We start from the raw sequence: 144,179 nt of genomic DNA, 5'->3' as shown, positions 1-144,179 counted from the left end.
ACCTTACCGCCAGCAACAAATCCACCCCTTCAATGTGCAAATCAGTGACAACTCCCACTGTTACAGGACAGGTGATTAAATTACATTGTAAATCAACTTTATACAATGGAACAGATAAATAGCCTCCCTCACTGCCCCGCAGTAGGACTTTCGCATTCATTGAACTACTTGGGGGAAAATTCATATCCTTTAGTTACGACCAGGTGAGAAAAAGGTCTAGGGTTCTCTTTCAGCCTTCACCTGGTCTTACTGTAACAGGGTTTAATTTTAAACACACTGTGTTTTTAGCTCCCCATTGGTGAATCCTTGTATCCTTGTTCACTGATTTCCAATTATAAGGCAAAGAAACCAGCACAAACAGGCTTTCTTAGGTTTAAAAAAGAAAAGTTGAAAGTTATTAAACTTAAACTCTAATTCGGTTAACGCCTACAGTTACATGCCACATCCCACACTAGCATGCATACACGATACACACGTGCAAATAGAGACAGAAAAGAGAAGAAAAATTAAGTGGGAAGGTTTGAGGCAATATCTGAAGAGTTGTTGTTACAGTTCATCGAGCTCACTGTAGAGTCCTTGATTGTAGACAGATCCTGCTTTTCGTTGGGGCGCAGTATTCTTCCTAAACTTGGTTCGCTGTAGGAGACTTTTCTCTCTGGGGGTTCATGTGTCTTCAGTGGATTCAGAGGCTTGCGAGAAAGAGATGGGAGCAGACAGGAGAGAGATCTTCTCAGTCCAGGAGCAAACAGCTTTCTGCCCAAACTGTTAGTACAAATTCAAAAAACTCAGGTTGCCCAGCAGTCATGTGACTAGCTTGTTTGACCATGTCCATTTGTGTATTCAGCCATCTTGGCAATCAAGCTGGAATGAGAGCTCCCCACCTTCAACGTCTGGTGATCAAAAGTCCATTGTGGGTTGAATGTCAGGGAATGGCTGCTTTGTCCTTCCAAACACTGTCTGTCAACATGCAAATGTACTTTCCAGCCACGGCTGATCTGTTCAACAAGTTCTCCCCTCACTCCAGTAACAGTTTAAAATCAATGTTCATGCCAAAATTAATGTGCCCCACCCTTGACAGGTGAGGGCCTAGCATGACACTTTGCTACCATTAATAACTGGGTTGCTCCTCTACCTCTAAGCAGAACAATCGGCTTGTCTGCCTCAGCTGACAGATATAGTGACACTTTACCCTGGGCACAAAACCTCTATAACCTTCAGGGGCCTGATTTAATTTATCAGCACACAGGGGAGAACACCTCTGCTCATTATTCAAAATCATCAAGGCCATTGTCTTGTCAGCAGTGCCTCCTATTGAGGCATCCTTTTAGGACAGGTTTTTGGTAAACCTATCACAGCTACTGGTTTGCCTTTTAACTTCCAGTATTCTGATTTTATATGCCCTCTTTCCTGACAAAAATAACAAGTTGGTCCTTTTGACTCACCCTAGTTTCCTGATTATCTTCCTTGCTACTCTGAGGATTGCCTGTATTCTCTCCTTTACCCTTTCTCTCACTAAGATGTCCTTTCATTATTAAACCTCCAGTCTTCCAACGTCTCTGAAAGTTTCTAAACTGCGGCCTGTAACTATTGCTTTTGTGGGTCAATTCGTAATCATCTGCCATTACAACGGCATCCCTTATTTTACCAACCATATGTTCTTCCCAGTGGAACAGTTTTTAAACTCTTCTATTGGGAATATTTCTCTCAGGGTCTGAAAGTCTTGCTCAATCTTCATTGACCTATACCACCGAGCAAACACCATTTCCTTCTCTCTAGCAAATTCCATATATGTCTGGCCCTGTTTATTCTTTAAATTCATGAATTTTTGTCTGTAAGCTTCTGGTACCAATTCATAGGCATCGAGAACAGCAGTCTCTACTCTGTCATAGTCCCTTGAATGTTCATCTGAAAAAGCTGAATGCACCTCCAAAGCTTTCCCTTCCAAAACACTCTGTAGGAGCATTGGCCAAGGCAATTCAGTCCGCTTCAGATTCATGGCAATTTTCACAAAAGGCACAAAGTACATTTCTACTCCCTCTTCACTAAATTCAGGTACCAAGCAGATATTCTTTGCCAAATCAAAATTACAAGGAGTCCCATCTGGGACGTCCTCAATTTTCACCCTCAATGCACGCCCACTGGCTTTGAGCTTTTCCAGTCTCACTTTGTGCTCTGATGCCAATTTTCACATTCCTTGTTCTCTTTCTTTTTCTTTCTCTTCCCTTTCTCTTTCAAATTCAAATTTTCTTATTTCAAACTGTAATTGTCTCTCCTTTTTCCTTCCTTTCTTTTTGAATTCAAGATTTCTCATTTCAAACTGTAATTCTTTTTCCCTTTCTTGTCTCTCTCTTTTCTTTTTCCTGACATTCTTTTTCTCTTTCTTTTCTTGCTCTTTCCATTTCTAATTTCATCTTCTCTTACTCTTTTTCATGTTCCCGTTGTCTTATTTATAACTGAATTCTAGCTATCTCTATCTGAGAGCTACCAAGATCACGCTTTTCTTCCTCAAGGTTAAAATGCTGAGTCAACACTTCAATAATTTCAGCTGTTTTAGCTTTTGATTTTAAACTAACCCCACTTGCTCTGCTGCAGCCTTTAACGCAACCACTGTTAACTTGTTGCATGCAATTGTGTGCAATTCCGGTCACCACACTACCAGAAGGACATGGAGGCTTTGGAGAGGGTACAGAAGAGGTTTACCAGGATGTTGCCAGGTCTGGAGGGCATTAGCTATGAGGAGAGGTTGGATAAACTCGGATTGTTTTCACTGTAACGATGGAGGTGGAGGGGCGACATGATAGAGGTTTACAAAGTTATGAGCGGCATGGACAGAGTGGATAGTCAGAAGCTTTTTCCCAGGATGGAAGAGTCAGTTACTAGGGGACATAGGTTTAAGGTGAGAGGGGCAAAGTTTAGAGGGGATGTGCGAGGCAAGTTCTTTACACAGAGGGTGGTGAGTGCCTGGAACCTGCTGCTGGGGGAGGTGGTAGAAGCAGGTACGATAGCGACATTTAAGAGGCATCTTGACAAATACATGAATAGGATGGGAATAGAGGGATACGGTCCCCGGAAGTGCAGAAGGTGTTAGTTTAGGCAGGCATCAAGATCGGCACTGGCTTGGAGGGCCGAATGGGCTTCTCCTATGCTGTACTGTTCTTTGTTCTTTGTATTAAGTCATTGAGAGCCAAATCTTTTTCCACGAAGGCTTGAGTGCTAAAAGTAGGCATGCTGATTTTTCTTTGAGTACAGCAAAAGTAATTGTGAAATCTTGTTCGTATAAATTCTAGCAAATTCTGTAAAACCCATTTTACAGCCTAATTGCAAATGATTTGGATCCCAGACGAGCCCCCAGTTTGTTACGACCTGAGTAGAGACCATTAACTTTAAAACAAGAGATATGAACTCTCCAGACCAATTAAAAAATTACATGACAAGATTTCACATTTTAAGACATTTACTATAACAGCTAAAAATCAACATTAACCAAACAGTACTTAATAGGTAGCTAATACACTAAATTATGGAGAAATGTATTTCATATTAACTTATTAAAACACTTAAAAACCCCACACCACATTTATACGTTACACAGAGATCTCAGCAAAAAATCCTTGTAGTTCAGAGTCTTAAACGCCTCCCAGTTGCAATGGGTTGGATCTTTCAGTCTATCCCAAAACTAATGTCCGCTTTGCACAAAATAAAAGCAAATTACTGCATATGCTGAAAATCTGAAATAAAAACAGAAAGTGCTGGAAATACGCAGCAGGTCTGGCAGCATCTGTGGAGAGAGAAATAGAGTTAATGTTTCAGGTCTGTGACCTTTCATCAGAACGGGGAAAGATTAGAAATGTAATAGGCTTTGAGAAAGTGGGTGCGTGCTCTACTGGTGAGTCGAACCAACCAGGAAGGACACAGCTGGTAGTACCAGAGTGGACGTGTAATGCTATTCAGCAGATTTACAGCAGAAGGCTGTGTGAGGGAACACTTTCCATTCTCTGACACGGTGAGTCTATAGCTGACTGAGTTTCTCCCTCGTATGATCATGCTGGGGCCTGTGCACGGCCTTGGCTGAGTGAAACCTTTCCTGCAGGTCAAGCAGTGGAAGGAAGGGTCTCTTTCCCCTGTGTGGATGTGCTGACAGCCAGTCAGGCTGTAGTAGCAGACAGTGGAAGTCCTTGTCACATGCCAGACTGGAAGGGTCACTTGCTGCTGTGGCTGCACCTGTGTTTCACCAGGCGAGTGAATTTTAATGTTTGTGCCTTAAAGTTGTAACCTTGACCTAGTTCCTTCATTCTGAATTCATGAATTTTTACCAGAAGGAAAAAGAAAGGTCCAAAGAAGCAGTTAACCCACTCATTAGAGTAAAAAGTCTCTGATTTTACCAGTGAGACACAGCCATAATTACAATGGCAGAACACTAGACTTTCACAAACCTTACTACGTTCTACCATATCACCACGCTCAGATGATTTGCACCTTCCTCAGCCATCCTGCAGTATCACTCTAAACTCTGGAGCTTGCCAGAGGGCAGACAGGGCCTTAGTTTAATGTTTTATCTGAAAGACAGCACAGCAGAGCACTGCACTGGAGTATCAACCTAGAATGTTATAGTCAAGACTCTGGAGTGGGACTTGAACTGACAACCTTTATGACTCAGAGGTAAGAGTGCCAATCACTGAGCCAATCAAGGCAGTGGAACAATTGGGATCTTTGCACTTTTGTTTAAAAATTTTAAAGTTTTAATATAGAAAAATATGGACCATATCTACACATGCTGAAAACTTGATTTTGAAATCAAGGGCCGGAAGGAGGCAAGAAGAAACCATTGAAACAGCCTAAAAAGACAAATAAGGAATTGGATGAGGATGATCTTGCTTTCAAACAGAAGAAGGAGGAGGAACAACTTGCACTTATATAGCGCCTTTAAAATAGGAAAATGTCTCAAGGTGCTTCATGGGAGTGTTAGACAAAACAATTGACACTGAGCCAAAGGAGGAGATATTAATATAGGTGTTAAAGTTTGGTCAAAGAGGTAGGTTTTAAGGAGCAGCTTAAAGGAGGAGACAGAGGTGGAGAGATTTAGGGAGAGAATTCCATAGCTTAGAACCTAGGTAGCTGAAGGCACAGTCAACTATGGTGGGTCAGAGGAAATGGGAGATGCACAAGAGGCCAGAATTAGAGGAAAACAGAGTTATTGCAGGTTTTGCAGAGCTGAAGGAGGTTACAGAGGTAGGGAGGGTTAAGGCCATGGAGGGATTTGAACAAGAGGATGAGCATTTCAAGATCAAAGTGTTGGTGGACTGGGAGCCAGTGGAGGTCAGGGATTACAGTGGTAATATGTAAGAAGGACTTGGCATGGCTTAAGATATGGGTACAAGAATTTGGGATGAGCTCAGGTTTATGGAGGGTGGAAGATGGGAGGGCGGTCAGGAGAGCTAATAATCAAAAGGAATTTTATTTTTAAATCCACAATTTTTTTTAATGGCTCTGTGAAGTTTTTCTCATAGCTGCTGACAGCAATGCCCAGGAGATTAATGTTTAATCTCTGTAAACTCCAGGATAATCCTGAAGGGTTAGCCACTATATTGGAACCTAGTGTACCATTATAATTGAGAGAAAAGAATTAACCTTATAATTTGACTACCTCCTATCACTATGTGTGCCAAAGTTTCCAGTTTTTTTCTGTCGTGCTCTTGTCAATCTCTGCTAAATAGCACATAGTAAAAGCAACACTTCCTTAGAAAAGTATAAGTGAATGAGCTACTCCAGAAAAGAACAATAGACTGGGGGTGGAAATACTAATCTATAATCCCTATGGACATTGGAGGGAAATATGTTTATAATTTCCTTTTCCCGTATCTGGAAATTTCACATTTACTGAAGGAGCTGATGGAAGCTGATTTCATGAATAATTTGAAAAGAGAGTTGGATCGGTACTTGAGGATGAGGAATTTACAGGGTCATGGATAAAAAGCAGGGATGTGGGACTAAGCAGGACTGCTCCTTCAAAGAGCCAACACAGGCATGATGGGCTGAATGGCCTCATTCTGTGCTGTAAGTTTCTGTGATTCGAGCAGCTTGCTTTTGACTCAACTCAGTGAGATCACTTGGCTGTTCAGTCAATTCTCAACAGAGCAGATGCTAAAATGAGGGTTGACCTGTCATGACAGGGAACATGGGCTAATATATCATAAAGTGAGAAAATGCCTGTCATTTTAATTCTCTACCTTGCTCCCACTCTGACCTTTCTGTCCTTGATCAGTGTTCTAATGAAGCTCAACGCAAGCTCAAGGAACGACAGCTCACATTTCGACAAGGCACTTCACAGCCATTTGGACTCAACACTTAGTTCAATAATTTTAGATCATAACCTCGGCCCCCGTTTTGTTTCATTTTTCCTTGCTGGTTTGTTTTTTTTTCTCTCTTGTTTCCCTCTTATTTTCTTTGCTTTGGGACTGCAGCGATTCAGGATCCTGCCATTCACATCTCCTCTAGACACATCTTTTGTTTCTTTATTTGCCCATTGGCTCTGTACCATGAATCCTTTTATCATTTAATCTCTCCTGCCTTCTACCCTATTACAGACCTTCCCTTTTGTTCTTCTTTCCACCCTCCCCCCTTCCACTTGCCCAAAACCTATTAATTTCTAACTTTTCCCAGTTCTGATATAAGATCAGCGACCTGAAACATTGGGGAAATATTATGCTCTCCCCCGTGGCATGTTTGGAGGCAGGGAGAGCATAAATCGGGTGGGTGCTGGCATGGGCACCTTCCTTTCCCACCCCGCTGCCAATTGAGGCCCTTAACTGGACAATTAATCCCTAATTACGGTCCTCGTCCCACCATAGCCACAATTACCCATGCAGAGGGCCGCCTTGTCGCTGCATGGGAAGCATGGCACAAAAAACCATGTGGGCTATGTCCATGAGCTTCTTTGTGCTATCTTAAGCAATATAATGAGGTATGTGGATTCCAGTTCCTTGATCATACAACATTCCCTTTCTTTCCAAAGATAGGTCTCGTACGCTACAAATAAAGACAAATAAAATTGAGTAATACCAAAATTAGTTACTCAGGGATAGAGATTATAAAGTTTACAAGTATAAGGACAGGGATTGTAAAATTTACAAGTCCATATATTGTTTCGGTGATTTGACAACTCTTCCAGATCTTGTTATGGTGTAATCTTCTGGGATGTAGGTTTCACCCTTGGCTGTTTTTGGCTTGCATAGATGTTGTCAATGTGTTGGTTGTTGTCCTGTTGTTCCATCACACCCTCATCATCAGAGTGTGTTCTTTCGACTCCGCTGTGCGCAATTGGCGTATTGCACATTTCTCTTAATTGGCTTTGATTCCTCCTCAACACTTCTCCACTAGATGTTGTAACCTCGTAAGGCCTAGGCTCATTGCATACTTTGGATACCTCTGCGGGTAACCATGTTCTCACTGTGGGGTGTATGACCCTGACCTTTTGTCCTCGTGTAGTTGAGGTAGTTCTGCCCCTGCGTGTCGGTCATGCACTATCTTCATTCTCCCTTATTTTATTAACAGTGTCTCCTGCATCTTGGAGAATTTGGACAGATGATGGCTTGGCAGAATCGTTCTCACCTGTCTGCCAAACATGATCTCTGCTGGTGACCGTAGGCCTGTATCCATCGGTGTAGCTCAGAGGTGTAACATGGCAACAAGAAAATCTCGTTTCATTGCCCTACACTTCAGGATAAGCGATATAACTGTACGAACCATTCGCTCGGCGTAACTGTTAGATCTAGGGTAATGTGATGAGGACGTCACATGGTTTACGCCCCATTTTGGGACACAAATCTCTGAAAGGTCTGCCCATATACTGTGGCCCATTGTCAGAAATAATTTCTTCAGGTGAATAGACTGAATATGACACTCATTGTGTCTGCAACAACCACTCTTGAAGTATCTTTTACCTGTCTGACAATTGGAAATTTGGGGAAATAATCGGTGTCTAAGATAAAGTTGTCTCCATTCACAGTAAATAGATCAGTGGTGATTTTGGACCAAGTGACTGACGGAATCTCGTGAGGGTGTAGAGGTTTTTTACATTGTTGTGGCTGGTGGCTCTGGCATGCCTCGCAGATCCTCACTAGCTTTTCGATGTCACTGTTGATCCCTGGACAATAAGCAGTGTCTCATGCCAGTCATCTCATTCGCTCAATGCCCATATGACCTTGGTGAAGTTGTGACAAGATATCCAGTCAGAGAGATTTGGGCACAATCACTTGTTTTCCCTTGAAGGTTACGCCTCTCGAGATACCGAGTTCATCGCTAGAAGACCAGAAGCATCTGAGGGATTCTGGCACCTCTTTTATTGTATCAGGCCATCCTTCTCTGATGACTCTCCACAGTGCCTTCAGTTGTGGGTCATTGGCTGTTTCTGATTGCAGTTGATTACATTTGAGCTGACCAAAATGCAATAAATTGATTTTGAGCACAACTTCCACCTTGATGTCCATGCTGTCTACATGTAGATGCAGTGGAACTTCTTCATTCTTACTCAGGATTGGCAATCTGCTCAGCATTTTGGTACCTGGTTTGTAGCAGACGTCGAAGTCGTACCCTTGTACTTGCTATGAAAGTCACTTTAGTCGAGGTGGTGCATTTGTCAGTGGTTTGTGCCAGATCATCTCCAGTGGTTTGTGGTTGGTTTCCACAGTTGCTTACCGAACAGGTAGGTGTGGAACCTTGTGATCCCAAACACCAGAGCAAGTGTTTCACACTCTATGTTTGAGCAATTGGATTGTGCTGAGGATAAACTTTTGGATCTGAATGCAATTGGTTTGCCATCCTGCAGGATGCACGCGCCAAGCCGTTTCTGTGAGGTGTCGACGTCCAGGATTGTCTTCTTCCTTGGCTTATAGCACTGCAGGGTACAGGTTTCTTCTGGCAATGCTTGTTTGAAAGACTCAAACATACGCTGATGGTCCTCCTACCATACAAATGGTACATCTTTCTTTAAGAGCTCTCTCAGTGATGATGCTTTGTCGGAAAAAATTGGAATGTATCGTGCCAAGGAGTCGAAAAATCCAAGATATCTATGCAGATCTTCTTTGTCTTGTGGAGTAGGCATGTGCCTTACATCTTCGACTTTGGGTCAGGATGGATTCCGCAACCTGAATAGATGAAGACAAAGAAGTTGATCTGACTTACATCCACCTGGCACTTCTTGCTGCTAAGAACGAGCCCTTTGTGACGAACTGCTGCCATCAGTGAATAAAGATTTCGATCATGCTCTTCTCTGGTTTTGCCCATTACTGCAATATCATCGGCAATACATATACATCCAGGCACGTTTTCTATAATTCTGTCCATCTGCTGCTGGAACTGATCTTGACTGACAGATAAGCCGAAGGGTAGTCTTTGGAAGCAATATCTTCCAAATGGTATCCTGAAGGTGGTGACTTCTTCAGATTCCTTAGCTAGGTTTATCAACCAATATCCATGTTTAGCATCCAACTTGGAGAAGAATTTGGCTCCTGTGAACTTGGGATTCAATTCCTCTAATGTCAGAATCTTGTGGGGGCATCTCTTTCGAGAGAGGTTTAGACGCCTCAGATCTAGACATATGCTGATTGCTCCATCCTTCTTTAATATGCACGTAATTGAGCGACCCAAGTCTGTGTGATGATGCATGTGACTGATGATGTCATGTGTTCCATGTCATCCAGCTCATTTTTAAGCTTTTCTTGTACGTGCATGCTGCACTTTCTGGGAGGGTCAATTGACGGAATTGCATCCTGTCTAAGGTACAGTATGGCATTGCCTTTGAAATTTCCTATGGCGTCGAACCTGTCCGGTTACATTTGCTGTAAGTCCTGGACTGACTCCATGCAGGTATCGTTGGTCTCTTCTGCTGTAATGGGTACCTTGGTGACCTCATGGATAGTCACGATGTTGAGGTCATTACACCCTGGTAGTCCTGCCACTGCTGGTCTGATCGTCTCTACCAGGTAAAATATATGTGAATTCCATGCTGACTTCCATCGCTACATTGCCTTGTTAGTGTGGCCCTGCAAGGGATGGGTGAACCATTGTATGCAGTTAACTTTGCAGTTGTCAGTTGTATCATTAATTTCCAATGACCCCCAGAGCAGATCCTTCTGGATTCAGACTGGTACGATATTTGCACTTGCTCCCATGTCAATCTTAGAGTGTGTGTTTGCCAACTTTGGGCACGTGGGCCGGAATTTTTAATTGGGTAGGAGGCCCCGCCCACCGGCTGAAAGGTTGGTGGCGAGCACGCCTCCGCCATGCCTGGAGAGCCAGACCAGGATTTTTCGCTCCTCAGGCCTTTAATTGGTCTTCGGCAGGAAATCCCACCTAATGGAGCTACCAGCCAATCAGCCTGCTGGCAGCTCTTAGCCCAGCAGCACCACTGGGAGCGGTGGCCACTGCTGGGACTACAACCAGCCATTGCAAGCAAGATGAAGCCCCGGAACTAAGGTATGTTAGGGCCTCGCCGAGGACAATCAGTTGAGCCCTGGTGACGCAAGGGGGGCGGTCGGTTAAGGGAGCAGGGGGGAGTGTTGTGCGCTGGGGGCAATTGGGGCGTCAGGGGCGGCCCTCCGTGAGGCACAGGGTACCCAATCAGGAGGGCCCCCCACCAGCCCACAAGAAGGTCGCCGGATTCCACCAGGCGGGGTTTTTGTGGCCTCGGCCACCCGCCAGCCAAGGGTAAATAACCCGCGCCAGCAGTCAGAGATGATTAATTGGCCACTTTAGGGCCTTGATTGGCTTGGGGCGGGCAGGCTGTTTCTCATCGTCGCTGCCCTGCATAACATTGCAGTGGGGGCGTGAGGGGGTCAGGAACGCCTCCCCCCCCCCCCACCCCCCCCCCACCACCACCTACACAATTTTATTCCCCTCCCACCACCACCAGCCCTCTTGTTTTGGGGGCGTAAAATTCTGGCCATAATATTAATAGCAAAAGCTTCCAATTGTCTGACTTCATCAACACAATAGGCTAAATTTTTCCAGCTCGCCGCCAATCTCAGCAAGCTTCAAAAACTGCTGGGCGCACGCACCGGAATTGCTCCGCAGACGGCGGCAGCTCATTTACATGGCCGGGTTGGACCGTGCTCCCCGATGACGTAAAGGGGGTGGGCACTCCGTCCCCGGCAGCAGCGTCTGGCGCCACCACAAAGACACCTGTGCCATTTTTAAAGGACGTCCAGCCCTTCAGTTTAATTAAAATGTTTTGTTATAGGTAAAATTAAAGGTAAAAATTTAATTAAAAAACCAATCTCCTCCCCCACCCATGACAGAACAATTTATTAATTGCCCTCGCCCCCAAAAAAACTTAACTCGTGTCCGACCTTTCCCCCTGCCCTGAACTTTATTAACTTTCACCTTCAACCCTTTCCTACCATTCCCTCCACCAATCGCAATTGTTTGCCCACCCCCCCACCCTGAAAACATACCTGCTCCCCCCTCCCAACCAGTGCTCTGCCTCAGATCTCCAAATGGAGATCCAAAGGCACAGGAGTTCCAGCAACTGGCCGGAATATCGCAGCGGGATGGCCGGCACGATGAGGGAAGTATTTATTCATTTATTTGTATATACTATCATATTTTAATTACATTACTGGCGCTGGATGGCAGGGGGCCGCCACAAAGCCTTGCCACCGCTGCTAATATGGGGTGGGGCCTTCCTGGCGTCGAGGCCTGTGGCGGACCTCTCCCAGCGGCATTTTCCAGGCCCCCTGCCACAACCCCTGACATCGGGGCGGCTGGCAAAATCCAGCCAAATGTGTCAGGTTCATATCTGGCTGAGAATCGCTCCACTCTGAGTTTTGTCTCAGGTCTATTTCGCTGTGGACTTCATGTATCGGCTTGCGTTTATGCCGGTCTCTGGCGCTCTCCTTGCAGCTTTTGCCAGGTTGCTGCACCTGCCTTCTGTTTGCTTGTGTCCTATTGTGACTTCTGGCTGCATCTTTGGAGCCAGATTTCTTGCATAGGTGGGCCCAGTGTCCTTTTGCATTGCATGTCTTGCACCCTTGCTCAGATCTTGAAATGCAGGACAACTTCGCAGTGAGTGGGACAAACCACATTTACTACACAGCTTGCTTGCTTTTTGTGAACTGGTTACCATGCTAATACTGTCAGCTGCACTAGTGCTTGCAGATGCTGTTGTCCAGCTACAATGGATTAGTATTTCTTGCCATCTTCCAGCAGTGCATCAATGCTGTGATATTTCCTTTTCCCCAAGAGGTCTTTTTGAAATGCTTCAATAGGTGTTCAGACAATCACCGGCTCCATTATTCACGCCGACAACTCAGTTTCTGAAAAATCGCATTCGTTGCTCTTACTTCGGCAGATACTGATGAATTGATCTATTGATTCCTGTGGCTGTTGCCTGTAGGATTTCCTGGCAACGATTTCTAAAATTTACTCTTACCTAAAGCTGATCTTCTAGCACTTTCCATATCTTTGCTAGATCTTTCTGGTCCTCTTCAGATAAGCCAAAGGAATTGATTCTGCTAAACCTCTCATTTCCAACTGCTATCAGTATTTTCACAGCCTGCTTCTCTGGTTCTACAACCACTTGGTCTATGAAGCATAATTGCATTCTTTGTTTTTAAAGTTTGAAATTGGATCGGATATCAATGGCCTTCCAGTTCATGCTGGGAAATTTGACATCCATCCTTCTGTTGTTCTTTTGCTTTCTGCTCTATATTTAACTTTGTTCAGCTATGTGTGTGCCTTCAGCACTGTACTTATTGTGAATTTTCTATTTGTGGCTTAAATCTTGTTCTATTAACTCTTCATTGTTCCCCCTTTAAGAAATTCTTTTTTTTCTAAGCTAGCTGTTTTGATGGAGTGTTACAAGTGCTTGACAGTGTTCTCTGTTTTTTCTCTTTCAGCACTTTGCTTGTATGTTTACACAGCTGTTCAATAGGCAGTTCAAAGGTTTCCCCTTTGCTCTTTTGATAGAGTTTATTTATCTTTTTCATGCTTGACTGGTTTAATTTTTTTTCAGCCTTGGCCGCATGAATGGAGACTCCGCTGTGTTCGGGATTTACCACGTTTTTTTCTGGACACCTCCTGTAATAGTGCTAACCTCGATTATCTTGAGAGAGGAATTGAGTTTTCCCCGTTTTTTTCTCTCTTCCACAGAACCTTTAAAAAATCAATTTTTTAGCACTTCAAAGCTTTTTTTTAAAACCAGGACTCCTCGACCTTTGGACAATGACTGATCCGATCACAGGAATTTATTTGCAGCCTGTCATTCAAAGCTCTGTCTTCACAGCCGGAGGTAAGTTTTTTTTCTTCTTTCCACTGTGTGGGCCAGTATTTCTTTCGAACTTTCTCTCTTTTAGCTGTAGGAAGGGTTGCTTTCACAGCTGTTTTACCCATGGTCTTCAAGCTTAGATCTTGTCTTTTCATCACCATTGCCACCATATCATGAGTTTCTTTGTGTTATCTTAAGCAACACAATGAGGTATGCGGATTCCAGTTCCTTGTAGATCTCTAGAGGGTTTATTAACAGTTAAACTAGTATATACAATAGAGAGCAAAGTATATACAGAACCTTTGTTTAGGGTGTTCTAATGCAGAGTGACTATGGCTTCTAGTCACCTGACTACATCCTGGTACTTAGCTCATTAGTATACTGAGTTCTTCACGGGACATCACTCTGAAAGTGATCATACAGCAGGCTGTCTCCTGGCTGTAACGTGGGGTGGGGGGAGCCCTTGTTCAAAGGCACTTTGTCCCTGACTAAACAAGGGACCCAGCATTGGCAAGGGAGGGCCCACTGAGGGCCACCCATCTGACCTTACTGTTGAACCCCCTCCCCCACCCTGCAAGACCCCTCTCACCCTGACCTACCTTGAGCCTGGTTCCAGTACCATTCCTCGGTGTCTGCTCACTGCAGCTACAGCAGCAGCCACCGCCTCCCTGGTGGTACAGCAGCTGCCAGCCTCTGATTGACCAGCAGTTCTGCAAGGCTGGGACTTCTGGCAACGGGGTCCAAAATCCTATGGAAGGCCCGCCACTGTCAAGTTAAGTGCCTGATTGGCATTAAATTCGGTGGGCCTTCTGCACAAGAGGCAACATGGGGTTCTCGGTATCGGCTTCCCTCACCATCGAGACCCCCATGCCAGCATGAAATTCCACCCATGAGCTCTGCTTCTCTCTCTCTCCACAGATGTTGCTTGACCTGCTGAGTATTTCTGCATTTTTTGTTTATATTGCTGATTTCCAGCATCTGAAATATTTTGTTTTGTATTTGGGAATATGAGCTAATTTAAATCAATTAAATTAAGTGCCGGGGATTGAAGAATAGCAATCTCATACTCTTTGAGAAGTGGGAAGCAATGAGCACCCAGGCTTTACTTGCTATTTGGTATTGTATCAATAGAGGGCACCAAAGAACCACATTTATGAAGCAGTGCAATACCATTAGTAAACTTAAAAGTGATTGTAGAAGGCAGAGTACATTACATTCAGTCTGATTCTATCTAATCAGATATACATTATGACTAAGAAGGAACCGTGACAGAAAATTTATACTATTGCCAAAATATATATTTCACTTGTCGAAATGCATTTACTCACAGATAAATAATTATCGCTTCCTTAAATTATCTCCTCTCTTTGTCTTTGGCCTCCTTATCTCGAGAGACAATGGATACGCGCATGGAGGTGGTCAGTGGTATGTGGAGCAGCGCCTGGAGTGGCTATAAAGGCCAATTCTAGAGTGACAGGCTCTTCCACAGGTGATCTGGACTTATAACCCGTAACTGCTGCCTTCCATGTCGTTTCAGTCGCTGTGAGGCAACTATGGAGTGACCTCTCCATGGCGCATGCCTGGGCAAATTTATGGAGGTTGAGAGTTGCCCAGTCGTCAAAACCCCCCTCTCGGCCTTTCTGGTGGGGTCCAAAGGAGTGCAGGGCACGACGTTTGGCACCGGTATGGCTGCAGGAACTGCCGGAAACATGCCAAAGGTGACACATGACCGCCTACGGGGTTCCGCTCCGGATTATCTGTTAGGGTTTACTCCCTTAGCCTTGGTCTCTCCCGAAATGCCCACAAGGCAGTGGGATTGTTAGGGAAATTATCTCCATACTCCCTAAATTTGGAGTTACAGATGACAGTAAAAATAAGTATGAAAGAGAATACCAGCAATAAATTTTTTATATTTTTTCTTTAGCATTTTGCAATCATAATGTGAACATGTTACACTATCTGGTGTCTGTGTGTATTTCTCATCCCTCACAGGTTCCTGTTGGATGGCTTCTAATAATTGCTTATGAGTGGTCAGTCTCAGGTTAAATAAGAAAGGTATAGAAGTGCAATACCCATAACGTGGTCCCATTGGCCACATATGTTCCACTTCTGGTTCTTGGAAATAGTGTTGAAACATTTATTTTTCTGCCTCAACTGCATCCTACTGCATCTGGATATTATTGAATCCAATATAGAGCTTGGGAATGTGAACTGCTAATTAACTTGTGATCATTGCAATCATTCCTTTCCCAGCAGGAACCTCACTGTGGACAAAATACACATAACACACAGCCAAATGCAACATCACAGAACAACTCAAACCCAGATTAAAATCTCCACGTAGGGTTCTTCTTGTAGATCCAGATGTGATTTCAAGCCAGCAATCTTGTCAATGTGTACTGTTGACAGGTGTGAACTATCCAAGGGTAACCTGAGCATTTATGACACCATTCTCCCCCCAAACTACCCGACTCTTCCAATTAGCTTTCTGCCTTCCAAATGCTCTTGGGTTAGATCAGTTTCTCTCACTTACATTTGTTCATTTAAAGAATACTCTGAAAACAACAGATTATTTAAGTGCACATAAATGCTAGTGTTTTGATGCAAATTCTGATACATCACGCAGAGAAATGCATTGAGTCATACACCAATTTTAAAAAATTGTCAATAAACAGGATCTTAGAGAAATGAAAATTGCATTTAGCTTTTTAATATGAAAATGTATTCAAATAACAAGAGCTTTGCTATTCATGAGTAAAAACCTGCCTCTGATTATATACATGCAGCATATTTTTTAAATGCAATTATCATTTCCTCATAAGACTTTTATTCTGCATTGATGATAATGACAGTATCAATGTAGTAAATGTATTTTTTTATTCATTCATGGGATGTGAGTGTCACTGGCAAGGCCAGCATTTATTGTCCATCCTGAATTGCCCTGGAGATGATGGTGGTGAGCCTGATGATGAGTTATGGCACTGTGTAAGTTAACATTCAGAAAGCTGCAAACTGTCAGTAACCATCCTGTATTTTCAATTGCAAATTCACCCTTTTGCTACACTTTAGGATAAGCAATAACAGTATCGTCAGTAAGGATGAAATCACAAATTAGTGTAGGCAAGGGAACCAGCACTACAAGCATATTACACACCCTACTCAGTACAATAAAATGGTGTTGGTTCAGGTTTATCGTTTTAACATAACAGTGATTATCCAAATCCAGCCATGTTCATTTCAATCAACACTGTGGTCACCATTTACTCTTTAAAATTGAGCTCTTAAAACAAAGGACTCTCTACAATTCTCAACTGGTTACTTGCCTTCCACTGTTTGAAGTGGGAATTCTTTGGGACTTTACTCAATTGTATTAATGAGGAATTTTCACCAGTATGACCTGGGTATCTCTTATACTGGGAATGTGTACAAGATAAGGGAGCATCTATTTGTCTCTCTTAACTGGAAACAACTATATTCGAGTGACCCAGGCTACCCTGTGGTGTGAGTCATCTGGTAAAGACAGTGGACCTATCTTAACTTGAAGTGTTTAATTTGAATTATGTGAAATATTGATTTATTAAGCACCAAATTCTCACTTTGCCTTTCGATTTACAAGTGCTTAGTTTGAATGATCGGACATTAATTTTTTTAAGTGCTTAAAATGAATGGGCCAACAGGAGTTGACCATATGCCGTAATAGCTAGGTAACTGGGAGCATCTAGTGATCTGTAAGACCCGCTTGAAGAGAACTGAGACGAGCAGCTAAGTTTCATCACTATTGCTGTCTTGTCTTACTCAACTATAAGAGGTATTAGCTTACAATGTGTTGCAGTTCTGTATTTTACATTGTAACCTGGTCCCATGAAACTACCATGCCAACAGTAGTACAGACACTGGGAAAGTTAAATCTTAGCTCCATTTGGTTGTGCATTCCTAAGTATGTAGGATCTAACCTGGCTGGATACAAAAGCAGTAAACAACAGCCTCCCAATCAATCCCAGCTAGACATAGGCAATGAGTTTTCTTGCCCAGTTGCTCAGGACACAAGCAAAGTGGGCAATGCTGTGCAAAATATCCCACTGTTGTATTACAAGTAATGCATGGAAGCAGCATATCATTGCCAAAGTCAGGAGAGGCACCGTATATATTGGAAATGAATTCTGTTCCTGTACCAGGAGTGATTACTCGTTTGGTGGGCAACTGTTGGCATTGTGGGTTGATAGAAGATAGTTTGGCTGTGTTATTCATCTTTTTGGTAACAAACTCCATATTCAGTTATGCTGTGGCATAGTCTCAAGTATTAACAATAAAATAGAAACTCTAATCCATGGTACTCTTTTTCCAATTCATTTTTTCTGAATTTTAAAGCAACTTATTTATTCAGCTCCTTCCCATCCTTTGTACACAGTTTCAGGGTTGGGGGGTTGATTACCAACTAATGCCTCGATTTATCACGTGGCTTTGGAACAAACAAAAAAGAAACCTCAGCAGCGTCTCAAGTTGACTCAATGACCTACACCTTGCTTAGAATGAAAGTTTTTGGGTCAAAAAATAACAAGATAACTTGTGAGAAAAAAAAAACTGAAATTAGAGCCCACAGCCTGCCTCCACACACTACAGAAAGCAGCACCAGGGAATTTTAGAATCGTCACAGAACTTCCCCTGAGCCGGACAATAAAACTCAGTCGCGTTTCCAACACACTGACTTCTTTTGCAGACTCGTCGCTCCCATTGTTTTCTTTCTTTCTCTCCTTCCCTGACAACTGGAGCCCAAATGGACGAGGTCATAGATATCAGAGAGGATGCAGCCCATGGGGTCGCCATCAGGCGTCAGAGAAGGAGGTTCCCCTTTGAGATTTTCAACACTTTGTTCACCGTTATCTGCTTGGCCAGTGCGGTGCTTGTGGTCTACAAGCTCTTCCAGCCCCAACCAAGAGAGGTTGGCATGGTAAGCACAGTGGCTTCTTCGCTTTATAAAACAGGGCAACCAACAGTCACCAGTCGGATATAGGGTTACTTTTCTTGTTAACTATTCTGTGTGTGTTTAAAACCGTGACTCTGCGCTCAGTATATATGTATCGTTTCTCTCTCTCTCTCTCTCCCGCAGACTTTTTAACAAAAGTAATGTCTTAAGTTGTAAGAGTTAAAGAGTGCAACGCGAAGTTTTACATATTCATTCATGCTTGCATCAGAACTTGGCAACATTGAAAGAGCATTTGAGGAATAAACTGGTGCAGTGGGTGGCTCGGTTGTGGTGCACCAAATTCAAATAAGATTGCTTTTTAAACGGAGTTACCGGGATTTGAGGGTAAATCCGTTGCTGAGCCCTTCAAAGCCGAAGTTTGGAGATAAAATACTTGGCCGTTATATTTTACTGATGGGAGGACAGGATGAAGAGGAGCGATTTGCTGGGAATGCGTTGTTTTATTGAAGTGAGGGTGTCACAGTTCTGGGTAAACTAATGCAATCATAGATAATATGTGCAGAGCCTGATCTCTTGCTCAGTGCCGGGGTGGCCAGCTCCTGCTTTGATGGACGTTGCCGTTTTAAGAGCAGCCTGGAATCTGTGTGGCGCAGGGGAGTTGGTTGTTCTTCGTTTCAGCGCGGGATGGGGGCACAGGAGGAGATTTAAAAGGGGCTTAAGTGAGGAGAGGGGAGGTCCACAATTTGTGAGACATATAGTTCTCAGCTGCGAGCATCCCATGTACAGTTCCTATGGCTTTGATCTTGCTGTGTTTTTTTTTTGGACTAAACAATCGGGCTGCTGGAGAACTTCAGATTTGAGAAGGGACCAGTTCTCAGTTTCCGGATAGTATCAAAGGGCTGACTCTCTCAGGCATATTACAACAAGACGTAGAAAGTTTACAACTGGGCAACAGTTTATTACAACTGAACCGCAATCTGGAAGCCAATTATTGAAACATTTCTCAATGTCTTGTTCTTAAAACGCACCGCAATATTTGGCTTTGTTCTGGTGTCTGCTGCACAGCTTCTGATGAAATGCGGGGTCTACATGTTGGCACTTTTAGATCTTCCGATTTCACCAAGTTGTTGTTATTCTGATGAGCTGCGGGGCTTGTGAAGTGAACACTGTGGCAATGTAGGGAAAGGACACAGCAAGCTCCCACAAATAGCAATAACATCAGTGACCAGTTCATGTATTTATGAGGAGTGATGGTTGAGGGGTGAATATTTGATTGGATCTTGGGTAAGATCTTGTTTTAAATTATTAGTGGTACCCCCTAAAGGGGACACTTGTGGGACTGATTGCGGTTTCGGTGTCACTGCTGTTTCACCGTGTTACCCTTCCTGATCCAACTAGAGCACAGTGATAACATGCTAACGGATGTTAACGGTAACCAGTGAGCCCGAACTAACAAGATGCAGCAGCTAAAGACGTGACATAATAGGGGAGGCACTTTCAGGGATGTACAGTACTTTGTAAAACATTTTAGATGTTGGGCAGTGTCATTAGCCAAATCTTCAGTGGCTATGCAAATCTTGTTTCAATCCAAAAAAGGAATCCTTAAGCAATGTCATTTTTTGACCATATTTATAGTTGAATATTTGAGTGTGAATGGTGAACTATATAAACATTAGACATCGGTTAGATCCAGGTGAGATGACATTTATGAAATGTAAGATTCTGACAATACTTAAGTCTTGGAATCACTATCCTGTTAACGCAGTTTTACCAGATATGTATAAATAAGACTGGAAACCCATCCACAATCATTCAGACAATTCAAATACTGCAAAATGTTATTTAAAATTAAAGAAATGGCCTGCATTTTACTGAGCACCTTTCATGAACTCAGGACGTCTCAAAGTGTGGGGCTAAATCCGTGGAGGGCAAGGCGTTTCAGTGTGATAAATAGTTGGTAAAGGAGTCAGCGCAGGTCAGCAAGGATTAAGATTGCGGGCGGGGCGAGATTTAAAAAGAACTTTTATTTACATAGCGGCTTTCTGGACCACAGTACATTCCAAAGCACTTTACAGGCAATGAAGTGCTTTTGAAGTGTAGTCACTGTGGTAATGTAGGGAACGCAGTAGCCAACTTGTACATAGAAAGATCCCACAGACAGCAATGAGTTAATGACCAGATAATCTGTTTTTTGTGATGTTGGTTGAGGGATAAATATTGGCCAGGACTCCGTACTGCACTGAAGCATCAGTGTACATTGTGTGCCAAGTTTCTGTAGTGGAACTTCCACCCACAACCTACTACTCAGAGGCAAGGATGCTAATTAATCACTATATACTTAGCATCCGCCTTTTTAGATTCAGTGTAGCTACGACTGCTGTCAAGAGCCTATAGTAAAGTCAAACTGGCATACAGCCAAGACTAGTTCTACAATTGTGAGTCACAGCATCATAAATGTAGGGGGCAGGCATTGTGTGAAAAGATAGCTGTCAGTTTATACTGCAGTCAAGTGCGCAGTATAATGCATGTCAGGGATTTCCAGGTTTTTGTTCAGATCCCTCCATGGCTTCACCCCGCAACCCCCCAGCACCATCTCTATATCCTCTTCTAGGCCTACAACCCACTGAGAACTCTGTGTTCCTCCACTGCTGTCCTCTTGCACATCCCTGCCTTCCTTCATGCCATTATTGGTGGCTGTGGTTTCATCAAGCTGGAATTCCCTCCCGAAAGCTCTCTACCTCCCTACTGCTTTTCTCCCTCAAGATACTCTTTAAAACCTGCCTCTTTGACTAAAATTTTGGGCACCTGTCCTAATATCTCCATGTCAATTTTTGTTTGATAACACTCCTGTGAAATGCCTTGCGATTCTTCATTATGTTAAAGGTTCAATACAAATATAAGTTGTTGTTTGATTCCAAGCCAATGCAATGCCAGCTAACCTCAGCTAGGTTCCAGGTTTGATTCCCAGCCTGTGCTGAGTTCACTGATTTTAGTTGGGACAACTGATGAATGCTAAACAAAAACAAGAAATGCTGGAAATCTGAAACGTTAACTCTGCTTCTCTTTCCACAGATGCTTCCAGACCTGCTGAGTGGTTCCAGCATTTCTTGTTTTTGTTTCAGATTTCCAGCATTTCTTGTTTTTGTTTCAGATTTCCAGCATATGCAGTATTTTGCTTTTATGATGAATGCTAAAACTGGCTTCAGCAACCAGGACTAAGAATGAAATGTGGGAGAGGGGATGTGATATAGAGAAAATTGGACAGGATTCCTGCTACTGCTCAGTATCCAGTCACCCCTTCTGTGAATTATATGTATGGTCAGGATTGGAATTGAGGTCAATGAGGAATTGCTTGCCAACTCTCACCCACTTGGGTCAGATACCAGTTTTATATATTCCTGCAAAAGTCTAACTTCATCAGAATAGAGAAGGTAGGAGTCTGGAAAATGAGGTAATCTTTTGTGCCATACAGTATGTCCTTTTATTAAATTAGTATGAAACACACATTGGTTGAAAGAAAGAACTGGCATTTATTCAGCATTTTCACATTCCAGGATGTCCCCAAGTGCTTCACAGGCAAGACTTTGAAGTGTGGTCACTGTTTGTAATGCAAGCAAATACAGCTGCAAATCTTGCAGCCAGGTTCACAAACTGCAATATGGTAATCTGTTCCAGCTGATGTTTTGTTGAGAATTAGATGTTGTCCAGAAACCTGGGACAATTCCCCAGCTCTTCTTTGAATAGCGCCTTGGAACCTTTTACATCCACCTGTTGTTTTAATGTCTTATCCGACAGACTATCTCGGACAGTGCAGCACTCCTTCAGTAATGCACTGAAGTGTCACCTTGAATTATATGTTCCAGCTTCTGGACTGGGTCTTGAATTCACGACGTTCTGACTCAAGAGGTGACAGTGCTACTACACAAAAGGTTGTCATTTGAGACATGACCGTACTCAGTTAACAGAATCTTTTTGTAGGATATCAGGATGACGAATAAATGACACCAATAATTTTGACTAATTATAAATAACACATACCAACATGCAACTGATACTAATTTGTATTAATTGTTTCCTTAGGGATCGTTCATGTTCGTTATCCATGCTAAAGTAGATGGCAGTAAGTATTCACAAATTTCCAATTTAACTTAAAACACAAATCCAGAACAAACAAATAACATTTTCAATCCAGAACAGTTATTATTTTATATAAAAAAGAGAGAATGTATAATGTCTAATATGAAATAGTTTCTCTGCTCTGAGGCATTTAATTCAGGTGTCAGTCTGGTGTGCAAGAACCAATATCATTGTAGAATTAGTTGGGTGTATTTTACACTGTGTGAAGATTAAAGAAACATTGGGCTGAATTCTGTCAACGGCGGCGGCCCCAGTGCCGAGCCGGAAAGCTGGGGCAACCCCGCCTTGACGGTTTCGGGGAGCCCTGTCCGGATTCTGTGACAACCAGGCAGCTAATGAGCTGCTCTCAGAGTTCCTATCCCTTTAAGGGACAAGATCCACCTCCAAGAGCTGTTGGCTAATCAGCGGGCTGGCAGCTCTTCAGTGTCAGCAGTGCCACCAGGAGCGGTGGCCACTGCTGGGACTGCATCTGGCCTGGAGAGCAGCATGAACGCTGTCCTCGGAAGAAGGTGAGTGGGGTTGGGGGTCGCCAGTCAGGCAGGCCCCGGCGATGAGGTGGGGGGGGAGGAGTTGATTGGTCAGGGCGGGAGGGGGTGGTTTCCATGGGCCACAGAGTATCTGATCAGGTGGGCCCCCTCCACGAGCAGGTCGCCAGGTTTTACTGGGCAGCCTCCCCACATGGCGGAGGGCCCCTTGGCGTTGGCAAAATGCCAGCAATGACAGGAAGAAGCCCTTAATTGGCCATTTTGATCCTCAATTGGCCTCTCGGTGGGACGGCCATTCTCAACCTTCCTCACCACTGATAGAATTCCACAGCGTCAGGAAGGTGATGGGCACGTCACACCACTGCCCCCCACTCCCCCCACACTACCTTCCCGCCCGATTCTCCAAGCCCCATAAAATTCCACCCATTCGTTTCAAACCTCTTCAAAATGTCCCTCAGCATTTACACTCAAAGAAAGTAAAGCTCATCGTAAGTATTCAGAATGCTTTGAGGAGAATATGAGGGTGACATTGGTCTTTGGGCCAGTAGTGCAGAACGGGAGATTGTGAATTTTTGCATCCTGCCCGATTTTCTTTACCTCGACTTAATTTGACCCGCTCAAGGCTCAGGGTGGCGCAGTGGTTAGCACCGCAGCCTCACAGCTCCAGGGACCTGGGTTCGATTCTGGGTACTGCCTGTGTGGAGTTTGCTCCGGTTTCCTCCCACAGCCAAAGACTTGCAGGTGATAGGTAAATTGGCCATTGTAAAATTGCCCCTAGTGTAGGTAGGTGGTAGGGAATATAGGATTACTGTAGGGTTAGTATAAATGGGTGGTTGTTGGTCGGCACAGACTCGGTGGGCCGAAGGGCCTGTTTCAGTGCTGTATCTCTAAATAAAAAAATAAAAATATCATTATGCTCAGCTGGGAGAGGGAATGGATCTTTGTATTCGATTTTGGAGGGCCTTCTGACTTTCTCATACTTTTTCTCCCTTCACAGTCTCGGAGGGCCAAGTTAAACTGAATTCTAAGGATAATGCCTGGGTGAAGAACAACACCATCGAGGTACCTTGTGATGGTCTGTACTTGATTTATGCGCGCTTCAGCAAGCAAAGCGTGGAAAATCCCAAAAAAATTGAGAATAAGGTGAAAATTGCGAAGATGGGAAACCATGGTGAAATGTGGCCCCTCGCAGAAGCTGAAGTGGACTCCCCCTTGTTGGTAACGTACGAGTTGCGCAGTAAAGATCGTATTCACATGAGCCTCGACCAAACTGGCCATATACATGCAAAGGACACATATCTGGGGATCACTCTGCTTCAGGTTCAGCAAGAAGTAGAAGCCTGCCAGGAGAATATACAAAGGAAGCGGTAAAGACAAAAATGGAACACTTTGTGCTCTTTAACTGCATTCTCTGGGAAATATCTTATTCTGCAAAGATTTGAATGGGCAAGATGCGGATGAAATGTACATTGCCTTCGGGAGGTTATTTTGAAATGGACAGAAAGCTGAATGTAGACCACACTGGGCAGTGTTGTAAAAGTAGGTGCAGGTGTGTGTGTGTGTGTATGGGTGGTGGGGTGGGCAGATGGGTATTGGGGAGGGAGTACTGGCTGCTGAACTGCGTTTTTGATTATTTAATGTACAATATAATAAGGCACTTAATAGGAATTAATTGGCCCCATGAATAAAGGAGCTGAATCTATATCTGTTGTGAAACAGAGTGCTAGAAATATTTAATAAATATAGATTAATACTTTTTTCAGGGGAGTTTGAGGATAGGAAACTGATGTTTCCCCTTAAAGTATGGGATCAACAGTTGGTGTGGGAGAGAAACTCAGGATGGAGCAATCGGACACGGACTCTGGATAGAGTGAGCCTGATGGGCTGAATGGCCTTTTTTTTGTTCTGGATTTTCTTGGTGTCCTGGGCAATCTTTACCCTCAGCCAACATCACTAAAAAACAGATCGTCTGGTCATTATCTCATTGCTGTGTGTGGGATCTTGCTGTTCATAAAATGCCTTCCGCGCTTCCTACATTACAGTAGTGACTACACTTCAAAAAGTACTTCATTGGCTGTAAAGAACTTTGGGATGTCCTGAGGTTGTCAAACACACTATATAAACACAAGTTCTTTCTTCCGTTCCTTCTCCAACTTACATGACAGAGTTGGGGTTTGGGAGGAGGGACGAGGAAGGGGGGGGTGCTGTGGGGAGGGACAGTGAATCCTGAGATCTTTTCTCTTCCACGTCAGAATGTAAAGTTTGTTGCGCCCAGACCAGGTCTGCCTTTTCCTAATTGTGTGGGGGGGGGGGGGGGGGGGGTGGTGGGGGGGGTAGTGAAATGTTCAATTCAGGGTAAATGTGAGTTTTTTAAAAAAAAATGTACATTTTTACTACTTGATATTGTACCATGACGTACATGATGCCAAGTATTTTGCCTCAAATGAGGGATTGGCACCATATTTAGGAAAGTGACCAAATTGGTTATGTTTGTTCTCTAACCTGGTTCATTGCACATACCTACTTCTAATACTGCACTATTGAATGTCTTGCCTAGTCTTTAAAAGTAAAACAAATGCTGTATGCCCCTTTGAAGTGACCAACATTTATTAATGAGGGAGATTGCACACAATCCTCAAAGTCATGTGTGTGTGTGTTAAGGGAGGAAAATTATAAACAAAACCAGAAAATGTATTAGGGGAAAATTATATTCCTGATGCACTGGAACTTAAATATCCAGCCTCAGATTATATTCATGAATGTCCCAGGGCTGCAACATTCAAAGGGCATAGTGGGCAAATATGCCTGGTTTGGATTATTTGACCTAAGAGTTGTATTTATTTATTGCATGTAATGGAGTTATTTAATGGGAAAAGTAATAGTGCTTTTAAACAAGAAAATGAATGTTTTGATACTGTAACTAACTTTATTTTTACATGGAACTTTATTTTGTACTGTTTCGATATGTTCACAAATAAAAAGATAAAAGACCCATATGTTCTTAAGATAGTCTCATTTGGCATATATATATATTATATATAAAAAAAACCTGGCAGATAAATTGCAAATTGTTTTAGTGTGTAAGTAATGTCTAGTGTTGTAGAAGCCAGCGTGAAGACAAGTCGTGGACTATTTTGAGGCAACAGTAACAAGGTTCAGACTGCTGCTGAAGTGGATGAACAAACAAGAGTTGACTCATGTTTTACTTAAACTGGAAACGACATCTGGAAAAGGCAACATTTTAAGTCCAACAAATCAGTAACAGTGCAATCCGCTACTGAATGGAGATTGTCAGGCATTCCCATGTGTGAAAAACCATTGCTACTTGCAGCAGTCCTTGAACAGTTTTACTGCTCTTTGACTTCCTCCTGGCTGGATTGCACAGAAATTACAGCTCAGAAACAGGCCTAAAAGCTCCTTATGTGGCTCAGTGTCAAAATTTGTTTGATGATGTTCATGTGAAGTGTCTTGAGATGGTGGACCATGTTAGAGGTGCTATATAAATGCAAGTTATGCTTGTTGTTTCATTGAATACTGAATATTTTTTGGACTGCCACCAAATTGTCTCATCAGTCAACCATAGTGCCTTGAAGTATGGAAAAAGGTGACTAATATAGAAAAACAGGTTGCAAACCAGTGATACAAAAGCAAAATACTGTGGATGCTGGAAATCTGAAATAAAAACAGAAAATGCTGGAAAGGCTCCGCAGGACTGGCAGCTTCTGTGGAGAGGGAAACAGAGAGTTAACGTTTCAGGTCTGAGTTCTGATGTCAGGTCATAGACCTGAAACATTGGGCTGCATTTTACTAGCCCTCTCAGGCCAGGTGGCAGGTGGGGAGGCCCACAAAATGGTGAGGGAAGATGGGGAATGGAGTGCCCATTGCCTTCCCGCTGCCATGGCATTTTACCAGCAATGGGGCAGGTGGAGGACAACCCGCCTGCCCAGAGGCCAATTGTGTCATTAGAGTAGTCAATTATGGGCCTCGCCGTTGCTCCTGGCATTTTACCAGCTGTGGGCGGGCCTTCTGTTGCGTGGGGAGACGGCCCCTGGTGAATGCTGGTGGGCTCCCTGCAGGCTTGGGGAGGGGGACCCCTCCAAATTGGGCAGTCTGGGGCCCATGGAGCGTCTCCACCGGTGGCAACGGCTATCTCTGCAGCAAACCCCCACCCTGCCCTCACCAACTGTCTGACTGGCCCTGGCAACGCCAGACACACTTACCGGTTCGGAGGGCGGCCTGCTCCCATGATGTCCCCTCCGATTGGCCGGCAGCTCTTGGCAGTGGGGCCCCATCCCTTAAAGGGATGGGAGCCCCGACGGCAACAAATTAGTTTCCAGACAAATAAAAAATGTGGTTGGGAGTCCCGTAAATGGCAGAGGTGAGTTTGCCCCTGGCTTTTGGGCCTGTAATTGGGGCCCCCACTGTACCAACTAAATTCTGGTCATTAACTCTGTTTCTCTCTCCACAGGTGCTGCTAGACCTCCTGAGTATTTCCAGCATTTTCTGTTTTTATTGCAAGCCAGCACATTCTGGTCCCAACTGTGGAACTTTGGGGTTTGGTTAGAGTCATAGAGTTTTAGAGCACAGAAACAGGCCCTTCGGCCCAACGCGCCTGCACTGACCATCAAGCACCCGTCCTAACTAATCCCATTTCCCTGCACTTGGCCCGTAGCCTTGTATGTTATGGCGTTTCAAGTGCTCATCTAAATATTTCTTGAATGTCGTGAGGGTTCCTGCCTCTACCACCCCCTCAGGCAGTGTGCTGCAGATTCCAACCACCCTCTGGGTGAAAAAATTCCTCCTCAACTCCTCTCTAAACCTCCTGCCCATTACCTTAAATCTATGCCCCCTAGTTATTGACCTCTCCTCTAAGGGAAAAAGTTTCTTCCTATCTATCCTATCAATGCCCCTCATAATTTTGTATGCCTCAATCAGGTCCCCCCTCAGCCTTCTCTGCTCAAAGGAAAACAACCCCAGCCTATTCAGTCTGTCTTCATAACTGAAATGCTCCAGCCTACACAACATACTAGTGAATCTCCTCTGCAACCTCTCCATTGCAATCACATCCTTCCTATAATGTGGCGACCAGAACTGTACACAGTACTCGAATTGTGGCCTAACCAGCATTTTATACAGCTCCATCATAACCTCTCTGCTCTTATATTCTATGCCTCGGCTAATAAAGGCAAGTATCCCGTATGCCTTCCTAACCACCTTATCTACCTGTGCTGCTGCCTTCAGTGATCTATGGACAAGCACACCAATGTCCCTCTGACCCCCTGTACTCCCTAGGTCCTACCATCCATTGTATATTCCATTGCCTTGTTAGTCCTCCCAAAGTGCATCACCTCACACTTCTCAGGATTAAACTCCATTTGTCACTGCTCCGCCAATCTTACTAGCCCGTCTATATCGTCCTGTAGTCTAAAGCTTTCCTCCTCAATATTTACGACACCACCAAATTTTGTGTCGTCTGCAAACTTACTGATCATACCTCCTATATTCACATCTAAATCATTAATGTACACTACAAACAGTAAAGGTCCCAGCACCGATCCCTGTGGTACACCACTGGTCACAGGCTTCCACTCGCAGAAACAACCCTCGATCATCACCCTCTGCCTCCTGCCACTAAGCCAATTTTGAATCCAATTTGTCAAATTACCCTGGATCCCATGGGCTCTTACCTTCTTAACCAATCTCCCATGCGGGACCACATCAAAAGCCTTACTGAAATCCATGTAGACTACATCAACTGCTTTACCCTCATCTACATATCTAGTCACCTCCTCGAAAAATTCAGTCAAATTTGTTAAACATGATCTCCCCCTGACAAAACCATGCTGACTATCCCTGATTAATCCCTGCCTGGGATTAATCCCTGGTTGTGTCCCTTAAATTGGTACTTGTGTGGTGATTATAGATTGTCACCACAATAGTTACCTGGACAGTAACTGTTGGTACTCCACAGCAGCACTGTGCTTGCGGGTCTGCATTTTAAACTTCTAATTTCAAGTTGTATAAATATTTTTTCTGTATTTCTTATTTACTTTTTTTTTAACCATGTACCAAACTAGTACAAGTTTCAAAATTCTGTTTTAAAGGTTTTGCAATACAATATATATCTGAGCCATTTGACAATCTCCATTCCTGCAGAGGGACTATCATTTTATTTTATGACAATAATTGTGCATTTTTGCTGACAGAATATTATCTGTTAAAGTCCTTTTTATTATTTTGACCTAAAATCATATGATTTTTGACTTCTGAAGTAAGGTTGACTGTACCTGTCTCACTATTAGATCAGACTTTCATCTTAAAAGGAGGATGAAATGTTCAATTCAGGGAAATATGGGATTGTTTTTTAAAAGTATGTTTTTACCACCTGAGATTTTCTTATGAGTTACCTGATGCCAAGTTTTATTTTTGTTATAATAATTTTAGTTTATGCTCCACATGAGCCTTCACCCATGTGCTTTACTTCATCTCACCCTGGGAATGGAATCTCTCATTTCCAAATAAACTGACTCATTCCAATACTGGACCAGATCGAGTTTGAGTTGATATCCTGAAAGCTTCCTGCTTCCAGGAACTATTAGGCACTTGTAGCCAGCAAGCTATTTATTTAATGCATCATTGATCTCATAAGAATGAGGAGTTGGATTTTGTGCCTACAGTGGGGCTCCCAGTGCCGGGCCAAAAAAGCAGGGGGAACCCACCTCGTCAGACGGAGCCACTCCCGGAGCGATTCTGCAGCGCCAGGCCAACTAACAGCCTGGCCCCATCTAAAGACAGGAATGCCAGCTCCAAGAGCTTCAGGCCAATCACAGGGCCGGCAGCTCAGCAGTATCAGTAGCAGGTACTGCAGAGGCCATGAACCCAGGCCCAGCGGTGGAGACTCAGACCTCACGTAAGTGAGGCGGGGTTGCCAAGGTCAGTCCGGAAGGCCCCGGTGAGATTGTTTGGAGGGGGGGGGGGGGACGGGGGTGGTGGGAGGAGGGAGCTGGAGATTTTCACAGTGTGGGGCCCTCCCTGGGCAATCTGTGGCCCATAGAGAAGGGCCCCCTCCACAAGTTCACGGGCAGGTCACTTTGTTTTACTGGGCAACCTCCCCCGCCGTTGGTTAACTCTGAGGGTGGCAGGAAGAGGCCCTTAGGTGGCCATTAAATAGGCTACTTTAAGGGCCTCAATTAGCCTCTAGGCGGGTTGGCCGTCACCAGCCTATCCAGCCCCTGATAAAATCGCACTGCAACGGGGAGGTGACGGGCCCTCCAACCCCCACCTCATGTCGCAATTCTCTGGGCCACCCTGCCTTCAAACCTGTCTCGAGGAACCCATATAATTCAGCCTGAGGAGTTGGAGTGGTGTAATCAGCACAAGGTGTCCAATGCTTGTCTCCATGTTAGCTGGCTATGTCCCTCCATTATTTGGAGTAAGTTTACTTTTCTCCATTTGCAGTTAGTCCAGCAGGTGGAGCACTAGCTACAGCAGGATGCATGAAAGGGAAGGGTGGAGAGGGGAACATGAGTTGGAACAACCTTGAATAGGGTAGGGTGTAGTTATAGAGCAGCCGCAACATGTTTGTTAATGGTTGTGTGTTGCCTTCAATTATTCCAGACTAGCAGCCTGAAAGAAGTTGCCTGGCAAAGCAGCTTTCAAAAGGCAGGAAATGAAATTAATTATAAAAATGAAACTGTCTGTGATTAATTTTCTTGTACAGATACAGAAGCAGAGAACACTTCCATCCTTAATTCTGATGCTCCATTGATTTTTTTTATGACCGTTATTTACTACCATTTGTAGGGTCAAATTATACTTTATTACATAATATTACAAAGAACTTACAGCACAGAAGCAGCAACAACAACTTGTATTAATAGTGCCTTTAACATAATAAAACATCCCAAGGCACTATAAAACAAAAATAACACTGAGTCACAAAAGGAGATATTAGGGCAGATGACCAAAAGCTTGGTCAAACAGGAGATTCGGCTCAACTGCTCTATGTCAGTGTTTATGCTCTACACAAGATTCCTCCTACCTTACTTCATCTCACCCGTTCAACATATCCTTCCATTCTTTTCTCCCTCATGTTCTTACCAACCTACCTTTAAATGCATCTATGCTATTGTCCCTAACTAATCCACATGGTAGCAAGTTCTACACTCTGAGCAAAGATGCTTCTCTTGAATTCTTTATTGGATTTCTTTATGTCTAGCCTATCAAACTTCTTAATTTTAAAGACCTCTATCAGGTCACCTCTTCCAGCTCTCCTTTGTAGAGAAAGGAGCCTCAGCCTGTTCAGTCTTTCCTGATACTTAGTAACCTCTTTTGAACTTGCAGCCTCTCTTGAATTTCAAACTCCAAGAAGTCATAAATGGAACTGAATTATGGGGGTGTTTTAACTTTGTGTGACTGGTGGGAAACTGATAGGGTAGGATTGGCATCCGATTTTACACCTATTTTACTTTCCATTGACTCATAGGGATTATGCCACAGGGGATCCAGTGAGACCTTTCTGAATTATCCTTTGATCTGGTATGAGATTAATATCATGTCGGCTTTGCGTAGATAGTGAAGTTCATGTGGCTGGATCTTGTTCTCCCCCAAGCGTCGGCGGTGGTGGGGGGAGGGGAGGGGTGGGAGCGGGGGTGCCTGATGATGGCTCCGGATGATGCCTGCCACGGACCTCAACACCAGGAGGGCCTGGCCTGAGCCTCCCAGTGGCGAGGCTCCATGACGGCACCACCCCCCCTCCCCCCACTACTGGGGGACGGGACCTCAATTAAAATATTCAAATCAATAAAATTAATGCATTTAAATAGACTAACCTGCAATCTTAAGGGCTCGCCATGATCTTCGGCATGGCAGCTGGCACTCCTGCGCCTTCAAATCCCCATCCAGTGAAACGCGACAGCACACTGGTAGGAAGGGGGGAGGAGGTGAGATTTTCAGTGCGGGGGGGGGCGGGGTCAAATAAACACAATGGATGTAGGGGATGGTGGGAAGGGCTGAACTTTAAACTTTGTGCAGTTTGGTGGGGTGGGTCAGATGTAAAAGGTAAGTGCTTTGGAGGGGAAGGGCAAATCGTTAATGAAATTGTTATGGGGGGAAGGGGCATTATAAATTTATTTATTTAATCTTATTATTCTTTAATAATTTAAATGTGCTGGCAGGACTGGCTGCCCTTTAAAATGGTGCCAGGGCCTGCGCTCAGGCAACTGACGCCATTGCCGGGGACGGACAGCCCGCCCCCTCCATGTGATCGGCATGGGGTGGGGTGGGCCGCCCCAGCTGTTTAAATGAGCTGCCGCGTGGGAGATTGCGGCATCTCTTTGGCGTGCAGCCTGCACGGGCTGGCCGCCATTTTTTGAACATGCCACTGAGATCGGCTGCGGGCTCTTAAAATCCAGCCCCATGGTATGAAAAATATCAGTGTGCCAAAATATAGAAACAAATGAATTTATTTCCCATAGTAATATTAGGAACAGGAGTAGGCCATTCAGCCCCTTGGGCCTGTGCCAAACAAAATAAGTGCTGTTCTGCATATCAAACACCAATGTCCCATCTAATTCCCATCCTCCTATACTTCTGTGACAGTGGTACCTTTGTTACTTGGCTTAATAGAAGATCTCTTCATTTATCAGACAATGGAAGTTGGAAAATAATCGTTACTCCATCCTCAATTTTTTATATGTGGGTATCCATCTGAAAATAATTGGCACTGACCCTGGGACCTATGTTGCCAACTCACCAGGATTGCCCTGGAGTTGCCAGAAGTTAAAGACGAACTTCCAGACGCTGCTATGAGCAACCTGGGAGAAAAACCACAGGGGTGTTAAAAATGTGTTTTTTAAAAAAACAAATCTTTGAAAACATTTTCTCATTTTGTTTTAAAATATCGACTTGAGCAGAAAAGAGCTGTTTTACTGACAATCAAGAATCATCCAATTGGGTAATAAAGTCTATACACTCTCCATTTGGCGAGGGAAGGCAGTGCTTGTTGGGCACCCTGTGATGGGAATGTGGGGGTGGGGCTGTTGGATGCAGGAGATCTTGTGATGACACCTCCAGGAATGTAACCAACCAGAGTTGGCAACCCTACTGCAACTCTCTGTTCTAACTTCAGAAAGGCAAAGGAAAATGTAAGACACGTGGCAATGTGTTTAACTAGAGTACAGGAACATTAATAATATTCTAATATGTGAGCAAATACAGAAAACGCAGGACTCTGGCACCTTCTGTAATCTCCTCAGTGCGCCCCCAAATTTTTAGCAAACCCTAATTTGAAAATCTATACTCTTTATGTGACAACGCAGTTTCAGATCCATCTGTTCAGATTACCTATTCAAGTACCCAACATATGCAGAACAGGCGCACATTCTTCCAGTTTAAAAATGAAAACTGGTCTCCTGATCCAAGACTGAATCTTGCTGGCCTCCCATATCCGAAGACAAAGACTGGACCTGCAAAAGAAAGACTAGTATTTATAATAACAATTTCATGACCTCAGAACATCATAAAGGGCTTTACAAGAAATGAGGTATTGGACGTTTGCGCAGTTAGGAACATAGGAGCAGGAGTAGGCCATTCAGCCCATCGAGCCTGCCCCGCCATTCAATATGATCATGGCTGATCATCCACTTCAATGCCTTTTCTTACACTATCCTCATATCCCCAAACATACTCAACGACTGAGCTTCCACAGCCTTCTGGGGTAGAGAATTCCAAAGATTCACAACTCTCTGAGTAAAGAAATTTCTCCTTATCTCTGTCCTAAGTGGCTTCCCCCAACCAGGGGAGTCTAGCTGTAATGTAGGGAAACACAGCAGCCAAGTTGCACACAAGTTCCTACAAACAACAATGAAATAAATGACCACATTATCTATTTCAGGTGCTGGCTGAGGGATAAATGTTGGACAAGACATAGAGCAGAATTCCCTTGCTCTTCAAGTGATGTGGCATCTTTTACATCCACCCGAGAGCGCATACAGGGCCTCAGTTTAACATCTCATCCAAAAGACAGCACCTCTGACAGTGCAGCACTTCTTCAGTACTGCACTGGAGTGTCAGCCTAGGTTATAGGCTCAAGTCTCTGGAGTGAAAATTTAACCCATGACCTTCTGACTTCAAGGTAAAAGTGCTGCCACTGAGCCACAGTTGACACAATGGTTACCTCTACCAAGTGCTGGATATCCATTTAACTGCCGATCCTGCCTGATATCCTGCTCTGACTTTGTTCAATATTGAAAGCCATGTCCACAACAGGTGTAAATAAGTCACTGGATCCCCTATGGCATGCAATTGTTTAGGTAATGGAGAAAGCGCAGGAGGAATATCTCCCTCTCTCCAACCCCTCCCCCAGCAGAACAAAATCATTACATATTTCACGATCAAAACACATCCCCTTGGTAGGAAATTTCCACATGAATATCATCAGTGCAAAGCAAAGAGGAAGATACAGTACAAGATTCTACAGTACTGAATAGAGAGGATGATCAAAAGTGAAAAGGAACACAACTTCTGAAATATACAGCAGGGCCTTTCTGTACAATCCCACCACTCATTTACAGAAAAGTGTAAATGGCCACAAATACTTTCAGGTCCCTTTAGGAAATACAGTACCAAATACAATGCCGTGAACTCCTGTCTAGTCTCAACTTTATTAACTGTACTTACTAACTGTATGGTACATGGAATAGCCTCCAGTTGTTTAAAGGTTTACAATTATTTCCAATGATTGTCAATCTTTTAGAGTTATGCATATGATGTAATCATATTCTTTTGGTTTTTACTGTGCTGGTGCAATGAGAATCCCGTGCTCAGCAGGAAAAGCAATAGTTATTTTACAAAGGCTGTGGTGTGCAGGTACGTTCTTGTTTCAATCAAGTAGTTTATTATTAAAACAAAACCCTGGCCAATGGCTTGGATTTGTTGTGAGAACCACACATTAATTGAACATAAGAAAGGAGAGCTGAGAATTGCTTCATGCAAAATGGCTATCACATTTCCCTAAATAACAATGGTCACACTTGGAAGTAATTGTATGTGAACTATTTTGGGACATTTTTGAAACACGTGATGAAGTGATATATAAATACAACTTTTTCAGTTTTTACAATTTTCAGCCAATGAAAACCCAACTTTTTGAAGTTGTCGCCACCTCCAAAATGGATGCTTGCAGCCAGGAAGAAGCAAGCAGACGATAAGCATAAAATGTAAAGTACAAAATGCCATTTCCGCCACCTGCAGCACCAAGCCACTGTTCAACACATCTTCCCCTCTCCTCCCCTTTCAGTATTCCAGAACAACTATTCCCTCTGCAACATCCTAGTTCACTCTTCAAACATCTCAACACCTGCTCCCCTTCTCACAGCAAATTCCCGTGCAAGATTAAACATTTTCCTGGTTAAGCAGCGATTTTCCCTGTTCTACTTTCAGTTTAGTATACTGTATTTATTGCTCATGATGCAGTCTCCTCGACATTACTGACAGAAAACTCAGATTGGATGATCGCTTTGCTGAACATCTCCATTCAGTCTGTAACCGTGACCCTGAGCTTCCGGTCACCTGTCATTTTAATTCTCTGTCCCATTCCCACCTCTCTGTCTTTGATCTCCTACACTGTTCCAATGAGGCTGAACGCAAGCTCAAGGAACAGAACCTCATGTTTCTACTCAGCACTTTACAACCTTCACAGCTTAACAAAGAATTTAACAACTTTAGACCATAACCATTGCACTCATTTTGTCAGACAGCAGGTGCTGGTAATGAAGGACTGGCTGTACCAGAGCCTCTGAGAGTAGAACAAAGAACAAAGAAAATTACAGCACAGGAACAGGCCCTTCGGCCCTCCAAGCCTGCGCCGATCCAGATCCTCTATCTAAACATGACCAAAAGCTTGGTCAAACAGGAGATTCGGCTCAACTGCTCTATGTCAGTGTTTATGCTCTACACAAGATTCCTCCTACCTTACTTCATCTCACCCGTTCAACATATCCTTCCATTCTTTTCTCCCTCATGTTCTTACCAACCTACCTTTAAATGCATCTATGCTATTGTCCCTAACTAATCCACATGGTAGCAAGTTCTACACTCTGAGCAAAGATGCTTCTCTTGAATTCTTTATTGGATTTCTTTATGTCTAGCCTATCAAACTTCTTAATTTTAAAGACCTCTATCAGGTCACCTCTTCCAGCTCTCCTTTGTAGAGAAAGGAGCCTCAGCCTGTTCAGTCTTTCCTGATACTTAGTAACCTCTTTTGAACTTGCAGCCTCTCTTGAATTTCAAACTCCAAGAAGTCATAAATGGAACTGAATTATGGGGGTGTTTTGACTTTGTGTGACTGGTGGGAAACTGATAGGGTAGGATTGGCATCCGATTTTACACCTATTTTACTTTCCATTGACTCATAGGGATTATGCCACAGGGGATCCAGTGAGACCTTTCTGAATTATCCTTTGATCTGGTATGAGATTAATATCATGTCGGCTTTGCGTAGATAGTGAAGTTCATGTGGCTGGATCTTGTTCTCCCCCAAGCGTCAGCGGTGGTGGGGGGAGGGGAGGGGTGGGAGCGGGGGTGCCTGACGATGGCTCCGGATGATGCCTGCCACAGACCTCAACACTAGGAGGGCCTGGCCTGAGCCTCCCAGTGGCGAGGCTCCATGACGGCACCACCCCCCCTCCCCCCACTACTGGGGGACGGGACCTCAATTAAAATATTCAAATCAATAAAATTAATGCATTTAAATAGACTAACCTGCAATCTTAAGGGCTCGCCATGATCTTCGGCATGGCAGCTGGCACTCCTGCGCCTTCAAATCCCCATCCAGTGAAACGCGACAGCACACTGGTAGGAAGGGGGGAGGAGGTGAGATTTTCAGTGCGGGGGGGGGCGGGGTCAAATAAACACAATGGATGTAGGGGATGGTGGGAAGGGCTGAACTTTAAACTTTGTGCAGTTTGGTGGGGTGGGTCAGATGTAAAAGGTAAGTGCTTTGGAGGGGAAGGGCAAATCGTTAATGAAATTGTTATGGGGGGAAGGGGCATTATAAATTTATTTATTTAATCTTATTATTCTTTAATAATTTAAATGTGCTGGCAGGACTGGCTGCCCTTTAAAATGGTGCCAGGGCCTGCGCTCAGGCAACTGACGCCATTGCCGGGGACGGACAGCCCGCCCCCTCCATGTGATCGGCATGGGGTGGGGTGGGCTGCCCCAGCTGTTTAAATGAGCTGCCGCGTGGGAGATTGCGGCATCTCTTTGGCGTGCAGCCTGCACGGGCTGGCCGCCATTTTTTGAACATGCCACTGAGATCGGCTGCGGGCTCTTAAAATCCAGCCCCATGGTATGAAAAATATCAGTGTGCCAAAATATAGAAACAAATGAATTTATTTCCCATAGTAATATTAGGAACAGGAGTAGGCCATTCAGCCCCTTGGGCCTGTGCCAAACAAAATAAGTGCTGTTCTGCATATCAAACACCAATGTCCCATCTAATTCCCATCCTCCTATACTTCTGTGACAGTGGTACCTTCGTTACTTGGCTTAATAGAAGATCTCTTCATTTATCAGACAATGGAAGTTGGAAAATAATCGTTACTCCATCCTCAATTTTTTATATGTGGGTATCCATCTGAAAATAATTGGCACTGACCCTGGGACCTATGTTGCCAACTCACCAGGATTGCCCTGGAGTTGCCAGAAGTTAAAGACGAACTTCCAGACGCTGCTATGAGCAACCTGGGAGAAAAACCACAGGGGTGTTAAAAATGTGTTTTTTAAAAAAACAAATCTTTGAAAACATTTTCTCATTTTGTTTTAAAATATCGACTTGAGCAGAAAAGAGCTGTTTTACTGACAATCAAGAATCATCCAATTGGGTAATAAAGTCTATACACTCTCCATTTGGCGAGGGAAGGCAGTGCTTGTTGGGCACCCTGTGATGGGAATGTGGGGGTGGGGCTGTTGGATGCAGGAGATCTTGTGATGACACCTCCAGGAATGTAACCAACCAGAGTTGGCAACCCTACTGCAACTCTCTGTTCTAACTTCAGAAAGGCAAAGGAAAATGTAAGACACGTGGCAATGTGTTTAACTAGAGTACAGGAACATTAATAATATTCTAATATGTGAGCAAATACAGAAAACGCAGGACTCTGGCACCTTCTGTAATCTCCTCAGTGCGCCCCCAAATTTTTAGCAAACCCTAATTTGAAAATCTATACTCTTTATGTGACAACGCAGTTTCAGATCCATCTGTTCAGATTACCTATTCAAGTACCCAACATATGCAGAACAGGCGCACATTCTTCCAGTTTAAAAATGAAAACTGGTCTCCTGATCCAAGACTGAATCTTGCTGGCCTCCCATATCCGAAGACAAAGACTGGACCTGCAAAAGAAAGACTAGTATTTATAATAACAATTTCATGACCTCAGAACATCATAAAGGGCTTTACAAGAAATGAGGTATTGGACGTTTGCGCAGTTAGGAACATAGGAGCAGGAGTAGGCCATTCAGCCCATCGAGCCTGCCCCGCCATTCAATATGATCATGGCTGATCATCCACTTCAATGCCTTTTCTTACACTATCCTCATATCCCCAAACATACTCAACGACTGAGCTTCCACAGCCTTCTGGGGTAGAGAATTCCAAAGATTCACAACTCTCTGAGTAAAGAAATTTCTCCTTATCTCTGTCCTAAGTGGCTTCCCCCAACCAGGGGAGTCTAGCTGTAATGTAGGGAAACACAGCAGCCAAGTTGCACACAAGTTCCTACAAACAACAATGAAATAAATGACCACATTATCTATTTCAGGTGCTGGCTGAGGGATAAATGTTGGACAAGACATAGAGCAGAATTCCCTTGCTCTTCAAGTGATGTGGCATCTTTTACATCCACCCGAGAGCGCATACAGGGCCTCAGTTTAACATCTCATCCAAAAGACAGCACCTCTGACAGTGCAGCACTTCTTCAGTACTGCACTGGAGTGTCAGCCTAGGTTATAGGCTCAAGTCTCTGGAGTGAAAATTTAACCCATGACCTTCTGACTTCAAGGTAAAAGTGCTGCCACTGAGCCACAGTTGACACAATGGTTACCTCTACCAAGTGCTGGATATCCATTTAACTGCCGATCCTGCCTGATATCCTGCTCTGACTTTGTTCAATATTGAAAGCCATGTCCACAACAGGTGTAAATAAGTCACTGGATCCCCTATGGCATGCAATTGTTTAGGTAATGGAGAAAGCGCAGGAGGAATATCTCCCTCTCTCCAACCCCTCCCCCAGCAGAACAAAATCATTACATATTTCACGATCAAAACACATCCCCTTGGTAGGAAATTTCCACATGAATATCATCAGTGCAAAGCAAAGAGGAAGATACAGTACAAGATTCTACAGTACTGAATAGAGAGGATGATCAAAAGTGAAAAGGAACACAACTTCTGAAATATACAGCAGGGCCTTTCTGTACAATCCCACCACTCATTTACAGAAAAGTGTAAATGGCCACAAATACTTTCAGGTCCCTTTAGGAAATACAGTACCAAATACAATGCCGTGAACTCCTGTCTAGTCTCAACTTTATTAACTGTACTTACTAACTGTATGGTACATGGAATAGCCTCCAGTTGTTTAAAGGTTTACAATTATTTCCAATGATTGTCAATCTTTTAGAGTTATGCATATGAGGTAATCATATTCTTTTGGTTTTTACTGTGCTGGTGCAATGAGAATCCCGTGCTCAGCAGGAAAAGCAATAGTTATTTTACAAAGTCTGTGGTGTGCAGGTACGTTCTTGTTTCAATCAAGTAGTTTATTATTAAAACAAAACCCTGGCCAATGGCTTGGATTTGTTGTGAGAACCACACATTAATTGAACATAAGAAAGGAGAGCTGAGAATTGCTTCATGCAAAATGGCTATCACATTTCCCTAAATAACAATGGTCACACTTGGAAGTAATTGTATGTGAACTATTTTGGGACATTTTTGAAACACGTGATGAAGTGATATATAAATACAACTTTTTCAGTTTTTACAATTTTCAGCCAATGAAAACCCAACTTTTTGAAGTTGTCGCCACCTCCAAAATGGATGCTTGCAGCCAGGAAGAAGCAAGCAGACGATAAGCATAAAATGTAAAGTACAAAATGCCATTTCCGCCACCTGCAGCACCAAGCCACTGTTCAACACATCTTCCCCTCTCCTCCCCTTTCAGTATTCCAGAACAACTATTCCCTCTGCAACATCCTAGTTCACTCTTCAAACATCTCAACACCTGCTCCCCTTCTCACAGCAAATTCCCGTGCAAGATTAAACATTTTCCTGGTTAAGCAGCGATTTTCCCTGTTCTACTTTCAGTTTAGTATACTGTATTTATTGCTCATGATGCAGTCTCCTCGACATTACTGACAGAAAACTCAGATTGGATGATCGCTTTGCTGAACATCTCCATTCAGTCTGTAACCGTGACCCTGAGCTTCCGGTCACCTGTCATTTTAATTCTCTGTCCCATTCCCACCTCTCTGTCTTTGATCTCCTACACTGTTCCAATGAGGCTGAACGCAAGCTCAAGGAACAGAACCTCATGTTTCTACTCAGCACTTTACAACCTTCACAGCTTAACAAAGAATTTAACAACTTTAGACCATAACCATTGCACTCATTTTGTCAGACAGCAGGTGCTGGTAATGAAGGACTGGCTGTACCAGAGCCTCTGAGAGTAGAACAAAGAACAAAGAAAATTACAGCACAGGAACAGGCCCTTCGGCCCTCCAAGCCTGCGCCGATCCAGATCCTCTATCTAAACATGTCGCCTATTTCCTAAGGGTCTGTATCTCTTTGCTTCCTGCCCATTCATGTATCTGTCTAGATACATCTTAAAAGACACTATCGTGCCCGCGTCTACCACCTCCGCTGGCAACGCGTTCCAGGCACCCACCACCCTCTGCGTAAAGATCTTTCCACGCATATCCCCCCTAAACTTTTCCCCTCTCACTTTGAACTCGTGACCCCTAGTAATTGAATCCCCCACTCTGGGAAAAAGCTTCTTGCTGTCCACCCTGTCTATACCTCTCATGATTTTGTACACCTCAATCAGGTCCCCCCTCAACCTCCATCTTTCTAATGAAAATAATCCTAATCTACTCAACCTCTCTTCATAGCTAGCGCCTCCATACCAGGCAACATCCTGGTGAACCTCCTCTGCACCCTCTCCAAAGCATCTACATCCTTTTGGTAATGTAGCGACCAGAACTGCACGCAGTATTCCAAATGTGGCCGAACCAAAGTCTTATACAACTGTAACATGACCTGCCAACTCTTGTACTCAATACCCCGTCCGATGAAGGAAAGCATGCCGTATGCCTTCTTGACCACTCTATTGACCTGCGTTGCCACCTTCAGGGAACAATGGACCTGAACACCCAAATCTCTCTGTACATCAATTTTCCCCAGGACTTTTCCATTTACTGTATAGTTCACTCTTGAATTGGATCTTCCAAAATGCATCACCTCGCATTTGCCCTGATTGAACTCCAGTAGAGGCAGTGTGGGCTGGTGTTTGGGTTTGGAATCCCCTATTGATATACAGCTGCTGGGGTGGTCTGCATCCTTGTGGTCTACCCATCTTTCTACCATTACACTCCCAGGCCTTGGTAACCTTTCTGTCGATGTCAGATTTCCCAGCCTTTCCTCTTCCTCCACTATTCTGCTGTAACTATTTACACCTCCTCCGGACCCATCTTTTGCTTTGTTATTGTCTCATTGCCACCCCCTTCTGTTTTACACCATCATCCCTTTCATTATTTAATCACTTCTGCTTTCCAACCTATCACAGACCTACCCTTTTGTTCTTTCCTCACCCCAACCTCCCACTCTTTTCCGTGAGTCTGTACTTGTTTAAAAGTTGATCATGTCGAGCATCATCCAGTTCAGATTAAAGGTCATGACCTCAAACACCAACTCTCCTTGTTTATCCCATAGATGCTATCTGACCCGCTGTGTGGTTCCAGCAATTTCTATTTTTACTTCATAAACTGTTAAATTTCGGTTTTAAGAGTGAGATTAGGTTCATTTAAATAGAAAAGGAATCAAGTTAAAGTTGAAAGATAAAACACTGCACAGATAGAGAATGGGGCAAATAAAAGGATACACTGAATTAAAATAGTTCAATTGTTTCATTTTTGTTTAGGATTGCATATCAAATGTTTACCCTCGCTTTAATTTGGCATTAATAAAGCTATCCTTAATATTTGAGGAGTTTTATTATTGAAATATTACTGCTTGTTTCAGTATCACGTTACATGAGTGAAATCAAACAAGATCAAAGCAAACCAGGGATTTCCCTTTATCTACCAATGATCTAAAGGTTAACAACTTACAGAACCATTCCTTAGGCTTCAGACACCTCCGGGAATACTGATTCATTGGGTTTGGACATTACTATTAACATTTCAACCAGCTCACTGCGATACTGGAAAATCCCCAAAAGTCAATTAGTACATCTGAAATGTCAGCAATAGCATTGTTATTATAATGAATAAAAAATATACCCAGTAAAAGTCTTTCAAACCTGAAATTCTGCCCAAACTAGCTGCTTCTTTAATCCTTTCCCTGTTTTCTTTTCCTTCTATATTCTGTATGTTACATCATTCCTTGTTTTACTGGTGTCTAAATATTACCTGCCTTTTTTTTCACTGTGACTAGTTTCCCTCCATAATGTGTTGAAGCCAGGTGACAAAGCCAACTTTCTTTCCCAACCAGCTGAGCAGAACATCAAACTTTGACTTGGTTGTATCAAGTCAAACTTGTAATGTGCTTCAAACAGTCAGGTTTTAGAAAGTGTTCCAAGTATGTGTGCTATCCTGCTGGCACTCAAGATTATATTTGATTTAGATCAAAGGTTTTAATTAAATTACAAGTCATATACCCTGGTGCCTATCCTGGTTCAGTATTAAGAATATATTACTTTTCTGATAAAATGTGTAAAGGTACATTACAATACTATTCAAGTGTGTGCAGGTCAATTTGGTTAAATACAGTGTATGGTACTCTTGGGTGCATCACTCCACTTATAATGCAGATTGTATCTCCATTTCCAAGGCTTTTAAACATTTTCTGATACATACAGCCCAAAGGGTTTTACATTGACTGCAGCGCCTCTATGTACTGTGGAGGAAGGACCCTAATCTGTGGCCTTTCCCCACTGAGCCTTTGCGGCGGCTGCACCAAGCTTCAGTGTGTCTCCCAGCACATAGTCCTGGACCTTGGAATGTGCCAGTCTGCAACACTGTTACAGGAGTGCTTCTACTTTTTTTGTAAAATAGGTTTTAAGAACTTACAGTTGAATTATGGACATTCATTCATCTGGAATCTTGAAGAGATGCTGAACTTTGTGTTTTTTTTAATAAAGAAGTCACCAGGAGGTTCCTGAATTTGGCTTGAAAACAAATCTTACTGGAAGGCACCTGTCTGTGGATAATCATCCAGCAGGGGTTGTTTTTGACTTGGGGAGATGTTTACAAAGAAATAACAGGTCAAGATTTATAGAAGTCAGGAGGTTTGACTTCGGGAATGTTTTAGTTTCACTTTGAATTGTGACTAAAGACAGTTGGTTTTTGCCTGCCAAAGGAGACCCAGCTCATTGCTCTCTCTTGAAAAGAAACCCTGTATATCCAGTGTTTCAGATTCTTTTTTCCTCCTGGTTGGAAGAAACTCTGCGTATTGAATGTGTGGGAACTGAAACCCTTGTTGCTGCATTTCTGCTGTAAGACCTATCTGAAGCCTCTGTAGTTGCATTACTTAGAAAACCTACCCAAACTGATCTTCAGCATCGCTTGGAAAGAACTGTTCTAGGAAGATCCCTGTGATGCATTTGGGACACCAAACCAAAACAAAGGACATCTTTCCATACCTGCCTCAGTGTTTTTTTTCTCTGTTTTCTTTGTAACAGCACGAAACAAAAATCCCTTTTATTTTTCGGTTAACTGGTGTATGTATGGGTGTGTGTGTGTGTGTGTGTATGAGGGGGGCTAAGGTTAAAAAAAAGAAACTTTAATTTCAATCTGTGTGTTTTACTTCATTATAGGTTAAGACTAGTTTTATATTAAACTGATAGTTTTGTTGCTTATTAAAGAAACCTGGTTGGTGTGTTTTATTCTGGGAATAATAATGATTGACTGTATTGGTAAGTGGGAAAATTTAAATATATGTTGCGACCTGTGAAGAAGTGGGACTAGAATAAACAGTGCACTCCTTCTGCCTTGGTCATAACAACATTTGGTCATGGATAACTCCTTGCACTGTAAGACTAGCAAGCTTTGGGCAGACCAAAGAGTGTCCTTCACGCATTGATGGCCTTCCAGAAACAGTTGATGTTTGTCTTGGTGTGCACCCCACGGAACAGTCCATAGCACGGAGTCCTGTGCTATGGAGCTGCTCGGGATGAACCTCGACAAAAGCCACTGCATCTCTTTCCAGACGTTCTTTGCAAATGCACATTCCAGAAGGTGATGGATAATGATCTCTTCCCCACTGCAGCTGCCTCGAGGGCAGCCTGTGGTGACACTAAGATGCTGGGTGTGCATAAAGGATCTGCCAAAGAGGGCACCAGCCAAGCTACGTCTTGGTGCTTGTTTGAAAGTTCTGGCAATGAGGTGTCTGCTAAATGGCTTTGACAGTCTGCTCAGGGAATCATCCAACAGGATCCACCGCATTCTTTTTCTGCAGGGCCTTGAAGACATTATGTGCAGTTTACTGCCTGCTTGACTTGTAGCCAAAGCTGTTTTTCTGAACAAACTTTTCTACGATGGGACAGGTGGTACAGTACTGTCCAAATGAATGGAGCATTCCATGGCAACGTGACTAGACTCATCCTTCACAACACCAGTAACAGATAATGACATTTGATGTTTACGTACTAAGGCTCTATAAACAGCTTGATGCAGCTGCACACAAGGGTGGCCATCAGTAGCAGAAAGCAGAGACAGAAGCTGAAGTCTTACGGTGCAGTCCAATGCAATCCAGCACAGAAGCATGGGATTGATGTCCAGATAAGTCCAGGAATTTGGAAGCCATGTTTGAGAGAAGATGCAGGGGCCGATCCAGATCTTTTGCAGAGCTCACAAACAAAAAGAAGGCACGGTCAGGGAATGGGAGTTTAAACTAGCAGGCAGATGCCAGTTCAACTAGTAGTTAACTTGTAGTTTGGGGGAAAAAAATGCACCCACTATTAGGGTCAGGGGATCAGGAGGTAGGGGGAGTAAGGATAAAAGAATGGCAGCAGATGATGACGGATAGACATGCACATGAGGAGCTCTCTAGGGAGCTAACTTAAAGCATTGAAAAAGGCAAAATGTTTCCTGCCCAATGCTGTGTATCAAAAAAGAAAGTTATATAGTATTTAAAATTCTACATTGACAGGTCCTGCTGTTCTCTGGCTTTGCGATGGGCCGAAAGCCGGGGGGCAACACAGCCTCAGGTGTCTGGGGACCCCTTGGCCAGACTGCAGGCCCAGCGTGCAGCTCATCGGGTGCTGTTGGGGCTCCTGTCCCTTTAAGGATTGAGAGCCGGCAGCTCTTCTGTCTCAGCAGCGTCACCGGGAGTGGCTGCACCAGCCCAGAGACACAGCGTGGACACTGCATTCAGAAGGTGGTGAGTGGGGTCGGGGGTCTCTGGAGCCAATCAGATTGGTCCTGGCTTCTCTCGTCATTTTATTGTTCCCCCCAACCTGCCCTGGAGAGCTTGTAAAATCTAGTGCTATATTTTAAAGGTTGATAATACATTATTGGACAGTAAAGTTCTTCCAGGGCACATGAGTGAGAGGAAGTGATTGAAAATCTGATAGGAACATATAAATAGTAAGAGAGTAGTCAAAAGAAGGGTGAGGCCGAATGGGGACCAAAAGGGAGATCTTCTTGCGAAGGCACAGTGCATGACTCAGGTGCTGAATAACTACTTTGCAATAGCCTTCTCTAAAGAAGAGGATGCTGCCAATGTAGCAGTAAAAGGGAGAGACAGTCATGAGATTGGATCGGGTAAAAACGGATAAAAGAGGAGGTACTTAGAAGCTTGGCAAACCTCAAATTAGAAAAGTCACCCAATCCAGATGGGTTGCATCCTGGGATTTGTGGGGGTTTTGGTTACACTAGGACTGATACACTCGTGTTTACAAAGTGAGCCGGACATCAGCGGTGGGGAAACTTTCAGGAGACAATAATCTAAGACTTGAAAAAATATGGACTAGTAACTGAGTTAGTATGAATTGGTGAAAGGCAAATTGTGTTTGACTAACCTGATCGAGTTCTTTGTTGAAATAATAGAGAGGGTTGATGAGGGTTGTGTGGTTGAAGTTGTGTATTTGGACTTTCAAAAGGCACTTGATGAAATTTAGCTCCGAGAAGTGTGAAGTGATGCATCTTGGTGGTAAGAATGGGGAAAGGCAATATGCACTAAATGGTACTATTTGAAAGGGGACGCAGGAACAGAGAGACCCAGAGATGTATGTATACAAACCTTTGAAGGTGGCAGGACAAGTTGAGACAGCTGTTAGAAAAGCATATGGGATCCTTGGCTTTAGTAATAGAGGCATAAAATACAAAAGGATGGAAGTTATGCTAAGCCTTTATAAAACACTGGTTAGGTCTCAGCTGGAGTATTGTGTTCAATTCTGGACATCACATTTTAGGAAGCATGCCAAGGTCTTGGAGAAGGTACAGAAGAGATTCACTAGAATGGTACCAGGGATGAGGGACTTCAGTTCATGTGGAGAGACTGGAGAAGCTGGGGTTCTTCTTCATACAGCAGAGAAGGTTAGAGCCTCGTCATTAAAAAGAGGACAACTACCCTTGGGAATCATCTATGTTGAGAGATGGCCCATGGGCTAGAATGATATAATGAGTTCTTTCATAGCCCAGGTAATTGTCCTCAATAGTCTAATACAGTGTGCTGGTACAAACAATTAATTAAGAGACGGTCACAGAAAACTCAAAACTTAGAATAGGCTGTTTTGAGTAAGGATGAGTTGGAGTTCAAACATTCTGAACCCTCCCTATCTGACAAGAGTAGGTGAAAACCATTAAAAACACAAAGAGTAGAACTTGGAATTGGAAATTCCCTTTTTACATCAGTGTGTGGGATTGAACTCCCGATGTTCTGATGAAAGGTCATCGACTTGAAACATTAACTCTGTTTCTCTCTCCACAGATGCTGCCAGACCTGCTGAGTATTTCCAGCACTTTCCATCATTTAGTGATAATTTAGTTATAATTTAGTCATGCAATTACACATATTTTGTGCTTGCAATCTAAATAAACAATGATGTCAGATATTAACCGAGACCGTGGGCTGAATTTTCGAGCCCCCCTAAGGACGGGATGGTGACCTGACCATTATGAAGCCGGCCGGCATGCCAGTTACCCGACCCCGTTCCCAGCGCATCCATGTTAAGGCTAGGTCAAGGAGGCCAACTGGAACTTTCCAGTCAACCTCCAGTTTCTCCACACAACCTGTGAAGACAAGAAGACTGCAGGGAAGACAGTTACAATGTAGACTAAGATATTGTGATTCAGTAGGCTGTTCAAAGTGGGGGAGGGGGGGCAGTAGGGGAGGAGAAGGGCAGAAGGGAAATGTGGTAGTGATAGGAAATTCTATAATCGGGGGATAGATGGCATCCTTTGCAGCCACGAATGAGAGTCCTGAAGGATGTGTTGCTAACTTGGTGCCAGGGTAGGGGATATCTCAAGGCCCTTGATTTATACTACACAAAAATATTCATGTAACCGATGGACAGCTAGTGTAATTTTGTGCGCTACCTATGATTTTGCCATAGTTTCATACAAATTCAGCTCATAACTGAGGGCAGAGACCATCTGTAAAAGTTTAATCAAAAACCACAGTGTCTGGAATGAGTGCAGATTGTAACATAGCAGCAACATATTCACAGTCCCTCAAAAGGTGATATTATGCATTATCAAATGAACAAGGCTTTGATGAAATGTTATTATAGAAATTATATTTCATCAGAAAGTGGGTGGGGGAAACATTTAATCTCAATGTTGGCTCATGACAAAAGGTACTGAAATAAGCTTAATTTTTACGGGTGAATTCTGATCATGATTGCAAAGTTATTTGCATGAAATATGACCTTTAAAACCACAGGCAAATAAAGCATTTATATTCAGTGTATTAGTTATACCTAAGTAGAGATCAGATAAAAATGGAATCATTCTGAAAAAGTAGTGTACTTTAAAGTATACATATGTATTTAAACCTAATAGGTTTGGCATTCAGGTGTTAAAGCAATCATGACTAATGTGGAAATGGTGTTAATTCTAAGGCACGAAAGTTGATTTCTCAGTAACCATTTTACATTTATAGTCAGATAAAAGGGATTTTTGGTTAGTGTTGCACTGGAGATCTAACTATGGAGACTCCTTTCTCAGTTCAACAAATAACTATGAAGAATACAAATAGCTATGTATAATGTATAAAGAGGTTGCTTTATGTCAGTCTGAATGATAACTTGATTCACTTTTATTTGAGAATACATCCAATTTAAGGGCGGCACAGTGGTGCAGTGGTTAGCACTGCAGCCTCACAGCTCCAGGGACCCGGGTTCAATTCCGGGTACTGCCTGTGTGGAGTTTGCAAGTTCTCCCTGTGTCTGCGTGGGTTTTCTCCGGGTGCTCCGGTTTCCTCCCACATGGCAAAGACTTGCAGGTTGGTAGGTAAATTGGCCATTATAAATTGTCACTAGTATAGGTAGGTGGTAGGGAAATATAGGGACAGGTGGGGATGTTTGGTAGGAATATGGGATTAGTGTAGGATTAGTATAAATGGGTGGTTGATGTTCGGTACAGACTCGGTGGGCTGAAGGGCCTGTTTCAGTGCTGTATCTCTAATCTAATCTAATTTGGATAATGAAGTCTCAGGCAAATTCCAAATCAAAGGATTACCAATTTAGTACTTGTTTTCTGAAAGTATTTTGTGTTAGTGATGTAATAAGGATTATAAATCCTAGTTTTTGAACATCCTTTACACATGTTTGAAGAGTGGGGGCAGATGGGGGAAACTTCTTATGAATCAGTCTGGACCGTTTCAGTGCAGTTTTAGACTAGAAGAGGGAGGGAGATTTGTGTGCTTGAAGTGTGAGATGGGGACTGAATTTATTTTATGGAAATACCATTTTCTCTTTTTTCTGATAGTTTAAGTATTTCAAATTCTAAGGGCCACTAATGGACTCTCAGTTCCTGTTGAAACCGAGGCAGTTTGTCCAAGATGTTTCCCATGGGCAGTCACTAGCCTGTCAAAGCTTGTGTTATGACCAGGTGAGAAAGGTGTCTAGGGGTCCCTCTCAGCCTTCACCTGGTCTTATCGTAACAGGGTTTAATTTTAAACACACCGTGTTTTGAGCTCCTCCTTGATGAATTCTTGTTCATTCTTTCCAATTATAAGACAAAGAAATGAGCACAAACAGGCTTTCTTGGGTTTAGAGGGTGAAATTTATTAAAACTTAAACTCTAATTCGGTTGACAGCTATGGATACACAATGTACCCATGCTAGCATGCATATGCGATATACACACACGCAAATAGAGACAGAAAAGAGCAGAAGAAAAAATAAAGTGGAAAGGTTTGAGGCAATATCTGAAGAGTTTGCTATGGTTCTTCGAGCTCACTGTAGAGTCCTTTTGTAGGTTGATCTAGCTTTTTGCTGGGGCCCAAAGTTCTTCTTAAACCTTGTTCACTGTAAGAGACTTTTTTCTTTTGGGGTTCATGTGTCTTCAGTGGGTTTCAGTTTCATGAGAAAGAGATGGGAGCAGACAGGAGGAGAGGAGGTCTTTTCACTCCAGGAGCACAGAGCTTTCTGCCAGTTCAAAGACTGTCTCGACAACTTAAAACTCCCCGAGTTGGCCAGCAGGGTAGTCACTGGTATAACCACTTCTGGCTTTATGTATTGGGTGAGTCAGGGAATGGTCCTTTGTTTACAAACACTGTCTGTTACTATGCAAAAATGTCTTTCCAGCCAGGGGCCTGCAACCCCTTGTAATAGGCCTTCTCTTCTTCCCAGCAACAATTTGAAATTTAATGTGCATGTGGTGAAATTAATGTGCCTCATTCTTGGCAGGTGGGGGCCTGCATGACACTTGTTAAAGTATTTAAGTGTTTAAAAGTACTTAAATGTATATAACTGGGTCAAAATCCTGGAACCCCCTTCCTAACAGCACTGTGGGTGTACCTACATCCTAAGGACTGCAGCAGTTCAAGGGGGCAGCTCACCATCACCACCTCCTCAAGGGCAATTAGGGATGGGCAATAAATGCTGGCCTAGCCAGCGATGCCCACATCCCACAGAAGAATATTAAAAATAATTTTAAATGTTTATAAAAGTGTTTAAAAGTATTTCAAATGATTAGAAAACATTCACCTGCCTTTCAGCTGAAGACTGACCTTAATGGGCATGTCTTTGGCTTATGAGGTTACCAAGGGGTGTGTGGCTTCAGCCAAAATGCACCTTGCTGCAAGGTCTTGCTGCTCCTCTCATTGGCAGGCTATGCTGCAGCCAATGAACTAGTTAAGTTCACATACCTCAGCGCGGTCAGTGGCAAATGCTGCCGTTTTACTGCTGTCTGAAAAATCTGGGTCCTTATAAATTACTGACAAATTTGTAGAGAATCTTTTTAAATAGACTCTGCAGACCGTTTGCTGCAGTACACTATTTAAATACTCTGTGCACTGTTTAAATAGACTCGGTGTATTCTTTAAATCAGGTTGTCCATCTTTTCATTGGGGGGGGGGCAGCCACATTACAATTTTTGTCTTACATGGGGGGGGGGGGCCGGTGAGACAATTTTGGGAAGATAAAGGCATTAAAATTTTATCTTACTATTAATCAATACGACAAATGTGCATTCTTGTGAAGAAGCTTTAAATGAGAAGATTAATTTATTGACTTACTTTCTCATTGCTATGTTGGACTTTGATTTAGTGAGATACCTGGCAATTCTTTGCTTGTACAAGTAGTCAATGTTTGCCCTTGTTGTAGTGATGTGGAGTATTCCAGATAGATGCCCATCTGTCAGGAGTGATCTTCATCACTCTCTCTCCCTGTCTCTGTCTCTCCCCTCTTTGTACCCCCCTCTCTGTGTTCCCCCCTCTGTGTCATCCTTGCTCTGTGTTCCCCCCTCTATCTCTTTGTCTGCCCTCTTTCTCTCTGTCTCCCGCTCTCTCTCTCTCTGTCTTCCCACCTCTCTCCCCTCTCTCTCTCTCCCTCCCTCCCCCCCCCCCCCCCCCCACTGTCTCTGTGTCCCTTTCTCTCTGTCTGCCTTCTTCCTCTCTCTGCCTCCCCTCTTTCTGCCTGCCCCTCTCTCTCTCTCTCTCTGACAGTTGCAGAGAGTGGGAGTGCTCAGCAGAGCAGCTTTGTGGTTTGTCAGTTTAAAAAAAAATCTCAAGTCAGTTTCACAGCTAACAGTTGCTGGGAGCGGGAACAAGAGTTACCAAACATCGGAGAGATTTGGGTTTTCCAGTGGGTTCTGACTTTTTTTCAAAAGCCTGCCAGAAAACCCCAACTCTGTCAGAAGTTGGGAAACCACTGTTCCCGCACCCAGCACCTGTCAGCTGTAAAGCTGACTTGCGATTTTTTTTAAAATCTGGAAGAAGTAGTTAATCGGAAATTTCTCATCTCTGAAATTATCAGTCACGGACCTCTGGCGCAGATGAGGAATGGCCGGGTACAGTTCATATCCACAGGCCGGATAGAAACCTTTGGTGGACTGGATCCTGGCCCACAGACCCTGTGTTGGACAACCCTGACTTAAATAGACTTGGTGCACTGTTCAAATAGACTTTGTAGACTGTTTAAATAGACTCTATACACAGTTTACATAGACTTGGTGCACTGTTTAAATCGACTCTGGCGACTGCATGGTGTCCGACTTAAATAGACTCTGTAGACTGTTTGCTGTAGTGTACTGTTTAAATAGACTTTGTGCACTGTTTAAGTAGACTCTGTAGACGGTTTGCTGTAGTGCGCCATTTAAATAGACTCTGTAGACTGCTGTAGTGCTCCGTTTAAATAGACTCTGCATACTGTTTCCTGTAATGTCCTGTTGAAATAGATTCTGTAGAGTGCTGCAGTGCAGCATTGAAACACACCTTTGCTGCAAAATATGTTGACCTGAATTTTCGCGATGGAGATGGGAAACAGAAGCTGGGCTTGTTTTTGAGTCAGAAACCTGTCTCTGGTCAGAAACTTATCAAAGATAAAATTTGCACAGGGGTGAGCCCTTAATTGATATGGATACAGGTTTCCTGTCCAATTAGAGCCAGTGGCGGTGGGAATGGAGGCAGGTCAGATGAAGTGTGGGACTCATTTAGACACCCCATGGCAGCCATTGCTGTGGTTGCTGGTTGTTTTGAGGGAGAGACCTGCTGATTGTGCCAAGCCTTCCATAGCACCAGAGGGAAGCAAGATGTTACAGGAGAGCTGCAGGCCTGGTACCCGAGGCAGGGCAACCCCTCACTTTATTGATGCCGATCTGGATCTAATTCTGGAAGCCATTATTGTGAGTTTGGAGGTCCGCTTCTCAGAAGGTGGCAGGAGGAGGCCACCTCGTCGTAATGCAGGGGCACCTCTCTGTTCAGTGTCAACTCCCTCCACCTCCAAATCCTCCTCCTCTCTCCACTCCTGCTCCTACTCCTCTTCTGATGAGCTGAGCTGTTTCCTTCCAGGACATCTCCGTCCTCAAGGTCCACACCTCTCTGGAGGGCCGTATTATGGAGAGTGCAGCAGGTCACCACAATGACACAGACTCTTGAAAGAGGGTATTGGAGAGCACCGCCCACCCAGTCCAGGCACCAAACCGCACCTTTAGAAGCCTGATGGCCTGCTCAATGGTTATCCTACTGAGCAGGTGTCATTGCTGGTATCGCCTCTGTGCCTCCGTCCGGGCTCCCACGAGGAGTCAGTAGCCATCTCTTCAAGGGATATTCCTTGTCCCCCAGGATCCATCCACACACTTTGCGGGTTGGAACTAAGATCTGAGGCAGCCAGGACTGTCAGAGGATGAAGGAGTCATGGCAGCTGCCAGGAAAATGAGCGCCCACATGGAAGAAGCTCTTGTTGTGGTCACAGACCAGCTGGACATTGAGGAAGTGGAAGCACTTCCTGTTGATGCATCTCACTGGTCTGTCACTGGATGCCTTCATGTCCAATTGGGTGCAACTGATGATGCCCTACACCTAGGGGAATTCAGCGATGGAGGTGAAACCCATTGCCCTCTGTTCCTGCGAGGTTGTGTCGGTTTTCAAATGAATATGTTGCCCAGCTCTGGCAAAGAGGGCATCAATGCCCAGCAAGATGCAGACATTTTTCAGGTGTTGCTAAGATCTGCAGCTAATCCTTGGAAGCAACCAGAAGTGAAGAAGTTCAAGGCCATGGTGACTTTGACGGCCTTGGCTGGGCAGGGTGAGCAGTGCTGTGAGATGTGACGTCTTTGGTGATGTGCGCACAGATATCTGGGACTGTCTGCGTGGAGAGCCACAGTTTACTGCGGCACTAGTTCTGGGTCCTCTCCAGGTAGCTCCGACTACAGTGCAGATCCTGTGTTGAGGGTTTGGCCTCCATTGCCTTCCTGCCCCTCTTTCCTGTGCCCTCTTAATGTGCAGTGTTCTGCCCTTCCTGTGGAGGGTGTTGCCCTGTTTCCAGCTGGAGCCTTCCTTCTGGGCAGGTGGCTGCCTAATTGTTCTTGGCAGTCTTGACCCTTGCTCTTGTGCTCCTGTGATGCCAGGGGGATGCTGACCCTGTTCAAAGCCTGGCCTCGGTATGGCCACTGGCCCTGATACCTGTGCAGCACCAAGGGCACCCCCTTACCAAGTGCCCCTTCCCCTTTGCCCTCCCTCTTATGGGGCCAGGGTGATGCCCTAGAGTAGCCATGACTATCTCCCCACGCTACTCGCCTCCCTTCAGCTGGTCTGTCTCTGAAGGTGCGGGTAGCCCCTGCGCCCCTTTAAAAATTTAAATTGCAAACCTTGACAAGTTCTTAATGAGCTTTTAAATGGTTTTTATTAGCCTCAGTTGGGAGGAGAGCAGGATTCCTATCCCACCCTTCCCCCGCCCTGGTGATTACTACCTGTGCCAGGAACAGTGTCTTGGAATTGACACATTACCTGGTGCCGATATTTTTGGGGCCCTACCCCAACTCCATTCCTGCATTTGGAGGACACCCCGAAAATTCAATCCATTGTTTCTGAGAGTCCTGCCCTAAGTTCCACCCCTCCCTGCCTCCAACTTAGTGGCTGACCTAGTGTAATTCATTGGCTGAAACAGTGGTGTCAATAGACACTCTGAAGAAAAGCAGGTGCAGAGTACCTAGAGCTTCCTTCCTCCATAATCTTAAGGCCAACCAAAACTCTGGTGCCCTATTTTCAGACCAAGTTCCATTCATCCATCACCCCTCTGCTCGCTGACCTACATTGACTCTGGTTAAGCAACGCCTCAATTTTAAAATTCTCATCCTTGTTTTCAAATCTCTTCATGGCTTCACCCCTCCCCATGTCTGTAATCTCCTCCAGCCCTACCATCCTCCGAGATGTCTGTACTTATTTAATTCTGGCCTCTTGGGCCCCTGACATTGGTGGAGTCTTATTGGTGACTGTGCCTTTAGCTGTCAAGGCTCTAAGCTCTGGAATTCCCTCCCTAAACCTCTCACTTTCTCTAGCTCAATTTTTTTCTTTTAAGATGCTCCTTAAAACCTATTTCTTTGACCTAGCTTTTGGTCATCTGCCCTAATATTGCCTTATATGGCGTGGTGTCAAATTTTGCTTGGTAACACTGCTGTGAAGCACCTTGGGACATTTCATTATGCTATATAATGTCACAAAAACGTGCTTTATGTCAAATGATTTCTAAGTCACCAGCTGGAAACCCAAATGAAATTTTAAAAAACAGAGACTAAAGGCAACTTGAGCTTGCAGCTAAAGACGGCGAGCCCAATTTACTTCACTGTACCTTCCACATTCCCATCCATGCAGGAGACACCATGTGGGGCTCCTGGCGCCAGGCCGAAAAGTCGGGGCAAACCCCACCTCTGCATTTTTTCTGACCTCCAGAGCGATCCTTTAAAGACTTTATTGGGACGGGGATCCCGCCCCAAGAGCTATTGGCCAATCACAGGCCGGCAGCTCAGCAGTATTGTAGCGTCACCGGGAGCGGTGGCCACTGCTGGTAGTGCAGAGGCCTCAGACCCAGGCTCAGCACTGAAACCCCGGAGAAGAAGTAGGTGAGATAGGGTCACTGGGGCCAGTCTGGAAGGTCCCAGCGAGGGGAGGTAGGGGGTGGGCGTTTGGTCGAGAGGGAGGGGGGTCCCGGGGGATAAAGTTGTTCCCAGTGGGTGTATAATTTGCCCAAGAAGGAGGGACCCACCCCCCAAGCGCGCAGGGAGGGTGCCTCGTTTCCCAAAGTGTCCTCCCCGCGCAATGAAGGTCCCCCTCCCCCGCCGCTGGTAAAATCCCAGCGGCGGTGGGAAGAGGCCCTTATTTGGCCTCTGGGCGGGAAGGTCATCGTCGATCTATCCCGCCCCCAGAAGGATTGGAACTGGTAATCCCGGCATCAGGTTCTGTGGCCGGTGACTCTGTGCCGATTCTCCGGTCCCACCCACCACGAAACCCGCCATCGGAATGAGAACAAAATCCGGCTCACAATATCGGCAAAGTCCCATCAAAGACAATGACCTGGGAAGTATGAGTGAACCACATATCCTGTCCCCATTAGCAAGGCACCAAAGCAATCACCTGAGGTATTCAACCGGTAGAGATGAACGATTAAACCTAATCGCGTGAACAACGGAACCCTAGCTGAGAGGGGATTCCCAGACATGAACTCATAAAACTGTAACGGTAATGGCTTAAATCCAATCACTTGAATAATGTGACCCTTGTGGGAGAAGGATTCCCAGACATGAACTGATTAAGTTACAAGGGGGCATACACTAGTAACAACCATGTTTGAATCGCTGGATGATGGTCATGTGACAGGCCCACCCTTCAGGTGTTTAAGCTTCTGCTTTCTCTGCAGTAAGTGAACAGGCAACCGAGACACTGACTAGGGTAGACCCAAGTGTGGTCTCTCCTTCCTCCCTCTCTCCCCAACCCACCTTGTAAGCTTCGAACCCTGTTTGCTGACCGTGGACCACCCAGGGACGCCCCTGCTGCAGACAGAGACTCCTTGAAGGAAATCACCCCGGCACTACTCTCTCTAGAAGAACAACCGAATTAGGTGTCTACATCTTTAAATCAGAAATATTGGGCCCACTGAGGGAAAGTCGTAAGACCAACAAGTTCAGCCTAATGCTAACTGAGTCACCAACCTCCACAGACTGTATACACCTTTTATTTCTCTGGACTGTAATTTGACCAATCTATCCCACCACCCCCACTCTGCAATCTATTTGTCCGCATGTGTGAAGTTCATATGTGAGAAAGCCGGAGTGTAGTTTATTATTTTACTTAGATTGGTTTAAGTATAATAAAGCTAACCTTTTTCTTTGTTAAACTCAAGAAAACCTGTCCAATTGGTTATTTTATGATCTCTGCGCATAAACAGTTAAACATTCACTGAATTGGCAAGTAGATCCTTTTTAAAAAAAAGAAATAAACCCGTTGTGGTCAAACAAGGAGAGGGAAAAGACAGTTGTCCTTTGACCCTCCTCTTCTGATCATAACAATAAATATCAGTTGTTGTTATTGATGTTGAAAACAGAGTTAATCCTAAGAATGATGGGTAATTCAAGATATTTCTCCGCAGGGTACTAAAATATCTTTCACAGTTACGACCTGATTTGGAATTGAGGTACACAAATCACCTACATTAAAGGCACTATATAAATGCAAGTTGTTGTTTTTTTGCTAGCCTTAAGTAGTAGTGTCTGGCATACATCTAGAATATATTTTACTTTGTCCTTCCTACATTACAACAGTGTGTACACTCCATAAGTATTTAGTTGGCTACAAAGCACTTTGGAACAGCATAAATTCACTATAGAAATGAAAGTCCTTTTTGTTATCATTTTTACCAGAAAAAGTGAAAGGAGTTTTCAGACATAGACCTGGGGCAGGGTTGGGGGGTGGGGGGGTGGATGCTGAATTGGATAGCCCCAGAACATGTGCGCGGGACTGCAATATATCTAATATACTCTATAATGGCAGAGAGCAGAGACCAAGATTTTATAATGCTGCACTGGAGGCCTTGGTGCAGGAGGTAGAGAGGAGTAGAAATGTCATTTAACTACAGGGGGCCAGCAGCCCTCCAGGCAAACTCTCAGAAGGCAATGGGACCAGCTAATCATTGTGGTCAATGCCAGGAGCCTACCCCCAAGGACCTGGATGCAGTGCCACAAAAAGTTCAATGACGTTACACAAGTGGTCAAGGTCAGTGATTGCATTTTCAAATATCTTACCGACTGCACCACTGGCCTCAAACACTCCCCAATTCACCACACCACCATTATTTAATTACTGACAATTTCTCAATCATGACTCATAGGGTGGCACAGTGGCGCAGTGGTTAGCACCGCAGACTCACAGCTCCAGCGACCCTGGTTCAATTCTGGGTACTGCCTGTGTGGAGTTTGCAAGTTCTCCCTGTGTCTGCGTGGGTTTCCTCCGGGTGCTCCGGTTTCCTCCCACAGCCAAAAGACTTGCAGGTTGATAGGTGAATTGGCCACTATAAATTGCCACTAGTATAGGTAGGTGGTAGGGGAATATAGGGACAGGTGAGGATGTGGTAGGAACATGGGATTAGTGTAGGATTAGTATAAATGGGTGGTTAATGGTCGGCACAGACTCGGTGGGCCGAAGGGCCTGTTTCAGTGCTGTATCTCTAAATCTAAAATCTAACATTATATGCTTCAGCTCACCCTCACACACTTAGCACTGCTACAAGCCTCACACCCACATCTCACAGCTTGCACATGCTACCAGCTAGTCAACCATGATAGCCACATCACCCACATTACACCACACTCACTGAACCATTTTCCTCTCTCTTGCAGAACAAGTTGCTGCATAACTGGAGGAAGCAGCACCTAACTGGTTGTGGACAGGTACGGCTGTTGTCCCAACTCCAATGGAGGAGACGGGGGTCCCCATCATTGGAGCAGCCATGACTGAGGCCAGCAGTGGTGCTGAAATAATCAATGATGACTATATGCTCATACCTAATTCTCCTTCTCACATCCCACTTCTCCCTCATCCCAAAATCTCTTCTAATCTACAAGCTGCAGATAATGTAAGCGTGCACTTCTTGCTATCCCACCCCAGCTCCCCTCACAACAACCTTACCCTTGTACCTTTCTCGTTTCAGATACCCAAGACCTTCAACCTGACCAGGCATGGTGGAGCAGCAAGAACTGGAAGAAAAAGAAGTGATGATGAAGAAACACTGTCACTCACTCTCAGCTACCAGCTTACATACTGGGAATGGATTTGTTCTTGTGGCGGGGGTCCCACCTACGGGGCCTAAAGCGGGGGTGGGAAGGGGATGTGTGCCTGCTTCAGCAGTCTGCAGGACCCAGGGCCACATCTGATCAGTGGCAGCCATGCACTGTCCCTATTCACCCAGAGGGTTGTTAATCTATGGAATTCCTTGCCCAGTGAAGTAGTTGACGCTTCTTCAGTAAACGTTTTTAAAGCTAAGGTAGATATCTTTTTGAACAATAAAGGAATTAAGGGATACGGTGAGAGCGCGGGTAAGTGGATCTGAGTCCACGAAAAGATCAGCCATGATCTTATTGAATGGCGGAGCAGGCTCGAGGGGCCGGACGGCCTACTCCTGCTCCTAGTTCTTATGATCTTATGATGGTTGCCTGCCGCCAGAAGCTTCCAGCCAGAGGGTTGGCAGCTCAGCAGTGCCACTAGGAGCAGTGGCTACAGCTGGAACTGCACCTGGAAGAAGAGGATGCCTTCAATGGATGGCACCCTCACAATCAGATAAGTGGTGTCTGGCAGCACCAGGGCCAGTCAGGCAGGCCCTGGCGAGGGGTGAGGTGGTGTTGATGAGGGCAGGCAGTGCCATTGTTGTGAGGGTGGCCACTGCCACCAGGGGCGTTCTCCGTGGGTCAGAGTGCCCGAATGGAAGACCACCAGGGCTTGCTTGGCAGTTTCCCTACATGGTAGAGGGCCCTCTTCCCCACCACTAGTAAAATATCAGGGTCGACGTGAAGAAGCCCTTAATTGGCCTCTGGGTAGGAGGGTCATCTATCACCTAACCCCGCCACTGGCAAGATGGCAGGAAGATGACATGCACTCCACCCCCGGCCTTCCCTTGCCATTTTACAGACACCCTGCCTCCCAGCCGGTCGTCAGAGGACTAGTAAAAATCAGCCCCTGGCACTGCACGTACTTTAGGGGTAGCTTAGAGGCGCAATCTGCACATGGTAAGACACAGGGCACAAGTGGCTTGCAGCCAGGGGAGGGGGTAGGGTAGTGCAGGCGCCAGCTCCTTGGAGGGTGAGGTTGCACACGAGTTCTACTGCAGAGGAGTCAGACGAATACTTCCATAGGGCAGGCTACAGAAGAACGCTACTGGTTGTACACAATGAAATGGCTGGTGTATTGGCAGGCCTACCAGAAAGGCTGCGTGCAATGTCAAGGAGCACAGAGGAGTGCAGCACCAACCTTGCACAGGGTTTTGTGTAGAGCTTGGAGCCTACACTTTTCAGCATGGAAGTGGTGGCCAACTCCATGACAGCACTCGCGGAACCAGGATGCAGTGTCTGATGGCTGACGTGTATACTTAGGAACATAGGAAATAGGAGCAGGAGTAGGCCATTCGGCCCGTTGATGATGCTCCGTCATTCAAACATGGCTGATCATCTACCTCTATGCCATTTTTCCCCACTATCCCCATATCCTTTGATTTCTTCGTATCCAGAAATCTATTGATTTCGATGCTCAATGATTGAGCTTCCACAGCCCCCTGGGGTAGAGAATTCCACAGATTCACCACCCTCTGAGTAAAGAAATTCCTCCTCATCTCAGTCCTAAATGGCCTGCCCCTTATTCTGAGACTGTACCCTCTGGATCTAGAGTCACCAGCCAGAGGAAACATCCTTCATGCATCCACCCTGTCACGCCCTGTAAGAATTTTGTAAGTTTCAATACAATCACCTCTCATTCTTCGAAACTCTAGAGAATACAGGCCCAGTTTCCATAATCTCTCCTCATAAGACAATTCCGCCATCCCAGGGATTAGTCTGGTGAACCTCTGTTGCACTCTCTCTAAGGCAAGTATATCTTTCCTTCAATAAGGTGACAAAAAATGTACACAATACTCCAGTTGCGGTCTCACCAAGGCTTTATACAACTGCAGAAAGACGTCTTTACTCCCCTACTCAAATCCCCTTACAATGAAGGCCAACATACCAATTTGCCTTTTTAATTACTTGCTGCACCTGCATACTGGTTTTTAGTGACTCATGAAAAAGGACACCCAAGACCCTTTGGATATCAACACTTCCCAACCTCTCACTATTTAAGAAATACACTGTCTTTCTGGTTTTTTTTCTACCAACTGGATCACTTCACACTTATTCACATTATATTCCATCTGCCATGTTCTTGCCCATTCACTTAGCCTGTCCACATCCTCTTGAAGCCTCCTTGCATCCTCCTCACAACTTACATTCCCACCTAGTTTTGTGTCATCAGAAAATTTAGAAATATTACATTTGATCCCCACATCCAAATCATTTATATAGATTGTGAACAGCTGTGGCCCAGGCACTGAGCCTTGCAGTACCCCAATAGAAACAGCCTGCCATCCTGAGAATGACCATTTTCCTACAGGTTGCAATTCCAGGGGCAGGCTCCTCATTCTACTATATGCTAGTTCCTCATTGGATGGCAAAACTGTGCAGGATATGGCAGTCAGTGAGAACCTTGGAGACTTCAGCATGACTGTAGAGCACCACTGTGCTTGTGCATACCTGCAGCACAACACTGTATTTATTTCCATGATTCCAGAACATTCCAAAGTGCTTTACAACTAATTAAAGACTTAGGGCTGATTTTACAGGCCTCCTGACGTCGGGGATCGTGGCGGGGGTGCCCAGAAAATGGCTCTGGGAGAGTTCCGCCACGGTCTTCACGCTGGGAAGGCCCGGCCCCATGTTACCGCCGACAGCAAGGCCTCACGGCAGACCCCCCTGCCGCTCGGCGACAGGAGCAGAATTTAAATACGTTGAGCAATGCAAGTTTTCGAAGTAATAACTTACCTGTTCCCACTGGCCGTCCTGCTCCAATACTGTTGTCGGTGGCTGGCACTACCGCGTCTTTGGATCTTGGGAGATCCGATGCTAGACACTGGTGGGGGATGGGGAGAAGGTAAGTATTTGAGTGCCGAAGTGGTGGGGAGCTGGGTCAAACTGATATGACTGGTGTAGGGCATGGTAGGAAGGGTTAAAGATGAAAGTTTGTGAACTTTGGGGGGGGGGGGGGGGGGGGTAAGGTCAGGTACACAAGGTAAGTATTTTAGGAGGATTTAAAATGCATATAAACTTTATATATTTAAAAGAAATGGAAGGGCTGGAAGCCCTTTAAAAACGGTGTCAGCATCTGCGTAGTGGCGCCGGGCACAGACTGCTGGTCCCCTTCAAGTCATCGTTGGGGGGGGGCATATTAATGAGCCACTGCGCTTTATATCTCAACAGCTGTGGAGTAGAGCCCACGCGTACGGGCCGCCATTTTATATGATTACGGCAGCATCATAAAATTCAGCCTTTATTTTTGAAGTTTGGTCACTATTATAATGTAGAAAACATGGAAGCCAATTTGTCCATAAGGTCCCACAAAAAGCAAAGTGATAATGACCAGATAATCTTTTTTTTGATGTTGATTGAGGAATAAATATTGGCAAGGACATCAGGAAGAATTCCCCTGCTCACCTTCAAAATAACGCCATGGGATTTTTTTTTAATGTTCACCTGAGAGGCCAGATGGGGCCTTGGATTTTTGAGTGAGCATCTATTGAGTGGTATCTCTTCTTGCTTATGAATTAGTGTTGAGGTGTGGTGCCTTGATGGCTCTGTGAATTTCATCAATAATGCTCTGGATTCTTAGCAAGTCAGTCAGCCAGGAGAAGTTCCGTGTTCTCACCAGTTAATGTCTCCTTTCCCTGGGGGAAGGGAGAAAACAGATATTCTGCTGGCAAATATGATGTCAGAAACATGTTTTATACAAGTATGAACTGCCAACTGGCTTTTCTGGGAGATATATTTTGCAGTGCCTGAAAGCATTTTGTTCCATAGTTTATCGCCACTGTGACCTTCACAACTATAGAAAACAAACATCTTTTTTAATTCTATTACGGGATGTGGGCATCATTAGCCAGGCCAGCAATTATTGCCCCTCCCTAATTGCCCTCGAGAGGGTGGTGGTGCCTTATGGAATCGCTGCAGTCCATGTGGGGTAGGTACACCCACAGTGCTGTTAGGAAGGGTGTTCCAAGATTTTGACCCAGTGACAGTGAAGGAACAGCGATATAGTTCCAAGTCAGGATGGTGCGTGGCTTGGAGGGGAACTTGCAGGTGGTGGTGTTCCCATGCATCTGCTGCCCTTGTCCTTCTAGGTGGTAGAGGTCACGGGTTTGTATTACATTAAACATGCCATATAAATGCAAGTTGCTGTATTCATAAATAATTTGAGAGTATGGTTCTCTACAACTAGGTGTCAGATAGATGGAAAAACTCAGCAGGTCAGGCAACATCTGTGGAGAGAGAAACAATTAACGTTTCAGGTCAGAACTATCGTCAGAACTGGAAAACATTACAGATGTAACAGGTTTTAAGTGACTATAGAGGCAGGGAAAGCGGGGAGGGGAGGAAAGAAAAAAAGGAAGGTCTGTAATAGGGTGGAAGGCAAGAGAGATTAAATGACAAAAAGCAGAATTGTTACCAACAACTGCTGTCCAAAAAAATGGAAGCAGAAGCTATGATCTAAAATTGTTGAACTCAATGTTGAGTCCGGAAGACTGTAAAATGACTAATCAAAAGATGAAGTGCTATTCCTCCAGCTTAAGTTGAGCTTCACTCGAACATTGTAGTAGGCTGAGGACAAAGAAGTCAGATTGGGAATGCAGCAGAAAATTATGACAGGCAACAGGAAGCTCAGGGTCTTACTTGCAGACTGAACAGAGGTGTTCCGCAAAGAGATCACCCAGTCTGTGTTTGGTCTCCCCAATATAGAGAAGAATGCATCCTGGGCAGTGAACAGGTATTATAGTTGAAAGAAGTACAAGTAAATCACTGTTTCACCTGGAAGGAGAGTTTAGGGCCTTGGATGTGAGAAGGCAGGGGGTAAAAGGACAGGTGTTGCATCTCTTATGCTTGCACTAGAGCTGCTATGGGAAGGGGACAGGGTGTTGGGGTGATTCAGGAGTGGACCAGGGTGTAATGGACGGAACGGTCCTTTTGGAATGTTGAAAGGGGAGGGGATGGGAAGATACGTTTAGTGGTGGCATTGTGTGCTGGAGGCAGCAGAAATGGCAGAGGATAATCCATTGTATGTGTAGGGTGGAGGGTGAGGACAAGGAGAACCCTATCATGGTTCTGGAAGGGAGAGGAAAGAGTGAGAGAAGTGCAGGAAATGACATGGACACAGTCAAGAGCCCTGCAAACAATGGTGGGGGCAATCCTTGGTTGAGGAAAAAGCAAGATATCAGAAACAACAGTGTAGCAAGTGGCATTGTCAGAACACGTGACAGAGATGGAGGATCTGGGAGAATGGATTAGAATCTTTACAGGAAATGGGGTGTAATCAAGGTAGCTGTAGGGGTTATTGTGCTTATAATGGATATTAGTTGTCAGACTATTCCTAGAAATGAAGATAGAGAAGTCGAGGTAGAGTCGGAATTAAATCGTGTGAAGGCAAGGGAGTCATGGAAATTTGAAGCAAAATTTATGACATTTTCCATTTGGGAGTGAGAGCAGGAAATGGCAGCAGTGTATCCAAAAAAACGTGAGGAAGGGAACTTGAGTAGGACTGCAATATAGAATGTTCCACATATCTCACAAAAAGGCAGGCATAGCTAGTACCCATGTGTTCCCATAGCAAGATCTTTTACTTGGAAGAAGTGAGAGGAGTCAAAGGAGAAGTTTTTCAATGTGAGAACTGGTTCGGACAGGTTTAGGATGGTGGATAGGGGCAGATTGGGATTCCATTCAAGATACACTGGAAAAAGAGGTGAGGGAAAGGCTGCATAGAACTAGCATAAACAACATACCACATATTCCACAAAAAGGCAGGCCTGCCCAGGACCCATACAGCATCCCACAGTGACACCTTCTCTGTAACATTTTCAAGTTCCGTTGATAAGATCAGCAACCTGAAATGTTAACTCTGTTCCCTTATGCACAGATATTGCCAGACCTGCTGAGAATTTCCAGCATTTCCTGTTTATTGTTCAGATTTCCAGCATCCACATTATTTTGCCTATATCAATAGATGCATCTGATGCATTTCTATGGTTCATTCTTGTTGCACTTTGCATAATTCAGCATTATATATGTAACTGTAGATACTATTGTTAAACAGAAATTGGTACAATCCTTTCTGGCCAGTCCTCAACACACACATTTATAATTCACTAAAACCATTTCCATTGATGCTAATGTTGGAAACTGAACCCATGTACAATGTAAGTAATTGCTTAGGTACTGTTTTGAAATCATAGAAGTTGTAGCACAGAAGGAGACTCTTCAGCCCATCATGTGAGTACTAGCTCTTCAACTGGAGCTGGGTGTTCTAATCCCATTTCCCTTCCCTTTCCTGGACTCCTTTTGTGTAATTTTTCAAATACATATCCCTTTCCCTTGCAGCCTGGAGGAGAATCTCCAGGGAGGCATCACTAAACCATGGGGCCACCCGGTCTCTTGTCTTGAACATGGTCCCACTTGTCTCCACTCAGTCTGGTTGGTCCGCAGTCCTGGTGCAGGGGCACAGGGAGGTGCAGGAATCGCAGCAGTGGTAGTGGAGGGTCCAACAGCAGCAGTGGTGGAAAGTCCAGCAGCAGCAGTGGTAGTGGAGGGTCCAACAGCAGCAGTGGTGGAGGGTCCAGCAGCAGCAGTGGTGGAGGGTCCAGCAGCAGCAGTGGTAGTGGAGGGTCCAGCAGCAGCAGTGGTGGATGGTCCAGCAGCAGCAGTGGTAGTGGAAAGTCCAGCAGCAGCAGTGGTAGTGGAGGGTCCAGCAGCAGCAGTGGTGGAAGGTCCAGCAGCAGCAGTGGTAGTGGAGGGTCCAGCAGCAGCAGTGGTAGTGGAGGGTCCAACAGCAGCAGTGGTGGAAGGTCCAGCAGCAGCAGTGGTAGTGGAGGGTCTAGCGGCAGTGATGGAAGGTCCAGCAGTGGTGGAAGGTCCAGCAGCAGCAGTGGTAGTGGAGGGTCTAGCAGCAGTGGTGGTGGAAGGTCCAGCAGCAGCAGTGGTAGTGGAGAGTCCGAGTAAAAGCAGGAGTAGAGGGGGTCCAGCAGCAGCAGTAATAGGGTGGGGGTGCATGTCTAATCTCTTAGATGGATCCCGTGGCAGCACTTTGAAGAGGAGCAGGGGAGTGCTCCTGGGTGTCCCGGCCAATATTTATCCCTCAACCAACATCACTAAAACCTGTTCCAAAGAAGGGTCACTGACCTGAAACGTTAACTCTGCTTCTCGTTCCACAGATGCTGCCAGACCTGCTGAGTATCTCCAGCATTTATTGTTTTTATATCACTAAAAGCAGATTATCTGGTCATGATCACAATGTCAATTGTGGGATCTTGTTGTATACAAATTGGCTGCCACATTTCCCACATAACAACTATGACTATTTTTCTAAAAAATATACTTTGTTGGCTGCAAAGTGCTCTGAGACATCCTGAAGTGGTATATAAGTGTAAGTGCTTATTTCTTTTGTACATCCTTTTGTGATAATGCTAACAGTGGGCTGGATCTTGTTCTCCCCCGGGTGTCGGGTTCCTTGGCGAGGGTGGGGGTGGTGGTGGTTGTGGGGTGGTGCGGCCTGAAGATGGCTCCAGATGAGGCCCGCCACAGACCTCGACCCCGTGAGGACCTGGCCTAATCCTCCCGGTGGCGGGAAGGCTCTGTGGTGGCCCTCCACCACGGGGCGATGGGACTATAATTAAAATATTCAAATCAATAAAATTACCTGTAATCTTGAGGACCTGCCGCGATCTTTGGCGCGGCAGCCGGCATTCCCGTGGCTTCAAATCCTCGTCCGGGGAAAGGCGGCGCCACACTGGTGGGGAGGGGGGAAGGAGGTAAGATTTTCAGTGCAGGGGTGGGAGGGGGAACAGGGTCAAATAAACGTAATGGGTGTAGGGGATGGTGGGAAGGGTTGAACTCTAAACTTTGTGCAGTTTGGGGGTAAAGGTCAGAGTAAAGGTCAGATGTTAAAGGTAAATCTTTTGGGGGGAGAAGGGAAAATAGTTAATGTAATTGTTATGGGGGGTGTAGGAAAGGGGCGTTAAAAACTTAAATTATTTAATTTTGGGGTGAGGAATCTGTCTTTAAAAATTTAAGTGAGCCGGCAGGGCTAGCTGCCTTTAAAAAATGGCGCCAGGGCCAGTGCCTGCACACAGACAGCTGATACCATTGCCGGGGGCAGACAGCCCGCCCCCTCCACGAGATTGGGAGGGTGGGGGTCGGGCCACGCTGGCTATTTAAATGAGTCCCCGCGCTTAAGATTGCGGTGGCTCTTTGGCATGCAGCCCGCACAGGCAGGCTGCCATTTTTTGAGCTCGCCCCCGAGATTGGCTGTGGGCTCTTAAAATCCAGCCCAGTGAATCAGGGGTCATGTTTGGCTATGGTGTCGGTGCAATCTGATGTTAAAAAGATTGGAAAAGAAGCATGTCAGAGGTCAGCTCATGCATGCATTTTTTTGTTCTTGGAAAATGTATTTTTGAAGGTTGATATTAACTCTTCACTTCCCTCACATATCAATAAATAATTTAGCGTGCGATCTACCCCCATTATGTGTGAAGTGGTATGACAGTTGTTATTAAACAGTGTAAATCCTGAGTTACCAAGGGCACCAACACAGTAGATCGCAAAATAAAAGTAAAAAATACTGCAGATACCGGAAATCTGAAATAAGAACAAAGTGTTGGAAATACACAGCAGTTCTGGAAGTGGTTAGCAAATGCTGCTACCTCGAGTCCACGGTGACAGACTATCTCTCCCTTGATGCAGAGCTCGGTACACACATAGGGAAAGCAGCTACCACCTTTGGCCGACTTGTGAAATGCACATGGGATAACACCAAGCTGACCCTTAGGACCAAGTTGATGGTTTATAAGGCCTGTGTTCTCAGCATCTTGCTGTACGGCTGTGAAACATGGGTGACTTACAGCTACCAGGAAAAGAAGCTCAATAATTTCCATCTTTACTGTCTGCAGCGCATTATGGGTATATCCTGGCAGGACAAAAATCACAAACGTGGCATTCCTCTCAAAAGGCAGAGCTCCCAAGTGTGTTGGCACTAATCAAACAGAGGTGGCTTCAGTGGATTGAACACCTCATCAGGATGGAAGATGGTCACACACCCATGGACCTTCTACATGGTGAGGTACCCAGGGCCAGACAACCAGTGGAGCGCCCAAAGCTCTGCTTCAAGGATGCTTGCACGCGTGACATAAAGGCCCTAAATATCGATTACCGCACTTGAGAGTGACTAGCTGGTGAAAGAGGGAAATGGAGACACATCCTGTGGACTGGTGTGCACTACCATGGTGACCAGTTGCTACGGCAGCTTGGCAACAGGCGCCAAAATCAAAAACAACAACTCACAGCATCACTTGGCAGCCTTACATGCAACACTTGTGGCAGAACCTGCCTCTCAAGGATTGGCCTTCACAGCCATCAGCAATGGTGCACCACAAGAAGACACTACACTTATTGGATTGTTTGCTGCATGTCCATCATCTTTTGTAGATGGAAGGATGCAAACCACCACACAGCATGCGTAGAGAGAGAAACAGAGTTAATATTTCAGGTCTGTGACCTTTCAACTGAACTCTCAGATACTTCTTTATACCTCCCCTGGACCATGACCCCAACACTGAACATCAAGCCACTGTCTCCAGGACGGTCACTGACCTCATCACCTCTGGAGATCTTCCCTCTGCAGCTTCCAACCTCATAGTCCCGGAACCCTGGACAACCCGCTTCTACCTCCTTCCCAAAATCCACAAACAGGACTGTCCTGGTAGGCCCATCATTTCAGCCTGTTCCTTCCCCACTGAACTTTTTCTTATTTCTTCCTATCTTGACTCTATTTTTTCTCTCCTTGTCCAGTCACTTCCTATCTACATCCGTGACTCTTCTGACATCCTACGTCATTTCAACAATTTCCAGTTTCCTGGCCCCAAATACCTTATCTTCATTATGGAGGCCCAATCTCTCTACACCTCCGTCCCCCACCAGGACAGTCTGAGGGCTCTCCGTTCTTCCTTGAACAGAGGCCCAACTAGTCCCCATCCACCACTACCCTCCTCCGCCTGGCTGAACTTATTCTCACATTGAACAACCTCTCCTTCAACTCCACTCACTTTCTCCAAATTAAAGGTTTTGCTATGGATATTTGCATGGGTCCTAGTTATGCCCAACTTTTTGTGGGATATGTTGAACATTCCTTATTCCAGTTCTACTCAGGGCCCCTCCCCGAACTCTTTTCCGGTACATTAATGACTGTATCGGTGCCATTTCCTGCTCTTGACCCGAACTGGAAAACTTCATCAACTTCGCTTCCAATTTCCACCCTTGTCTCACCTTTACATGGTCCATCACTTCTCTTCCCTTCCTTGACTTCTCTGTCTCCATCTCCGGGGATGGGCGGTCTACCAATATTCATTATAAGCCCACTGACTACCACAGCTACCTCGACTGCACTTCCTCACACCTTACCTCCTGTAAGGACTCTATTCCATTCTCCCAGTTTTGCTGTCTCCGACACATCTGTTCTGATGTTGCAACCTTCCACAACAGTGCTTCTGATCTGTCTTCCTTTTTCCTCAACCAAGGATTTCCCCCATTGTGGTTGACAAGGTCCTCGACCATGTGCAACCCGTTTCCTGCACTTCTGCCCTCACCCCATCCCCTCCCTCCCAGAACTGCGACAGCTATGGTAAGTCAGTATGGAAACGCAAACGTTCTACCTAGTAAACACAAGTGGACCAGCAGTGACAGAACTATCAGTGTGGAAGGGCCTCGATATCATAACCATCCACTAGAGCATTGCCAAGAGGAAATCTCCAAGGACCGTAACTCGTTTGCAGACTCTGACCAGCAGCACACAGTGCAGTCTGAAAACCCAGCAACAGCACAACTATACCGCACCTTCACTACTGCTCTCTAGAGAACCGCCAGCACCACAACGAGCCAAAACGGACAGGTATCTCCCTGAGACCAAGTACTCTTCCTCCAACAAGTCCTCGACCTTGAGCCCCAGGCCTTCAGACACAGAGGATGAGGAAAGGCAAAGGACACACAATGTCCTGATGAGGCAGAGGAAGAATGAGTTGAAGCATTGTCTGTTGGATCTTCAAGATGAGGTGCCGGAACTTTCCAAGAATGACAAGGCCTCAAAGGTGTTCCTCTTGAGAAAAGCAACAGAGTATATTAGCAGGCTGAAGGCAGAGAAACAGAAACTGAATGCAGAGAGGGAGAAACTTCAGAAAAAACAAACAGATGAGACACTAAATCCCTGAACAAGAGTTATCTAACCACCGAGATGATATATCCATACCTCCATACTTGCAAAGTTCATAATCTTAGTATGCTTATGAGCTAAGTACCAGGATGTGGTTATGTGACAATGTGCCGGGCTCACTCTGCAACTATAACACCAAGAGGCAGCTTCTGTAAATAGTTAGCTCTGTACTTCGTATAATAGTTAGCGGTTAATAAACCTGTATGAGATCTTTAATCAACTGAGCTCCACACAGCTCATTTACGTTGCATCAGACAACATAAAATGCTTCTCATTGCAGCATCTGTTCGGATGATGCAACCTTTCACAACAGCGCTTCTGATGTGTCTTCCTTTTTCCTCAACCGAGGATTCCTCCCCACTGTGGTTGACAGGGCCCTCAACCGTGTTCAATCCATTTCCTGCACTTCTGCCTTCACCCCTTCCCCTCTCTCCCAGAACCGCGACAGGGTTCCCCTTGTCCTCACCAGCCTCCACATTCACAGTGTCATCCTCAACCATTTCCACCAGGGTGATGCCAGCACCAAACACATCTTCCTCTCCCTCCCCTGTCAACATTCCTAAGGGACCATTCCCTCCCCCTTCCCATGCAATCGCAATACCTGCCCTTTTACCTCCTCTCTCCTCACCATCCAAGGCCCCAAAAACTCCTTCCAGGTGAAACAGTGATTTACTTGTACTTCTTTCAATTTAGTAGACCGTATTTGCTGCTTAGATGCGGTCGCCTCGACACTGGGGAGACCAAACTCAGATTGGGTGACCGCTTTGCAGATCACCTCTGCTCAGTCCGCAAGCCTGATCCCGAGTTTCCGGTTGCTTGCCATTTTAATTCACCACACTGCTCTCATGCCCAGATTTCTGTCCTCAGCCTGCTGCAATATTCTAGTGAATTTCAACACAAGCTCAAGGAACAGCACCTCAGCTTCCGATTAGGCACTCTACAGCCTTCTGGACTCAATATTGAGTTCAACAACTTCAGAGCATGACTGCCATTTTGATTGTTTTTCTTTATCATGTGCCAGTCTTAAACTTATTTTTCATATTTTTACTTTTGGGCAGAGCTGTTCAATATTCTGCCATTAACACTCTCTCTGGACAAATGGTCTTTTGCCAAGGCTATTAATACTCCCTTTGCCTTTTGTTCCACGACACCTCTGTCATTTAATGTCTACCGCCCTCCGCCCTATCACAGACCTTCCCTTTTGTTCTTCTTCACCCCCCCTTTCATTTGTGCAAAGCCTATTACATTTCTAATGTTAACTCTGTTTTTCTTTCTCCAAAAGATGCTGCCAGACCTGCTGTACATTTCCAGCACTTTGTTTTTATTAACACAGCAGATCCATTTGTTTTAAATTATAAGGTAAACATTTGGCTTCAGCTTGCTATGTCACATTCCATCTCCTTTCTCCACCTTGGTTTCCCACCTCCTCTTTCTGGTCTGGTACCTTTAAATTTACCTAACTGCACCCAGCCGCCCCGCCCCTAATCCAAGCCAATCTAACTCATCCTACTCTCTTTTTTAAATAAAAAGCAATACTATCCCTTTACGTGGTTCTTTCTGCCCCGTCTTATCACCTATGTCACTGTTGGGAGTAGCTTCCAGAAAACTGGCCCTTTCTTGGCGAAAAATAAAAATAGTTGTGAACATTGTGAAGATTCAAAGTGTCCAAAATAGTCATTGAAGTGTTAGCAAACGCCTCAAAACCGCAAGTCCTGCTCTAAGATTGATAATCCTGCAACAGAATCATTCGGCGTCACAAGAGCTAAAATAGTCGTGAAGCCTATTTAAACATCACCTTAAAACTGCAGCTCTCCCAAGGAGCATGTCTATGTGTAAAAGTGTCTGGGACTTTTGGTAGAGTTCCATGCTAATCCTGACAAATCCATCTGAAATATCCAACGACACCAGCGACCACAAAGGCCAAAGAAAGCAGTGCCTCTTTGACCTCAGTGTATAACTTACTGATTACCCAGTCAATACAATCCCATGACCATTGACTCCAAATATATAGCACGTTGTGTGTGGATTTTAAAAGGAACAAGGCATGATAAATCTCTAAAGCCCAACAGAAAAGTTTGAAAATACTTTTTAGATATCTCTGTCTTCTGACTAAAACTAAAAAATAAATTGATGAAAAAGATTACTGATTGTTTTCAGAACTAGAATTTTTTTTATTCATTCATGAGATCCCCAATTGCCCTTGAGAAGGTAGTGGTGAACCACCTTCCTGAATGGTGTAAGTACTTCCACCACAGTGCTGTGAGGAAGGGAATTCCAGGATTTTGACCCAGCAACAAAGGAACAGCGATATAGTTCCAAGGCATGGTGGTGTGTGACTTAGAGGGGAACTTGCAGGTTTGGTAGATTCTGGAAAGGTTCCATCAGACTAGAAAGTAGCAAATATAATTCCTCTATTCAAGAAGAGGTAACTATAGGCCAGTTAGCCTGACGAATGTCATGGGTAAGGTGTTAGAATTGATTAAGGAGGCTATAGCTGGGCACTTAGAAAAACTCACGGTAATCAGGAATAGTCAGCATGAATTTGTGAAAGGGAAATCATGTTTAACCAAGTTAACCAGAAGTCAGTGGCAAACCCGCTTCCGCCTAGCCCGGGGATCCGACCCACATTTTACAGCTCCCCGGGCTTTAATTGTCCTGAGGCAGGACTTCCACCCGCTTGAGAGAGGAGGCCAGCAGCTCTTTGTTCCAGCAGCCCCACCAGAAGCGGTGGCCACTGCTGGGACTGCAGCCCAGCCGACTGAGGAGGATGCCATCAAGCCGGGACTGAAGGTATGTTGGGGTTGCCTCGTCGGGGGTGGGGGAAATCGGTTGTGCCGCTGAGGTAAGGGTTTGGGATGGGGGCAGCATCTTGGGTCCCGGGGGTGGGTTGGGAGGTGGGAGTGGCCCTCAATCGGGCACCCTGTGCCCAACTGCCATGGCACCCCCCCCCCCCCCCCCACCCCACTCCTCCCGCGGACAGGCCGGAAGCAATTGCTGGGCAGCCTTTCACCTCCCCAGCATGCCTGCTTGCTGTTAAGTGTCTACTTAAGGGCCTTGATTGGGTGGGCCGTTTCCCCCCCACCCGACCGCCGTAAAGTTGGCTGGAGGCGGGAGCAGGGCAGGAAGGCCTCCTGGAGCCTCCCGCTCAATTTTACCCTGCCCCCACACCACCATCCAACCCGCTGGGGCGGCGTAACATTCAGCCCCCAGTTATACTCAGGACACCATACGAAGCATAAAAATCAGAGTAAATCCAACTTCTTTATCTGAATTGTAGACCCATATAACAAGGAAGCTGGCACATTGACACAGATCTTTAGGATCTGAACTCAGTGCCAATAGAAATGTGACTAAAGAGATTAGCCAGATGCCAAGCTCTGGTTTGAAAAGCCTGAAAATTGTAGGAGGATGTCAAGATTTTGGGGACATTCAGGAATTTAGTAGTTTTAAGGTCCAAGGAAAGAGCGAGTCACAGTATGTTATATATTAGGAGGAACTAGTAAACCAAGATGGCCAGATTACATGTTTCATGATGTAATCACACACTAGGCATGCTAATAACTACTTCTCCCTTTTAATAAACTATTTACAGGAACACTAACTATACAATTTCAAAAACAAATCTGAGAATATGCACACTTGGCAAAATAACAACTAACTTTTTCTTTAAACGATATCTATAAATCAAGTCTAAACAACTAGTTTACAAAGTCTTCCTGATCTTTTCACAGGTTTCGGTGTAGAGCCAGGTTTTGGACTGTCTGATTTCTGACAGTGGGCAGAAGCCGTACTAGTCACTTGCGTAGGAAGAAATTCATGAGCATTCCTTGATGCCATCTCCATGGTAGAATCAATCTTACAGGCTAGCTCAAACGCAAGATTTTGTGCGTTTAATAACTTTGACTGGATTCTTTCATCCACCAATCCACACACGAATTTGTCGCATCATGCACGGTCTAAGAATGTACCAAAGTTGAAATGTAATGATAAATTCTTGAGTGTCACAATGTACTTGCCAACTGTTTCACTACTTCTCTCGTTCCAAATTTGTAGCTTTCTGCTATCTCTAGTGGTTTAGGATTAGAACGTTTCGCCAACTTGGTGATAATTATTTTGAACAAAGTGATTCATGACAACGCTTGCCAGCGCTGCCGTCATCAGGCTGCGCCGCGGTGCGCACATGCGCAGACGGTCTCCTGCTTACTGCACATGCGCTGCGGTCCGGCTTGCCAGGACCAGTTTGCGCATGTGCAGATGACGTCATCGCGTAACGTCGTCTTCCTTGGGCAACGCGCCAGGTTGGCCTCTGCGCATGCACTTCATGCAATCTTCCGATATTCACGCATGCGTCAAAGCTTCGGCGCGAGTTTTTGAAAGTGGAAGGAGGCGAGGTTTCGTCGGGCATTTTCTCCCATTTTATCTCAATTATTTAGTCGTTTTGGAGATTTGCTTCATTTTTATTAGACAGAGGAGATTGTTCCAAGGTAAGTTGCTCTGCCGTTGTAAGTTGCTCTGAAAACATTTCCATTGTCTGGGGCACCGCATGTGCTCCAGTCCCTGTTGTAAGTTGCTGTGTGCAGGCGGTACATGTGCTGCAGTCCAGCCAACAACCTTCCATTTAAACGGTCACTTCTGCAGAGTGGAACGGCATCATTCATGAGGAAACTGGACTGGCTGCGGCGACAGATTCTCCGCTGGCAGCAAGGACTGGCTGATGAGATGGAGCCAATTAATTTGCCCAACAATTGCCCGGAAGCACCTTCGGATGGAGGTGGCCACGCGCTGGACATCAGTCACGTGCCACAATCCCTGGATCCTGAGCGTCTCACCTCCTGGCCTAATGATCTGATGGACCATACATACGCCTGCCTGTTCAAAGCTCCACTTCCCCCACCTGCGGTACCCTCTCCTTGCTGCTCAGTTACACAGTCACCTGTTCCTGCACCCATCCAAGCAGTGCACATGGACTCACAGCCACCTGTTCCGGCACCAATCAGAGCAGTGCACATGGACACATAGTTACCTGTTCCTACACCCATCAGAGCAGTGCACATGGACTCACAGCCACCTGTTCCTGCACCCATCAGAGCAGTGCACATGGACACACAGTTACCTGTTCCTACACCCATCCGAGCAGTGCACATGGACTCACAGCCACCTGTTCCGGCACCAATCAGAGCAGTGCACATGGACACATAGTTACCTGTTCCTACACCCATCAGAGCAGTGCACATGGACTCACAGCCACCTGTTCCTGCACCCATCAGAGCAGTGCACATGGACACACAGTTACCTGTTCCTACACCCATCAGAGCAGTGCACATGGACTCACAGCCACCTGTTCCTACACCCATCAGAGCAGTGCACATGGACTCACAGCCACCTGTTCCTACACCCATCAGAGCAGTGCACATGGACACACAGTTACCTGTTCCTGCACCCATCAGAGCAGTGCACATGGACACACAGTTACCTGTTCCTACACCCATCAGAGCAGTGCACATGGACACACAGTTACCTGTTCCTGCACCCATCAGAGCAGTGCACATGGACACACAGTTACCTGTTCCTGCACCCATCAGAGCAGTGCACATGGACACACAGTTACCTGTTCCTACACCCATCAGAGCAGTGCACATGGACACACAGTTACCTGTTCCTACACCCATCAGAGCAGTGCACATGGACACACAGTTACCTGTTCCTACACCCATCAGCGCAGTGCACATGGACTCACAGCCACCTGTTCCCGCACCCATTCGAACAGTGCACGTGGACTCACAGCCACCTGTTCCCGCACCCATCAGAGCAGTGCACATGGACTCACAGCCACCTGTTCCCGCACCCATTCGAACAGTGCACATGGACACACAGTTACCTGTTCCTACACCCATCAGCGCAGTGCACATGGACTCACAGCCACCTGTTCCCGCACCCATTCGAACAGTGCACGTGGACTCACAGCCACCTGTTCCCGCACCCATCAGCGCAGTGCACATGGACTCACAGCCACCTGTTCCCGCACCCATTCGAACAGTGCACGTGGACTCACAGCCACCTGTTCCCGCACCCATCAGAGCAGTGCACATGGACTCACAGCCACCTGTTCCCGCACCCATTCGAACAGTGCACATGGACACACAGTTACCTGTTCCTACACCCATCAGAGCAGTGCACATGGACACACAGTTACCTGTTCCTACACCCATCAGAGCAGTGCACATGGACTCACAGCCACCTGTTCCTGCACCCATCAGAGCAGTGCACATGGACACACAGTTACCTGTTCCTACACCCATCAGTGCAGTGCACATGGACTCACAGCCACCTGTTCCCGCACCCATTCGAACAGTGCACGTGGACACACAGCCACCTGTTCCCGCACCCATCAGAGCAGTGCACATGGACTCACAGCCACCTGTTCCCGCACCCATTCGAACAGTGCACATGGACTCACAGCCACCTGTTCCTACACCCATCAGAGCAGTGCACATGGACTCACAGCCACCTGTTCCTACACCCATCAGAGCAGTGCACATGGACACACAGTTACCTGTTCCTGCACCCATCAGAGCAGTGCACATGGACACACAGTTACCTGTTCCTACACCCATCAGAGCAGTGCACATGGACACACAGTTACCTGTTCCTGCACCCATCAGAGCAGTGCACATGGACACACAGTTACCTGTTCCTGCACCCATCAGAGCAGTGCACATGGAGACACAGCCACCTGTTCCCGCACCCATTCGAACAGTGCACGTGGACACACAGCCACCTGTTCCCGCACCCATTCGAACAGTGCACATGGACTCACAGCCACCTGTTCCCGCACCCATCAGAGCAGTGCACATGGACTCACAGCCACCTGTTCCTACACCCATCAGAGCAGTGCACATGGACACACAGTTACCTGTTCCTACACCCATCAGAGCAGTGCACATGGACACACAGTTACCTGTTCCTGCACCCATCAGAGCAGTGCACATGGACACACAGTTACCTGTTCCTGCACCCATCAGAGCAGTGCACATGGACACACAGTTACCTGTTCCTACACCCATCAGAGCAGTGCACATGGACACACAGTTACCTGTTCCTACACCCATCAGAGCAGTGCACATGGACTCACAGCCACCTGTTCCTGCACCCATCAGAGCAGTGCACATGGACACACAGTTACCTGTTCCTACACCCATCAGCGCAGTGCACATGGACTCACAGCCACCTGTTCCCGCACCCATTCGAACAGTGCACGTGGACACACAGCCACCTGTTCCCGCACCCATCAGAGCAGTGCACATGGACTCACAGCCACCTGTTCCCGCACCCATTCGAACAGTGCACGTGGACACACAGCCACCTGTTCCTGCACCCATCTGAGCAGTGCACGTGGACACACAGTTACCTGTTTCCCCATCCGCCTTTGAAACAACCATGCAGAGCCTTGTGAGACTCCGCAATTGCCAGCTGCTGCCTGTCAAGCAGAGAGGGCGTCCAAAGGGGTCAAGCACTTGGGGAACATTCAGCAAGAAGAGACTGAGCACTAAAAGAAACAAGCATGCCGTGTCCAGTGGTTGCAGAAATGTGAATGCTCTTGCTGCGTACACAACTGGTGAGGTGGGAGTGCAGCCACACCATTCTCCATCCTCAGTGTTGCTTTAAGGCAAAGGTAGGTAAGAGTGAAAGAAATGGAAGGTGATGCTGATAGTAGTAGGCAGGATTAATTGGGAATGGATGGGAAGACGCACGAGTAACATAACCACTAGCAGGGAACAGCTGGGCTAAATGGCCTGCTTTATGTTCATAGTCCAAAAGAAATGTGCTTCTTTTTCCAGCACCCTCACATCATTCATGTTTTCCCTGAGAGCAGCATTGAACCATCACGAGATAGGGGCAGTAACATCATCCTGACTCCTACAGCTGAGGTGGGTACTAAGTGATTCATTGGCGGTGTTATCAGTACATGCCTTTACCGCAGAACACAAAGCATGCTCAACAGTAATTTCATTGGAGGGAGGGAAGCTCTGACACTGATGTTCTTTCCTTATTTCCTTTCATGTAAAACGTGCCCTTGAGAAAACAACCCTTGAGACTTAAGGACGGCATTCCAGCAAAGGAGGCAGTGCAGGAGATGATGCAAGGATGTGATGATTCCTGCATCTGAGGTGGGTAATAAGTGCTTCATTGGCGACGTTATCAATTGGTGCCTTCACTGCAGAACTTAAAAAGGTGTGCACAACAGTAATTTCAGTGGATGGAGGGAGGCAAGCTATGACTCTGATTTGCTTTATTTCTTTTCATGTAAAACATGCCGTCGAGAAAACAATCCTTGAGACTAAAGGTCAGCATTCAAGCAACGAAGGCAACTGGATCATGCTGCGGAGCTCATCACGATGTGGAAAGGAACATTGCATTGATTTGGGAGTGCACATTGGGATGCGTTTGGGGAACATTCAACAAGAATAGACTGAGCTCAGACTCTTGTGACTTTTCCTTCTTCACATGGACAATACAGTAGTGGAATAGAGAGCCAAGCGTTCATTCACCACAAGGCTCTCCAGGAACAATCTCTTTAGCTGTGCATAGCAGAGACTCGGCCTGTCTGTCTAACGGGAATGCTGGACACAACACTCATGTATCCATGCACAGCAGTTCCTCGAATGCTTAATGAACTTAATAAAACTTCTCAATAATTAAACCCAGAATTGTTGAGGTTTTGTTTTGCATGCTATTTCCCCGACTTTGCAACTGCACTTCAGATATTCAACTGTGGTGGAGGGGTGGAGGTAGGGGGGTAAAGGAGGGGTGGGTGAAGAGGGGGATGGAGGGGTGGGTGAAGAGGGGGAGGGAGGGGTGGGTGAAGAGAGGGAGGTGAAGATGGAGAGGGGGGAGGGGTGGAGAGAGGGAGCATGCAAAATGCAGGGACCAGACAGTTGCAATGCCTGAAGTACTGTGGAGAAGTAGGGGAGAAAGCAACTGGATTGGGCATCCGCAGCTGGAGGGAACGGCTGAATGAAGAGGGCCGGAAGCGAGAGGCCGTAGAGAGCCGCGGGGAGCGAGCGTGCAAAGACCTTGGTGTCGCCGGGTCCAGGGACTGGCCGGTAAGTCTTTTGCTGTTGTGTTTATGGTGCATGCACAGAAAAAGGCACTCCTCTTCCGCTCCGCTGCTCCCCCCCGCCACTACCCCCCCACCCCCGCCCTCCCCCCCACTCTCTCCCCTCCCCCCACCTCTCCCCCACCCTCCTCCTTCTCCCCTTCCTCCCCTCTCCCCCACCCCCCTCCTTCTCCCCTTCCTCCCTCTCCCTCCCCTCCTCCCTCTCCCCCTCCTCCCTCCACCCTCTCTCCCCCCCCTCCTCCCCCAGTTCTCCCCCCCCTTCCCCCAGCTCACCCCCCCTTCCCCCAGCTCTCCCCCTCCCTCTTTTCGAACCCCTCCCTCTTTCCCCCCCTCCTTCTTTACCCCCCCCCTCCCTCTTTCCCCCGCCACCACTGCCGTCACCGTCACCGCTGCTCTCCCCGCGCTGGTCTCCCCGCCCCCCGCGCTGCTCTCCCCGGCCCGCTCCACTCTCTCACTCCGGCCATTGTATGCTGCCACGTGTTTGTTAGGTTTCCTCTGTGTGATTCTTTGAGCAGCACTATCTTTAGTCCTGGCAGCTGCTACAGTCGCAAGCTGTGACGTTTTAGTGGCTCATGCTGTATTTGTGCATGTGCCAAAACAGCGCCACCTACCGATCGCGTTGTCAACAAATGCGGTCTATTTTGAATGGCACATCTTTTGTCTTGTTGGGAGCAAGAAGGTTTGTGAGCTTGCCATACACTTCCAGGCCAATCTCTGTTAGCAAAATTGCTTTCCTGCACTCAAAAATTGCCTTATTCTGAGTCTGGGCCTCTTCACTTTCACCTTCAAATTCTAATATATTATTAGCTCTGAAAAACACGCCCATTCTTTCAATGTATGAAGTGAATGGTTCTCGAGCTCTAACATACGTTCCTAGCCTTCTGATGTATCCTGTGGGCGCGACCAGTTTGTCCCGTTTTCAAATGTAATAGTGACTTTTGCACTTTAATCCCATTTTGCCATCAAAATCTGTTATATATAGGGAGGAACTAGTAAAGCAAGACAGACACCAAAATGGCCAGATCAACTGTATAATGAGCTCATCATGCAGTGGGCATGCTCATAATATAGGAATACATTACACAGTAAAAACTCTAATCAGTCTCGACTTCAACACTTTGATAGTGTAAGGAGGAGGGAGAACTTATAGGATGGTCTACTTGAAGCTTAGCGGGAATAGGAGAGAAAGGTTTAATGGAGCACTGACTATGATAGTACCAGAATTATAAAGTACAAGAGGGGTTATGACCAAAATGGAGGTTAGAAGTTAGAGAAAGGGATTGCTTATTAGACAACAGAAATTTTCTTATAGCCGATCCAGGATCATGAAAGAAGTGTTAGAAGAACCTCCTTAGGTATGGTAACAATATTTTAATCTTGCTTATGGAATAAGGGACCACATGTCAGTCGTGGCTCTCACCTCTGAGTCAGAAGTTTGTGGGTTCAAATTCTTCTCCAGAGACTTTAGCACATGACCTTGAGTTGACACTTTAGTGCAGGATTGAGGGAGTGTGCACTGTTGGAGGTGCTGTCTTTCGGATGAGACATTAAACCAAGGCCCCATCTGCTCTCTCAAGTGGATGTAAAAGATCCCACGGCATTAATCAAAGAAGAGCAGGGGAATTCTCTCAGTGTCGTGGCCAATATTTATCCTGCATTCAACGCCTAAAACAGATTATTTGGTCATTTATTTCATTGCTGTTGGCAGAAGCTTGCTGGCAGTAAATCGGTTGCTGCGCTGCTTACATTTTCACAGCGACTACCCTTCAAAAGCTTCATTGCTTGTAACATATTGTGGGACATTTGAGGTCATGAAAGGCAGTATATCATCTCTTTCTTTCAAAAATGTTCAAATGGGACAGTGCAAGTCTTACCTGCCCCGAACCAAATGTTATTTGTTACCTAATACAAGAGTGAAATATTTAATCTCCTGAGTTCGAAAAGCTTAAGAGTTGAATAGGGTACTTACAATTAATGTTATACATGTAACAAACAGGTCGTGTAACACAGTAAAATTAGAGGTACATTGTCTGGGACCCGAGCATATAATCTAGTGCAGCACCCTGTAAGATTATTAGGTTACTAAAAGCTACAAACCAGAGTACTAATTGTTAAAATCTAGCTCTTATAAACTAACAATTGACTTATTATGATAAACTAACATTTAGCTTTATTAGAACCCTTCTTTGTAGTGTAGTAAAGTGGGAAAACTTAGGAAATAGGGCTCAGTATAGACAAGATGTCATGGTACAGGGATTCTGGGAGATTGTCAACTTTTGAAATGCTTACTTGCAGTAAAAAGGTGAGACCTTGAGAGCAGACAGTGAAAAACAGCTTCTGTGTAGATTTGTCTCGTAGTGAGATCAGGAACCTCAAAATGTAAAAGCATTGAGATAATGTAGTCAACACAAAGGCGTCTTACGTAAATCTGAAAGGTTAGCAACCATCACAAATGATCCTTGGTTGGTTAAGAAAGATATCCTTTAATACAAGACTAATCACTGATTGGGAGAAGGAAGCATTAAGTGAAAAGCAGTTGGATAAAAAAAGTCTTGTCTTTGACACTGTATGGCAGAGAATTTTCAAACAAGAGACAAGAGAGAGAGATTTGAAGACCAAAAGCTGCAAGAGAAAGAGCTGTGCACTCTGCCGTCCAGTCTCTAATTGGGTAATATTAGTGTTAGCCTGTTAATGACTACCTGACTTTGTGACTATGTTTTATTTATTTTATTTAGAGATACAGCACTGAAACAGGCCCTTCGGCCCACCGAGTCTGTGCCGACCATCAACCACCCATTTATACTAATCCTACACTAATCCCATATTCCTACCATATCCCCACCTGTCCCTATATTTCCCTACCACCTACCTATACTAGTGACAATTTATAATGGCCAATTTACCTCCCAACCTGCAAGTCTTTGGCTTGTGGGAGGAAACCAGAGCACCCGGCGAAAACCCATGCAGACACAGGGAGAAATTGCAAACTCCGCACAGGCAGTACCCAGAATTGAACACGGGTCGCTGGAGCTGTGAGGCTGCAGTGCTAACCACTGCACGTGGCTAACACGTGGCTGCAGGGATGGTGTAGGAGGGAGGGTTTTGGTTTCCTGGATAATTGGGGCTCTTTCTGGGGTAGGTGGGACCTCTACAAACAGGATGGTCTGCACCTGAACCAGAGGGGTACCAATATCCTGGGGGGGAGATTTGTTAGTGCTCTTCGGGGGGGTTTAAACTAAATCAGCAGGGGAATGGGAACCTAAATTGCAGTGCCAGTGTACAGGCTGTTGAGAGTAGTGAGGTAGGGGATAAGGTTACAGGGACGCAAGAGGGCACTGGCAAGCAAGAACTTGGTTTAAAGTGTGTCTACTTCAACGCCAGGAGCATCCGGAATAAGGTGGGTGAGCTTGCAGCATGGGTTGGTACCTGGGATCCTGATGTTGTGGCCATTTCGGAGACATGGGTAGAGCAGGGGCAGGAATGGATGTTGCAGGTTCCGGGATTTAGATGTTTCAGAAAGAACAGAGAAGAGGGTAAAAGAGGGGGGGGGTGTGGCATTGTTAATCAAGGAAAGTATTACAGCGGCAGAAAGGACGTTTGAGGACTCGTCTACTGAGGTAGTATGGGCCGAGGTTAGAAACAGGAGAGGAGAGGTCACCCTGTTGGGAGTTTTCTATAGACCTCCGAATAGTTCCAGAGATGTAGAGGAAAGGATAGCGAAGATGATTCTCGACAGGAGCGAGAGTAACAGGGTAGTGGTTATGGGGGACTTTAACTTTCCAAATATTGACTGGAAATACTATAGTTCGAGTACTTTAGATGGGTCTGTTTTTGTCCAGTGTGTGCAAGAGGGTTTTCTGACACAGTATGTGGACAGGCCAACCAGGGGCGATGCCACATTGGATTTGGTACTGGGTAATGAACCCGGCCAGGTGTTCGATTTAGATGTAGGTGAGCACTTTGGCGATAGTGATCACAATTCGGTTAGGTTTACCTTAGCGATGGGCAGGGACAGGTATATACCGCAGGGCAAGAATTATAGCTGGGGGAAAGGAAATTATGACGCGATTAGGCAAGATTTAGGATGTGTAGGATGGGGAAGGAAACTGCAGGGGATGGGCACAAACGAAATGTGGAGCTTATTCAAGGAGCAGCTAATGCGTGTCCTTGATAAGTATGTACCTGTCAGGCAGGGAGGAAGTTGTCGAGCGAGGGAGCCGTGGTTTACTCAAGAAGTTGAAGCGCTTGTCAAGAGGAAGAGGGCGGCTTATGTTAGGATGAGACGTGAAGGCTCAGTTAGGGCGCTTGAGAGTTACAAGCTAGCCAGGAAGGATCTAAAGGGAGGGCTAAGAAGAGCAAGGAGAGGACACGAGAAGTCATTAGCGGATAGGATCAAAGAAAACCCTAAGGCTTTCTATAGGTATATCAGGAATAAACGAATGATAAGAGTTAGAACAGGGCCAATCAAGGATAGTAGTGGGAAGTTGTGTGCGGAATCAGAGGAGATAGGGGAAGCGTTAAATGAATATTTTTCGTCAGTATTTACAGTAGAGAAAGAAAATGTTGCCGAGGAGATTACTGAGATACAGCCTACTAGGCTAGATGGGATTGAGATTCACAAGGAGGAGGTGTTAGCAATTTTGGAAAGAGTGAAAATAGATAAGTCCCCTGGGCCAGATGGGATTTATCCTAGGATTCTCTGGGAAGCCAGGGTGGAGATTGCAGAGCCGTTGTTGTTGATCTTTAAGTCGTCATTGTCGACAGGAGTAGTGCCGGAGGACTGGAGGATAGCAAATGTTGTCCCCTTGTTCAAGAAGGGGAGTAGAGACAGCCCTGGTAATTATAGACCTGTGAGCCTTACTTCGGTTGTGGGTAAAATGTTGGAAAAGGTTATAAGAGACAGGATTTATAATCATCTTGAAAAGAATAAGTTCATTTGCGATAGTCAGCACGGTTTTGTGAAAGGTAGGTCGTGCCTCACAAACCTTATTGAGTTTTTCGAGAAGGTGACCAAACAGGTGGATGAGGGTAAAGCCGTGGATGTGGTGTATATGGATTTCAGTAAGGCGTTTGATAAGGTTCCCCACGGTAGGCTATTGCAGAAAATACGGAAGTATGGGGTTGAAGGTGATTTAGAGCTTTGGATCAGAAATTGGCTAGCTGAAAGAAGACAGAGGGTGGTGGTTGATGGCAAATGTTCATCCTGGAGTTTAGTTACTAGTGGTGTACCGCAAGGTTCTGTTTTGGGGCCACTGCTGTTTGTCATTTTTATAAACGACCTGGATGAGGGTGTAGAAGGGTGGGTTAGTAAATTTGCGGATGACACGAAGGTCGGTGGAGTTGTGGATAGTGTCGAAGGGTGTTGTAGGGTACAGAGGGACATAGATAGGCTGCAGAGCTGGGCTGAGAGATGGCAAATGGAGTTTAATGCGGAGAAGTGTGAGGTGATTCACTTTGGAAGGAGTAACAGCAATGCAGAGTACTGGGCTAATGGGAAGATTCTTGGTAGTGTAGATGAGCAGAGAGATCTTGGTATCCAGGTACATAAATCCCTGAAAGTTGCTACCCAGGTTAATAGGGCTGTTAAGAAGGCATATGGTGTGTTAGCCTTTATTAGTAGGGGGATCGAGTTTCAGAGCCACGGGGTCATGATGCAGCTGTACAAAACTCTGGTGAGGCCGCACCTGGAGTATTGCGTGCAGTTCTGGTCACCGCATTATAGGAAGGATGTCGAAGCTTTGGAAAGGGTGCAGAGGAGATTTACTAGGATGTTGCCTGGTATGGAAGGAAGGTCTTACGAGGAAAGGCTGAGGGACTTGGGGTTGTTTTCGTTAGAGAGAAGGAGGAGGAGAGGTGACTTAATAGAGACATACAAGATAATCAGAGGGTTAGATAGGGTGGATAGTGAGAGTCTTTTTCCTCGGATGAGGATGGCAAACACGAGGGGACATAGCTTTAAGTTGAGGGGTGAAAGATATAGGACAGATGTCAGAGGTAGTTTCTTTACGCAGAGAGTAGTAGGGGCGTGGAACGCCCTGCCTGCAACAGTAGTAGACTCGCCAACTTTAAGGGCATTTAAGTGGTCATTGGATAGACATATGGATGTAAATGGAATAGTGTAGGTCAGATGATCGGCGCAACATCGAGGGCCGAAGGGCCTGTACTGCGCTGTAATATTCTAATTCTAATTCTAAAATTCTAAAACTTCAGAATCTTGTCTTTACCTTCATCTCAATAAAGTCTATTCACAACAAGCTTTGTGCTGTGAAGTCTGTTCCCACCTTAGAAGGGGTATAATCCACCCCTATCTTAGCAAATCTTACATTCTGGTGACCTAGATGGGACTTAGAAACATAGGAAAATAGGAACAGGAGTAGGCCATTCAGCCCATCGAGCCTGTCCTGCCATTCAATATGATCATGGCTGATCATCCACCTCAATGCCTTTTTCCCACATTATCCCCATACCCCCTTATGTCATTTGTATTTAGAAATATGTCAATCTCTGCTTTAAATATACTCAATGACTGAGCTTCCACAGCCCTCTGGGATAGCGAATTCCAAAGATACACAACCCTCTGAGGACTTGGCACATTGTGCACACTTTTTGGGAGAAAGGAAGGATCTTGAGTTTGTGAGAGCGGCCAACAAGTGCCTTGGGAAGGAAGACCCTTTTAGGGAGTGTGGAGACCTTAGCAGACCCACCAGAGATCAAAGGCACTTATGTGGGAATATATAAAGAAAATAAATAAACTCATGTTATCTAAAGATGTTAAACGGGTCTTCGAGCAGAAATACAAGGAAGTTATGGTGTTCATTCAGGATAAGATAGGCCAGAAGAAGTTAAAGATCAAGAAGGTAAAAAATCTTCTGGCTTACAGCACTCAGTGGATCCAAGAGACTGCTATTCAGAAAGATAAAGAGGTTGAGCGACTGAACCCGTGGGTTCGAGATTTGGAGTTGTGCCACAAGCATACAACTGCTCTCTTACAACGGCAACATGCCTCAAACCTGAAACCTGCGCAGCCATGGTTGACTCAGGAAAATAAAAGTTAGTTGAAAAAATAGGAGGAGGAGAAAAAGTGTTTAAAAATAAAGATTTGGAACTGCAGGAAAGACTGGGGAGACAACGGGCAATTGTGCCTGCAGTAACCATGGGAGGCACTGTCCTGGCATCCTACAAGGACGATGGTAGCACCATAGATTGGGGACAGCTGGACTGGGATAGTGAGAGGAATCAGACTGAGGAAAGAGGGACAAATTAAACAAGATGCTTTTAGAGAAATGTAAAGTGAGTAAAAGCAAGCTACTGCGTCTTTTGTTCAAATGTATGAATGTTGGAAACTTCCAAAAATGAATGTTCTTATCTGTGGAGCTTGTGTTCTGTCGAGCTAATGGTCACTAACCCTTTGTAGTCTGGCTTTCATGTAGAAAGCATTAATCTGTTAGTTGTGCTATTACTTCTATATTTCTGGTCATGTTTTGGTTGTGAACTAGTTGAAGCTGAGTGTTCCTTAGGCTTGGGACAGGGAATTTAACACAGATATTTGGATCTTTGAATTCATAACCCATTACAGGAATCAATATTTCTAAGTTGTTTGGAATTAAGAAAGTGTGAATGTGATTGTTGAGTGCGTTCACTTCAAGATTGTCCACCCAGAAATGGAATATAAAAATTGAACTATATTTTAAATTAAAGATGCTGGTGTAGTGTTTTATTTTTATTTTAAATGTTGGTTTTGCAACTGTGAAAAGGCAATGCACAATTTTGTAAGATATAAGCTTTTGCCTTAAAGGTTTGAAGATGCCTGGCAGAAATCCAATTTCAAGTTTTAGAACACTTTGCTTTAATTGCACCAAAGTTTAAAATCTGCTGTTGCTTTTTTGCAGTTTAAATTAAAGACATGTCTTACTGACTTTTTAAGTAGCAAACGTCAGGAATTGGAGAATGGTTTAAGGGAAGGAAAGGATAAATAAAGGAGATATGGAAAGATTCTGTCTGTTTCAAGTTTGCTTAAGAGGCTGGCGTTAAGTCTTTTGTTGTAAAAACATTAAATAACTTTTTCCTTAGTTTTGGTTTTATTACAGTCATTTGAAAAGGTGCCTGAAAAAAGAACAGGAAAAATTACGTAATTTACTGTTTTTTTTTAAAAAAGCACGTGCTGTTCTGTTCCGTGTGCAGCTAATAAGTCGGAATTAAGTTTAAATTATTAAGGTTAACTGATTTGTTCAGTTGGGGAAACTGGAATTTCATTATTGGCCACAATTAACTTCCAAGTAATCATGCCAAGTTTTGAGGGACTCTTTTCCAGATATAAGACTCGCTCATATAACACTGGCAGTTTTGAATTTTAAATGTTTCTTGTTGTGAATTGGAATTTGGAATCATCCTGGTTGTATCAAAAATGCTTGGGTTACAAACCTCTTACAAAAGATGTTAAAAGTTTGGAAACAATTGGAGTTTAACCTAAAATGCTGTCTCCCGTGATGAAGATGATTTCCTTTGAAGTTGATAATGTTACTAATGATTTTTGTTGTTTTCAAACCCTAAGGATACCCACAAGAATTGGAAAAAACTGTTTAAAGTGGAGTTTAGTTCTTTTTTGATCGGGATTTCTTCTTAAAAAAAGTTACATAAAGTGCCGCATCTGAGAATGTTTTGGCCTGCCCCCTTGAGATCCAGCAGTTTGAAGAATTTAAGAACTTATCTGCAGACATCAAATATCAGAGCACAGTCATAATATGAACTCAAAAACTTTTGTTATTTGTTATCTTCTGAGACAAAGTGCTTGAGAAGAAGAGATAGTTGCCAGCACTTCTGTCTTTAATGTAAAACACCATGCAATACCATCAAGCCTGGGCATAAGAAATTGGAATCGATAAACAAAATTAAATTGATGAGTGGTTATTTCTGGCACTCAAAGGGGAATTTATTAATTTAAGGGGTCAATCAAATTTTTAGAAAACTACGAACAGTCTAGGTGGTTTCTATGAATATAGAGAAATAAGGTTCTTTTGGGGAAAGATAAAGGGAACATTAACAAAAACTGTCACTCCAGCAACACTGTTATTTGAATTTGGAATAATTTGAGATGTTGAAAATCGAGAGTAATTTGGCAAGTTAATTTTAAGAAATTAAAATATCACCTAAGATAGAGAACAAACAAACACAATATGGTAATGCTTGGAATCAAATGGGAATGTTGGATTTTTTAAAAAATGAAATAGAATTACAATTAATGGGAATTGGTAATTAGATCTGGCTGATGCAAGAGTTAATAAAGGAATTTTGGGAACAAACAATGATGAAATTAGAATTCAAACCATTAAATAAATATAGTGTAGAATTTCCAAGAAGTCCAGAACTTGTGAGTGAAAGGCAGGAAAGTGTAGATAAGACTGATAATTTGATAGTTTTCTTTTGGAGATATTTGTATCTTTGCCTATGAGTTTTAAAAAAAAAACAGAGCTACACCTGATAGTCTGGCCACTACCCGAGACATCAGGACCATGCGGGAGGGATAAGCAAAGGTCTCAGACAAACGCCACCTCCCACATTTTGATCTTTTGAGAAGATCACCTGAGAGTCGAGAATGTGTGGCATGATATTGGGATACCGGTGTAAGTGTGCAGATGTGATTTGTTACATGTAAAGCAACTAACATACAAAATTCATGGTGAAATGCACTGAAGAATGAGTCTCAGATATGTTCACCTACTTGACAAACAGCATGGCATGAAATAGTTAATGTGGCCAGTAGAGTGAGACAACATTTTAAATTATCAAGACATTGACACATACTCAAGAGAGAAAAACACTTTATAATAATCAGGATAAATTAGACACATTGGTAATGATCAGAGGGAGTAAAATTAAAAGTTCAGAGAGACAGTTGAACGGCTAGCAAAATAATACTGAGCAAAAACTATCCACAAGATGGATACAGGTAAAGAGAGAGCTGGAGAATCTTTTAAGTCCGTTCTTGATGGAAGGATTGAGACATTGTAATGAATGTAATATGACCTTTTTGTGTCCAGTGTGATTGGGCCATCGTGTGCTCAATGTATGGGAGTTACATGTTAGATCAGATAGTGACTGGACTTGAGGATATTGGGAACAACCACATCCCCTCTTTTGTAAATGATAGCATGCTTAATGGATGGCTGGCAGACCACAATTATGCTTCAGGGCCAGACAGCACAGGTTGTCATACTTTGTTAAAGAACACAGGGATTATAGGAATGAAACCATAGTTCCAGTGGTAATATGGTTATCCTGCCTACGAGTAGAAGATGACTGGGAGGTTTTTAATGTAGAGTCAATTGGGACTATGAACCAAGATATCCATACCTCATATGCATCCCATCCACCCTTTTTAATCAAAAGGAATCCAACATGGAGCAGTCCAAATATCGAGTGTTGTTCAGAGAGGGGAGGGGCATATACATGCTGGCATCTGGAATCTGGGGAAACCTGCATGTGGGTTTACTTTGGACCAAGAGTCACCAACGTGTGGCATAAGCATCCACAGGTAGGGTAGGAATAGCGCTAAGTATGCTTACCTTCGGATGGGCACGCAGTGTGTTAGAACTAATGCTCAGACAATGATCCATGGAAGGACAGAATGTCCCATTTTAGAGTCCACCTTTTGTTTTAAACTCACCCAGACAACTATTATAGGCAGCCATGTCCTGTTTCCTGTAGCCACCCACAATGTCACCGAGCTAAGAGTTAATTTCTCCGTTCAGGCAGAAGCCCTTGGAGCTGTCACGAATTTGGGCACCTCATACCTCCATTGTCCCTTAGCCTACGGTCCATAACAGAAAGGACCACCACCTCACAGAAACACTTAGTAAAAATGATGCCGAACAATGACCGTAGAATGCATGAAATACAACGGCTGGGCAGCCACCAGTGGTGGGAGACTGTATATAATGTAGGCCAACACCCATGGCTTTGAACTCTGTCTATGTTTATGATACTAACCCAGGCCATAGTATTAGTAGGACTCTTCATGCTTTGCTATTTGCTATTTGTGGGATAAGTGTATAACAAAACACGCAGCTTAGAGCTCGCGGCCTTTCTTGAAAATAGTGAAATAATTAATGAAGGGTCACTGAGAATATCTCCCACTCAACCAGGGGAAATTGTATGATTATTAAGTTACTAAAAGCTATTAACCAGAGTACTAATTGTTAAAATCTAGCTCTTATAAACTAACAATTGACTTATTATGATAAACTAACATTTAGCTTTATTAGAACCCTTCTTTGTAGTATAGTAAAGTGGGAAAACTTAGGAAATAGGGCTCAGTATAGACAAGATGTCATGGTACAGGGATTCTGGGAGATTATGGCAAATTTTAAAATGCTTAGTTGCAGTAAAAAGTTGAGACCTTGAGAGCAGACAGTGAAAAACAGTTTCTGTGTAGATTTGTCTCATAGTGAGAAAGGCATCCTCAAAATGTAAAAGCATTGAGATAATGTAGTCAACACAAAGGGGTGGGTATGTCTTATGCAAATCTGAAAGGTTAGCAACCATCACAAAATGATCCTTGGTTGATTAAGAAAGGCATCCTTTAATACAAGACTAATCACTGATTAGGAGAGGGGAGGGTTAAGTGAAAAGCTGCCAGGGTAAAAGAAGTCTTGTCTTTGACATTGTACAGCAGAGAATTTTCGAACAAGAAGAGACAAGAGAGAGAGATGTGAAGACCAAAAGCTGCAAGAGAAAAAGAGTCATGCGCTCTGTCGTCCAGTCTCTTATACGGGTAATATCTGTGCTAGACTGTTAATCACTGTCTGAGTTTGTGATTACAGTTTATCTGAAAACTTAAACTTGTCTTTACCTTTATCTCAATAAAGTCGATTCACAACAAGCTTTGTGCTGCCAAGTCTATTCCCACCTTAGAAGGGGGGATATAAACCACCCCCATATTATCAAATCCTACAATTCCAGTTCAGATCCGAGGGAGTGCTGCACTGTTGGAGGTACCAGCCTTTGGATGAAATGGTGGCTCAAACTGAACGCGCAAATCAAACGGCATTGTGTGAAGGAAAAGAAATTAGCCCCAAAATTCCTGTGACAGCCCCATGGGGGTGGGTCTTGGTTGGGACAGGACTTCTACCCTCCCCAACCCTGTCCCAAATCTTGGGGTCTGGAGGGTGAGCTGGCTGTTGATGCTCCTGGTATACTTACTTCCAAGCAGTTTCAATGAAAGGAGGAAACTATGACTGATGAGCTGTAGAGGGAGCATCCAACATTATGGTTGGTCATGCATTCACAGAACTTAGTGGTGCCATAGATGTGCTGCTCTAGTATTCTTTTGGCAGACGAGCCACTGCCTGCACTAACTGTTAGCCAGTGAGATTTGTTCACTTCTGTTTGCAGATGTGGCTACGAGCGGGGAGGACTGCGAGCACCTTTAGCTCAGCCTGTACCTGGGACCCCTTCTTTGATCATCCTCCTCTTCCTTCAGATGCAACAAAGAGGGAGATTCCCTTCAGTGGGGGGAATTGGTTCTGGGGGCAAAACTAAAACTATTTAAGCACAAAGATTCATGACAACCTAATTACTAGCAGGAAAAAAATGAAAAGTGGCCAAGAAATGGGAGAAATACACTTTCCTTGAAATGAACTTCCATTTACTCACATCTACCAAATAACCCTCAGCATCCAGGTCATAGGGGTAGGATTAAGAATGATGTCCTGTAGGGCAGAGTATCAGGAAATGCCATACATGATGTCCTCATTCCAATTTAATTTTTATTAAATTGAAGTGCTTGCCTGTTTTTCAGTGGATTTCCTGCCTATGGAAAATGTATACGATACACAAATGTGCAGACATCTGACATAACAGATCTCCATCCATTTTCTGTCTGATTTACACCTCTAAATAGGATGGAACCTAATCAGAAAACCTTGGTTGTTGTCTCTAGAAGCTGCCTACTTACATCCGACACAGGGCTGCCACCGAACTGCTCTATTCTTTATTGAGGAAGTGTTGCACTGTCAGAAGTGCTGTCTTTTGGATGAAACATTAAACCAAAGCCCCGTATATAAAAAAGATCCCATGGCACTATTCAAAGAAGAGCAAGCAATTCTACCTGGTCTGGCCAACATTTATCCCTCAACCAACATCACCCAAAAAAACAGATTATCTAGTTATTAAAATATTGTAGGAGATTCCTGTGCACTAATTGTTAGCTGCATTTCCTAGAGAACAACATTGACCACACTTCAAAAGTACTTAATTGGCTGCAAAGTGCTTTTAGGATGTCCTGAGGTTCGTGAAAGTTTCTATATAAATACAAGTTGCTGAGGGCAGGGTCCTAGGCCCAATCATTTTCAGCTGCTTTATCGATGACCTTCTCTCCATCATATGGTTTGAAGTGGACACATTCACTGATGACTGCACAGTGTAAATTCCATTCCATTCCTCAGATAATGAAGCAGTCCTTGTCTGCATGCAGCATGAACTGGACAACGTTCAGGCTTAGGTTGATAACTGGTAAGTAATATTTGCGTCACACAATCATAGATTTGTAGAATAATAGAAATTTATGCCAATGACCATTTCCAAACAAAGGAGAGTCTAACCATCTCCCCTTGACATTCAATGGCATTACCATCATCGAATTCCCCCAACATCAACATCCTGGGGTTACCATTGACCAGAAACTTAACTGGACCAGCTATAATAAATACTGTGGCTACAAGAGCAGGTCAGAGGCTGGGAATTCTGCAGCGAGTCACACACCTCCTGATTCCCTAAAGACTGTTCACCATCTACAAGGCACAAGTCAGGAATGTAATGGAATAATCTCCACTTGCCTGGATGGGTGCAGCTCCAACAACAAACAATAAGCTCAACACTATCCAGAACAAAGTAGCCTGCTTATTTGTACCCCTTCCACCACATTCAACATTCACTTCCTCCACTACTGGCACACTGTGGACTGAATTTAGTCGAGCTGGCAGGGCTCCCGATGACGGGCCAAAAAGGCGAGGGGAACCCTGCCTCGATCCTTCGCAGCCCCCTGCGTGATTCAACGGCACTCAGGCAATTAACTGCCTGGTGCCGTGGTCCCCCTCCCTTTATGGACAGGGACCCCACCTCCCAGCATTGCTGGCAAATCAGAGGGCTAATAATTGGCCACTTAAGGGCTTCATTTGGCTTCTGGGTGGGAAGGCCATCTTCAGCCTTTCCTGCCTCTGACTTAATCACAGGGTGACAGGAAGGCAATGGGCATTCCGTCCCCCTGCCTTCCACCGCTATTTTATGGGCCTCCCATCCCCCAACCCGTCTCCCGGAGGCCCATAAAATTCTGCCCCTGCCTGCAATGTGTACTATCTACAAGATGCACTGCAGCAACTTCCCAAGCCTTCTTCAACTGCACTTCCCAAATCCGTGACCTTGATCACCTAAGGGCAAAGGCAGCAGACCCATGGGAACACCACCACCTCCAAGTTCCCTCCATGTCTCACACCATCCTGACTTGGAAATATATCACCGTTACATCAATGTCACTTGGTCAAAATTCAAGGACTGGGAAAATATAAACACTGTATTAAATTTATAGCTTAACTAGTTATGAATGTAACTACAGATAATCATTGAATAAAGACTTTAACTAATTAAATAAATAACCATATTGATGAGGTGTTCATACAAACTCAGTTGGGGTCAGAGCTACATAGCACTGGCAAACACAATCTCAGGGGTTATATGGGGATTATCCACAGATTTATATGGTCCTAACCTTGGATGTTGTGTGAATTTGTAAGTACATAACATTTCTTGTACTTATACAAAAGTAAATTACTGCAGATGTTGGAAATCTGAAACAATAAACAGAAAATGCTGCAAATATTCAGCAGGACAGGCAACATCGGTGGAGAATGAGAGGGAGAGAGAAACAGAATTGCCGACTGGAATTTTACATTGTGCGGGAGGCTCCTCCCACCAGCCAAAATGTCGGGGACGAGCCCGCCTCCACTGGGCCTGGGAGCCACGCTGTAATTTCACGGGGCCCAGCTTTTATGCAGCCCAGGCCCTTAATTGGCCTCGGGCAGGACTTCCACACTTCTGAGGAAAGACGTCCTGCCTCCAAGAGCTGCCAGCAATCAGCAGGCCAGCAGCTCTCTGTTCCAGCAGCTCCACAGCGAGTGCTGGCCACTGCTGGGACTGCAGCCAGGGAGTGGAGCAAGAGGGATGACAGCCCCCGAGAACAGGTAAATTTGTGGGGCCTCGCCGGGGACAATCGGCCGTGCCCTAGCGAGGCAAAGGGCGAGGGGGTGGTTGGTTGAGAGGCAGGGGGGGGAAATGTATTTCAGTGGGGGCAGTTGGGCTGTGAGGGGTCCCTCCATGGGGCACAGGGTGCAAATCAGGAGGACCCCCCACCCCCAGGGCCGCAAAGAGGTTGCCAGGTTTTACTGGGCAGCCTCCTGGAGGGCCTGAGCTGCCCACCTGCCACTGGTGGTGTCGGGAGGAGGCCCTTAAGTGGCAGCTAATTGACCACTTAAGGGTTTGAATTGGCCTGGGGCAGGAGGGCCGTTTCTCACTGCCACGTCCACTCGTACAATTGCAGCAGGGGTGGGAAGGTGATGGGAATGGCACCACCCCCCCCCCCCACTCCCCCCCTCCACACCCCACACAAATTCAGTTTTATGAGCCCCCGACCTCCAGCCTGCTCCTGATGGGAGTGGGGGGGGGGGGCCATAAAATTCCAGCCGTTTTAGGTCAATGACGTCTTATCAGAACTAGAAGAAGTTAAAGATTTAACAGTTTTTAAGCATGTTCAGAGCCAGGAAAAGGGTGGGCGGGGAGGGTGAAAGAACAAAAGGGAAAGATCTGTGATAGAATGGATGGCAGAAGTGATCAAATGGCAAAAGTAACATAATGGCAAAAATGGTGCAAGCCATGAGGAGTGACAATGGGACAAGTAAAGAAACAAACAAAAGGGTCCAGAGGTGGTGTAAATGGTATATAGCAGAGGAAGAGGGAAGCATGGAAAAGGTGGCAAAGGGGAGAAGGCTCCTCTGGCCTGGAAATATGGCAATGAAAGGTGGGTCGGCTCCAGGGATGTGGACCACCCTTCTAGCCATGCACCGATAGGAGATCCCCATCCCAAGGACCTCCTCCACTCTATGCAGCCATCATCCATTACCTGCACCTACTGTCTGAGAAAATGGGAACAGCGGGTAAGATCTAAAAATAGTAAACTCATTGTTGAGGCTGGCAGGTTGTAAAGAGCCTAATAGAAAGATGAAGTGCTATTATTTTAGTTTGCAGTGAGCTTCATTGAAACAGTCTAGGAAGACGAGGACAGAGAGGTCAGAATGGAGTGGAGAATGAAAGTGGGGAATTCTGGCTAAAGGTGAGTTGGCATGTAATATAGAGCCCTCTGCTCTATAATACTGTTGTTGATGTGTCATGTTGCGAAATGTATGCAACATCCTTTTCACTCACCTAATGGGGTAAGGTAGCCGTAAAGGCGGGGCTAAAGCGTGGCGAGTCGAAGAGACTTAGCAGTTGGCAGGAAAAAAGACAGAAGTGCAAGGAGAGAGCCAACTGTGTAACAGCCCCGACAACCAATTTTATCTGCAGCGCCTGTGGAAGAGTCTGTCACTCTAGAATGGCCTTTATAGCCACTCCTGGCACTGCTCCACAAACCACTGACCACCTCTAGGTGCTTACCCATTGTCTCTCGAGAGAAGGAGGCCAAAGAAGAAGAAACTCCAGTCTGACTTCCCTTCATGTAACAGATGAAACAGACAAAACCAAAGGGGCAAAAAAATCCAATGACAAGAAGAAACTATTTATATTAGGCAAAGATCCTTGATCAGGCGGTGCAACAGATGCTGGTAAAATACATGTGCCACAATGATTCTCTTCATGCTGCCCAGTCAAAGACTGGATAAAACTCAGGCCTGATCAGCACCCCATCCACCAGCTTAAACACTCACTCCCTGCACCACCAGCACACAGTGGCTACAGTGTGAACCATCAGCAAGATTCCTGCAGCAACTCCCCTCAAAGGCCGACCAGCCACCGGGGAATTTTCCAAAGTGTGACCATCTCCCATAATGCTTGACTGATGAATAAGGAGCACTCTCACCTTCTGAAGCTCAATCTTTCACAGGGCTCTGAGACTTTGTCCAGCTCCTTGCCTCCCGCCCTTCTCACCGTGCGTTGCTTAATTTCAGACACACCTCCCTCTCCCACCTGCTTGATCTTGCTGCTGCTCCATTCACAGATTCCATCTCTCTCGTACTCACTACTCCTCCACTCACAGATTCCATCTCTCTCATACTCACTACTCCTCCATTCACAAATTCCATCTCTCTCACACTCACTACTCCTCCACTCACAGATTCCATCTCTCTCGTACTCACTACTCCTCCACTCTCAGATTCCATCTCTCTCACACTCACTACTCCTCCACTCTCAGATTCCATCTCTCTCACACTCACTACTCCTCCACTCACAGATTCCATCTCTCTAGCACTCACTACTCCTCCACTCACAGATTCCATCTCTCTCGCACTCACTACTCCTCCACTCACAGATTCCATCTCTCTCGCACTCACTGCTCCTCCACTCACAGATTCCATCTCTCTCGCACTCACTACTCCTCCACTCACAGATTCCATCTCTCTCGCACTCACTACTCCTCCACTCACAGATTCCATCTCTCTCGCACTCACTACTCCTCCACTCACAGATTCCATCTCTCTCGCACTCACTGCTCCTCCACTCACAGATTCCATCTCTCTCGCACTCACTACTCCTCCACTCACAGATTCCATCTCTCTCACACTCACTACTCCTCCACTCACAGATTCCATCTCTCTCACACTCACTACTCCTCCACTCACTGATTCCATCTCTCTCACACTCACTACTCCTCCACTCACAGATTCCATCTCTCTCGTACTCACTACTCCTCCACTCACAGATTCCATCTCTCTCGCACTCACTACTCCTCCACTCACAGATTCCATCTCTCTCGCACTCTACTCCTCCACTCACAGATTCCATCTCTCTCACACTCACTACTCCTCCACTCACAGATTCCATCTCTCTCACACTCACTACTCCTCCACTCACTGATTCCATCTCTCTCACACTCACTACTCCTCCACTCACAGATTCCATCTCTCTCACACTCACTACTCCTCCACTCACAGATTCCATCTCTCTCGCACTCACTACTCCTCCACTCACAGATTCCATCTCTCTCGCACTCACTACTCCTCCACTCACAGATTCCATCTCTCTCACACTCACTACTCCTCCACTCACAGATTCCATCTCTCTCGCACTCACTACTCCTCCACTCACAGATTCCATCTCTCTCGCACTCACTACTCCTCCACTCACAGATTCCATCTCTCTCGCACTCACTACTCCTCCACTCACAGATTCCATCTCTCTCGCATTCACTACTCCTCCACTCACAGATTCCATCTCTCTCGCACTCACTACTCCTCCACTCACTGATTCCATCTCTCTCACACTCACTACTCCTCCACTCACAGATTCCATCTCTCTCACACTCACTACTCCTCCACTCACAGATTCCATCTCTCTCGCATTCACTACTCCTCCACTCACAGATTCCATCTCTCTCGCACTCACTACTCCTCCACTCACAGATTCCATCTCTCTCGCACTCACTGCTCCTCCACTCACAGATTCCATCTCTCTCGCACTCACTACTCCTCCACTCACAGATTCCATCTCTCTCGTACTCACTACTGCTCCAATCACACTTTCCATCTCTCTCGCACTCACTACTCCTGCACTCACAGATTCCATCTCTCTCGTACTCACTACTGCTCCAATCACAGATTCCATCTCTCTCGCACTCACTGCTCCTCCACTCACAGATTCCATCTCTCTCGCACTCACTACTCCTCCACTCACAGATTCCATCTCTCTCGCACTCACTACTCCTCCACTCACAGATTCCATCTCTCTCGCACTCACTACTCCTCCACTCACAGATTCCATCTCTCTCGCACTCACTGCTCCTCCACTCACAGATTCCATCTCTCTCGCACTCACTACTCCTCCACTCACAGATTCCATCTCTCTCACACTCACTACTCCTCCACTCACAGATTCCATCTCTCTCGCACTCACTACTCCTCCACTCACAGATTCCATCTCTCTCGTACTCACTACTCCTCCACTCACTGATTCCATCTCTCTCGTACTCACTACTGCTCCAATCACAGATTCCATCTCTCTCGTACTCACTACTGCTCCAATCACAGATTCCATCTCTCTCGCACTCACTACTCCTCCACTCACAGATTCCATCTCTCTCGCACTCACTGCTCCTCCACTCACAGATTCCATCTCTCTCGCACTCACTACTCCTCCACTCACAGACTCCATCTCTCTCGCACTCACTACTCCTCCACTCACAGATTCCATCTCTCTCGCACTCACTACTCCTCCACTCACAGATTCCATCTCTCTCGCACTCACTGCTGCTCCAATCACAGATTCCATCTCTCTCGCACTCACTACTCCTCCACTCACAGATTCCATCTCTCTCGCACTCACTACTCCTCCACTCACAGATTCCATCTCTCTCGCACTCACTGCTCCTCCGCTCACAGATTCCATCTCTCTCGCACTCACTACTCCTCCACTCACAGATTCCATCTCTCTCGCACTCACTACTCCTCCACTCACAGATTCCATCTCTCTCGCACTCACTACTCCTCCACTCACAGATTCCATCTCTCTCGTACTCACTACTGCTCCAATCACAGATTCCATCTCTCTCGCACTCACTACTCCTCCACTCACAGATTCCATCTCTCTCGCACTCACTACTCCTCCACTCACAGATTCCATCTCTCTCGTACTCACTACTGCTCCAATCACAGATTCCATCTCTCTCGTACTCACTACTGCTCCAATCACAGATTCCATCTCTCTCGCACTCACTACTCCTCCACTCACAGATTCCATCTCTCTCGCACTCATTACTCCTCCACTCACAGATTCCATCTCTCTCGCACTCACTACTCCTCCACTCACAGATTCCATCTCTCTCGCACTCACTACTCCTCCACTCACAGATTCCATCTCTCTCGCACTCACTACTCCTCCACTCACAGATTCCATCTCTCTCGCACTCACTGCTCCTCCACTCACAGATTCCATCTCTCTCACACTCACTACTCCTCCACTCACAGATTCCATCTCTCTCGCATTCACTACTCCTCCACTCACAGATTCCATCTCTCTCGCACTCACTACTCCTCCACTCACAGATTCCATCTCTCTCGCACTCACTGCTCCTCCACTCACAGATTCCATCTCTCTCACACTCACTACTCCTCCACTCACAGATTCCATCTCTCTCACACTCACTACTCCTCCACTCACAGATTCCATCTCTCTCACACTCACTACTCCTCCACTCACTGATTCCATCTCTCTCACACTCACTACTCCTCCACTCACAGATTCCATCTCTCTCACACTCACTACTCCTCCACTCACAGATTCCATCTCTCTCGCATTCACTACTCCTCCACTCACAGATTCCATCTCTCTCGCACTCACTACTCCTCCACTCACAGATTCCATCTCTCTCGCACTCACTGCTCCTCCACTCACAGATTCCATCTCTCTCGCACTCACTACTCCTCCACTCACAGATTCCATCTCTCTCGTACTCACTACTGCTCCAATCACAGATTCCATCTCTCTCGCACTCACTACTCCTGCACTCACAGATTCCATCTCTCTCGTACTCACTACTGCTCCAATCACAGATTCCATCTCTCTCGCACTCACTGCTCCTCCACTCACAGATTCCATCTCTCTCGCACTCACTACTCCTCCACTCACAGATTCCATCTCTCTCGCACTCACTACTCCTCCACTCACAGATTCCATCTCTCTCGCACTCACTACTCCTCCACTCACAGATTCCATCTCTCTCGCACTCACTGCTCCTCCACTCACAGATTCCATCTCTCTCGCACTCACTACTCCTCCACTCACAGATTCCATCTCTCTCACACTCACTACTCCTCCACTCACAGATTCCATCTCTCTCGCACTCACTACTCCTCCACTCACAGATTCCATCTCTCTCGTACTCACTACTCCTCCACTCACTGATTCCATCTCTCTCGTACTCACTACTCCTCCACTCACAGATTCCATCTCTCTCGCACTCACTACTCCTCCACTCACAGACTCCATCTCTCTCGCACTCACTACTCCTCCACTCACAGATTCCATCTCTCTCGCACTCACTACTCCTCCACTCACAGATTCCATCTCTCTCGCACTCACTGCTGCTCCAATCACAGATTCCATCTCTCTCGCACTCACTACTCCTCCACTCACAGATTCCATCTCTCTCGCACTCACTACTCCTCCACTCACAGATTCCATCTCTCTCGCATTCACTACTCCTCCACTCACAGATTCCATCTCTCTCGCACTCACTACTCCTCCACTCACAGATTCCATCTCTCTCGCACTCACTACTCCTCCACTCACAGATTCCATCTCTCTCGCATTCACTACTCCTCCACTCACAGATTCCATCTCTCTCGCACTCACTACTCCTCCACTCACAGATTCCATCTCTCTCGCACTCACTGCTCCTCCGCTCACAGATTCCATCTCTCTCGCACTCACTACTCCTCCACTCACAGATTCCATCTCTCTCGCACTCACTACTCCTCCACTCACAGATTCCATCTCTCTCGCACTCACTACTCCTCCACTCACAGATTCCATCTCTCTCGTACTCACTACTGCTCCAATCACAGATTCCATCTCTCTCGCACTCACTACTCCTCCACTCACAGATTCCATCTCTCTCGCACTCACTACTCCTCCACTCACAGATTCCATCTCTCTCGTACTCACTACTGCTCCAATCACAGATTCCATCTCTCTCGCACTCACTACTCCTCCACTCACAGATTCCATCTCTCTCACACTCACTACTCCTCCACTCACAGATTCCATCTCTCTCGCACTCATTACTCCTCCACTCACAGATTCCATCTCTCTCACACTCACTACTCCTCCACTCACAGATTCCATCTCTCTCGCACTCACTACTCCTCCACTCACAGATTCCATCTCTCTCGCACTCACTACTCCTCCATTCACAGATTCCATCTCTCTCGCACTCACTACTCCTCCACTCACAGATTCCATCTCTCTCGCACTCACTACTCCTCCACTCACAGATTCCATCTCTCTCGCACTCACTACTCCTCCATTCATCGATTCCATCTCTCTCGCACTCACTACTCCTCCACTCACAGATTCCATCTCTCTCGCACTCACTACTCCTCCACTCACAGATTCCATCTCTCTCGCACTCACTACTCCTCCACTCACAGATTCCATCTCTCTCGCACTCACTACTCCTCCACTCACAGATTCCATCTCTCTCGCACTCACTACTCCTCCATTCACAGATTCCATCTCTCTCGCGCTCACTGCTCCTCCACTCACAGATTCCATCTCTCTCGCACTCACTGCTGCTCCAATCACAGATTCCCTCTCTCCCATACTCACTGCTCCTCCAATCACAGACTTCTCTTTCCCATGCTTGCCGATCAACCAACCACAGCTACACTTTTTCCTGCGCTCTCCAGCTGCTCGTGCTTTTGCCATTGAAGTTTGATGCACAGTTCCACAACCCTGTATGAGCTTATGGTTGTCAGGGGTCTGTTTATTTCAATATCTGATACATTCCAGAATGCTGCGAGCCGTGCACTTGTGCACTTGAGAAAGAACACTGGATTCGAGGGCAAGTGGCAAGTTGGATCCAAAATTGGCACAGTAGCAGGAAGCAGACAGTAATGGTCAATGGGTGCTTTTTGTGACTGGAAGGCTGTTTCGAGTGGGGTTCTGCAGGGCTTAGTACTGGGTCCCTTGCTTTTTGTGGTATATATATATCAATAATTTAGACTTAAATGTAGGGGCCCAATGAGAAGTTTGCAGACGATACAAAATTGGCTGTATGGTTGATAGTGAAGAAGAAAGCTGTAGACTGCAGGAAGAGACCAATGGACTAGTCTGTAACACATTTAACCATTACTTGGATTTGGAGTAGAATAAATGACAACACTGACAAAAGATATAGTATTACGAGATTCTTGAACTAACTTTATTGAACTGCACTACAAACCCACAAGGGTAAGAAAAGCACACTGATAGCCGATGAACAGGTGAATATCACTGCACAAAACCTATCAATGATACAGACTGATCTCTCACCCAGTCCATGTCCTTACTTTATTACTACTCCACAAAACTGACCTCATTGTCCAGCTCATGTCCTTACTGTAAATCAACCACAGAAAACTGCTGTCACTCTCCCACATAACTCTGTATTTACTAATTAAACCACAGCTAGAGCACAGCATACAGTTCTGGTCACTGAATTACAGGAAGGATGTGATCACACTCGAGAGGATACATAGAAGGTTTATGAGGATATTGCCTGGAATTAAGAACTTTGGCTGTGAGGAAAGATTGCATAGGCTGGAGTTGTTTTCTTTCAAACAGGCTGAGGGGAGATTTAATTGAGTTGTATAAAGTTATGAGTTGCCTAGATAGAGTGCATAGGAAGGATCTATTTCTCTTAGCAGAGAAATAACCAGGGGAACACAAATTTTAAGTAATTGGCAGAAGTATTAGAGGGGAGTTGAGGAGAATTGTTTTCCCCCAGAGGGTGTTGGGGATCTGGAACTCACTGCCTAATAGGGTGGTAGAGACAGGAAACCCTCATCAATTTTAGAAAATACTTGGATATGAACTTCAAGTGCTGTAACTGGCAAGGCTGTGCCACAAGAGCTGGAAAGTCGGATTCCGGTTGGATAACTCTTTTCCAGCCAGCACAGACATCATGAGCTGAAAATTCTCCTTTCTTTGGCATAACTTTTCTATGTTTCTTTTTGAAATTGATAGACATGAAAAGGTATTAGATGTGTCTCTCTTTGTACCCTGGGACAAATACTATTTATTCTGATGGATTTATTGGTTTCAATCCCTTTTAACCTGTCTAAGATTTCCATCTTATTTATATCAAAGTCATTGATGCTAGATGAAGCAATCACTCAGAATAGCAGTGAAACTGTCCATCGCATAGAATCTTTGGCCTCAATGTTAACCCCCCGTCACCACCACACCCCGACCACCCCGCCCCACACCCCCGCCATGAGCAATGAGGGGCAGGAGAGTTCAGGGTGCATTAAAAAGCTTTGAAGGGTAATTGCATCCCCAACCCGGGGTCATGTCAGTGTCCTGTCTTGGAATTCAGGAAGACAAAAGGGATTACAACGGTTAGAGATCATGTGAAACCCCTCTTTGATTCCCCGACATGCTGGTGGGAAGCGACCAAGGTAAACAACAAGAGGTTCGTAATTCTCAAACGTGTTCAGAAGGTGTGAGAGATATAGAGGGGATGGTTCGAACTCCAGAAAAGCATTCAGAATCTGCTCCTGCTGCTGCCAATGGGACTCAATGTCAGGGAGGATCTCCAAGAGATGAAGAGCCATCAGGCCTCACTTTAGAAAGCAGGGAGGGATCAGTGGGATAAGGCAAAGGTAGTCATTTCTTTATGTCTTTCTATGTTCTTTATGTATTTACTTTTCTCAAGAAGGCTGCTGGGCAATCAGCATCCTAGGGAACTCCTCACATGCATGTTTATCCTTGGCCCTTTCTCCCGCATCTCCTCTCTTCCACTGTTTAAGTTTCCCTGACCCTAACTGTTGGTGCATTTTAGCTCAAACTTCAAGTTAACTACCAAATTAAATGGCCTTGGTCTGCTAGTTTAAACCCCCATCCCATGACCATGTCTGCTATTTGTGAGCTCTGGAAAAGACCTGGTATAGATATGTTTCTGAATCACCTTCTTTCAAACACGGCTTGCAAATTCCTTCTTTTTATTCATTTGTGGGATGTGGGGGTCGCTGGCTAGACCAGCATTTATTGCCCATCCCAAATTTCCCTTGAACTGAGTGGCTTGCTGGGCCATTTCAGAGGGTATTTAAAGAGTCAACCACATTGCTGTGGGTTTGGAGTCACATGTAGGCCAGACCAGGTAAGGACTGCAGATTTCCTTCCCTAAAGGGTGTTAGTGAACCAGATGGGTTTTTACGACTATCGACAATGTTTTCATGGCCATCATCAGACTTGCTTTTAATTCCACATTTATTAATTGAATTCAAATTTCAACATCTGCCATTGTGGGATATGAACCCATGTCCCCAGAGCATTTGCCTGGGCTCTGGATTGTCAGTCCAATGACAATGTCCTGTGACTACTTCTGGACATATCGGGACATCAAGACCATGCTTTTGCACTGGACTGCATTGGACTACACAGTAAGACTCAGCTTCTGTCTCTGACTGTCTCTGTTGCTATATTTTAAAGTAACTTTGATCAGTTTATAGCCCTTCCCCCACTGCTGCTGTGATTAAGGGACTTCAGTCCTCTGCTGAGCCTGTAACTGGCCACTGGTCATACTGCCTTTCAGCCTCAGTTACAGTCTGTTCCAGGCCAGAAACTTACTCTCCTGAGCCGAAGTACAAACTTCAGCTGCTTCTGGATTTTATGGTCACCTCCAACTTTGCCATCATCTTTCTGTCCCACGACCGATTCGGACACCTCCTGGATCTTCATTCCAGGGAAATACTTCCTTCTGTGTGTCCTCCAATACACTACCCTTCCAGTAGCTTCTGGACTTCATTCACCTGCTACACCTGTCTTTGAACTTGGGCAACAGTTTGTTGATGCTCCATGCTGACTTCACCCTACCTACATCATTGCTATCCCACCATGGGACCTCTGACTTTAACTCTAGACTCCCTCCTATTAACTCCTATCGATTCCCCATTTACTATCAGGTTTTCATGCAGCCTCACAGTTGCGACATAACCAGTTCTATGTAACTAGAGTTTTCCCTTTGTCTCACTGCGTGTGCATTTTGGCTGCCACTCTGGACCAGAGCCCACGACTTCTATTTCCATGTTTTTCTCCCTTTATTCTCTTCTTTTCTCTTTAACCCTCCTAGACTCCTCTCCCCTACCATCATACCTCCTTTTACTTCTCCCTGCTCAGGTACTCTGCTCTCCCAAATCCCTGCCCCAACCCTTCAGTACTCCTCAACCTTCCTGCTATCTTGCTGATGTCCCAGGCTTGACTCCCTCTTAGCTAATCCGTCAGCTTCCCTCTGTGCCTTTCTCGGCATCCTCTTAAAGGGCCCAGTGAGGCACTCAATGCTGCCTCATTACAGGCAACAACCCCAATAGCCCCATCCTACTCTCTCACTGACCTTCCCACCCAGAGCACCGGCAGGGGCTAATCTTGCCAATCCCCTTCCCATCCAACTCACCCCTCCCACAGCTGTCCCTGTGGACTCTGTCACTGGATAAACTCTCACTGTTCCTCTCCACAACTCCCTCTAGAATGTTTATTCACTTGTGAACAAGGCCTTTGCCATCCATCAACTTATTGGATGATTGCATTGACATCATGGCCTTCACAGAAACCTAGCTGAGAGGTGATGACACCATCCCCCGAAGGGATGCCTCCCGTCTGGCTATACCTTCCACCACTTGCCCCACCAAGACCGTCAGGGTGTTGATGTGACTTTTATCACCAAATCGCACCTTGGCCTGACCGCCTACTCCTCTGGCACTGTCTCCTCCTTCAAGCATCTCACCTTGTTCCGCCTCCTCACCTCTCTTTCAAAATCATCATTCTCTACTGCCCTCTCAAGTACAATAAAAATTTTCTCACCAAGATATCTTCCCTGCTTTCCTCCCTCAGCCTCTGCACTGAGGACTTCTCATCCTTGGTGATTTCAATCTCCATCTCAACTCATCATGTTCTCTCTCCACTGAGTTCACTGTCCTTTCATCATCCTTTAATCTCTCCCTCTATCTAAAAATACCCCAACCAAATTTTCCACTTCAAAGCAAGAGCAACAAACAGCACCAATGCAGTCATCAATGTACTGGATAAAGGAGATAAGGGAGCAGGCTCAAGTAGGACTGGAACAAGTAATATTCCACATATCCCCCAAAAAGACAGACATAGCAACACCATGGCCAGAATTTCACGAGGCGGCGGCTGAAAAGCCGGGGGCGAGTCTGCCTACGCCAGTCCGGTAGCCATGACTGCATTTTGTATGGCTCAGGCAATTAACAGCATGGCCTGCCTCCAACCAAGAGCTGCCAGTCAGTCGGAAGGCCAGCAGCTCTTTAGTCCTGGCAACACCACTGGGACCGGTGGCCACTGCTGGGACTGCAGCAGGCCCCAGATCCAGCCAGCGATGGAGCCGGAGAAATAGATGAGTGGGACCAGGGCTCACTTGGCCCAATCAGCCAGGCCCTGGCAAGGGAGGGGGTGGTGGCAATCAAGAGGGTTGGGGGGTGTTCCAGCAGGGGAAGCCGTGCTGCTGGGGGAGTCCTGCATGGGGCATAGGGTGCCTGATCAGTAGGCACACCCATCCCCCTCCCCCCCTAACAAGCCTGCAAGGAAGTTGCCAGATTTAACTGGGCCACCTCCCCAGATGGCAAAGTGCCCATGCACTGCTGGTAAAATGCCAGTGGCAGCGGGAACAATTGGCTTAAGGGTGGGCAGGTCACCTGCCACCTCTCCTACTGCTGGAAACGGGTTGCAATGGGCATGGCACCCCCCGCCATCCCAACCAATTTTACACCCCACACCACACCAAGGCTGATTAATAATTCCATAAGGAAAGAAATCGAGTTCCAGGCTTCAATATTTGTTAGTTCTGCAGTTTTGGTCATCAGAGAGTGAACTCTGTGCTAAAAGCAAAATACTGCAGATGCTGGAAATCTGAAATAAAAACAAGAAATGCTGGAAATACTCAGCAGGTCTGGCAGCATCTGGGGCGAGTTAACGTTTCAGGTCAGTGACCCTTCATCAGAACAGACAAATGTTAGAAATGTAAAAGATTTTAAACAAGTAGGGGGTGGGGCAAGAGATAACAAAAGAGAAGGTATTGATCAGACAAAGTCACAGAGAATAACTGACCAGAAAGTCATGGAACAAAGGCAAACAGTAAGTTAATGGTGTGCTGAAAGACAAAGCGTTAGTACAGAGAGGGAGTGAATAGACTGTAAAGCACAAAGCACTCCAAGCACAGCATTGAAAAAAATTTTTAAAAACAGAAACAGTTGGTAGGCACAATAGAAACAAACTAAACACACTAAAAACCTAAAATAAAATAACCAAATAAAAAAGAAAAAATAACTAAAAAGGGAGGGGCCTGTCATGCTCTGAAATTATTGAATTCAATGTTCAGTCTGGCAGGCTGTAGTCTGCCTAATCAGTAAATGAGATGCTGTTCCTCGAGCTTGCCTTGATGTTCACTGGAACACTGCAGCAATCCCAGGACAGAGATGTGAGCATGAGAGCAGGGAAGGGGTGTTGAAAGGCCAGCAACCGGAAGCTCGTAGTCATGCTTACGGACTGAGCAGAGGTGTCCCGCAAAGCAGTCACCCAATCCGCGTTTGGTCTCCCCAGTGTAGAGGAGACCACATTGTGAGCAGCGAATACAGTATACTACATTGAAAGAAGTACAAATAAATCGCTGCTTCACCTGAAAGGAGTGTTTGGGGCCTTGGATAGTGAGGAGAGAGGAGGTAAGTGGGCAGGTATTACACCTCCTGTGATTGCAGGGGAAGGGAACGAGGTGGTGGGGGTAATGGAGGAGTGGACGAGGGTGTCGCAGAGGGAGCGATCCCTTCAGAATGCTGACAGGGAAAGATGCGTTTGGTAGTGGCATCACGCTGGATGTGGCGGAATTGGCAGAGGATGGTCCTTTGGATCTGGAGCCTGTTGGGATGGAAAGTGAGGACAAGAGGAACCCTGTCGCGGTTCTGGGAGGGAGGAGAAGGGATGAGGGTAGAGGTGTGGGATATGGGCTGGACATGGTTGAGGGCCCTGTCAACCACAGTGAGGGGGGAATCCTCGGTTGAGGAAAAAAGACATATCAGAAGCACTGTCGTTGAAGGGTGCATCATCAGAGCAGATGCATCGGAGACGGAGAATCTGGAAGAATGGAATGGAGTCCTTACAGGAGGCAGGGTGTGAAGAAGTGTCATCGAGGTAGCTGTGCGAGTCGGTGGGCTTATAATGAATATTAGTAGACAGCCTATCCCCAGAGATGGAGACAGAGAAGTCGAGGCAGGGAAGGGAAGTGTCGGAGATGGACCAGGTGAAGGGGAGAGAAGGATGGAAATTAGAAGTAAATTTGATAAAGTTTTCTAGTTCCGGGCGGGAGCAGGAAATGGCACCGATACAGTCATCAATGTACCAGAAAAAGAGTTGGGAGAGGGGGCCTGAGTAGAACTGGAACAAGAAATGTTCGACATATCCCACAAAAAGACAGGCATAACTAGGACCCATACGGGTACCCATAGCAACACCTTTTACTTGAAGGAAGTGAGTGGAGTTGAAGGAGAAGTTGTTCAATGTGAGAACAAGTTCAGCCAGGTGGAGGAGGGTGGTGGTGGATGGGGGACTGGTTGGGCCTCTGTTCAAGGAAGAAGCGGAGAGCCCTTAAACTGTCCTGGTGGAGGATGGAGGTGTAGAGAGATTGGACACCCACAGTGAAGAGGAGGCAATTACGGCCAGGAAACTGGAAATTGTCAAAATGACGTAGGGCGTCAGAAGAGTCACGGGATGTAGGTGAGAAGAGACTGGACCAGGGGAGAAAAGATAAAGTCAAGATAGGAAGAAATAAGTTCAGTGGGGCAGGAGCAGGCTAAAACAATGTTTCTGCTGGGACAGTTTCTGGATTTTGGAAAGGAGGTAGAAGTGGGGTTATGGGACTATGAGGTTGGAAGCTGTAGAGGGAAGATCTTCAGAGGAGATGAGATCAGTGACAGTTCTGTGGACAGTAGCTTGATGTTCGGTGGTGGGGTCATGGTCCAGGGGGAAGTAGGAAGAGGTTTCTGAGAGTTGGCGCAGAGCCTCTGCAAGGTAGAGGTAGTGAACTCCGTGCATTGGCTCCCTAGATCGACAATACTAAAACTGTCTCCCTTATCCAGTCAGCTCATTTGTAAACTCAGATTTTCATGGATCCCTGATTCGATTGTTCTGATTCAGTTGTAAATTTTACAATATAAATACAGGAAGCCAAGATATAAATGTCACTCTCCCATCACGAGAACTGCAAAAGCACCAAATATAAAAGCACATTTAGTTGTAAATGGAGACCTGATGACATCATCAAGACTCAGGTCTCTGGTGCTTTTGGGTCTCCAGACAATGCGTCACTGAATTTGTTTGTTGCTGGAATGTATATATTGGGCTTAGCTTGCTGTCTGACACACTACTAAATGAGATTATTCCAGAATTTAAATCCATAAGCACTCCCACTTTAGGAATAGGTACATATGAATTAGGAGCAGGAGTAGGCTACTCAGCCCCTTGAGCCTGCTCCGCCAGTCAACAAGTTCATGGTTGTTCTGATTATAACCTCAACTCTACATTCCTGCCTAACCCCGATAACCTTTACCCCCTTGGTTATCAATAATCTATCTACCTCTACCTTAAAAATATTCAAAGCTCTACTTCCAACACCTTATGAGGAAGAGTGTTCCAAAGACTCACGACCCTCTGAGAGAAATAATTTCTCCACATCTCGGTCTTAAATTGGCAAGCCCTTCTTTTTAAACAGTGATCTCTAGTTCTAGATTCTTCCACAAGAGGAAACATTCCTTCCACATCCACCCTGTCAAGATCCCTGAGAATCATATGTTTCAATCAAGTCGCCTCTTACTCTTGTAAACTCCAGTGGATACAAGCCTAGCCTGTCCAACCTTTCCTCATAAGACAACCCACCCATTCCAAGTAATAGTCTAGCAAACCTTCTCTTAACTGCTTCCAATGCATTTACATCCTTCCTTAAATAAGGAAACCAGTACTGTACACAGTACTCCAGATGTAGTCTCACCAATGCCCTGTATAGTTGAAACATAACCTCCCTACTTTTGTATCCAATTCCCCTCGCAATAAACGATAACAATCTATTAGCTTTCCTAATTACGTGCTGTACCTGCATACTAACCTTTAGCGATTCATGCACTAGGATACCCAGATCTCGCCACATCTCAGAGCTCTGCATCTCTCGCCATTTAGATAATATGCTTCTTTTTTATTCTTCCTGCCAAAATGGACAATTTCACATTTTCCCACATTATACTCTTGGCCAGATCTTTACCCACTCACTTAACCTGTCTATATCCCTTTGTAGCCTCCTTATGTGCCCTTCACAACTTACTTTCCTACATATCTTTGTGTCATCAGCAAACTTAGCAAGCACACCTTTGGTCCCTTCATCCAAGTTATTTATATAAATTGTAAAAAGTTGAGGCCCGAGCACTGATCCCTGTGGCACACCACTTGTTACACCTTGCCAACTAGAAAATGGCCCATTTATGCCTACACTGTTAGCTAGCCAATCTTCTATCCATGCCAATTTGTTACCCCCTACACCATGAGCTTTTATTTTCCACTATAAACTTTCATGTGGCACCTTATCAAATGCCTTCTGGAAATCTAAGAACAGTACACCCACTGATTCCCCATTATCCACTGCACATGTTACTTCTTCAAAAGAACTCCAATAAATTGGTTAAACATGATTTCCCTTTCACAAAATCATGTTGACTCTGCATGATTACCTTGAATTTTTCTAAGTTCCCTTTTATAACGTCTTTAGTAATAGCTTTTAACATTTTCCCTATGACAGATGTTAAGCCTGTAGTTTCCTGCTTTCTGTCTCCCTCCCTTTTTCAAAAAAGAAGTTACTTTCGCTATTTTCCAATCTAATAGAGCCTTCCCAGAATCTAGGGAATTTTGAAAAATTAAAACCAAAGCATCAACTATCTCACTAGCCACTTCTTTTAAAACCCTAGGATGAAGCCCATCAGGAATACAACATACGAATTAGGAGCAGGAGTAGGCCAGGAGTAGAGAATATTCGAACAGTTAGATCGGCCATATTACCACTGTGCTAGGCTAAACCTGAACATGACCCTGATAAGTAACCCCACAAATTATTGTTACTCTCTGAGCACACTCATGACTTACTCTTCTCTCCAAATAGTCAACTCTTTTTTCTGACCCTTTTGCTTTATGCTGCCATAACAGACCCAAACACCTATTTGCCATGAGCTCCTGTGATTTGCACCTCCCAATAAGAGCAACCACTGTTGATTCCCTCTGAGCAGAGCACCTGCCCCCAGCAGTCACATCTCTTTCAATTGGCAGGATAGCTTTAAACTGTTTGCTGAATTTTCAATTTAAAGTGGTGCATCCAGAGGTTAAGTAAATATTCTCTAAGAAGACTCCTACCAAAAGTAATTTACATTTGTGCGAGTAGAAAACTTGTTCTGAGGCAATTACGAGACTTGACAACCCTCTCTCGATTGCAACAGTGGCTTAATGTTACTGACAAATCACATCTCCCGCGATAATATCTGACTTCTACAGGTTCACACAAACCGATCACACTGACTGAAATTCTCGCAACTTTTTTCTCTTAAAATAAGAACAGTAAATGCTGAAATCTCAAGCAGACCTGCAGTATTGCTCTTTTCTTCCTCATAACAATTTTAGTTCTTGCTGTGAGCTTTTAGCTACTTTCTCTTCTCCCCAACCCGTTTGTTACGTATCAAATGTCCTTAACAGGGTCTTTTGTATTTTTAAAGACACCTCTTTCACAGCCCATCAGGACATGTTAACCTGCCCAACCCCTACTGCATTAATCCTTTGAACATTGCTCGGATAAGGTTATCAACCTCACAAAGTCTGACAGTTTCTAGATATATTTCTTTGTTTAATCTACCAGAGTTTTTATTGGCTGTCCTCCCACCTTCCTGGAGCTATCAATCTTACCTGCCATCACTATTCTCAAAAATTACTTTTTCAAGTTTGAGAGTCCATGCAAGTTTCTTTCACTGTATTAAACAACCTACCCAGTGGGTCTGTGTAACATTAAACAATTCACACTATAAGTCCACCTCACTATTTAGGCAAGCCACCCACGAGTCTGTGCTGCCACATTAAACAAAAAGCCACTAAACAACTAAGTTCATCTGTGAACCCACCACCATATTAACCCTGCACTATTACTCAGGTCTCTTATGGCATCAAACATGTAATCCAAACTTGTCTCATTATCAACCTACACACATAGAGACATATTCCTTGTGTAACACAGCACACCGAATATATGACTGAAGTGACAGTAACATCTCTTGATAAAAGCATTGTGATTTCTCAAGAAAAATGCAGTGAGTGGAAGATAGTTACATGACACACATTGATTATTTCTCCAGCAATTGTGTGTGTCAGCTGTGGCTCAGTTAGTGGCACTCTTGCTTCTGAGTCAGAAGGCTGTGGATTCAATTCCAGAGACTTGAGCATAAAGATCAAGGCTGACTACACTGTCAGAGGAATCATCTTCCAGACAAAATGTTAAAGTGAGGCCTTGTCTGCTGGCTCAGGTGGATATAAAAGATCCTGTAACACCATTTTGAAGAAGAGCAGGGGAATTATTCCTGATGTCCTGACCAATATTTATCCCTCAATCAACATTACAAACACAAATTATCTGGTCATTACCACATTGCTGTTTGTAGGAGCTTGCTGTGTGAAAATTGGCTGCCGCATTTCCTACATTACAATTGACTGTAAAGTGCTTTAGGATATCCTGTGGTTGTGAAAGGTGCGACATAAATGCGGGTCTTTTAAAATGCAGTGTGGACGATAGTTATATACAAATCATGTGTGTAAAATCAAGGCCAGTGCTTTACAGCAGTACAGTCTCCAGACGTCTTTGACAGGGGGTGATATATTGTTATAAAACCATGTTTCATCAACAATGATTTTATTTATTAAGTGGGTTGAAACCACAGGATAAGATTTTAAAAAGACGGTATTTTTAAGTGGCGTAAACATCAGTTTGTTAAATGACTGAACATTTACATGACTTCAACTTGCAAATTACAAAGCTTCCAGAAAGGAGCCGAGCTGTCTGGAAGTGAGTCACCAGAACAATTAGACGAGTGTGAATAGCCTGAAGTACTCACAGACATTCAGACATAATCTGGTTATTCAGGTGGGTGCTGTGGTAATATTTGGTAACTGGCTAGACTGGGAATAGAGATTATGTGGTATCAAATCTACCCTTTGTGTTAGAAAGAGACTGCTTCTCCAGACTGAATAAGGCCTGCTACCCGACCTGAACGACATGTGTCGGGTTCGGGTCGGGTTGGTTTACACTTCTGGGTCCGGCATTCAGGCTCGGGTCGGATCGGGCTGGATTGGACACGCTCTATCACCACCTCGGGTAAGTGACTCTAATGTTAAATTTACTTTTTGGACTTTAAAGGTGGTTTTGTTACAGTTATTTTAAGCTTGTGCAGGTAAGGAACAAAGTGAAAAACGGAAGGTAAGTTAACTGATGGTCGGGTCGGGCACGGAAATAAAAGGACTCTGGCCGGGTTGGGCTCGAATGGGGTTCTGTCGGGCTCAGGTAGGTTCTCATTTGCAGACCCAAGCAGGCCTTTAAATAAGAATCCACCAGACCAGGAGGGGATAACAGCAAGAAGAGAACTGATGATCTCTCTCTCTCTCCTGCAGCTCTGCAAGCATGTACCCTGCCTGTATCTGACCAACCAAACACTGCAGGCAGCACCTTCAATATAAACCAAACAGCTGCTGACTTCAGAGGAAAATACAGAGATCATCCATCAAGACTGTAAATCATCTCTGCGCAGAATCCAGGAAAAGTCACTGAACATAGCCTGAAACCATCCAACGCATCAACCTCTAGGATATGTAAATGATTGACTCTCTTTTGGACACTCAAACACCTATCTCCCCTTCTTGTAACCTACTTCTACGTGTGTGTGAATCTCTTGGGTGCATGTGTGAGTGTGAGTTGGAGCATTTTTTATTATTTTTATTTATCCAGTATTAAGAACAATAAACCTTTTAAACCTTAGGAGAAAACTTATCTGTGTGTGGCTTTTACAGTCACAGCACTTAAATAGTTAGGCAGTCACTAAATTGGCCAACAAATTCTTTTAAAGACGCCTGCTGCAGTCAACCGCAAGACAGAAAGAGAGAAGAGTCATTCTACCACTTTTCACCTGGCAGTAACAATATATACAGCTGCTTTGTTTTTCCTGCACAAAGGGTTTCAGGTATTGCGCCATCAGGCAGTGTAACACAATATAATTCTGCCCTGACTTGATACTAGTATATCAGCTGGAGTGCAATGAACAGCAGACACTAATTACTGCAACAAGCATCTTTTGTTTACATTATCAGATTACCCAGTTGACCTTTTCAGCATTATTTTAACTCTACCTACTCACTATCTTAGAATGTTTAATTGGCATAAAAATCAGATTTTATTTAAATGTCTTCAGTGGTTACATATTTGAATGCAATAGGTCATGAAGGGGGCGGAAAACATAGTTTACTAACAGTCCATAGAACACAGGTTCAAATCCCATCTTGGCAGTTCCAGAAGTTTGGGTCTTCTTCATACAACTGCTAGGCCACTTCAGAGGGCAGATAAATCCATATTGGTGTGGGACTGGGTCGAGGGTTAGAGCGGCAGGTGTCCTTCCCTGAAGGACTTTGGTGAACTAGTTTATTTTTGGCAAAAATCTGACACGTTGGTCAATTTTCTTAAACAAAGTGATTCCTGACAACGCAGCTGGCCACTGACGTCATCAGGCTGCACCAAAATGCGCACATGCGCAGACATGCTCCTGCTCTCTGCACGTGCGCTGCATTCCGACTTGCCAGGACTGGTTAGCGTATGCACCAATGACATCATCTCGTGACATGTGCATCTTCGGGCAACGCGCCTGGTCAGCCTCTGTGCATGCGCTTTACGTGCACAGCAATGCAACGCTAACGTATTCACCCATGCGCCAAGCTCTGCTCCCCCCTCACTGCTCTCTCCGGCCGCTCTGCTCCCCCCTCACTGCTCTCTCCTGCCGCTCTGCTGCCCCCTCACTGCCCTCTCCTGCCGCTCTGCTCCCCCCTCACTGCTCTCTCCGGCCGCTCTGCTCCCCCCTCACTGCTCTCTCCGGCCACTCCCTCCGGTCGCTCTGCTCCCCTCTCACTGCTCTCTCCGGCCGCTCTGCTCCCCCCTCACTGCTCTCTCCTGCCGCTCTGCTCCCCCCTCACTGCTCTCTCCTGCCGCTCTGCTGCCCCCTCACTGCTCTCTCCTGCCGCTCTGCTGCCCCCTCACTGCTCTCTCCAGCCGCTCTGCTGCCCCCTCACTGCTCTCTCCTGCCGCTCTGCTCCCCCCTCACTGCTCTCTCCAGCCGCTCTGCTCCTCCCTCACCACTGCTCTCACCCCCACTGCTCTGCTCTCCCCCACGCCCCCCTCACTGCTCTCTCCAGCCACTCCGCCCCCCCCGTCCTCGGCCCACTCCGCTCCCCGCCCCACCCCACTTGACCGGCCCGCTCCGCTCCCCCATCCCCGGCCCGCTCGCTCACTTTCCCCCTCCCGCCATTGTGTGCTGCCTTGTGTTTAGATCAGGTTGCCTTTGTGTGATTATTTGAGCAGCGCCATCTTTAGTCCTGGCAGCTGCCTGAAGTCGCAGACTATGACGTTTTAGTGGCGCATGCTGCATTTGCGCATGTGCCACTGCAGCGCCACGTAGCGGTAGCATTGTCAACAAATGCAGCCTATCTTAAAAGCAGCTTTTTATTTCCACTTTTTTTTTTATATAAACAGAATTCAAATTCTCAGATTACCCTAGTGGGAATTGAACTCTCACTTTCTAGGTGATTGGTCCAGAGTTCTGGATTGTTAATCCGGTAAGATAACCACTGCACTACCATACCCCACTTAAGAGGCGTGTGTATTGCACTCTCCCAACCAAACCATGGACACCATACAGAATCATAGAATCTTACAGCACAGGAGGCCATTCAGCCCATCACGCGTGTGCAGGCTTTTTGAAAGAGCTGTTCAATTTAGTCCTACACCTCAGCTTTTTCTACGTAACGCAGTAACTTAGTCCTCTTTGTTCAATTGCCTTTTAAATGTTCCTATGGAATCTGATTCCACCACCCTATCAGGTAGTTTGTTCTGGATCTCAACAACTCTGTGTCAAGAAATTTCTCCTCACTTTCTCTGCCAATTATTTTACATTTATGAACTCTAGTTACTGACCTGCTTGACAGAAAAACTGCTTCTCCCTACTTGCTCTATCAAAGCCCCTTATAATTTTGAATTAGATCTTCCATTAACCTTCTCTTTTCCAAGGAAAACAATCCCAGTTTCTTCAATAATAAATATTAAATATTCTAACACCCGATGTGATTTCCACAATTTCCGGTTTCCTGACCCTAACCTCTTCACTAAGGACGTCCAATCCCTCGATAACTCCATCCCCCACCAGGACAGTCTGAGGGCTCTCCACTTCCTTCTTGAACAGAGGCCCAACCACTCTCCATCCACCACCACCCTCCTCCACCTGGCTGAACCTGTTGTCACATTGAACAACTTCTCTTTCAACTCCACTCGCTTCCTCCTAATTAATTGCGTTGCTATGAGTACCCAGACAGGTCCTAGTTATGCTTGTCTTTTTGTGGGATATGCTGAACATTCCTTGTTCCAGTACTACTCAGGCACGCTCCCCCAACTCTTTTTTGGTACATTGTTGACTGTATCGGTGCCATCTCCTGTCCTTGCCCCGAACTGCAAAACTTCAGCATTCCGAAGGGACTGCGACACCCTGCTCCACTCCTCCATCAACCCCCAATGCCTTGTCCCCTTCACAAGGCAACTTCCTTTGCAATTGCAGGAGGTGTAACGCTTGCCCTTTTAGCTCCCCTCTCCTCGCCATCCAAGGCCCCAAATGCTCCTTCCTGGTGATTTACTTGTACATCCTTCAATTTAGTATACTGTATATGCTGCTCACAATGTGGTTACCTCTATACTGGGGAGACCAAATGGTGATTGGGTGACCGCTTTGCGGAACACCTCCACTCAGTCCGAAAACATGACCTCGAGCTTCCAGTTGCTTGCCATTTTAATTCACCATCGTGTTCTCACACACACATTTCTGTCTTTCGCCTGCTGCAGTGTTCCAAGGAAGCTCAACGTAAGCTCGAGGGCACCTCATCTTCCGATTAGGCACGCATCAGTCTTCTGGACGCAGTGAGTTCAACACTTTCAGGCCATGACTGCCATTTTTTTATTTTTTTAAATTTAGTTTTATTTTATTTTTTAACCATGCGCCTGTCTTAAACTTGTTTTTCATGTTTTTGCTTTCGGACAGAACTGTTGATTATTCTACCATTAACACTCTCCCTGGACTCGTGTTTTGTCTTTTACAATTATTAGTACTCCCTTTGCCTTTTGCTCTGTGACATCTTTGTCATTTAATCTCTACTGCGCTATCCCATACCGTCCCCTTTGTTCATCTTACCCCTCCCCCCTTTCACTTGCTCAACGACTGTTCCATTTCTAACTTTTGCCAGTTCTGATGAAAGGTCACAGATCTGAAACGTTAACTCCGTTTCTCTCTCCACAGATGCTGCCAGACCCGCTGAGTATTTCCAGCACTATCTGTTTTTATCCCAGCTTCTTCAATCTCTCCACATAACTGAAGACACTCATTCCAAGTGTCATCCTGATAAAGCTTCTCTGTACATTCTCCAGGACCTTGACATTTTCCTAAAGTGTAGTGCCTCGAATTGTACACAAAACTCTAGCTGAGGCCTAACCAGAGATTCAAAAAAGTTTAGTATGACCACATTGCTTTTGTATTCAGTGCATCCATTCACAAAGCCAAATATCCCATATGATTTCTTAATTACCTTATTAACTTACCCTGCCACCTTCAAAGATTTGTGAATATGTACCACAGGGTCCCTCTACTCTTGTATGCACCCCTGCTACCACTACTCAAATCGTAGCATTAAGATTATAGAAAAACAAAATACTGCAGATGCTGGAAATCTGAAATAAAAACAGAAAATGCTGGGAATACTCAATAGGTCAGGTAGAATCTGCCGACAGAGAAACAGAATGAATAGGCTGAATTTTACAGCCAACTCCAGGTACTGCTGTCAGGACTGGAGGTTGGAGCTGCTGTTACTGGTGCGGCCGCAGGCGATTTTCCAGTGCCCAGCTGATTAAGAGATGTACGCGTGGGGACCGAGCACTAAGAGAATGGAGGGTGGGCAGAGAGGCGGCATGAGGTCATGCCATGACAGTTGCTGGCACCATATTTATAAGGCTGCCAGCACTCAGTAACATTGGGACTGCCAGGACATCTGCAGAAGGAAAGGAAATAGGCAGAGATAATGGTGGAAAGAAGAGCCCAAGGGGCCCCACGGTTCAGTGATGCCTTCCTGCAGGGTATCCACCAGGGTGCAAGGGCAAGGCAGCAGGTCCTCTTCCCCAGGGTCAGTTGGAGAAGCCGATCCCACTGACCAAGCAAGCCTGGACAGAGAGAAGAGGCCAGCAGCTGTGAGGTCACTCTAGAACCTAGCTCCAGTGCCACAAGCGCGTCAATGATCTTATTCGTTCTGCCAGGGTGAGTACACCATATCGCTTTTCTGTTCGCGACGACGTGAGGGGGTGAGTTTGGTGCAGGGGGAGTGACCACCCAGATGGTGGCAATGGAGTCAGACAGCAGTATATCCTGTCAGAGGAATGGCTGCATCTCGGTGAGAGGCTCCTGTCTGTGATTGCTGACTCCAGCAAGGTCCCTCGAGAGTGGCCGCACGCAGGAGGCATTCATGTGCTCCCATCATGGACAGCTGGGCTGCCACCAGCATAACAGTGTGTTTGTCTTCGTGGGGTAACTGACGGTGTTAATCTTTGTGCTTGCAGGAGAAGACAGCCCATAATGTTAAGGAACAAGTCAAGCCTAATGAAGGGGATCCATACTAGACCATGCCAAACCCCATGGAGGAGGAGGCGTTGGAACTGGCAGGGCAGCACAGGGGCCACTCCATCCCAGATGGCAAGACAGGAGTGCAGAAACAAGAGAGTGAGTGGCCGAGTGCAGTGGCATAAGGGAGCCTCTGGAGCACACAAGGCATAGTGCTCATGTATCCAATACTAGAGACACAGAGCTCCACACTAGCAGTAGCTGGAAGTATGTAATGGGAAGAGCATAACCCTTTAATCTGTCCTCTCTCTCAGGCAGGTCAGGCAAAAGTGTAGAGGACTGTAGTCACCGGGGGACAGCCGTCCACCTCTAAGGAGAAGGAGGGATCCCCAGAGGGTGCACCTCATTCCCCCGCACCCTCCACCAGCGCAGATACTTTCACGTCGCTGGGTGTCTGTTCGTGCGTGGATTCAGGGTCAGAGCCTGGTGGGCACAGCACAGACACACCCAAGCAGCTGATGGAGGCTGTGACAGCTGAGGCTACTGACACTCAGACGTCTGTGGGAGGCCAGGGCCATGCTGAGCCCTCGGCTGATGACCTGTCTCTGGAGTCGGCAGCAAATGCTGGTGCTGCAGCGTGAGGTAAGGGAACATCTGGCAGAGCTTCCCGAGTTTACCGCACCCTGGTATGGACAGTGGAGGAGTTCATCCAGACCTTCAGTGCTGCCACGTCTCTGACCAGCGTGGCTTGGCTTCCTCCATGGAGAGCTTGGTGACCCTCATGGAGAACCAGATCCAGTAGACCACACGGTGAATACTGAAGATGTGCACAGACCAACATGCCATCGCCTCGTACATGTTCTCTATGCAGCGATGGCTGGGCAAGAGGGGGTGAGCCGCCTGGAGTCTCCACCAGGTCCTCATACATCTCAGGTCAGCAGAGAGAAACAAGTGTGCCTTGCAAGGGAGGAGGAATGGCTGATTGCTGCATCGGTGGGCTCCTCTCAGGTGTTCCTGGGGTGGACAGTGGCTCCTTAGTCCCTCTGTGAATGACACCAATGCTTCAAGAAGCCACAATGGCAGAAGAGGTCTCTGTACCTTTGCAGGAGCCTCTTCAGCATGCCGGGGCCCTCCAGGCCTCAGGCAACCAGAGGACGACCGCCAAGATCATCCCAAGCCAGAGGGCAGCAAGGTCAGCAGCCTGTCTCCAACTCAGCTGCAAGCACAGGGGGAACATCACGTGGGAGTACATGTAAGAGATTTAAGAAGAGTACCTAGTTGCATTTGGGGTTCACAGGTGAGGAGAACATCAAACTGTGAAGCCTCACATTTCTTGTGCCATCTAATAAATGTTCAACGTGTTAGCGCGACAGCTCCTTCCATGTTTTGCAAGCCTCTGAATTTTCTAATATACCCTGGCTCCCTGAAGGGGTTGGATGCAAGGAACCATGCCACATGTGGTTGACGCTTCTCCCTCGCCACAGTGCAATGTGCAACTGGGCTCAGGGTGATGGAATGCTAAATGAAGGAGGCAGCAGCAGGGCTGCAGAAAGGTGAGACTTTATTGGTATGGATCCAACAGGTAATAAAGGTTCATGTGAGGGGTCTGTGTATTGGCACTTCCTGAGTGTCCCTTGCACCTATCTAATTGTACCTTGCCAGTGATCCCAGGGGTCTTTCATCTTGCATTGCCTTGTCAGCAGTCTCTTCCACATCCTTATCATCAGAGGAGGCATCGTGATCCACAACTCCCCCCTCTGCAGCACCAGGCTGTGTAGAGCACAGTAGACTGTCATGATATGCAATATCCTTGCTGGAGGATACTGAAGGGCTCCACTGAATCGATCAAGGCACCTGAATTGCACCTTCAAGAGACCAATGGTCTGCTCGATGGTCACTCAGGTTGCCCGTGGCAGGTGTTGTATCTCTTCTCTGGATCCGTGCATGGTTTCCTCACAGGCTTTAGTAACCATGCCTTCAGTCCTTCTCTCCTAGCATCCATACCTGAAGGTGCACTGTAGGGGGCCAGAAAAGCAGTAGTACCTGGGACTGCTGAAGTATGTATGCATTGTGGCTGCTTCCAGGGAACTGTGCACATACCTGAAGGATCCGTCTGCAGTGATCGCAAACCAGTTGGATATAGATGGAATGGAAGCCCTTTCTGTTGATGAAGCCCATTGGCTGGTCTGTTGGAGCCTTAATGGTCACATAGTGTAGTTGATCACACCCTGCACCTGGGGGAAACTAGCAATGGCTCTCTCAGCTTGACTGTCTGGATCGGTGTGGAAATGCACATATTCACTGGCCCTCTTGAACAGGGCTTTGGTCACCACCGTGATGCATCTAAGAGCCACAAACTAGGAGATCCCACTCGTATCTCCAGTGGATTCCTGGAAAGATCCGGAGGTGTAGTAGTTCAGCGTCACAGTGACCTTTAGCACCAATGGCATTAGGTGGCCACCACGGCCCATGGCACACAGCTCATCCTGCATCATGGCACAGTGATCAGTGACAGCCTCCCTGGAGAGGCGCAGTCTTTGGTGACACTGCCGCTCGGACATTTGAAGGTAGCTGAGCCTCTGATGGTATACCTTCTCTGGTGGGTACTCTCTTCTATGTACAAGATGCTGCCCCTCTGTGCCCTTCTCCTGTGTCCCCATCTCCAAGGCAGGTCTTCCTGTTGGTCCTGAGATTACTGCTCTCCCGCTGCCTGTGGCTGCATCTCCCTCCCTCTCTCCTCCTCCTCCCTGGAGGCGTCAAAATCTGAGTGAATGAGGCCCATGGCAGGTGGCCTCTCTCAGTGTCCAGGGTCTCTTATCCAACCGCAACCTCTGTTTATAGAGCACATGCCAGTGCCCAGATGGCACTCTGGTGGCACGCTCCCGCAGTGTTGGCCCCTTTCTCCCACTCCTGTCTGTGATTGCCAATGACTGTGCTGCTGCACCCTCCCTGGTACGCCACACTGGCTCTCAGGATGGCTGCCAGATGAAGCCAGCACTGAGCTCCCACTTGCTTGCTGCCTCCTTATAGCGGGTGAGATTCTGAAGCCCCACAGTTCCTGTGCACATATTGGAAAATCCAAAAACCGCGTAAAATTGCTCTCAATTGGCCTAATTACCCTCCCACCGCGTTCAGGTGCAACGTCCTCCTGTCAATGTCAGGCACATTCAGAATATCCGATTGGGACGTGAAGACATCGGGCTTCCTTCCGGATAGCTACTGTCCCGATATTCTGCCCGCTCCCACCTTCGAACCAATCCCCAAAGGTCAACAGAAAATTCAGCCCGATGTTACAGGTCGGTGACCTATATTCACACCCGTAAAATGTTTGCGATGTAACAGGTTTGAAGCAAGTACAGAGGCAGGGAAAGTGGGGGAAGAAAGAACAAAGGGACTGTGGTAGGTTGAAAGGCATGAGAGATTAAATTACAAAAGGGATGATGATGCAAAGCTAAAGGTAATGGGACAAGTAACGAAACAAAAGATGAGGTGCAAATAGAAAATAGCAAAATTATCACAAACAGCTGTTGTCTGAAAAAATGAAGGGAAGAGGTTATGATCTGAAATTGTTGAACTCAATGTTGAATCTAGAAGGCTGTAAAGTGCTGAATTGAAAGATGATCTGCTGTTCCTTGAGCTTACACTGAGCTTCATTGGAACAGTACAGGAGGCTGAAGTCAAAGACATCACAGTGGGAGTGGGGTGGAGATTTAAAATGACAGACGACCGGAAGTGTTCCGCAAAGCAGTCACCCAATCTGCGTTTGGTCTCCCCTATGTAGAGAGGACCACATCGTGAGCAGCGAATCCAGTATACTAAATTGAACCAAGTACAAGTAAATTGCTGCTTCACCTGTATCCACTAGAAACCCTCTAACTCCTTTTGCTACCCTGACTACAACATCTGCACACCTCACTTCTTCTAAAGACTCATTTTCATTTCCAGTTTTTTCCCCATCTGTTCTTATGATGTCACCTTCCATACCAGTTCTTCTGATAAGTCTTCCTTTTTCCTCAGCCAAGGATTCCCCTCTACTGTGGTTGACAGGGCCCTCAACCATGTCCATCCCTTTTCTTGCTCTCATTCCTTCCACTCCCTCCCAGAGCGATGATTCGGTTCCCCTTCTCCTTACCTTCCACCCTACCAGCCCCCACATTCAATGGATCATCGTCTGCCATTTTCACCACATCCAGGGTAATGCCACCACCAAAGACATCTTCCCCTCCCCTCCCTTTCAGCATTCCAAAGAAATGTTCCTTCTGTCACCCCGGTCCAATTCTTAGTCACCTCCAACAGGCTCTCCTTTCCCTCTGCACCTTTCCACGCAAGCGCAGGAGATGCAACACCTGCCCTTTTATCCTCACCTCACTCCCACCACCATCCAGGGCCTTCAACACTCCTTCCAGGCGAAACAGTGAATTACTTGTACTTCTTTCAATTTAGTATACTATATTCGCTGCTCATGATGCGGTCTTCCTCTACACTGGGGAGACCAAATACAGAAATGGTGATTGCTTTGCAGAATGCCTTCGTTCAGTTCACTAGCATGACCCCAAGCTTCTGGTCACCTGTCATTTTAATTCTTTACTCCACTCAGAAATCTTTGTCTCTCGGCCTCCTACACTATTTCAATTATGCTCAATGGAAGCTTGAGGAACAGCACCTCATATTTCTATTAGCTACTTTACAGCCTTTCAGACTCAACATTGAGTTCAACAATTTCAGATCATAACCCGTGTCCCCATTTTTTCGGACAGCAGCCTTTGCTAATGATTCTGCTTTGCCCATATACACCTCCCCTAGTCCCACCTGTTGTTTCTGTCCGATTACCATCTCAAAAACAACAAGTAACACCTTTAATGTAATGAAACGCCCCAAAGTGCTTCACAGAAGCATTATAAGACAAAGTATGACACCGAGCCACATAAAGAGATATTAGGTCAAATGACTAAAAGCTTGGTCAAAGAGGTAGGTTTTAAAAAGTGTCTTAAAGGAGGAAAGCGAGGTAGGGAGGTGGAGAGGTTTAAGGAGGGAATTCAGATCTTAGAGTCCAAGCAGCTGAAGCCAAGGCTGCCAATGGTAGAGCAATTAAAATTGAGGATGCTGATGAGGCCAGAATTAAAGGAGCACAGATATCTCGGAGGTTTGTGGGGCTGGAGGAGATTACAGAGAAAGGAAGGGGTAAGGCCATAGACAGATTTGAAAACAAGGATGAGATTTTTAAAACTGAGGCATTGTTTAACTGGGAGCCAGCGTAGGTCAATGAGCACAGGGGTGCTGGATGAAAGACATTTGGCCTGGGTTAGGACACAGACAGCAGAGATTTGGAACACCTCAAGTTTATGGAGGGTAGAATGTGGGAGGCTGACCAGGAGTGCATTGAAATAGTCAAGTCTGGAGGTAACAAAGGCATGGATGAGGGTTCCAGCAGCAAAACAGCTAAGGAAGGGGCAGAGTTGGGTGCTGTTATGGAGGTGGAAATAGGTGTTCTTAGTGATGGCGCTTCAACAACACTCAAGAAGCTCAACACCATCCAGGACAAAGCAGCTTGATATACACTCCATTCACAAACATTCACTCCCTCCACCACCGACACACACACAGTGGCAGCAGTGTGTACCATCTACAAGATGCACTGCAGCAACTCACCAAGGCTCCTTAGACAGCACCTTCCAAACCCACGACTTCTACCACCTAGAAGGTCAAGGGCAGCAGACGCATGGGAACACCACCAACAGAAAGTTCCTCTCCAAGCCACACACCATCCTGTCTTGGAAATATATTGCCCTTCCCTCACTGTCGCTGGGTCAAAATCCTGGAACTCCCTTCCCAACAGCACTGTGGGTGTACCCACATCACATGGACTGCAGCGGTTCAAGAAGGCAGTTCACCACCACCTTCTCAAGAGCAATTAGGACAGGCAACAAATGTTGGCCTTGCTCGCAACACCCACATCCCATGAACAAATAAAAAAAAAGTTATTTCAGGATCATCCTGGAATGCAAAAGGAACCCCCAGCTTATTTTCTTTACTGTAAGCAGTCTTCTTAAACCCCTCTCCTCTGTCACCTCCAACCTTACCTCCAACGACAAGCATGAGGAGCTCATGGATTTCTCGGTCACCAAGATGGAGGCCATCTGTTCAGCCACCTCTGTCACTTCCCTCCCTTCTCCTAGCCCACTGGGCCAAACTTCCTCTAAGGCTGCCCCTACCCTAGCACTGAGCTTGTTTCCTTCCCTAGTTTTTCTCCCATCTCCCCTCATGCCCTCTCCAAGCTCATCTTGCCCATAACACTCACCTCCTGCCCTCTCGAACCTATTACCTCTAAATTACTGACCACTCAACTTCCTTTCCTGGCTCCCATGTTAGCTGATATTGTTAACTGCTCTCTCTCCGTAGGTGATTTGCTGTCATCACCCATCTCCTCAAAAAACCAACCCTTGACTCCACTGTCCTTGCAAATTATCTCCCCATCTCCAACTTCCCTTTCCTCACCAAAGCCCTTGAATATGTTGTCGCTTCCCAAATCCGTGCCCATCTTTCCCAGAACTCCATGTTTGGATCCCTCCAGTCAGGTTTCCACCCCTGCTATAGTACCAAAACAGCTCTTATCAAAGTCACAAATGACATCCTATGCGATTGTGACAAAGGCAAACTATCCCTTCTTCCCCTTCTTGTCACGTCTACAGCCTTAGACATAGTTGATAACATCACCCCCTTGCTGGATTCTATGTTGCCCTGCCAGCAGCAGCCGTAAAAGATGGCAACCCACACACGTGGGTTTCACTCTGTGGAGCCACCGCAATCTTATATGTGGCAGCTCATTAACATAGCCAAGGTGGACCGCCCCATCGATGATGTGGAGGGGACGGGCGAGCCGTCCCTGGTAATGGTGTCCGGCGCCATTTTTAAAGGCCCTAAAATGACAGTTTGGAATATTAAAGACACATTGCATTTAATAGTATAACAAACCATTACATAAATCTTTCCATCCCATTTCCCAACCCCCCCCCACATTAGCTTTGCATTCAATTCCTTGCCCACTCACCCCCCCAAAATACTTAGCTTGACTGCATGACCTTTCCCCCCCCAAAGTTCATAAACTCTAAACCTTAACCCCTTCCCACCATCCCTCCAACCAATCCAAAGGGTTTGACCCCCACTCCCGCACTGAGAAAATGACCTCCTCCCCACTTTCTACAGGTGTCAGTGCTGGCCGCCAGGATGACGATCGTAGCGGCACATCAGGAGATGACAGGATCTTCATTAATGCAGGTAAGTTAATTTATTTAGATATTTAAATTGAGGTCCCATTGCCGAGCGGCGAGGGGGCCGCCACGAGACCACGCCGCCACCGTCAACATCAGGCTGGGCCCTGCCAGTGTCAAGGTCCATGGCAGGCCTCATCCAGGGCAATCGTCATGCTCCCCACCACACCCGCCCCCCCCCCCCCGCCACATATCCCAATGTTGAGACCCCTATAAAATTCAGCCCATTGTATCAGTTTCCACATGTATACTGATGTCAGCCAAGTCCACCTCACCATGACCTCTCTCAAGTCCTCCACTGTCTCTAAATTGTTAGATTGCTTATCTGACATTCAGTACTGGATGAGCAGAAATTTCCTCCAGTTAAATATTGGGAAGACTGAAACGATCGTCTTCGGGCCGCACCACAAACTCTGCTCTCTCACCATCCACTCTATCCGTACCCCTGGCAACTATCTGAGGCTGAACCAAACCGCTTGCAAACTCGGTGTCATATTTGACCCCAGGATGAGCTTTCCAACACATTTTTAAAAATTCGTTCATGGGATGTGAGCGTTGCTGAACCAGGCAAGTTCAAATTATAGTAGTCAGTAATTAGGAGCAAAATTGTGGGCTAAAAAACTGCACGTTCAAACAGGAATGCCATTTAGCATCCATTTTCACCCTTCCAGCAAAATAACCATCCCATACCTCCTTCACCCCTTTCCCCTCTCCCAAACCTGCCCTCACCTGATGCCACTTTGGATAGTTTTACATTCTGTCCTGCCCTTGGTAAGTTAGCCAACTGGGCTACTTGAAAATAAAAATGCCAGCCGGTGCTGTGTGGGCCTTCACCTGAGTGTAAATTTAACATGGATTGTTGGATTTAACATGGTTATAAAGAATCTTGTTGCCTGGTGTAACAGTGCCTAAACTATAACCCAGAAATTACAAACGACTCCTTTCTCATTTGGCTTACGCCAGGCTCTGAAACAAATTCGAAACCAGAACACAGATAAAGCCAGACTCGAAACAGCCTCCTCCACCGTTATTCTGATTGTGTTCAAAGAACAAGTTTAGTCAATGTAAATAAAAGTAATATTACAAGAAGTGAGTTATCAGCAAAAAAAAAATTAACCTGATTTCCGCCGAAGTTCCTCTTGCTCGGTGTAACTTTCCAAGGCAAGAATCGAAACGATAATCGGGTCGAAACTGCCATTTCAATAATTGTGTACCGAAATTCAGAAGCAGAAATCAGGAAGTTAACCAGCCCGAAGTTTCACTTTCAGCTACTTCATGCATCTGCAGGGAAACCAATACCCTCGCCAGGCTCTCCAGTTTTATTGTGGGTATTCCACGATGGCAGCAGATTTATTTACTGTGTGCAGTAAAATAATTCTCGGCTGTTTAGCTGCTGCTTTCGTTCACCAGCTTGGACTGGTGTTGGCGTTACCCTGTGTGAAACGAGTCCACGCTTTTTTTTATGTCGCACGCAGACAAGTTTGTTCCTGGGTGAGGGAAAAAAAAAATCCAGTTCAACTGTAATCCCCACTCGTCAGCAGAAATCTCTGGCCCGGTGGAGCAGTTTGAGTATCGTCTGAGAATGCTTTAAACAGCACCATTAGGCAGAAAAGATTCTGAACTGTCAGATTTCGATTCATGTGGAGGAGTCCTGTTATTAAACAGACCATGCAGAGTAAATTCGACTGCTTTAAGAGAAGCGGTTTAGGATGAGCATTAACTAAAGCCATGTCAGTAAATAACCACTCGCTCAAGGGGTTGACAACAACATTTATATGGCATCTTTAACCTAGTAAAACATCCCAAGGTGCTTCATACCAGTGTTATCAAACAAAATATGACACCGAGCCACGTAAGTTGCTATTTGGGCAGATGACCAAAAGCTTGGTCAAAGAGGTCAGCTTTCTGGAGCATTTTAAAAGAGGATAGAGAGGTTGAAAGACAGAGAGGTTTAATAGGGGAATTCCAGAGCTTTGGGACTTTGCAGGTAAAAGCACAGCCACCGATGGTGGAACGTTTAAAATCAGGGATGTGCTCGAGGCTAGAATTGAAGGAGCGCAGATAACTCAGAGGGTTTTTAGGCCTGGAGGAGATTATGGAGACATGTGGGGGTGAGGCCATGGATTTGCAAACAAGGATGAGAATTTTAAAATTGAGGCATTGTTTAACTGGGAGTCAATGTAGGTCAGTGAGCACAGGGGTGATAGCAGAACATGATTTCGTACAAATTAGGAGATAGGCAGCAGACTTTTGGATGACCTCAAGTTTACAAGTTTCAAAGCGCCAAAAATGAGAAGCCAACCAGGGGTGCATTGGAACAGTCAAGCCTAGAGATAACAAAGTAGCAGATGAGCTGAAGCAGTCTCATTCCAGCCATGTCGGGTAGCTATTGGAAAAGCAAATAGGGTTCTAGCTAGGGTAAAGTACAAAAACTAAGAGTACTGTATTTAGTTAAATATCATGCACCTGCATTTGGAATCATGTCTGGAGTTAGACCTCCATATTTGGGGCTGGGTATTGAGGCTTTAGAGAAGGTGCAGAGGAGGGGAAACCACGATATGTAAACTGACTCCTGCAAGTGCTTGGATCTGAAAAGTGTAAGTACACGAGCTGGGGTTTTAAATCTGAACTGCAGAACACTGAAAATCTTCTTTCCTTTCATGGCCAGTCTTATAATGTCTGGAGGGCCTGAAAATTGCTGGGCTTGGAAAAGAGAATGCAAGCCCAGGTAGAGAGAGAAGAAAGGATACAGAGAGATGTGCAAGCGGCAAGAGAGGCTAATAATGATGGGGAATAGCAGAGAGAAAGAGAGAAACACTGACACACAAACCAGGACAAAGACCAGGTGGGCACAGGCTCAAATGGCTGAGTGGCAGTTTTAGGACTAGACCTGTCCTAATGTTTGCTTCTTTGGTTGTGTCAATCTTTGCCTGATTATGCTCTTGGCAATCACTTTTTGATGTTTTTCTATGGTAAGGACGCTATATAAATGCGAGGTATTATCGTTGTAATGTCAGGAAGTGGTTCTCCACCCAGTGATGGAATGGACTTCCAGACAGGGGTAGTAGTGGAGGCAAAAGGCTTGGAATCATTTAAGATATTGGATCCTGTGCTGATTTGCTGAGCAGTGGGAAAGGTAGAGGAGAAGACAGAACTGTAAGGTATACTGGATAAATGAGCTCAAATGGGCTGGAGGTTCTTGCTCATCAGTATTTAGCTTGTAATTTTGTGTGAACTGGTTTGGATAAGACTATGTCAATCACCTTTCCAAGGTTAGAATAAACCCGAGAGAGATTTTATCTGCGTTTGCTACGCACGTTTTAAAAGCACTTTAATTATGGGGCTAGGTCGGAGAGCTAGGAGTTTACATTTTGAAGAAATGTAGTCTTAGGAGGATATAAATGAAGTTTTAAAAAGGTTATAACGCCATCAATTAAATAAGGTATTCAAAACAGATAGTAACAGTAGAAAATAGAGTACAGACCTATAGAACATGTGGGCAAAGATTTGGGTTAGATGCCAAGAAGTATTTAATCTGCTTCTGGAAAATGTCACCCCATGGGTGTGTGCTCATGAGTTAGCTAACTCTGCCAAGTTTAATTATAGCTGATTTCATTGAACTAGGATGTTTACTTTGAGGAGTTAAAGAGAAGTTTTTCTTAACATTGGCTAAAATGTTTGGCCCTTTTCCCAGAAAGTTTTATTTACTGGCAATTGGAGAAGGCAGTACATGAGATTACACTTTTTAGTGTGTACCATGAATATTAATGGAGTACACAACAACAGCAACAGCTTGCATTTATATAGTGCCTTTAATGTAGTAGAATTATAGAATTATAAAATGGTTACAGCACAGAAGGAGGCCATTCAGCCCATTGAATCCATGCCAGCTCTCTGCAAGAGCTGATCCAGCTAGGCCCAGTCCCTGCCTTTTCCCTTTAGTTCTGCAAATTTTCTCCTTTTAGTACTTACCTAATTCCATTTTGAAAGTCAGGGTTGAATTTGCCTCTGCCATGTTGTCAGGCCGTGCATTCCACATCCTAACCACTCGCTGCGTAAAAATTATTTTCCTCATGCCACCTTTGATTCTTTTGCCAATCACCTTAAATCTGTATCCTCTGGTTCTAAACCCTTCTGCCAATGGGAACAGTCTTTTTTCTATCTACTCTGTTCAGACCTCTCGTGATTTTGAACACTTCTATCAAATCTCCTCTCAGCCTCCTCTTCTCAAAGGAGAATAACCCCAGCTTCTCCAATCTATCCACGAAACTGAAATCCCTCATCCCTGGAACCATTCTTGTAAATATTTTCTGCACACACTCTAATGCCTTCACATCCTTCCTAAAGTGCGGTGCCCAGAATTGGACACAATACTCTAGTTGAGGCTGAACCAATGTCTTATAAAGGTTCATCATAACTTCCTTTCTTTTGTACTCTATGCCTCTATTTATAAAGCCAGCATCCCATATGCCTTTTTAACCACTTTCTCAACCTGCCCTGCCACCTTCAAAGATTTGTGCACATATACCCCATGTCTCTCTGTTCCTGCAACCTTCTTTAGAATTGTATCCTTTATTTTATAATGCCGCTCCTCATTCTTCCTACCAAAATGTATCACTTCACACTTCTCTGCATTAAATTTCATCTGCCGCGTGGTTGCCCATTTCATTAGCCTGTCTATGTCCACATGAAGTCTATCACTATCCTCCTCACTGGTCATTACACTTACAGGTTGTGTATCATCTGCAAATTTTGAGATTGTGACCAGTACACCCATGTCTAGGTCATTAGATGTTGAACAGTCGAATACACAAATTATATATCAGAAATAGAGAGTAGCCAAGGGGCTAATATGAGTGAGGAACTTAAGGTTATTAACACCAGCAGAGAAAATGTATTGGAGCAACTTAAGGGACTAAAAGCTAACAAATCCCCAGGACCTGATGGCCTTTATATGTCTACTTCTGTTCCTATTTCTTATCTTGTTATTAATATATATCAGGAAAAGCAGCGGTCCTAGTACCAACCCTGTATCCCAAGGTGCTTCACAGGAGGGATAGCGAACAAAACTTGGCACCAAGCCATATAGTGAAATATTAGGAATGTGACCAAAAGCTTGTCAAATAATCACATTTTAAGGTGTGTCTTAAAGGAGCAGAGTGAGGGGAACGAGTAAATGTAGTATACTTGGATTTCCAAAAGGCATTTGATAAGGTGCCACATAAAAGGTTAAATTGCAAGATAAGGGCTCATGGAGTTGGTGGTGATATATTAGCATGGATAGAGGATTGGTTAACGGACAGGAAGCAAAGAGTAGGGGTAAATGGGCATTTTTAAGTTGGCAGGTTGTAACTAGTGGCATGCTGCAAGGATCGATGCTGGGGTCTCAGCTATTATAATCCATATCAATGACTTAGATGTCGATACTGAAGGTACTGTATCTACATTTGCTGACAGTACAAAGCTGGGTTGGAATAGTGTCATAGAGAGATAAAGCACTGAAACAGGCCCTTCAGCCCACCGAGTCTGTGCTTATCATTAACCATCCATTTATACTAATCCTATATTCCCTACCACATCCCCACAATTCTCCTACCACCTACCTACACTAGGGGCAATTTACAATCGCCAATCTACCTATCAACCTGCAAGCTGTTGGCTATGGGAGGAAACCGGAGCACCCACCAGAAACCCACACGGTCACAGGGAGAACTTGCAAACTCCACACAGGCAGTACCTAGAACTGAACCCAGGTCGCTGGAGCTGTGAGGCTGTGGTGCTAACCACTGTGCCACCCATCTATGTAAGCTGTGAGGAGGACACAAAGAGGCTGCAAAGAGATCTAGACAGGTTGAGTGGGCAACAGGTTGGCAGATTGCATATAATGTGGGGAGGTATGAGGTTTTTCACCTTGGTAGTATGAATAGAAAAGCAAAATATGTTTTAAAATGGTATGTTTGTTTTTTACTGAATTATTCTGGCAATGCAGCCTAATTTTCAAAATCCTTTGATTGTAATGTTCAGATCATTACTGTCATGCAGACCCCCACCTGCCAAGAATGAGGCACATTTATTTTGACACATGGACATTAAACTTCAAATTGTTGCTGGGAAGAAGAGAAGGCCTGTTACAAGGAATTGCCAGGCCCCTGGCCAGAAAGACATTTTTGCATATTGGCACATGGTGTTGGAACAAAGGAGCTATCCCCTGCTCCCATACAATACACAGAACAGACACGGTCAAACCAGTCAGTCATGTGACCACCCTGCTGGCCAACTTAGGGAGTTTTAAATTGTCGACACAGTGTTTGAACTGGCTCCTGAACTGAAAAGAGCCTCTCCTGTTTGCTCCCATCTCTTTTTCATGGAACTCCAAGACCCATTGAAGACACATGAACCCCAAGAGAGAAATGTCTCCTACAGTGGACAAGGTTTAAGAAGAATACTGGGCGCCAATGAAAAGCAAGACCATACTTTCAATCAAGGACTCTACAGCGAGCTCAAAGCACAGTAACAAAAAGCCCTCCTCAGAGATTGCCTCAAACTTGTCACTTTATTTTTTCTTCTGCTCTTTTCTGTCCCTATCTGCATGTGTGTATCACGTATGCATGTTAGCATGGGCGCATCGTGTATCCGTAGGCGTTAACCTACGTAGAACTTTCAATAAAATTTCACCTTTCTTCTTTAAACCTAAGAAAGCCTGTTTGCGCTGGTTTCTTTACCTTATAATTGGAAATTGGTAAACAATGATTCACCAAGGGGCAGCTAAAAACAGTGTGTTTAAAAAGTATAACCCTGTTACAGAAAAATCAGGTGAAGGCTGAAAGGGACCCCAGACATCTTTCTCACCTGGTCATAACAATTACCAAATGAATGAATAAATGGAGTCCTTAATGCCATGTCCAGTTTTGCTCCCCTGACATGATGTGTGATGTGCAAACAGAAGTTTAAGGTAGGAATTCCAGAGCTTAGAGCCTAAATTGGTGCAGTTGCCAATGTTGGAGCAAAGGAAATCGGGGATTTTTTTTCATTTGTTCCTGGGATGTGGGTGTCACTGGCAAGGCCAGCATTTATTGCCGATCCCTAATTGCCCTTGATAAGGTGGTGGTGAGCTGCCTTCTTGAACCGCTGCAGTCCATGTGGAGTAGGTACACCTACAGTGTTGTTAGGAAGGGAGTTCCAGGATTTTGACCCAGCGACATTGAAAGAACGGGAATATAGTTCCTAGGCAGGATGGTGTGTGGCTTGGAGGGAAATGTACAGGTGGTGGTGTTCCCACTCATCTGCTGCCCTTGTTCCTTCGATGTGGTAGAGGTCGCGGGTTTGGAAGGTGCTGTATAAGAAGCCTTGCTGCAGTGCATCTTGTAGATGGTACACACTGTTGCAACTGTGCATCGGTGGTGGAGGGAGTGAATGTGGATGGGCTGCCAATCAAGTGGGCTGCTTTGTCCTGGATGGTGTCGAGCTTCTTGAGTGTTGTTGGAACTGCATCCATCCAGGCAAGTGGAGAGTATTTCATCACACTCCTGACTTGTGCCTTTGTAGATAGTGAACAGTCTTTGGGGAGTCAGGAGGTGAGTTACGCACTGCAGGATTCCTAGCCTCTGACCTGCTCTTGTAGCCATGGTTTTTATACGGCTACCCCAGTTCAGTTTTTGGTCAATGGTAAGCCCTAGGATGTTGATGGTGGGGGATTCAGCGATGGTAATGCCATTGAATGTCATGGGGAGATGGTTAGATTCTTTCTTGTTGGAGATGGTCATTGCCTGGCACTTGTGTGGCACAAATGTTACTTTGGACAAGAGGTCAGAACTGGAGGAATGCAGAGTTGTTGGAGGATTGTAGGGCTAGAGGACCTATGAAGCTAGGGAGGGGACAGGCCATGGAGGGATGGAAGAACTTATCTTAGTCCTGCTCTTTGTGTGTTGCATGCACTGTAATTGTACGTGAAAGGCTGCAACACACAAAAATCAATGCTTTTAATGAGATAAGATTGTTAGTTTTTGGTGTGGAGATGCATTGTCTAAATAAACCTGTAAATCCAATAGTTGTAGCATCCCAATCTATCCATCATCCCTGCTTCCTCACATTCCTTTTGGCCATTTCAGGTAAATTTCAGTAAGTTTGAAGACTGGCTGCTCAAAGTCATGAATAGATAGACCATAGCAAGAAATAAAATTACACTTATTCAGACTGAAACAGAGAATTTTACTGCACAGGAGACCATTCTGCCCATCACACCTACATTTGCCCTCTAAAAGAGCTATAATTTTAGAACCATTCCCAGACCCTTTTCTTTTGCTTTTTATTTTTCAAATATTTAACAACTTTATAAAACCATTCTGGTTACTGCTGCATTGCTGTTTCAGGTAGGGCTTTGAATGTGTACCCTCCGTGAACAGTTCTGGTTTACTGTAAGCAGTTCTGGTCTCTATGTTGTAAAAAAGAACAATGAGGCACTGGAGAGGGTGCAAAAAAGATTGATTAGAATAATACCAGAATTGAGAGGTTATACTGACCAGGAAAGATTGAACAGGCTGGGGCTCTTTTCTCTACAAAAGAGAAGGTGGGTGGGGTGGTGGTCTGATAAAGATTTTTAAGATTATGAAAGGGTTTGATAGGGTAGATGCAGAGAAGATATTTCCACTTGTGGAGGAGACCAAAACTAGGGACTATAAATATAAGCTAGGCACTAATAAATCCAATAAGGAATTCAGGAGAAAATTCTTTACCCAGAGAGTGGTGTTACGATCAGGTGAGAAGAGATCGAAGGGCTTCCCTCTTTTCCTTCTCCTTGTTTGACCACAACAGGTTTATTTCTTTTTGAAGTGGATATACTTGTCAATTCAGTGACTGGTCAACTGTACACACACCTTGATCATAAAAATCAGACAGGTTTTCTTTAGTTTAACAAAGGAAGAGGTTAGCTTTACTGTACTCAAACCGATCTAAGTAAAATAATAAAATATGCTCCGACTTTCACACATACACACATACATGCTAGAAGTTCACACGCAGTCATAAATAAGCTACAGGACGGGATTTTACATTGGGGGGATGGGAGCTGGCCACCAACGTAAAAGTCGGTGGCGAACCCGCTTCCGCCTAGCCTGGGGATCCGTCTCACACTTTACAGGTCCCCAGGTTTTAATTGGCCCAAGGCGGGACTTCCAACCGCTTGATGGAGGAAGTCCCGTCTCATTGAACTGCCAGTCAATCATTGGGCCAGCAGGCCTTAGTCCCACCAGCGCCACAGGAAGCGGTGGCCACTGCTGTGACTGTAGCCCAGCCGAGGACATGGAGCCGGGAGTCCAGGTAAGTTAGGGTTGCCTCACTGGGGGTAATCGGTTGGGCTCCGGTGAGGCACAGGTGGTCATTGGGGGGAAGGGGGGGCTTGTTGGTTTGTGGGGGCGGTTGAGGAAGCGGGAGCATCCCTCAATCGGGTACCCTGTGCCCGATTTTCAGGGCCTATCCCTGGGGCGTTGAGAGGCTGCCAGCTTTTACCTGGCAGCCTTTTCCGGCTCCAGAACGCCCGCTTGCCACGTGTAAAATCCGTGTGGAGGCGGGCAAAGGCCCGTAAGTGGCCATTAATTGGCAACTTCAGGGTCTTGGTTGGCCTAGGGTGGGTGGCCCATTTTTCACCCCTCCCCCCAGCCCTGTATAAAGTGGGGCGGAGGCAGGAGCGGGTCAGAAGGCCTCCCGGAGCCTCCCGCTCCATTTTACACCACTTCCTCCGCCATCCGGCTCGTTGGGGTGGCTAAAATTCCAGCCACAGAGTGAGGAAGAATAGATTGGTCAAATTAGAGTCCCAAGAAATAAAACGGGGTACACAGTCTGTGGAGGTTGGTGACTTGGCTGGCTTCAGGCTGAATTCGGTGGGTGTGTGACTTTCCCTTGTGTTAATCTGTTAATCGTGTGTCAAGTCATTACTTATATGCAGGTGGAGGGTGTTAATTGGGATCTTACCAATTTCCGGAATTTACATTTTGGTGGCCCTGAGGCTTCCGATTTGAAGATGTAGATGGCTGATTTGGTTGTTCTCCTGGAGACAGTAGTGCGGCTGATTTCCTTCAAGGAGTCTCTATCTGCAACAGGGACATCCCTGGGTGGTCACGGTCAGCAAACAGGGTTCAAAGCTTGCAAGGTGGATTGGAAAAAGAGAAAGGAAGGAGGGATCCCACTTGGGTCTTCTCTCACCAGTGTCTAGCTGCTTGTCTCTCTGCTGCAGAGAAAACACCAGCTTAAGCACACAGAGGGTGGGCCTGTCACATGACCATCACCCAGTTATTCAAGCATGGTGGTTACTAGTGTGTATTCCTTCTTATCAGTCCAAGTCTAGGAAATTCTTTCTCACAGCTAGCATTGCATTGATCAAGTGATTAGATTTGAGTGGTTCATTTCTATCAGTTAAATAGTCAGCTAATGGCCTTGATACCTTTGTTTAACAGTTTAGGTGGTTTACTCAGATTCCCAGCTTGTTGTCCTTGATGGGTCTGTGCAGACATGCTAACTCCATCTCAATCCATTGGAATGTGGAAAGTACAATGATGCAAACTGGGTGGCTATCTTTAGCTACCAGCATTGAGCCACCTTATCTGTGTTTTTTAAAAAATTCAATTCAGATTTCCAGCTAGTGGATTAAAAACCATCATTCAACATAGCACATTTTCGTGACAGTGTTTAGAATGTGGAACTCACTACCACAGGGAGTAGTTGAGGCAAATAGCATAGATGCATTTAGGAGGAAGCCAGATAAGCACATGGTGGAGAAAGGAATAGAAGAATTTGTTGATGGGGTTAGATGAAGAGGGGGTGGAGGAGGCTCATGTGGAGAATAAAACACTGGGGTAGGCTTGTTGGGTTGAGTGGCCTGTTTCTGTGCTGTAAATAATTTGTAATACTTTGTAATATAAAAAAAAAATGGGCACTTGACTGAGTTACAGGAGAGTGCCCACAGTAGTAATTCCCAGAAAGAAATCAATGCCTTTATAGGACAAAGGGATGGCAGAAAATGTATGGTGAAAAACACATCGTTTAAGCAAGTAAATTTACTTTTTTAAGATATGGATTACCAGACATCAATTTCCAATGAAAACCTTGCACAATTTTAAGTGATTTCCACGACAATAAATGCAAAATAAAATGAACAGATGATCAATCTCGGTGGGTTGTACAACGCTGTATAAGTAGGATGAATGTAATTAGACACTCACTGACTTTACTCCAGGTAACTGAGTTTGATCTGTCCACTGCCAAGAACAGTCAATCAATGTATTATGTGATGCAGACAGTTCATTGGAAGTGAACAGGAACAACTATGTTGCAAAATAAAATCTAAAGCATGAAATAGACTTGCACTTCCCTTTTAAATCTGCCAGTTTAATATATTTATCTAGCTATAACATCTGTATCTAAACACCCGAAAAACTAAGAGTTGAGCTCAGCAACCATTCACTGATCTGAGTCCCCTTTATTTATCTATGTGTAAGGGGTAGAGAAAACACAATTTTAATAAACACTTAGTTCACTGCATGCAAGGAGATCAAAATCCTTGCCACATTCTTCCATTGGAGATCAACACCACCCCATCTTCCAATTCCACAGCCTAGCATGCTCTGCCTTGCAACAATGTAGCCTCTGATACTGTATAATACCATATGAGATCTGCTGTGTATTAAAAGGTGCTAAAAAAAATGTGCATTACATAGTATTATGCTCCTATAGTTATATAACAATAGGCAAATCTGCTAGCATGTAACTATTATTAAAAGGATACATATAGCACAAATTTTATATCCATCACACTCAGCTTGTGTCATACTTCAAAGAAAAGTTTAAATAAACAACAAAACTCTCCAAGGTCATTTACAAAGATAGGGTTTTAATCTTTTGCTTGATTCTTTTTATATATGTGCGCAATTATCCATCCCTAATTGTACTGAGAAGGTGGGTCTTCTCCTGAAAACAATGCAATCCTTGTTCTGGTGAAGGTGCTCCCACAATGGTGTTAGGTAGGGAAATCCAGCAACTAGACTTTGTGGTCTTAAAGAGAGATAGCTTAGATTAGATTTTTTTAGATTAGAGATACAGCACTGAAACAGGCCCTTCGGCCCACCGAGTCTGTGCCGAACATCAACCACCCATTTATACTAATCCTACACTAATCCCATATTCCTACCAAACATCCCCACCTGTCCCTATATTTCCCTACCACCTACCTATACTAGTGACAATTTATAATGGCCAATTTACCTATCAACCTGCAAGTCTTTTGGCTTGTGGGAGGAAACCGGAGCACCCGGAGAAAACCCACGCAGACACAGGGAGAACTTGCAAACTCCACACAGGCAGTAGCCGGAATCGAACCCGGGTCCCTGGAGCTGTGATGCTGCGGTGCTAACCACTGCGCCACTGTGCCGCCCTTAGGAACAAATTAATACCTTGTGTGATGCACAGTATAATGATGCTGCCCTTACATCATCTGATTTACTCCGAGCAATGGAAAATCCACTTGTATATATAAAAATATTGCATCTAGCACATGTTTTGTCCATCATACTTCAGGGCAGCGCAGTGGTTAGCACTGCAGCCTCACGGCTCCAGCGACCTGGGTTCAATTCTGGGTACTGCCTGTGCGGAGTTTGCAAGTTCTCCCTGTGACTGCGTGGGTTTTCGCCGGGTGCTCTGGTTTCCTCCCACAGCCAAAGACTTGCAGGTTGATAGGTAAATTGACCATTATAAATTGCCCCTAGTATAGGTAGGTGGTAGGGGAATTGTGGGGATGTGGTAGGAATATGGGGTTAATGTAGGATTGGTATAAATGGGTGGTTGTTGGTCGGCACAGACCTGGTGGGCCGAAGGGCCTGTTTCAGCGCTGTATCTCTAAATAAATAAATAATGTGTTAATAATCTTTGTGTAAATAAATAAATCTAAAAATCTCTCTGTGCATTCATATGGTAATAATCTGAAACTTACAGTCAAAGCAATTAGAAAATTTGGCTGCATTGCCAGAATGATTCAGCAGAAAACAAATATACCATTTTGTCCTTGTAGAAGGCCTTGGTTAGGCCTCACTTTAATACTGTGTCCAGTTTTGCTCCCTTGACATGATGTGTGATATGCAAACATTGGAAAAGGTTCAGGGAGACCTCTTAAATTTATATCCAGCTTAAAATATCAGGTAGACTAATAGACATTGGGTCTATTTGCTTTAGCGAAAGATAATCTCCAGCGCTTCGTTTTTAAATAATGAAGGGACAAGACTATGTTCATAAGATAGACTACTTCATTTAGATAGGTTAGAAAGGCTCAGGTTCCTGTGTTTAAATTGCATAAGGGTTTCCCAGCGGAAATTAAATATATGGGGCTGGATTCGGAAACAACCATGTAGGTGAGGCCGGGTGTGGGCATGCTTTGAAACTCATCTGGAAGACGTTGCAACTTTCAAAGTGAGGGGTGGGAGGAGCCGGCAATGAACTGTCAGTTAGCTCGTCGAAGAGCTTGTTAAAGGGCTGGAGAGGGCCAGAAGGAAATTTTCAAATTTGCGAATGGGAAGAGAGAATGGTCTGGGTCACATTAGTGCGCACCTGTTGGGAGCACAGCGGGGAGCCAGAATGTGATGCTGCTGCTAAATTAAAGTGTTTTTGTTTTTTTTAAAAAAAGGGGGGTAATTCAAACTAAGGCCCTCAAACGGTGACACAGTGTTCTCTTTGCATGAACAGAGCGGTTCAAGTACCCTGTGATTAACCGTTTGGCCACTTGTATGCTCGGTGAGGCCCTCTGTTCACCTGCCTGCACCACTCTGCAAGACAACAGTAAGCCCACTGAGGGCTTCCATCTGCCTTTGAGCATTGCACTCCAGAGCCAGTTCCCATATCCCATTAATTGGGTGCCAGACTCGCCTCTGGCCCAATTAGGAGCTTTGCATATTTAAATAACATTGCACCAGTCATATAGATGAAGGGCAGGGTCGCAACCTGGAAGTGATTCTGGTATTGGGTTCCTGACTCCGGATTAAAAATCCAGCTCTTGAAACAAGTTACTAGCTGATGTGGTTAATACCAATTCACTGTGTAGAACAAAGAACAAAGAACAGTACAGCACAGGAACAGGCCATTCAGCCCTCCAAGTCTGCGCCGATCACGATGCCTGCCTAAACTAACACCTTCTGCACTTCCGGGGCCCATATCCTTCTATTCCCTTCCTATTCATGTATTTGTCAAGATGTCTCTTAAACGTCGTTATCGTATCTGCTTCCACCACCTCCCCTGGCAGCAAGTTCCAGGCACTCACCACCCTCTGTGTAAAAAATTTGCCTCACACATCCCCTCTAAACTTTGCCCCTCGCACCTTAAACCTATGTCCCTTAGTAACTGACTCTTCCACCCTGGGAAAAAGCTTCTGACTATCCACTCTGTCCATGCCGCCCATAACTTTGTAAACCTCTATCATGTCGCCCCTCCACCTCTGTCGTTCCAGTGAAAACAATCTGAGTTTTTCCAACCTCTCCTCATAGCTAATGCCCTCCAGACATTCCCTTCTTCGGAACTTGGTTCACTGACCCGAAACGTTAACTCTGCTTCTCTTTCCACAGATGCTGCCAGACCTGCTGAGTGGTTCCAGCATTTCTTGTTTTTATCCCCCTTGGTGAATCCTTGTTCACTGCTTTCCAATTATAAGGCAAAGAAATGAGAAGACTTTCTTAGGTTTAAAGAGGAAAAGTGACATTTATTAAAACTTAAACTAAAAACTCTAATTCGGTTAATGCCTGCGGATACATACCGTGCCCCACGCTAGCATGCACATGTGATACACATATGCACATATGCAAAGAGAGACAGAAAAGAGCAGAAAAGGCAATATCTGAAGAGTTTCTTGTTACTATGCTTCATGCTCACTGTACAGTCCTTTTGTATGTAATTCTTGCTTGTAGGTAATTCTTGATTTTCATTGGGGCCCAGTATTATTCTTAAACCTTGTTCACCATAGGAGACTTTTTTCTCTTGGGGTTCATGTGTCTTCAATGGATTCCAAAGCTGGTGAGAAAGAGATGAGCAGACAGGAGAGGCTGCGGCGAGCCAGCCAAGAGAGGTCATTTCAGTCCAGGAGAAAACAGCTCTCTGAGTTCAAATTCAAAACAAACTCAGGTGGCCCAGCAGGTTAGTAATGTGACTAGCTGGTGTGACTATGTCCGTTTGTGTATACAGCCATCTTAGCAGTCAACCTGGAATGCGAGCTCCTCCACCCTCAACTTCTGGTAATCAAAAGTCCATTGTGGATTAAATTGGAGTAGCCCCTTTGTCCTCTCCAAGTACTGTCTGTTAATATGCAAAAATGTCTCTACAGCCAAGGATCCATTGTGGGTTTTTTTTAACCAGTTCTTTCTTCACTCCAGTAACAGTTTAAAATTAATGTTCATGTGGCAAAATTAATATTCCTCATTCTTGGGAGGTGGGGTCTTGCATGACTATGCCCTCTAGTTACTGACTTACCAACCAGTGGATATAGTTCATCCTCCTATTTACTTCTGCAAATATGTTTATAATTGTGAACACCCCTGTCAGATCTCCCTTTACAAATTTCAGTTTTATGGAAGAAGCCCAGTTTCTCTAGACCCTCTTCATTACTGAAGCCTTTCATACCTGGTATGACCTTAGTGATTCTTTTCTGCAGCCTCTCCTAATGTCTTGACATCTATATAAAGTATGCCATCCAAAGCTGGACACAATGTTGCAGTCAGCGGTGAAGTAAGTGCACGCGCCACTGACCTTGAAGAAAGCTGCCACAAAGATCTGTGTGGTGCAAATTTCACCTTTCCCAATGACAGTTTAAATCTGGTGCCAAGTCAAGGGGATGTCTTGGCATGCAGCAGCAAGCAGGGAGGCAACCAATTAAATTGCAGTATTCACACACAGCAAATCAGGAAGTTATAGACCGGTTAGCCTGACGTCAGTAGTGGGGAAAATGCTCGAGTCCATTATAAAAGATGTGGCCATGTGAGCCGCATGGAAGATCGCAGGATCCCCAAAGACACATTGTACAGCGGGCTTGCCATTGGTATCAGACCCACTGGCCGTCCATGTCTCTGCTTTAATGATGTCTGCAAACGCGACATGAAGTCCTGTGACATTAATCACAAATGGTGGGAGTCAGTTGCCAGCGATCGCCAGAGCTGGCGGGCAGCCATAAAGGCGCGGCTAAAGTGTAGTGAGTCAAAGAGACTTAGCAGTTGGCAGGAAAAAAGACAGAAGCGCAAGGGGAGAGCCAACTGTGTAACAGCCCCGACAAACACATTTTTCTGCAGCACCTGTGGAAGAGTCTGTCACTCTAGAATTGGACTTTATAGCCACTCCAGGTGCTGCTCCACAAACCACTGACTACCTCCAGGCGCTTACCCATTGTCTCTCAAAGAAGAAGAAGAATAGCAGAGCACTTGAAAAACAGTGACAGGATCGGACAAAGTCAACATGGATTTACGAAAGGGAAAACATGCTTGACAAATCTACTGTAACCAGTAGAGTAGATAAGGGGATGTGGTGTATTTGGACTTTCAGAAGGCTTTTGATAAGATCCCACATAAGAGATTAGCGTGGAAAATTAAAACACATGGGATTGGGGGTTAGGTACTGTCATGGATAGAGAACTGGTTGGCAGACAAGAAACAAAGAGTAAGAATAAACAGGTCTTTTTCAGAGTGGCAGGCAGGGATCAGTGCTAGGACCCCAGCTATTCACAATATATATTAATGATCTAGATGAGGGAATAAAACATAATATATCCAAGTTTACAGACGACACAAAGCTGGGTGTGAGAGTGAGCTGTGAGGAGGATGCAGAGAAGCTCCAGTGTGATTTGGATAGGTTCAGTGAGTAGGCAAATACATGGCAGATGCAGTATAATGTGGATAAATGTGAGGTTACCCACTTTGGTGGCAAAAACTGAAAGGCAGATTATTATCTGAATGGCGATAGATTGGGAAAGGGGGAGCTGCAGCGAGACCTCGGTGTCCTTGTGCACCAGTCGCTGAAAGTAAGCATGCAGGTGCGGCAGGCAGTTAAGAAGGCAAATGGTATGTTGGCCTTCATAGCGAGAGGATTTGAGTACAGGAGCAAGGATGTCTTGCTGTAATTATACAAGGCCTTGGTGAGACCACATCTGGAGTATTGTGTGCAGTGTTGGTCTCTTTATCTGAGGAAGGATGTTCTTTCTATGGAGGGAGTGCAGCGAAGGTTCACCAGACTGATTCCCGGGATGGCAGGACTGACGTATGACGAGAGATTGGGTCGATTAGGCTTGTATTTGCTAGAGTTTAGATGAGAGGGGACCTCATAGAAACATACAAAATTCTAACAGAACTGGACAGACGCAGGAAGGATGTTCCCGATGGTGGGTGAGTCCAGGAGCAGGGGTCACAGTCTAAGGATAAGGGGTAAGCCATTTAGGACTTAGATGAGGAGGGATTTCTTCACCCAGAGAGTGGTGAATCTGTGGAATTCTCTACCACAGAAAGCAGTTGAGGCCAAATCATTAAATATATTCAAGGAAGAGTTAGATATAGTTCTTAGGGCTAAAGGGATCATGGGATATGGGGAGAAAGCGGGAACAGGGTACTGAGTTTGGATGATCAGCCATGATCGTATTGAATGGCTGTGCAGGCTCGAAGGGCTGAATGGCCTACTGCTGCTCCTATTTTTCTATGTTTGTATTCTATGTTTCTAAGTTTTAAAAAAACAGTTAAAATCCTTCACTTTAACTTACATTTTCAGATAGTGAAATAAATATGTGTTAAGATAGAAGCTGAAATATAGATAAACAGATTTTTAAGAAAAAAAAGAAATATGTTTCCAAAAATACCTGGCTTTTTAATCATAATGGAGAAATTTGACACTTCATAAATATAATGTTAGCTTCCCAGGGAACAGTGTGGATCTTCAGCAGCATTTATGCAATTATGAAGTCACCGACTGCAACTTCTGCATTTCCATGTTATTCTGCTCCCCAAGTTGCTGCCAGTTTTAGTGGAGGAATGACAGTCAACGCTGACAGTTTCGCCATCATTACCACATCAAAATCCAAGCTATTATTCTAACTACAGCCTAACCAAAGGCTTATACACATTTACCTTGACCTTTGTGCTCTATACCCCTTTAAATTCAACAAATTCTCAGTTTCAAAGATTTGTGAAGAGTATGCAAATGCCTAAGTATCCCAACTCCACTACCAGTTGTAAGATTTTACCATTTGGGGTATTCTTTTCCTAAAGTGTGTTCCCGCACATGTCTCCACATTAAA

The 144,179-nt window shown here is 45.3% G+C and overlaps 1 long non-coding RNA gene across 1 annotated transcript; it reads right to left on the bottom strand.

Annotated features, from left to right (window-relative positions):
- Window positions 1-30,582: 30,582 nt before the first annotated feature.
- On the bottom strand, window positions 30,583-127,464 carry LOC137373048 (uncharacterized). Its single transcript, XR_010975574.1, has 3 exons — window positions 127,005-127,464; window positions 38,082-38,203; window positions 30,583-33,273 (listed from the first exon to the last, which is right to left on the bottom strand). It is a non-coding gene; the product is annotated as an uncharacterized lncRNA (long non-coding RNA).
- Window positions 127,465-144,179: the final 16,715 nt, after the last annotated feature.

The sequence above is a fragment of the Heterodontus francisci genome, chromosome 8 (assembly GCF_036365525.1).
Source record: "Heterodontus francisci isolate sHetFra1 chromosome 8, sHetFra1.hap1, whole genome shotgun sequence".
Lineage (NCBI taxonomy): Eukaryota > Metazoa > Chordata > Chondrichthyes > Heterodontiformes > Heterodontidae > Heterodontus > Heterodontus francisci.
The sequence above is the reverse complement of the archived record's forward strand: the minus strand, read 5'-3'. Positions and strand labels throughout refer to the sequence as shown.